Source organism: Melanerpes formicivorus, unplaced genomic scaffold (genome assembly GCF_026170545.1).
Source record: "Melanerpes formicivorus ecotype bairdi unplaced genomic scaffold, bMelFor1.0.p_v2 SCAF_10, whole genome shotgun sequence".
In the NCBI taxonomy this organism is placed as follows: domain Eukaryota; kingdom Metazoa; phylum Chordata; class Aves; order Piciformes; family Picidae; genus Melanerpes; species Melanerpes formicivorus.
In genome coordinates, this window is record NW_027142362.1 from 9,592,201 (window position 1) to 9,732,694 (window position 140,494).

Here is a 140,494-nt window from a genome sequence, read left to right on the forward strand (position 1 = left end):
TCCTCCTCACCTCCAGCCTGAATCTCTCCACCTCCAGCTTCATTCCATTCCCCCATGTATTTAGTACATGACATACTACATTGCTTACCCACTAGCTTTTCAGAGACCAGGCTCCTGATTGAAAAGTTATCACATACTCCAAACCTCTAAAAAGTCTGGGTGGGAACAGCAGATGGGGGCAGAGGGTGGTGCAGAGCTTGGGGGTACTGGAAATAGCCAGGATCTTTGGTGGGACCCCATCAGCTACTGCTTCACCAGCCCCTTTCCCAAGCACTGTGGGGTGGTTTTCCAGCTGGGGAGCAGATCTCATTTCTGATGACATGATGAAAGTGGGGATCCTTGGCAGGTTGCCCAAGCAGATTTGCAGGAGAGGCTGGGGGGAAATGGTCATTCTGCCCACCCTGATGGTATCACATCACCCCTCCCTGCTTCCCCCACAGCCAGGGAGGCTTGGGGGTGCTCATGCTGCAAGGGGGAAAAAAGCAAGTGGGCCAAGCGTCTCAGGTTTGCCTTTAAAATGCATGTTGGAGGCAACTGCCAAACACATCCACCAAACAACAGGCTCCAGCTATGGAAAACCCTTCTTCAATTGCCTGGGCTGGCTTCCCACAGCCCAGGCTGCTTGCCAGGATGCTCTGCTTAAAATGGAGTCTTGTTTCCATGCCCTCCATGCTGGGAGGAGAGCTCCCGAGTCTGGCCACCACCTTCCCATCTGCTGCGGCATCCGGACGCAGCCTCTGCTTCTGCCCGGCTGGAGGTGGGACCCTGCAGCCTCCAGCCTGGTCTCCAGCTTGGGCACGTGCCTGTCTGAGCAGGGGTGCTGCAGCCAGCAAGACCCAGGCCGATGTGGGGTTGGCAAATGAGCTCCTTGTACAGTCCCAGGGGCTCAGCTTGGGTCATGGAATCACAGAATCGTTGAACCGTAAGACTCGTGGAATCGGAGCAAGGAGCTGCTGCCATTTCCTCCAGGCACCTCTCACAGGACTGGGGTCCTGCCTAGTCCAGACCACAGCACCTGCTCCTGCAGGCAGATCCAGAGCCAAGCATCCCACTCTCTCCTAGAATAGCAGGACCAGCAACAAGGGCCTCTACCAACGTGCTGGGAGTGGTGGAGGTGGCAGTCCCATGGCACTGGAGTGCACAGGGCACCACCCAGCTCTGGGTGGCTTTTGAAGTCATTTGCTGCTGAAGGGATCATAGAATTTCAGACTGGTTTGGGTGGGAAAGGACCTTTAAAGGTCTTTGAGACCAACCCCTCTGGAGCCAACAGGGACATCTCCAACTAGAGCAGGTTGCTCAGAGCCCCAAAGAACCTTCCCTGGAAAGGTTCCAAGGATGGGACATCTTCCCCTGTCTCATGGCATCCTGGGCCAGGGTCTCACCACTCTCAGAGTCAAACATCTCTTCCTTCTCTCTGGTCTGAATCTCTCTCTTTTTTTAGTTCAAACCATCACCCTTTGCCCTGTCACAGCAGGCCCTGCTCAAAAATCTGTCCCCAGCTTTCTTCTCTCCCCCTTTAAGCCCTGAAAGGCCACCAGAAGGTCTCCCTGAAGCCCTCTCTTCTCCACCCTGAACAACCCCACCATTCTCAGCCTATCCTTACATGATCCTTGGCTCACGTTTGTGGCCTCCTCTTGCCCCCTTCCAGGAGGTCCGTGTGTCTCCTGTGCTGAGGACACCTCTTTGTCTCTCCAAAACACAACCAACCCCAAATCTAAACAGTTCCTGGCCCTCTTGCTTTGCTCCAGCCTCTGATGCAACAACTGTTTTCCCTCTGTCATCTTCTGGGGAGCGTTTCCGACCCGTCACGTGCTATCAAATTAGCAGCTATGGCAAGAGCTGGCTCTAAACAGGAGCTGTGTAAACAGCAAGCCACAAGAAGGGGCTGGATTTAACTGCCTGGTGTTGAGAAGCTCCCTCATGTTTGGTTTTTCTTGGGAAGAACTTTTCCCACCCATGGGAGGAGGGCTTTTTCATCCCAGCCAAGCTTACTAGAGGTTGCTGGCAGCCTCTCCAGGGAGGTGAGGAAGGCTGTCGCTCCTCCTCGCTGGAGAAAACAGCAGTTTCTCACTGGGGTGAGATGGTGATGGGTGCCAGGAGACTATCTGGGGACCCTCTGCTCCCAGATCCCAGTTCTGGCCCAATCTAACCAAGCTGGGCTTCTCCCCAAATTCCCCACTTCAACCACAGCTTCCCCCTTGCCCAGGGGTCATTGCTACCGGGGCCGGTGGTCGCCTGAGGATTAGGGACCGGCAACCTCTCTTTGAGGTGGGAACTCAGCCCCTTCACCTCCATCTCCCGTGCCTTAGAAGTGACTTCCCAGCAGGAGGAGCTGCTGTGTGCCTTTGATTCCCTTTGCACGCTGGAGCTCGTTGCGTTTTCTTTTGTTCACCACATTCAAGTCATACTTGAAATGAGTAGAAGGAGCTCCAAGTTCCCCTCCTAGTTCCCTGAGCAAAACGGGACCTTATCCAGGACTAATCTGAACCAGATGGCAGCAGTGGAGAGGAAGAGCAAGGAGAAGCAGCAGCAGAGATGTTTGCTCTTGTTTTAAATGGAAACATCTCGCTTTCAAGTGGAGATGTTTGGGTTTGCAGTGTGGTCCAAGCGCCAGGTTCCACCAAGCATTGTTGTTCCAGATGAACTTTCATCACAGCAGATGAAAGCCTGTCCCTGGGCTTCTCTATAAATTATCTGCTCTGAAATCCAAACACCAAGCTCTGTATGATTCCCAGCTGCAGGAACTCTGGGGGCAATCCAGCAGCATTTGCCATGCTGGATGTTGAATCTACCTTATATTTATGTCTGTGGGATGTTCTGCCAGCGTGCTCAGCTTTGCCCATCCTACACCAGCCCAGCAATGGGAGCATCTCTGAGAGCTGCAGCTCAGTTTTGATGGGGCAAGGAGCAGCTCAGTGGATCTTTCAGGACTAGAGAGGTGATTGTCCCCCTGTAATCAGCACTAGTGAGGCTCCACCTCGAACACCAGGTTCAGTTTTGGGCCCCTCACTCCAAGGAGGACATTGAGCAGGTCCAGAGAAGGGCAGCAAAGCTGGTGAAGGGTCTGGAGAACAAGGATGGTGAGGAGCAGCTGAGGGAACTGGGGTTGTCCAGCCTAGAGAAAAGGAGGCTGAGGGGAGACCTTCTACCTCCTGAAAGAGCTTGGAGCCAGGAGGGGCTGGTTTCTTTTCCAAAGGAACAAGCAATAGGACAACAGGAAACAGCCTCAGGTTGTGCCAGGGGATGTTCAGCTTGGACATGAGGAACAATTTCTTCCTCTTGAGGGTTGTCAAGGCCTGGCCCACTCTGCCCAGGGCAGTGGCTGAATCCCTGTGCCTGGAGGGGTTTAAAAGAGGCAGAGATGTGGTGCTGAGGGACATGGTTTAGCACCAGCCTTGGAAGTGGTTAGACTCAATGAGCTTAAAGGTCTTTTCAAACCAAAAAGATTCTGTGATCTATGATTCTATAAGAGAAGGAGATTCAGACTGGAGAGAAGGGAGAAATGTTTGACCCTGGGGGTGGTGAGAGCCTGGCCCAGGTTGCCCAGAGGGATGCCTCATCCCTGGAACCATTGCAGGTCAGGTTTTTGGGGCTCTGAGCACCCTGCTGTAGTTGCAGCTGTCCCTGCTGACTGCAGGAGGGTTGGACTGGATGACCTTTAAAGATCCCTTCCCACCCAAACCATTCCATGTTTCTATGCTGCATGTCTGCAGTGTGACATCCAGGTCTCCTGGACATGGACACTCCCAGCAGCCACCCAGGCAGGGAGGCTCCAGTGGTCCTCAGGACTTGCTTTAGCTGCTCACACCCCTGGAGATAGCATCTCAGCTCCTTCCTTCCTCCCAGCAGCAGCAAATTCAGCACAGGGATCACCAGAGGGGTGGGATGTCCTGTGGGGCAGGAAGGATGGAAGCACAGCTGTGGGCTCCAAGTGCTTCAAGGCAGGAAGGGAGAAGAGGATACAGGCAGCCCACCCCAGCCTTGTTTGGGGGGTCTTTTTTAATTGCCCAATTCAAGCTCCCCCATAGCTCCCTCTGCCTGGCTTTACTCTGCTGCAGCAATGACTGAGGCCCTGGCCCTGGAGACATTCAGGGTCAAACTTGACGGGGTCCTGAGCAGCCAGATCTAGCTGGAGATGTCCCTGTTGACTGCAAGGGGGTTGGACAAGATGACCTCTAAGGGTCCCTTCCAACCTGCGATCCTGTGACTGCGGAGTTTGGCTGACCCCAAGGGATGTGCAGTGCCACTTGAACCCCTCCTTCATGCTCCTTCAGGGTCCTCCATCCTGCCCCCTCACCACCCGGCGCGTTCTCACAGCTTTGCAAGCTTCCCATCCTCATCCTCGCAGATGCCAGGAGAGGGAGCTCCAACCACCTCCATGGCTGCTCCTCACCCCAGCCCTTGGCACCCACATCTCTCCACGCCCACCATGGCTGCCCAGCTCAGCACCCGCCAGCATCACCCAGGACACGTCGCCGGGGGGAAATCCCCAGTTCCCTCCAGCGAGGGCTTTGCTCCGCAGCTTTTCACAGCAGGGCGTGAGCTGAGCAGCCTGATCCAGAAGTATTCCCATTGTATTCCTGCTGACCCCATCCACATCCTCCTGGGCCTGAGACCTGTTCCCCAGGGCAGGAGGACTTAATAATCCTCCCAGCCAGCCAAGTTCTGATGCTGAGGAGGTCAGGATGGATCCTGCACCGCTGCCAGCAGGAGATTTTTAACCCTTTGCAGACACTGAGCATCTCCCTTTCTCAGGTGCTGCCAGTGCAGGTCTGCACAGCCCCAGCAGGACAGCTCCAGTTTGGGGCTTGAATGGAGTCCCACCAAATCTACAAAGCAAAACCCCTCTCATGAAGCCTCTGTGATCTATCACTGGCTCAGTTTTCCTCCAAAACAGAATAAAATCCTTTCCAGTCCTTCAAAAGCCAAATGGTCTGGGGTTGGAGCTGCTGTACTGCACAATTCCTGGCCGTGGGACAAAACTGAGGACCTTGTTCCCCCTCACAGGTTCTCAGCGGTGTCCCATGCCCACATTAATGCCATTTTGTGCTGGGACCTGGGCAGAGAGGCTGCAACAAGTGGCCTCAGCTTTGCTGGAGGGCAGCCATGGTGCAGGGGCTCAGGATAGGGAATTGCCCCATGCTGCAGCTTCCCCATCACTGCAAAATTCCATCTTCCCACTCCAGGAGGGGTTCTGAGATGCCCCAGCATCCTACCTGCATCCTGGCTCCTACCCGCTCACCAGTACCCTGCCTGTTCCTCGGCATCCCTCCTGCTCCCAAACATTCTTCCTGCTCCTCAGCATCCTTCCTGTGGCCCAGCATCCCACCCACTCCTCAACATCTGCCCTGTGCCCTGGCATCCCTCTTATTCCCCAAAATTCCCCTTGTACCTCAGCATCCCCCTTGCTCTGCAGCATTTCTCCTGCACCCTGGTATCCCTCTTGCTCCCTGGCGTCCCTCCTGCTTCTAGGTATCCTCTCTGCTCCCAAACATCCTTCCTGCTCCTTGACATGCTTCCTGCTCCCCAGCATCCCACCTATGCCTCAGCATCCCACCCATGCCCCAACATCCCTCCTCCTCCCCTCCTGCTCAGTGCTATCCCATTTCTTCCCAAGCATCCTTTCTGCTCCTCAACATCCTTCCTGTACCCCAGCACCCCCCCGCTCATCAGCATCCCTCCTGTACCCCAGCATCCTCCCCTGCTCATCAGTATCCCTCCTGTACCCCAGCATCCTCCCCTGCTCATCAGTATCCCTCCTGTACCCCAGCACCCCCCTGCTCATCAGTATCCCTCCTGTACCCCAGCACCCCCCCTGCTCATCAGTATCCCTCCTGTACCCCAGCATCCTCCCCTGCTCATCAGCATCCCTCCTGTACCCCAGCACCCCCCCTGTACCCCAGCACCCCCCCTGCTCATCAGTATCCCTCCTGTACCCCAGCATCCCCCCTGCTCCCTGCCAAGGGAGCCATCAGGACTACCTCAGCTCCCCCAGTATCCCTCCCTGCTCTGTGCACTGACCCGAAGCAGATCCCAGCCCTTTCTCCAGTGCTTCTGGGCTCCTCCCCAGAAGCACCAGTTGGGATTTGTGTGGTGCTGAGGCTCACCATGACGTGAGGAGACCGAGTGGCTGCAGCCTCCCTCCAGCAGCAGGATCAGACCCCCTGGGATCCACCCAGCAACGCCTTCCTTCCCAGCAGCCTTTCCCTTCTAACCCCACCTTCACCAGCTGTCCCAGTTCCCTGCTCCAAGGGAGTTGTTTCAATCAGCTAATTGGTGCTAATTAATCCCAGCAGCTTCAACGCAGGAGGCACAGCAGGCCCCAGACGCTGCTGCTTCCATGGCATGAGCGACGGGGGCTGGGCCATGACATCTCTTCTGAGGCTTTGCAGGAGCCTGGTTTCTTCTCCCTTGGGTTGTCTGGACCTCTATGTCCCCTTTCTTGGTCACCTCCTAAGCTCTGCTGAGTTTTAAGTATCATCCCTGTCCACACCAAGACATTCTGAGACACTGGGACAGGTTGCCCAGGGAGGTTGTGGATGCCCACTCCTTGGAGGTGTCCAAGGCTCGAGCAACCTGCTCTAGATGGAAGTTGTTGGGTTGGAACTGGATGATCTTTAAGGTCCCTTCCAACCATTCTATGATTCTATGATCAAGCCTCCCACTTCCATCACTGGGTCCTGGAAAAATGGGGGTGTTGAGAAGGGGTCATCACCAGGTGCTTTGGGAATGACAGGTGGCTCCTGCTGCCGCCTGAGGTCGTTAGCTCCTGGTTAATTGCGTGAATCTTGCCCACAGCTTCCATGCCAGCTCCCAGCTCCCAGTGGCTGAGCTTTCCAAACAGATTTTTCAGAAGAACATCAAGACAATTGTGGGTTTGTTTTTTTAACACCTCTTGGTACTGACTCCTTGTGAGATCCACTGGGATTTGAGGGGAAGGCTTGGCATTAGAGTAAAATTAATCTGCATCAGAGTCCTGGCTGGGTAATCTCCTTACAGAAAGGAAATCCTTTGTTTATTGGCAGCCCCATTTTTGGTTTTATATTATTATTATTTATTTTGGTTTTGCTTCGAGGGGAATTGGAAATGCTGCTGGCCTCCAGCAGTTTGAATTGAGCACCAACACAAGAAGTCAGTGCAACGTCTGATCTAAGGGCCGGGTGGTTCCCTGCCAGGGCTGTGCCCTGCCGCTTTGCTTCTCAGGAGACAGTGTGCTGAAATGCTGCTGCTTAGCATCACAGAACCGTGGAATCATTAAGGTTTGACCTCTAAGACCTCAAAGATCTCTAAGATCATCAAATCCAACCTTCTGCCCAACACCCCCATGACCGCAAGACCATGGGGTGCCGCACCGACACCTCCAGGGGTGGTGACTCCACCACCTCTGGTGTGGGCCACCCTTCACTTGCCTAGAAAGTGGAACTGGCAGCAGTGGGACAAAGCAGAGCTCCCTGGTGTTGTCACTTCTCATTGGCTGTAATAAAATCACAGCACCACAGACTGGCTTGGGTGGAAGAGATCTTTCAAGGTCACCTACTCCGACCCAGCTGCAGTCAGCAGGGACATCTGCAACTGGAGCAGGTTACTCACAGCCCCAGCCCACCTGATCTGCAATGGATCCAGGGATAGGACACCTCCCACCTCTCTGGGCCAGGGTCTCACCACCCTGTGGGTCAAACATTTCTCCCTTCTCTGCAGTCTGAATCTCCCTCTTTTAGTTCAAATCATCACCTCTTGTCCTGTCACAGCAGGCCCCTCTCAAAAGTCTGTCCCCAGCTTTCTTCTCTCCTCCTTTAAGTCGTGAAGGTCTCCCTGAAGCTTTCTTTTCTCCACCCTGAACACCCCCAACTCTCTCAGCCTGGCCTCACAGCAGAGGGCTTCCAGCCCCCCCAGCATTGCTGTGGCCTCCTCTGGCCCTGCTCCAACAGGTCCCTGTCTCTGCTGTGCTGAGGACTCCGGAGCTGGCCCCAGCACTGCAGGTGGGGTCACAGCAGAGTGGAGTAGAGGGGCAGAATCCCCTCCCTCCCCACGCTGCTCACAAACCAAACAAAACCAAAACCAAACCACCAACAAACAAAACCAACCCAACCAAACAAAATAATAACCCAACCCAAACCCCCAAAGGATAAAAGCCAATTCTCCTGCATGGGATGAGAAAGAAGCACCTGGATGGAGGGTTATGGATTTATGTAGGACCTCTCTATGACGCCCAGCCAGGATCAGGTGCAATTCCTGCTTTGGCAGGGATGCTGGGACTCGCTGTTCTTCGGAGGTTGCCTTCCAATCCTTAACCATTCTCCGATCCTGCAGCACATCGCAGCTTCCCGCTGCATAAAGTCACGGATACAAGATGTGACTTGGTTGCAATCAGCCCGCAGGAGCTGGCAAGGCAGCCTCTTGCCTGCTCAGCGCCCGGATCCCCCCTTTTTCTTCTCCATTCCTTCGCCCAGACACCACCTATCGCCCTCCCAGCATCCGCACGCTGGGGCTTACCGATCCCCGGTACGCCCCCGCCGGGAGAAGGGGGGCAGCAGGTGTTTGCCGGCTTTCTGCTGCCGGCAAAGAGAAGTTGGGCTGGCAAAGAGTTAAAAAAATGGTCTTTACACACACACACGCACAGAGAGAGAGACACACACACACCACACACCCCTCCACCCCCCCCCCTCGGGAGGCGGCAGCTCCGTCACCGCCGCCGGGCTGACATCACCGCGGCCGCCGAGCAGCGGGCGGGCAGCGGAGGGGCTGCGGGTCCCGGCTGCTGCTGCTGCTGCTGCTGCTGCGGCCGCTGCCTCCCGCTCTCCTCACTGACAACCATTTCCCACCCTCCACCTCCCCCCCTCCCTCCTTTCCCTCCCCTTCCCTTCCTTATTTTTGCCTTTTTTTTTTTTTCTCCCCTCCCTCTCCCCCCCCCCACCTTTTTTTTTTAATCATATTTTTTAGTTAGGGTTTTTTTTTTCTCCTTCTTTTATTTTTCTTTAACTCCCGCGCATCTTCCGCCGCCCGCGGAGCTTCCGCAGCCCTTCCGCCACTTCCCGCATGACTGTCACCAAGGTAAGGACCTGCCATGGGATTCTGTGATCCCCCCCTCCCCAACCTCTCTTTCCCCCCCACTCCCCTTTCCTTCCCCCCCCCCCTTCTTTCTCCCCCCCCCCCTCCATTTTCTCTTTCTCTATGTATTTAATTTTGGCATTTTTGCTGCTTTTCCTTCATTTTATTCAGATTTGAGGCTCGTTCTTGATCATCTTCCCCCCCCCCCATGCTCGCAGCTCTGCTGCATTTTTAACCCTTAAGAGCAGCCAGGAGAGGAGGGGGTGGGGGGGTCTGAGCATCCCCCCCCCATCCCCCCACCCCCCCGCTTTAAGCTGCTTTCCGAGGCCGCTCAGCAGCTGCTGCCCAGACCTCTACAGGTGGCTTGGCTTGGGGGGGGGGGGGGGGGGGGGTGTGAACTTCGGGAATGGGGCTGGGGGGGATTAAAGAGCACGCCAGGGAGTGTTGTGGGAGGGATGGTGCTTGGAAGTGGCTGAGCAAAGGGACCCTGAACTGTTGAGGGGTGTGGGAGGTGCTGGGGAGCAGCTTGAGCACCCCCCAGATCTGCTCCCCAGCCATCTGCCTGCTCTCCCACATTGCTCCCAATGCTGGGGGGGGAAAGGTTTGGCTTTCTGAGGGCTGATTGCCATTTGTCCCCATCCCCACCATCCCTTGCCCCTGGGGGAGGCAAGATCACCTCCTGACTCACCCCATCCCACAGCAGGCTGGGGTTGTCCTAGGATGGGTTGGTCCAGAGAAGGCCCAAGCCTTCCTTTTCTCTATCCCAAGGATGTGGTGGTACCAATGAGTCTAATGGTTTGTAGCCCCACCTTGGGAAGTGCTCCCCCCAGCCTGTTTGGGGCAAGGTCTGGCAGTAGCTGGAAGGGTCCTGGTGGGTTGTGATTGTCTGGAAATAGCATTCATGGGATCCCAGGATGGGCTGTGACCATTTGGGAATAAGTTTGATGGGATCCCTGAGTGGGCTGGGATCATTTGGGCATGGGATTGATGGGTTCCCTGAGTGGGCTGTGATCATTTGGGCATGAGTTTGATGGGATCCCTGAGTGGGCTGGGATCCATGGGGAATGGGACTGATGGGGTCCCTGAGTGGGCTGTGATCATTTGGGAATGAGTTTGATGGGATCCCTGAGTGGGCTGGGATCCATGGGGAATGGGACTGATGGGGTCCCTGAGTGGGCTGTGATCATTTGGGCATGAGTTTGATGGGATCCATGAGTGGGCTGTGATCATTTGGGCATGAGTTTGATGGGATCCATGAGTGGCTGGGATCCATGGGGAATGGGACTGATGGGATCCCTGAACGGGCTGTTATGGACTTGGAAGGGGGTCCTTGTGGGTGTTTGGTGCCACACCACTGATCCAGGCTGTGGCACAGCTCAGAGGGTTTTGGCATAGACTTGCTGGGGCATCAGGCACCAAATGAACTGGTTTGGTGCATGCAGAGTGGAAGGAACTGGGACTGAAGCTCTTGTGGTCCTTCTCGGAGCCCTGAGGTGCGACGTGGCCAGGCGGAGTTGTTTGCTGCCTTTCAGCCCCAGTGTCTCCGACCTCCCCACTGGGAGAAGACAGATTGTGGGCACACATGTTGGCATGAACGTGCTGGGCACATCCAAAGAGCCTGAAGCACCTCCAGGGCCAAGACTGGTGTGTGGCCAGGCTCCCCCGTGGAGACACTGGGGAGGAATCGCTCTCTCCTATCTTTGTCCTCAGTAAATAGCTTGCATTTCTCCTGCTTGGCTTTCACTGGGTGATCACCAGCATTTGCATTTGGTGTTGGGTATTTCCATGTACCCCTGCCAGCTCAACAACCCCCCCCCAGCATCCATGATCCAGGAAAAAAGAAAAGGGGGGGGGGGGAGGGAAGTGTTTCAAGCTTTTCTGGGCACTGAGAGAGGGATTGATGGATGGTTTGTTGAGTTGAAAGAGCTACAGGCTCACCAGGGTCATGGTTTGAAGCCAGGCTGATGGTTTGAAGCCAGGCTGATTAATTTGTGGTGCTCATTAGGAGGCTGGGGTTTGGTTGGGGTTGCTTTATTTTTTTTTTTTGAGTGCAAATAAATTTATTCAGAGCTGTGTTGAAGAAAGGCTGAGGAGTTGGAAGGAAAGAACCTTCAGCAGGATGAGGAAAGACTCTGCTGGTAATTTCTGGGTGAAAAGGAGGAGGATCCAGGCCTTGTGCTCAACTTTTTCCCAAAGCACTTCAAAAGTCTAACAAACCCTGCAGGTTTTCTTTCCTGCCATATGGATGCTAAAGAAAAGCCCAGAGTAGGCTCCTGACCTGCCCCAGGGTCTCTCCAGACAAGCTGGGCCATGAATCCTTACACTGAGGTGGTGAACACGTCCTTCACCCACTGATCCTTCCCCTGGGGGTGAGGGTGGCACCTATGGCCCAGATGATGTGATGGAGGTGGAAAGAGACTGGCATGAGCACCAGTGGGAGAGGAGAAGCCTTTTCCTAGGTGGTTTTGGCTTCCAGGAGAGTCAGTGTGAGCTGGCGACTTGGGGGAGGGTCTGGTCACCCATGGCTGGAGGCAGAAGAGGGGTTTGGGGTCCAGGAATTGTTCCCACAGAGTGTCAGGGAAAGGAAAGAGACCTAGGGGACTTCTGAGATGTTTGCATCCTGTCTAACTTCAACCAGTCCAGCCCACATCTCCCAGTGCTCTCAGGAGCAGGCGTTAAGAGCATTCCTTCAACAGCTCCTCCCATGCTGGGGCTGTGTCCCAGGCAGTGCTGGGAATGGGATCCATGGGGAGGATTTGATAAAGTTTGGGAAAATTTCCTTAGAGAAAAACTGACCTGAAGATGAGCTCTGGGTGCCCAGTGTCAGGCAGAGCTGTCCTAGACTGGACCTGAGGCACGGGGAGGCACAAAAAGCTTCTTTTGGGGGGTGCAGGATGGGTGGGGGAAGGCAAGGAGTGGGCAGAACTATCTGCTGTCAGGATGAGAAATGAGCTGATTTCATCTGTGTCCCAAGCCACCCACTTCCCTCCCACAAGAAGAAATGGAAGCAGCCTCCACAGAGCCCAGACCTTGGATTTTGGGCGAGTTTGCTGCTCAGGAGAGTTGGAGAAGATTATAAATAGGATGGAGAAGGAAGGATTGGAATGCAACAAGAGCCCACGCCTCATGGGGGGGAGCTGCCCAAATTCTGTGGCAAGGCATGGCATGGCCAGACCATCCATACCATGCCAGCTGGGCATGGCCAGGGCTTCTCCAGACTCTGCAGTAAAGAGCCAGCAAGGTGGTGGCCTGCAGCTCTGGAGCAGGTCCAGAGAAGGGCAACAAAGCTGGCGAAGAGTCTGGAGAACAGGGCTGGTGAGGAGCAGCTGAGAGAGCTGGGGGTGTTCAGCCTGGAGAGAAGGAGGCTGAGGGAAGACCTTCTGGCTCTCTACAGCTCTCTGAAAGGAGCTTGGAGTGAGGTGGGGGTTGGCCTTTTTTCCCAAGCAAGAATTGACAGGAGGGAGAAAATTGCCTCAAGTTGTGCCAGAGAAAGTTTAGGTTGGACATGAGGAACAATTTCTTCATGGAAAGGGTGGAGTCCCCATCCCTGGAGGGGGTTTAAAAGCTGTGCAGGTGTGGTGCTGAGGAGTGTCTTTAGTGGTGACCTGGCAGTGCTGGGGTAATGGTTGGACTCAATGACCTTGGAGGTCTTTTCTAACCAAACCATTTCCATGAATTTGGGGAATATAGCTTTAAAATAATTTGAGGTGGTTCTGAGGGGTGCAGTCTAAAGAGGATGCCACCTGGGAGCATCCTCCAGAACCCAGGAGACTTCACCTAAACTCAAGGAGAAACTTCTGTGGTGTGAGGGTGCTGGAGCCCTGGAGCAGGGTACCCAGAGAGGTTGTGGAGTCTCCTGCTCTAGAGAGCTTCCAAACCACCATGGCCATTGTGATGCTGGGCAAGCTGCTGTGGCTGCCCCTGCTTTAGCAGTGAGGTTGGCCTGGATGATCTCCAGAGGTCCCTTCCAGCCCCTACCATACTGATTCTGTGGGGAGGTCTCACAGTGCACATTACCCTGAATTATCCAATGATCTCCTCTGACTTTATTATCTACTAACTGACATCAAGCATCAAGCCTAAAGAACAATTCATCCTCCTAGTTCAGCAAGGAGATGAAGCCAAACCCAGAACCCAGGGAGGAAATTGCAACCATGGCCTGTCAGGATCAACTGCAGCAGATAAAGGATGCCCTACATAAATAGTAACTACCATGGAGGACCTTGATGAAGAGGTCACAGTCGAGTTGCAGTGTCCTCTGCCTCAGGGGCAAGAGCAGATTTAGACCATCTGGGGCAAGTGCTGATCCCATGGAAAAGCTGATACAGGTTTGATCAATAGGAAGCTTTACTGAAGGCACTGAGTCATGCTGGCAGGGAAAAGGGTTTTGCAGGAGTGAGGCTTTGGGCAACACAACTTGACTTTACTTCTGGAGAAATAACAGGGGAAGTCCCCTCTAGGTTGTTCCACTGGAAAGGGATTTGATGAAGCAATGTGTGCTCTGATGGCTGAAAAGCAGATTCCCTGAATCCCAGCGTGGTGGGGGTTGGAAGGGACCTCTGGAGATCAACCAGGCCAACCCCACTGCTAAAGCAGGGGCAGCCACAGCAGCTTGCCCAGCATCACAATGGCCAGGGGGGTTTGGAAGCTCTCCAGAGAAGGAGACTCCACAACCTCTCTGGGCAGCCTGCTTCAGGGCTCCAGCACCCTCACACCAAAGAACTTTCTCCTTCTGTTCATGTGGAACCTCCTGGTGTCCAGTTTGTGCTCATTGCCCCTTGTCCTGTCAGTGGACACCACTGAGAAGAGTCTGGCTCCATCCTCTTGCCCCCCACCCTTTAGCTCTTGCTGAGCATTGATCAGATCCCCTCTCAGGCTGCTCTTCTCCAGGCTCAACAGCCCCAGGGCTCTCAGCCTTTCCTCCTCACAGAGATGCTCCAGGCCCCTCAGCATCTTTGTAACACCACTGGACTCCCTCCAGTAGTCCCCTGTCTCTCTTGAACTGGAGAGCCCAGGACAGCTCTGAGTAATGCTAGTAAAACTCTTGCTAATGGCTTAGGAGTGAGGAGACCACCATTACTGGACAAGAGGTCAGTGGGATTTATCAGTGCTTGGTGGGGTTCTGATGGGGTTCAGATCAGCAGAGCTCCTCTGACTCTGAATCCCAATAGGCACTGGGCAGCAAGGCCAGGTCCCCATGCAGGATCCCTGGGCAGATGCTCCTCCAGCAGAAGAGGTGCCCAGAGGCAGTGGTGAAGGCAGATACAACCCACGGAGGGTGTGGGAGGAGTGAGGCTTCCTCTGCCTCTTGCTGCATTAATATCCATGTATTTTAAGTTGGGATGCAGCCATCTGGCAGCTGGGAAAGCCTCATTCTTTTGGGCTGCCCAGGCAGATACTGCTTACAAAGAAGTAATCAAGGTTTAGGTTGCACAGCAGGAGCAGTTTCTTTGCTGCAAGAGTGGTCAGGCGTTGGAACAGGCTGCCCAGGGAGGGGGTGAAGTCACTATCCCTGGAGGGGCTCAAGAAACCTGTGGGCACAGCACTCTGGGATGTGTTTTAGTGGCCATGGTGGTGTGGGTTGATGGCTGGACTTGAGCATCTTAGAGGCCTCTTCCAACTGAAATAATTCTCTGGGTGCAACGGATTCTGCCCATGGTAGGTGCAGGGGATAGAGGCTCTTCTAGAGAAGCTTCTGTGCAGCACATGCTGGGTGGAGGTCATGCAATGGTGCTTGGTGCCACAGCTGGAAGGGGAGAAAGAAGGTCACATTGCTCCAGGATGGAACAAGGGCAGTCAGTAGTGAATTGTTACTCAAGACCAGAACAAACCCCCTTGTCTCCAGCAGCACGGCTGCTCGCTCCTCTTCAGCTCTGGGTGGGATTTCTGGGGGGCTGGGAGCAGGCATAAGGGGTGGCTTTGAGTCTAAAAATGGAAGGTCCCTCATTTCAAGAAGTTTTGCTCTCATCAAAGGCAACTTGTCTGGCCTGGGGGCTTTTTAATGAGTTTTAATTGCGATTCAATGCAGCATTAATCTGGTGCTTGAACGCTGCCAGTCTGTGACCAGCGAGCTCGCTGGGTGCTGTAATTCATCCCCTGAAAATGCAACCCTGGGTCCTCCCCCCTCCCTCCCCCCCTCCCTTCTCCTTCTTTTCATGGAAATTTTATCAAATGATGAATAGTTCAATTCATTGCCTGGAGAGAGGAGAGCTTGGAGGAGCTCAGTCCTGGATTCCTATCTCCAGAGTCAGGCTGTAATGACCCAAATCTGGCAAGCCAGCAATACCTACGTGATGGAGCCAGCTGCTAGAGTGTTCCCCCACCCCCAAATCTATGAATCCCACCATTCCTGAGTTGGGAGGGGACTGGTGCCAAGCTGAGCTCCCAGAAATCCTGAGCTCCTTTGTTCAGTGCAAAGCTGTTGGCAAAGTCCCCTCGCTGCGACTCTCCAGATGGATTTGGTCTGCTGAGCCCCCAGCAAAAGCCCCAGGAGCAAAACTGGCCAGGGAGAAGCTGTGCCAGGGCAGGGCTGGAGCTGCTGAGATGTTTGAGGTGCACAAATAGGGCTGAACCCATCAGACCTCCCAGCCCAGATTGGGGTCCTGCTGTGGTATGTGGCTGGTAGGCACCAGAGACGCTGTGTGAAGGGCATCCTCCAGCAGGGCAGGGTGACAGCCACCCTGCTGCCCCAAAAGTCATGGGATGCTTTGGGTGGGAAGGGACCTTTACATTACATCTCATCTAGTCCAACCCCCCTGCAGCCAGCAGGGATAGCTGCAACTAGAGCAGGTTGCTCAGAGCCCCAAACAACCTGACATGCAATGGGTCCAGCCGTGGGGCAGCTCCTCTCTGGGCAACCTGGGCCAGGCTCTCACTACTCTCAGGGTCAAACATTTCTTCCTTCTCTCTAATCTGAGTCTCCCTCTTTCAGTTCAAGGTATCACCCCTTGTCCTGTCACATCAGGCCCTGCTCAAAAGTCTGTCCCCAGCTTCCTGACCGTCCACTTGGAGTCCTGAAAGGCCACCAGAAGGTCTCCCTGGAGCCTTCTCTTCCCCACTGAGACTTTCCAACTTGTTTTGCTATGCTAACATAGAAGTATGGCCAAGGAAGCTCCTGCTCAGCAGCAGCAGGATGGGAGCTCTGCAATGTGCTGCTCTCCCCATCCAGGTGCCAACCACAGTCCAGGGGATGCAGACCTGGATTGTCCCTCTCTCAGTGGTGGTTCCTTCCCCATACAAACTGCTGAGCAAACCCCTCAGACTAGCTCCATGGACATACCCTCACTCATCTCCTCTACAAGAAGGGTGGGGAATAGCTTTGCTTCAGCCCTGAATCTCCCTGGCTCAGCCAAGGGAGCTGCTGGGGCCAGCCTGGAGATGTGCACATGCGTGTGTTGGGGACAGGGAGGTGCCAGAGCCAGGCGCTGCCTTCATGGTGTTAATTAGGTTTGGGGACAGGAAGCACCTAAAAGGCTCTTACCTGAGGTTGGAGGGGTGCTGGGGCTGCCCAAGGTGTTAGTGGTGTTGGGATGAGAGACCCTCTGCAGATGGATGTCCCTTCAGATGGCCCAGCCCTGGCTGCCTTCTGCTCCAAGGATACAATAGCTGCTATAAATTCCCTGCAGAATAATGACCTCTCTGTCCAGGCACAGGACCATCTCTGTGTGCTGGCTTTCACAGGGCCTGGGGGGAAGCTAGAGTGACAGGGGGCCACATCCTGACACATCCATGCCAGCAGCCCCAGGAATGTGGCCATGGTGCTCGAAGGTCCCACGGCTGCAGGGGTTTCAGGACCCATGCTTGCAATGGGACCTCTTCAGGACCTCTTTAGCAGGTCCTTTGGGGCTCAGCATCCCCACTGGTGAATGAGCTTTGCCCAGCCCATGCTGTGAAATCCTTCTTGGGATCAGCAGCAGATCTTCCATGTGGGCCTGGGGGACCAGAGACAAGAGAGGGGAGCTGGAGCTAATCCTAATGTCATGAGGAATTAGCTGCCTGAGCCTGCACCAGCACCAGCTCCTGCCCCATCTTGTTCCACCATCTCAGCACTGTTCTCTTTGATATCTACATCAGTGACCTTGATGAGGGGATCAGGGCACCCTCAGTAAGTCTGTAGATGACACCAAGTTGTGTGCAAGTGTTGATCTGCTGCAGAGTAGTAAAGGTCTACAGAGGGGCCTGGCCAGGCTGGATCAGTGGGCCAAGGTCAATGGGATGGGGTTCAACAAGGCCAGGTGCTGAGTCCTACACTTGGGTCACAACAACCCCATGAATGCTCCAGGCTTGGGGCAGAGTGGCTGGAAACTGCTTAGTGGAAAAGGACCTGGGGGTGTTGGTTGGCAGCAGCTGAAGATGAGCCACTGTGTGCCCAGGTGGCCAAGAAGGCCACCAGCATCCTGGCTTGGTCAGCAGAACTGGGCACTGGTGAGGTCACACCTCAAACCCTGAGTTCAGTTTGGGGTCTCTCACTCCAAGAAGGATATTGAGTGGCTAGGGTAGCTCCAGAGAACGGAAATGAAGCTGTTGAAGGGTCTGGAGAACAGGGCTGGTGAGAAGCAGCTGAGGGACCTGGGGTTGTTCAGCCTGGGGAAAAGCTGAGGGGAGACCTTCTGGCTCTCTACAGCTCCCTGAAAGGAGATTGGAGCCAGGTGGAGGTTGGTCTCTTCTCCCAAGGAACAAGTGATTAGGACAAGAGGACACAACCTCAACTTGCACCAGAGGAGATTTGGGTTGGACATGAGGAACAATCTATTCCTCTGAAAGGTTGTCAAGGCCTGGCCCAGGCTGCCCATGGCAGTGGTGGAGTCCCCATCCCTAGAGGGGTTTTAAAGCTGTGTAGATGTGGTGCTGAGGGCCATGGTTTAGTGGTGACCTGGCAATGCTCTCTTGACAGTTGGACTCAGTGATCCTACAGGTCTCTTCCAACCAAAACACTTCCATGTGACTCTGTGTTGGCACAAAGCATGTCTGCAGTGCAAGTGGTCAAACAGAGGATCAGGCTTTGTGTTTGGTGGGGGCTTGGAGCAGGTGACAGCAGTGCTGCTGTAACCACAGGGTTTCCCTTTCTTCCAGGGTCAAGGAGCACCCACTGTTCCCTGAGCCCCGTGTCCATTCCTGGGTGTCAGGAGGCACCCAACGAGCCCACGGAGCAGAGCAGGGCAGGTGAGGACCCCCCACGCTGTACTCACACCCCAACAAACGCTGGGATGGCCCCAGAGTGGGACCAGAGCGGGATGGAAGCATCTCAGGGTCATGGTGCCATGCCTAGGGTGGGAATTTACCACCAGCAGTGTGATGGAAGCTGGGGAACCAGCAGCAGTCCTGGTCCAGGTAAAAGGCAGGGGCCAAGAGAGTTAATGGCTGAACTGTCCTCTCTTTTGTAGCCTTGCTGGGCAGGGAGGGGGAGTGGAACAGTCTAATTTAGTTTCCTAGGGGGAAACCCCCCTGCAGGGAGGGGCAATGCTTTCACAAGCCCTCCCCCTCCTGCTTCCAGGGTGGGTGTTAACCCATCACAAGCAGCCCCTCTTGACCACCTCAAATGGGTTTACATCAGCCAGGGAAGCTCCATTTGAAGAGAGCAGATCCATGGAGGACTTGGTCCTTGTGGATATCCTTTAGCAGGTGGCCAAAAAGCTGAGTGCACAGAAATATTGCTTGGGAGGATGTGGTCAGGGTCATGGTGTGCATCGAGCATCCCATGGGAGCTCATCCTGCAGGACACCAACTCCTGCTCCTTCCTGGGGAGGGGGTTCCAGCTCGGTTCACTATGAACCTCTAGCAAACTAGAGTCACTTTGGCTGCCTCCATAATTACACTGAGCACACACACACACACAAAAGCCCTGATTCTGGTGGCAAAATAGGGGAAAGGTGAGGGCTGAGGCTGTGGAGAGCACGTGGACATCACGGGGCAGGGGAGGGACATCGCAGCCATTCTTCCATGAGGTCCCCTGCGCTCTTCTTTGTGCTCCTGAATAACAAATCTCTGTTGGGCTTCTGGGGATGGCTGCCCTCCTCCCAGGAGCTGGAGCAGAAGGCAGGGCTTGTCCAGGCTCCAGCTGCCCCGTGGGCACCGCACAGGCTGGCAGCAGGGAAGATCTCTGCCTCCTGCATCCCCACCGGCCCGTGACCTCCATCCACCCTGCTTCTGGCACCTCCTCAGGCTGGCCAGGAAACAGCTTTCTAAAGCCTGAAATATTTAGGAGATAGTGTTTGTTTTTTCTTCTTCTTCTTCTTCTTTTTGTTTTCCTTTCCTTCTTTTCTTTTGGAATACTTCTTGTGGTATTTTTTTTGCCCCCTGACTGAGATAAACTTCCCAAAAATCTCTTGTGGTTTTGTCAGCGGTCCAGGATCAAATGGCTCTGTCTGGGCTGGAAATGAAGCCACCAGAGCCCAGGATGTTTCCCCATACCCTGAGGAGCACCCTGGAGGGGGGTCCTTTGGAAAACAGCAAGTGAGAGCGATGTGACTGAGCTGCTCACCCGCGTCCTACCTCCTTGCTTTGGAAAAGTCCCCTCTGCCAGGACAAACAAGTGTCTGTGCTTCATGGCCCACCCAAAGCTGGGGCTCAGGAAGGCTTTTTTTTGTTCCAGGCTATCACAAAAGGAGCACTATTGGTGCTCCCAGTAGTCCTTTTTGTCCTGATTTGCTTACCCTCCCCCACTCGTAGCACCTCCCCATGCAGTTTCTCACTCGTGGGGTCCACCTTGTCCCCACCCGTCCCCCAGACCCTTCATACTTGTCTGTGTGGTTTTTCACCTCTCCACAGGTGCAAAGCAGGTGGGGTTGGAATTACAGCACCCTCCTGCCTTGTTACAGGATTATTTCAGTTGGAAAAGCCCTCCAAGATCACCAAGTGCATCATCAACACCACCATGGCCACTGAACCGTGTCCCAGAGTGCCAGGGCCACACGTTTCCCCAACACCTCCAGGGCTGGTGACTCCACCACCACCCTGGGCAGTCTGTTCCAGTGCCTGACCACTCTGGCAGGAAAGAAAATGTTCCTCATGTCCAACCTAAACCTGCCTTGGTGCAACTTGAGGCCATTTTCTCTTCTCCTGTTGTTTGGTCCTTGGGAGAAGAGACCAAGCCCCACCTGGCTCCAACCTCCTTTCAGAGAGTTGTGAAGAGCCAGAAGGTCTCCCCTCAGCCTCTTTTTTTTTCCCCAGGGTGAACAACCCCAGTTCATAGTATCATAGTATCAGTCAGGGTTGTAAGGGGCCACAAGGGTCATCTAGTTCCAACCCCCCCTGCCATGGGCAGGGACACCCCACACTAGATCAGGCTGGCCAGAGCCTCATCCAGCCTGGCCTTAAACACCTCCAGGGACAGCGTCCCAACCACCTCCCTGGACAACCCATTCCAGGGCTCCACCACTCTCACAGTGAAGCACTTCCTCCTCACATCACATCCTCAGCTCCCTCAGCTGCTCCTCACAAGACTTATGCTCTGTACCCCTCACCAGCTTCATTGCCTTTCTCTGAACCTGCTCCAGCCCCACTTATTCTGCTTTAAATGGTGGGGAAAAACCCCACCAAACCCACAGAATCACTGAACTGTTCCAGCTGGGAAAGACCTCTAAGATCATCAAGTCCATGACCATTAAACCATGCCCCAGAGTGTCATGTCTGCATTATAACAACGCTTCTTGACTCGATCTTCTTGATGATGTGTGATGAGATGTGAGATAACGCTCATGGACAAGCTCCTGGCTCCTTAACTACTCATCTCCACAAGTGAAAAGAGACTTTCCCTGCCCCCCACCCCTAGCTTTCCAAGAGCCTCTCAAGTGAAGAGCAGACCATACAATAACGTTGCCCACAAGGAAACATTACTCCAAGAAGCTGGAGGAGGGTAAAATCCTCTGGTGGGTGACCCCAGGGCAGCTCCAGGGGCCACAAACACTTTGTCCTCCATCAGGATGTTGCTGTCGAGCTTCACAGGGTGGGAAGGAGTTGGGAAAGAGAGTGGGAGGAAAATTTGTGCTTGTTTACAGAACTCCTTGAGGGGCGTGAGATTTGTGTTTCTGCTCAGCATGTGGGGCCAGGAGAGCCTTTGTTTGCCTCCTCCAGAAAGTTTTCTGAGGGTGGAAAATAGTCCAAAGTGGGTGCTCAGCCAGTCCCCCAAAGCCTGGTGTCAGGGGATGCGCTTTTTGCTTCGGTTCCTGAGTGCTCTGTGACCTCTGTGAGCCCTTGCAAAGTGCCTGGGGTCGGTGGGAAGCAGCATCACGGTCAAGGGGGGGGGGGGGGGGGGGGGGGGAATGGGGACTCGTGGGGACAGCCCAGCCCCATGGCCAGGAGACATCTGGCCTTGCTTGGGGCTGGTTTTTCCCAGCAGCTTGGGAAGAGGAGAAGCTTTTCCCAGGCACTCAGTGGTCTCTAGAAAGAAGAAATCATTGACAAGCTGAACCCCAGGGAAATCCCAGTCACTTCCTTCCCGGCTGGAAAAAGCTCAGCTGGCAGATATGGCTTCAGAAACGTTCCTCACTCCTTTGTCCTTTGTTGAGGCCACGTTCATGGGATCAATCCTTCCTCCTTGCTTTTTACAAGTTGGATAAACATGGAGAGCTCGTGGCCTCTTCTCCTTCTCTGTGTGCTAAGGACAAGTGGCTTTCCCAAAGCAAACTCTGCCTGCCACAAAGCCCAGCTCCAGGGCTTCTCCCTGCTCTGGGGTGGCTGTTGGGGAGCTGAGGTGCACACACCACCCCAGCATGTGCAGGAGCAGAGATCTGCCCTGGCTCTTGCCCAGAAAGCTCTGTGGGAGATGCCTGCCTGATGACCCCTCCCTGGGAGCAACCTGGTCTAGTGGGAGGTGTCCCTGTCCCTGCGATTAGATGACCTTTAAGGCTCCTTCCAACCCAAACCATTCTATGATTCTTCCCAGCTCAGCCCCACTTTGGAGATGCCAAATCAGAGCAGTGCTGTGGCAGAGGGGAGGTGTCAGCCCCTTAGGGCTCTTCCCTGGGCTGTACAACTGCCTGGTGTCCCTGGTGCCATCCCTGCCAGAACAATTCCCACTAATAATATCATCACAGCATCGCACACCATAGTTGCACTTGATGATCTCAAAGGTCTTTTCCAGCTGAAAGGATTCTGTGAGTCTGAGTCTATGACCATAGCACCACTCCTGGGTACAGAATGATGCTTGTCCTGTCAGTGCTGACCACTGCAGAGCACCCAGCAGAGTCTTAGAGGGCTGGCCCAAGGCAAAGCCCATGCAGGAATGTCTGGCTTTGCACCACAACCTTGGAAACCTGCTTTTGGAGCTGCTGTCCCTGTCTCCTCCCTTCTCTAGCAGGGCTTTGGGATGGAACAGAGCAAGCCCAGAGTTGCTCAGGCTCCTGCTTGCCCACTAGAATTACTTCCTTGCAGTGGGACATCACCCCATGGATCTCCACAGCATCTCAGGTGCTGCTGCTTGGGTAAGGGCTGAGCTTGGGGCAGCCCAGATGGAGAACTTGAGTGCAGCCACTGCTCCAGCAGCATGGCAACTAAAGCCATCATCTCATCATCTTTGGTTGCTGGCATCAGCCATCTTTCATTGTAGCAAGGTGGGGACTGGTCTCTTCTCCCAAGGAACAAACAGCAGGACAAGAGGAAATGGCCTCAAGTTTCCCCAGGGGAGGTTTAGGTTGGACACGAGGAACAACTTCTTCCCCTTGAGGGTTGTTGAGACCTGTCCCAAGCTGCCCAGGGCAGTGGTGGAGACCCTATCCCTGGAGCAGTTGCAAAACCATGGAGATGTGGTGCTGAGGGGCATGGTTTGGTGGGGACCTGGCAGTGGTGGTTGGAATTAATGATCTGAAAGGTCTTCTTCAACCAGACCAGTTCCATGACATGGAGGAACATAGGTTCATTCTCTCTAGCAAACCCCCGGGGTGAGGACATGCTGAATTCAGCACCAAACCTCCAGTCTTTTATTTTTTAATGCAAACTTGGCACAACCTTTGCTCTTGGGGTGTTGCTGATCCCACACTCTGGATGTCTCATGTGCCCTCTGGCGCTCTGGCAGCCCTGGCGTGGAGCAATCAGTGAACCAGGCTGCTGAGAGAGCGCCGCCAGGAGGACACTGTACGAGATGGGACCTGAGCTGCAACCTACACCAGCCTCCAGCCACCTCCACTTCTGCCAGGCAGAGTTTCTTAGCTTGTCACCCAGCTGGGCTGGGCAGGATGGAGGGGCTGGGGAGGTGACAGCCTGCTTCTGCAGGGACGTGCTCGTTTGCTGCGCATCGATTCCGGTGTTTATTAGAGCCCAAAGGTGTTTCCTGTGGTGGGTGCAGAGCTGAAGTTGTTTGCTCAGCTTCTCTCTGCTGCTCCAGCTGTTTGTGCCATCAGCCATCAGCATAAATAAGGAGAAAACGAGGAGCTTGGCTGCTGACTGCGGGATTTGGGTCTCCAAGGTGTTGTCAAGAAGAGGATGGAGGTCTCTGCCCTGCTGTGGGGGGCTGTGGGGGTGGGGGTGGGCGAGATGAGGTCTCTCCTCAGTGGTACAAACATACACATGTCATGGGATGGATGCTCCAGCACTGTGTCTAGCAGGTGATGGTGAAAACAGAGCTGGCAGTTGGATAGGGTCAGGAGAACGCTCTCCCTGCATGGCTAATTCAGCTAGAGAGAAGCTGGGGCTGATGGTGCCTCACCCTGCCACAGACACCTGCTAAGGGAAGCTTGCAAGGGTGAAGACCAGCATGGCCACGGCTCTGCAAGCTGCTGAGCTCTGTCATAAAATCCTTTAGGTTGGAAAAGGCCATCAAGGTCATGGTGTACAACCATTAACCCTACTCTACCGAGTTCATCACTAAGCCATGTCCCCAAGCACCTCATCTACACAGCTTTGAAACACCTCCAGGGATGGTGACTCCACCACCACCTCCCCAGGCAGCCTGTTCCAAAGCCTGACAATCCTTCCAGTGGCAAAATGCTTTCCTAAGCTTTTCATGGGGATGAAGCCCATCTGAGGAAGGGTCTCCTTCCTCCTTGGGAAGAGATCCTTTCCTCTGTTCTTGAACACCTGGGCCATGGGTAATGATTTGGTTCTTTACTGAGGGGCCAAAGCATGCATGGGAAAACTGGATTTGAGACCCAAATGTTGGTGGCATTTGGTGTTGTGTCCCTGGCAGTGGCAGTGGAGCATCCCCAGGGGCATTTCTGCCTATGAGCTGCCATAGAGGGGCTTGTAGAGGTCTATATGAGACCCTGGAACAAGGGGCTGGGGGAAGCCCATCCCATGCCAGGAGCCACCAGGCTTTCACTGCAGCAGGAGATGGATGAGGTCCCAGGGCACTGCTGCTGTTATCTTGGAGTCATAACTACTGAGCCATCCAAACCATAATAGCTTCATGGGTGCTTGGTGGTGATTTTTAGCCTTCATTATCTGTACATCATATCTGTATCTCCTGTCCCATGGCTCTGTAATGGGATGGGCACTTCTGCCTGTCTCCTAAAGACCCACAGTCTGCTTCTTGGTGGTCAAGAGATAATCCTGAACCCACCTCATGCAAGCATTAAACCTCTTCTTCTTCCCCCCCCACTGGACTCTGTCTCCTTCTCAGCCTGACAGGACTTTGTTGTGGGGCTCCAGTTGTCATCACTGCATGTTGTCAGCCTGGTATGGCTCTGGTCAATGTCCCTGGGGCTGCTTCTCAGGGGCACAGGGGCTGAGAGCCCCTCAATATGCTGCATCCATCTGCTTGGGCTGGATTTCATGCAAACTGCCTCTTATCAGAAGCTGGGCAAGGGCTTCTTGCAGAGGAGAATAATATTAGAAGATGACTTCTAATATTGAAGCTTTCGACTCATAGAATCATTTTGGTGCAAAGAGATCTTTCAGGTACAGTTGAGGATGTCCCTGCTGACCGCAGGTGACTTGGACTGGATGGCCTTTAAAGGTCCCTTCCAACCCAATGCATTCTCTGATTCTCTGATTCTCTGATTCTATGATCGTGGAGTCCAAACATCAACCCAGCACTGCCAGGTCACCACTCGGCCATGGCCCTCAGCACCACATCTGCTCAGCTTTGAAACACCACCAGAGATGGGAACTCCACCACTGCCCTGGGCAGACTGAGCCAGACCTTGACAGCCCTCAATGGGGAGAAATTGTTCCTCCTAAACCTCCCCTGGGGCAACCTGAGGCCATTTCCTCTTCTCCTATTGTTTGTTCCTAGGGAGAAGAGACCAACCCCCACCTGGGCCTAGCCTCCTTTAAAGGAGTTGTGGAGAGGCAGAAGGTCTCCCCCACATCCTCTTTTTCTCCCGGCTGAACAACCCCAGTCCCCTCAGAGGTTCCTCTGGCTGTTTCCAAGCAGGATTTGGAGTGGTTGTCATGCCCATGCTGGTGCTTTGATGGCTCTGGCCAAGCAGCTGACTCACCAGCAGAGTTTACTTGGGCATATGAATAGATGTTGCTTTCCATCCCACTGCTGATCCCAGGGTTTCTGGACAGGTTGATGAGCACATTAATTGAGCATGAGTCAGGTAATGTGCCGTGTACAAAGTGCTTCCATTAGCTGAGGGTCCCAGGAGCAAAAGCCACGTTACAATGGCTTTGTTCTCTGGAAGGAAGTAGGCAGCAAAGCAGAATTATCCTAACCAGGGCTGGCAGTCACTGGGGGCTGGTGTGATGGTGGCTGGGGGTGTGTTAGGGAGGACTCAGGCTCATGCCTTGCCACCAGCAATGCTCCACCTCACAGAAAACCAACTCGAGAGCATCTCCTTGGGGGTTGGGTTTTCCCATGCGTCACCCGGCGCCGCAGCGAGGAGGAGCTGGAAGGGTTTGTGTGGTCTCCCTCAGCCTCCCAGGATGGTGAATTGAATGTTTTTGCTTTCCCTCTCTGCACAGAGCTCTTGTCGAGTCAATGAGAGACCTCCACAAGTCTAGCGTGCTGGGAAGCAAGCACGGCAGCCTGGTGAGTGTCCTGCGTAGGGCATTGGAGTGAGGCTGGGACACAGAGATGGGCAGCAGCTGAAGCCAAGCAAACCCAACTGCTTGGCTCTTCTCTGAAGATCCCTTGGCACACCCAAAAAATCCCACCCCAACAAAACAAACCCAAACCCTCTTCATTTCCACCAAGGGCTGAAGCATTTCTTAGCTCTGTCTATTTCTGAGTCAAGCTCAGGCTGCTTCGGGGCCCCAGCTTAGGAAGCACCAGTCCTGAATCTGGACTTTCAGGGGTGTTTGGTGGCTGAGCTGTGCCCACAGCATGTGAACACAGAACCATAGAACCACAGAGTCATAGAATCACAGAATTAGAGAGCCAGAGTGTCATAGAACCATAGGATTATAGAACCATGGAATCATAGAGTCATAGAACCACAGAATCACAGAATGGTGGGGGTTGGAAGGGACCTCTGGAGATCATTGACTCCATCCCCCCTGTCAAAGCAGGGTCACCCAGGGCCAGTCACACAGGAATGCAACCAGATGGGGCTTCAAAGCCTCTAGAGAAGGAGACTCCACAACCTCTCTGGGCAGCCTGCTGCAGGGCTCTGTCACTCTCACAGTAAAGAAGCTTTTCCTCATGCCGAGCTGGAACTTCCTGTGCTCCAGTTTGTATCCCTTGCTCCTAGTCCTACCACAAGACACCCCTGAAAAGAGTCTGGCCTTTTCTTTTTGACACCCACCCTTCAGATTTGTAAACATTAATAAGATTCCCCTCTCAGGCTGCTCTTCTCCAAACTAAACAGCCCCAGGTTTCTCAGCCTCTCCTCATCAGACAGTCCTTCATCATCCTCCTAGCCCACAATTGTTCACAGAACCATAGAATCATTAAGGTTGGGAAAGACCTTCGAGATCACAGAGTCAAACCATCAGCCCAGCCCCACCGTGGCCATTAAACCTTGTCCCCAAGTGCCATGGCCGCAGGTTTCTTGAGCACCTCCAGGGGTGCTGACTTCCACCACTGCCCTGGGCAGCGTGTCCCAGTGCCCGACCACTCCTGCAGGCACGGAATTGTTCTTAATCTCCAATCCCTGGTACAACTCGAAGCCATTATTATTGAAATGAAGAAGGGGCTGTGGCTCCAGGTTCAGTCTTAGCCAGGCTCGTTAACATGAAAGCCATGAATGGTCACAAAAGGCCATTTTCAAGGTTGAATTGAGAAGCACCAGAGCATTAGAGTGCCGGGGAGATTCAAATCAGCATTTGTTTGGCTCTAATCTAATGTGCATGGAACAATAAGAGGTTGATGACTAATTCTGGCAGTGCTGGGGATCTTATCAAAATAGAGCTGTTGGGATTCAAGCTTTTCTTTGCAGAGTGGATTCCAGCGGCAGAAACCCAACAGAACGGTGCTCTGCTAACGCATTCCACATCCAGAGGAGCCTGGGCAGGACACAGTGAGCTGCTCAGGGAGGTGATGGGGTCACCATCACTGGAGGTGTTTGAAAAGAGACTGGGTGAGGCACTTGGTGCCATGGTTTAGTTGATTAGATGGTGTTGGGTGACAGGTTGGACTCGATCATCTCGAAGGTCTTTTCCAACCTGGCTAATTCTGTGCTGTATATTCTGTACTTCTTGGGGTGACTTCATCCTGCTGCAGCCTGTGAGCAGCTCTGAGTGGAAAAAAAATCCCATCTCATCTTCTCACTTCCTCTTCCCTGGGCAGCATTGGCCCAGGCTGCCCAGGGCAGTGGTGGAGCCCCCATCTCTGGCGGGGTTTCAAAGCCTTGGAGATGTGGTGCTGAAGGCCGTGGTGGTCTGAGGTTGATGGCTGGACTCGATGATCTTAAAGGTTTTTTCAGCTGAAACAATTCTGTGATGCTGTGGTTTTGTGGTGACCTGACAGTGCTGGGTGAATGGTTGCACTCAAGGATTTCAAGGGTCTTCTCCAAACAAATGTGTCTCTGGTTCATCCACTGCTGCAGATCCCCTGCCTGTGCCTGTGCTAGGACCTGATCTCCTCCTCAGGTCCTCCACTGTGTCCTTTGGGAAGGGCTTTAATCCCCCCTTGGCCCTGAGGCTCCTTGGTCCCCCAGTGCTGACGTGGAGCCCCAGGTGTGGAGGAGTGTCAGGGTCAGACCAGGGCTTGCCTGCCTCATGGGGACTCTGGGGACAGTGCTTCTGTCCTGGAAGGCACATGGCAGTGTGCTCAGGAGCGTGGCATGGCAGCCAGCCTGGTAGTGGCTTTTTCCTCTTCAATTAAGCCAAATGAGCTATTTTGATGTCCTCTTCCCTGTTTTCTGCTATGAGGAGTGTCCCTGTGTGATGAGAGTAGATGAAGATGAAGCCTTCATCCTACAGATGAAGCCATCTCCTTGGTTAAGACCTGCCAAAAAGCAGCTCTTGTGTTTTGCCCGGTAACACTTAATGGTCAATCAATACCTGAAACGTCAAACTGGAGCACTGCTGATCTTTCTGATGGAAAATAACTCCTGCCCAGCAGCTCCCAGGGATGTTGGCTCCAGAGAGGACAGATGGAAAACACAAAGGGGGCAGAGAGGCAGTGAGGGGGTGGCTTCAAGTTGTCTTTGCTCTTCTTCCTTTGAAACTGTGCCTCGAAAGCCCCAAAGGTGGAGGAAAGCTCACCAGAACCTCTGCCTGAGCCAGGCAGGAGACAAGAAAAAAGGGAACAATAGGCTTTGGGAAAGTCACTGGAGTGTCCCAAACCTCTTCCTGAATACCTCAGTTTGTAGGCATCAGGGAGGTTTGGATTTCCTTTTCCCAACACACTTTTGTTCTGCAGGTCAGCTGTATGGTTGCTAGTCAGCCCTAACCTTGACACTTAACCGTGTGCACAACAGCACATGGGAGGGGGGCTTCAGGATGAAAATCTTCCCCACAAGAGTTGTCCAACCCTGGCCTAGGCTTGTGCCCCACCCCCAGGGCAGTGGTGGAATCCCCCATCCCTGGAGAGGTTTCAAAGCAACAGAGATGTGGTGCTGAGGGACCTGGCAGTGCTGGGGCAGTGGTTGGACTCGATGATCTTAAAGGCTTCTTCCAACCAAATGATTCCATGATTCATCCACTGGTGCAGATCCCCTGCCTCTGGCTGTTGTGGGACCTGGTCTCCTCCTCAAAGCCCTGATCAATCTCTACCATGTCCTTAGGCCGAGGGGTTTAATCCCACCTTGGTTCTGAGGCTCCTCAATCCCCCGGCGCTTATGATCCCCAGGTGCAGAGATGCTGCAAGCCAACCCAAAACGCTACTGCAGGGGCCACAAGCCCACAGCTGAGGGGGCACAATGTGAAAGAGAAGGGGCTGGCAAGGAGTGGGGAAGGGAGAAAGGGGGCATTGCCAACAGCCCCCTCCCCCCCCTTCCCAAATTGCCTGCTTGGTCCAGATGGAAGCCAGGATTGACTTCTCTGGAAGCTCTGGCGGTGGAGGCAGATGAAACGCCACTGGGCACGGGACAGAGAGATGTGATTTGAACTGCCTGTGGCAGCAGGAGGGGCTCTTTGTGCACTCTCCCCCCTCCCCTTCTCCTCTCCTCCACCCCCCACCAAGCTCTGTTGCCAAGGCTCCCAATGCTTGAAAAGATGCTTTCAAAAATCAACACATGGAGACAAGAGCTGTGGCCAGCCTGCTGCTGGTGGGCAAAGGCTGGAGCTGCCAGCAGAGTAGAAAAGCCTCCAAAAAGGGCTTTTTCCCCCCCTGCTTTGTGTGTGTGTGCATTTTAGGTTATTTTTCTTCTTTCATTTTTCCAGGCAAGTGGAAGTGTCATTCCTCAGGGGGAGATGTGGGCAGAGCTGGTCCCTGGGGGGGTTGTGTGCGTGCTGCTGACACATGCAGGTCAGATCACCCTACCCCACAGCATCCACTCTGCCTGGCTGATGGGTGGGTACCAACCCCCCCCCCCCCCCCCCCATCCTAGGGGTGTTTGGGGGGGCTGTGGGGGTGGAAATAAAAGGCAAAATAGAAAGGGTTTATTTAATGCAGTTGCTCCTGAAGCTGCTCCTAGGCCTAAAGAGGAACCAAGACCTGAGAAATCCATTTTAAAACTGATTTCCCAAAGCAGGAGCTTGCAGGGGCTGAAGATATCTACCCAGAGCTCCTCAGGAAGAGGGGCAAAGTGACCTGGAGATATCTACCCAGAGCTCCTCAGGAAGAGGGGCAAAGTGACCTGGAGATATCTACCCAGAGCTCCTCAGGAAGAGGGGCAAAGTGACCTGGAGATATCTACCCAGAGCTCCTCAGGAAGAGGGGCAAAGTGACCTGGAGATATCTACCCAGAACTCCTCAGGAAGAGGGGCAAGGTGACCTGGAGATATCTACCCAGAGCTCTTCAGGAAGAGGGGCAAAGTGACCTGGAGATATCTACCCAGAGCTCCTCAGGAAGAAGGGCAAAGTGACCTGGAGATATCTACCCAGAGCTCCTCAAGAAGAAGGGCAAAGTGACCTGGAGATATCTACCCAGAGCTCCTCAAGAAGAAGGGCAAAGTGACCTGGAGATATCTACCCAGAGCTCCTCAGGAAGAGGGGCAAGGTGACCTGGAGATATCTGACCTGGGGGTCACTTTGCCCCTCTTCCTGAGGAGCTCTGGGTAGATATCTCCACCTCCTGCCTTGTGATGCATAGAATCATGGTTGGAAAAGACCATCAAGATCATCAAGCCCAACCATTATCTAACCCTACCAAGCCTGGTGCATGATGAAATATTGCAGCTCCTGGGATAGATGTGGGGGAAAAGAGGGAATCCATCTCTCTGCAACCTCCACACATGGATCAGCCCACGCTGCTGGAGAGGAAAATCCTTCCACCCCTTCCCTGGTGTGGAGATGCAGCTGCTCCTCAGCATCAGCACCTTAGTCCACGCTTGGTTTGGGTGGAAACTCTTTAGCTGACCTCCACTGCACGCTCCTGCCCAGCTTCTCCCCACATCTGCTTTGGCTGTGGGGCAGGGTAAGATATTACTGCAGCTCCCCAGAGGTGCCAGGGGGAACGACAGGCTTCACCTGGAGCTGTCAACACCACACTCCTTGCCTATAATATCATCCCTGGGGGTCTCTCCCCACCTCTGGTCCTATGTGTTAGCCCCTGGTTTTGAGGAACACCACCAAAAGGGACACAATGAGACACCAAAACAACCCAGTGCTGCTCTGCATTTCTCCTTCAATGACATTTCCTCCTTTTTTTGCTGAATGAGGGCTGGTTCCCCCAGCCCTGGGTGCTGGCTGGTGGCAGATATCCAGTCACTGAGGTTTCAACCATGATGAAACCTCAATGAGCTGCTTTGTTCTTTTGTTTGGAGAGGAGGAACGGGATGGCTGCCCAGCCCTTCCCTGCCCAGGCTGAGCAGAGGAAGGAGAGGAAGGCAAAAAGGATGCTCTGAGCTGTATCCCTACTCCAGTCTCCCCAGCTCACCAGTTTTCTGCCTTAACTATTGCTACAAAGGGATCAGGCATTGGAGCAGGCTGCCCAGGGAGGTGGTGGAGTCAGCATCCCTGGAGGTGGTCAAGAGATGTGTGGCCATGGCACTTGGGGATGTGGTTTAATGGCTATGGTGGGCTTGGGTTGGTGGTTGGGCTTGAAGATCTTAGAGGTCATAGAATCATAGAATCAATAAGGTTGGAAAAGACCTCAAGGATCATCAAGTCCAACCTCTCACCCAACGCCTCATGACTGCTAAACCATGGCACCAAGTGCCACATCCAATCCCCTCTTGAACACCTCCAGGGATGGAGACTCCACCACCTCCCTGGGCAGCACATTCCAATGGCTAACAACTCTCTCTGGGAAGAACTTTCTCTTCAACTCCAGCCCAAACCTCCCCTGGCACAGCTTGAGCCTGTGTCCTCTTGTTCTGGTGCTGGTTGCCTGGGAGAAGAGACCAACCCCCTCCTGCCTACAACCTCCCTTCAGGTAGTTGTGGACAGCAGTAAGGTCTCCCCTGAGCCTCCTCTTCTTCAGGCCAAACAACCCCAGCTCCCTCAGGTCTTTTCCAACCTAAATCATTCTATGACTCTTATTTCCAGCCTCCAGCTTGGGATTTCTGCTCTGTGTTCTCACCTCAAGTGATTAAATAAGGAAATCATTGCAATGAGCCACAGAAGGGCCATGAATTTCTCTGCCCCTTCTTGTTAGATGAGGTTGGAGGTTGGTGCTGGAGATCCTGATTAGGGCTGTGATTTGTTTTATTGCTTCATTTCATTGAATCACAGAATGGGTTGGAAGGGACCTGGGGTTGGTCTCTTCTCCCAGACAACCAGCACCAGAACAAGAGGACACAGTCTCAAGGTGTGCCAGGGGAGGTTTAGGCTGGAGGAAGAAGTTCTTCCCAGAGAGAGTTGTTAGCCATTGGGATGTGCTGCTCAGGGAGGTGGTGGAGTCACCATCCCTGGAGGTGTTTAGGAAGAGACTGGCTGGGGTGCTTGGTGCCATGGTTTAGTTGATTAGATGGTGTTGGGTGATAGGTTGGACTGGATGATCTCAAAGGTCTCTTCCAACCTGGTTAATTCTCCTCTCCTCTCCTCTCCTCTCCTCTCCTCTCCTCTCCGAACCTCTCCGAACCTCTCCGAACCTCTCCGAACCTCTCCTCTCCGAACCTCTCCTCTCCTCTCCTCTCCGAACCTCTCCTCTCTGAACCTCTCCTCTCTGAACCTCTCCTCTCCTCTCTGAACCTCTTCCTATTTCTATTTCTATTTCTATTTCTATTTCTATTTCTATTTCTATTTCTATTTCTATTTCTATTTCTATTTCTATTTCTATTTCTATTTCTATTTCTATTTCTATTTCTATTTCTATTTCTATTTCTATTTCTATTTCTATTTCTATTTCTATTTCTATTTCTATTCTATCCAGTTCCAGCCCCCTTGCCGTGGGCAGGGACACCTCCCCCTAGCCCAGGTTGCTCAAGTCCTCATCCAACCTAGCCTTGAACACCTCCAGGGAGGGAGCATCCACAAATTCTTTGGGCTACCTGCTCCAGTGCCTCCCCACTCTCACTGTAAGGAATTTCTTCCTAATCTCCAGTCTAAATCTCCCCCTCTCAAGCTTCAAGCCACTCCCAGTGTTTCAAAGCACTTCATCTTCTTCTCCTTTCTCATGGAAGCTCCTCTCAAGCTACAAGAAGGGAAGAAGGAGTCCAAAACTAATGCAGAACTAGACTGAGCCTTGGAAATGGTGGCACATTCATTGGCTTCTGGGGATGGATGGAAATGCCTCCAATACATCAAGGAGATTTTCTTATCATTAATTCCTCTGAGCCCTTGAGAGTGAGGGGATGGGAAGAATAAAACTGTACATTAGGGTCAGCAGGATGTTGGGAATTACTCAGGAAAAGCAAGTTTCATACAACCCAACTCTGTGTTGCAGGACTGCAAAATACCCTGGGTAACAACTTGCAGGGGTGCTGGGTGTCTCCACAGGCAAACACCACTGCAAAGCCCCCCAGCCACCAGCCCCATCCCCCCAGAAGGAAGCACAGGGCAGAAAGGTTAGCATGGGACAATGGCTGGTGGCTTTTTGCAGCCTTTCCTCTCCTGCTTTGTCTCTCTTAAGTTGAAATCCTCTGGGGAAGGGCTCTTTTCCTCCCTGACTGGGAAATGTCAGTACCACCTGCAAAATCTCACTGCTGGAGGGGGATGCTGAAATGCAATCCCACCAGGGTCAGAAGCATCCCAGAATGCCTGCTCCTCTCCAGCCTCCTCCTTCCTCTCCAGCATCCCTGCTCCTCTCCAGCCTCCCCCCTCCTCTCCAGCATCCCTGCTCCTCTCCAGCCTCCCCCCTCCTCTCCAGCATCCCCACTCCTCTCCAACCTCCTCCTTCCTCTCCAGCATCCCTCCTCCTCTCCAGCCCCTCCTCAGCTTCAAAAGCTTGCCCTGGCTCAGGCAGGAAATCGGATGTTTGTCCAGAGTGTCCCCTCTGAGCCCGGAAACCCCGGGGAGCAACAGGCTCTGCAAAGCAGCACATGGAGGGAAGATCACAGAACCCCTGAATCCCAGTGGGGTAGGTTGGAAAGGACCTCTGGAGATTACTCTGTCCAACCCCCCCTGCTAAAGCAGGGGCACCCACAGCAGCTTGCCCAGGATCACAATGGCCAGGAGGAGTTGGAAGCTCTCCAGAGAAGGAGACTCCACAACCTCCCTGGGCAGCCTGCTCCAGGGCTCCAGCACCTTCACACCAAAGAAATTTCTCCTCCTGTTCAGGTGGAACCTCCTTGGTTCCAGTTTGTGCCTGATGCCCCTTGTCCTGTCACTGAGCACCACTGAGAAGAGTCTGTCCCCATCCTCTTGCCCCCCACCCTTCAGCTCTTGACGAGCACTGAGCAGATCCCCTCTCAGGCTGCTCTTCTCCAGGCTCAACAGCCCCAGGGCTCTCAGCCTTTCCTTCTCACAGGGATGCTCCAGGCCCCTCAGCATCTTCAGAGCCTCTTCAGTAGTTCCCTGTCTCTCTGGAACTGGGGAGCCCAGAACTCCAGATATGGCCTCCCTTGGGCAGAGCAGAGGAAGCTTCCCTGGACCTGCTGGCCACACTCTTCCTCATGCTTAACAAATGTAGGCAGCAAAAGTATTTCCTGTTTGAAACTGTGCTCTCTACAACTCCCTGAAAGGAGGTTGGCATGAGGTGGAGTTGGTCTCTTCTCCCTAGTATCAGGTGATAGAATGAGAGGAAATGGACTGAAATTGTACCAGGGGAGCTTTAGGTTGAACATGAGGAAAAATTTCATTCCTTAAAGTGTGATCAGGCATTGGAACAGGCTGCCCAGGGAGGTGGTGGAGTCACCATCCCTGGAGGTGTTCCAGAAACCTGTGGACATGGCATTGGTGTCATGGTTTAATGACCATGGTGGCCTTAGGTTGATGGTTGGACTCAATGACTTTGGAAGTCTCTTCCAACAAAATCAATTCTTCTCCTCTCCTCTCCTCTCCTCTCCTCTCCTCTCCTCTCCTCTCCTCTCCTCTCCTCTCCTCTCCTCTCCTCTCCTCTCCTCTCCTCTCCTCTCCTCTCCTCTCCTCTCCTCTCCTCTCCTCTCCTCTCCTCTCCTCTCCTCTCCTCTCCTCTCCTCTCCTCTCCTCTCCTCTCCTCTCCTCTCCTCTCCTCTCCTCTCCTCTCCTCTCCTCTCCTCTCCTCTCCTCTCCTCTCCTCTCCTCTCCTCTCCTCTCCTCTCCTCTCCTCTCCTCTCCTCTCCTCTCCTCTCCTCTCCTCTCCTCTCCTCTCCTCTCCTCTCCTCTCCTCTCCTCTCCTCTCCTCTCCTCTCCTCTCCTCTCCTCTCCTCTCCTCTCCTCTCCTCTCCTCTCCTCTCCTCTCCTCTCCTCTCCTCTCCTCTCCTCTCCTCTCCTCTCCTCTCCTCTCCTCTCCTCTCCTTATTACTTTTCACCCCCAAATCCCCCCCTATCAAACTGCCCCATCAGCTGCTTCTCCCCACTCCTCCCACACCCAGCCCAAAGGCTGGTGGACCCCCAGGAAGCCCCCCCCCCACCGTCCCCCAGCTCTCCCACGTGGCACAGGGAGTTATTTCTGGCAGGGGAAAGCCTCCTCCAGCTGCCAAACTCAGAAATCTGCAGGAAAAGGATTGTCTGGGATCCGCCTGCTGCACAATGCCTGCTCTGGGCAGCCCAGAGCCCCCTTGCCAGGGATTCTCACAGCACTTCTGGGCTGTCTGCATCCCCCCAGGGCCTCGGGGTGATGTCAAAAGGAAATACTGACTGAAGTGAAAGGAAAGAAACTCTGGATTCCTCCAGCTAAACAGGCACTTGTGATTATTGCTTCCTCCCAGCCTGGTGGGAACTGCCTGGAGACTTGCCCACTGCTTTGGGAAAGAATAAAACAGGGAGAGGAGGAAGGAACAAGAGAGAGAGAGAGAGAGGGAAGCGTTGAGGTCCTGGAGTCTGGGGACTGTGGAGGGTAGGGAGTGTCCACAGCACACACCTGAGGATCCATATGAAGGGTGAACCCACACCTCCTGGTTGCTTTGGTTGGTGCTTTGGTTGGTGCTTTGGTTGGAAGTGGCTCACTAAACTCCATTTCTGGATGCAGAGAATAGTGGGAGATCCATTCCTGCTCCCCCCCATGTGGCAGGAGGAGTTTCTGGAAGGGTGTCATAGGATCAGAGAATTGTTTTGCTTGGAAAAGACCTTTAAGACCATTGAGTCCGACTGTTCTCTAACTCTACCAAGGCTGCTGCTAAACCATGGCCCTCAGCACCACATCTCTGCAGCTTTGTAACCCTTCCAGGCACAGGGATTCAGCCACCTCCCTGGGGAGCCTGTTCCAGGGTTTGAGAACCCTTTCAGTCAAGAAATTTCTTCTACTGTCCAACCTAAACCTCCTCTGCTACCGCATGAGGGCATTTCCTCTTGTCCTGTCACTTCTTACCAGGGGCAAGAGGTTAACATCTACCTGGCTCCAACCCCTTTTCAGGGAGCTGGAGAGAGCAATGAGGTCTCCCCTCAGCCTCCTTTTCTCCAGACTAAACACCCCCAGGTCCCTCAGATACTCCTCACCAGCCCTGCTCTCCAGACCCCTTCAGCAGCTTTGTTACTCTTCTCTGGACCTGCTCCAGCCCCTCAATGTCCTTCTTGGAGTGAGGGGACCAAAACTGAACCCAGGACTCAAGGTATGCTGAGTCCAGGGGGACAATGCTGCCCTGGCCCTGCTGGCCACACTCTTTCTGCTCCAAGCCAGGATGCTGGTGGCCTTCTTGGCTACCTGGACATGCATTCACTGGTAATATCCAACCTAAACCTCCCTTGGGGCAACTTCAGGTCATTTCCTCTTGTCCTGTCAATTGATCCTTGGGAGAAAAGATCAATCCAGTATTCAGTATTCCTAAGGTTGGAAGAGACCTCAAAGATCATCAAGTCCAACCTGTCACCACATGACCATCAACCTCCACCTGGGTCCAACCTCCTTGCAGGGAACCCATGGGATTCCTCCTGCAGGGAGATACCCTGTGAGGCACCCAAAAGGTTTAGAGGGAGAAGGATTAAGCAATTTTGGGAGAATCTGGGGATTATTTCTCCAGTAGGTCTGAAGTTGAAGCACGGGGATGGCAGACAGGAGAGCCAAATCCTGGGGTAACAAAGCAAATGGAGAGCTTAAAAAAGGAACCAAACCTATTTCTGTACTTTATTAATGTAATTACAAAAAAAAAAAGGGGGGGGGAGGGGGGAAAGTACTTTGGGCTGAGAGCTCATCTGTTCAGAGAAAGGGAGCTGTAAGCTGGAGTGGAGCTGGTGAAAGCCACTCCTCAGGCTGTGGCTGGGGTGATTTTCCATGCCCTGCTCGGGTAGGTTTGGGAAAGATTCCCAGAGCTTTGTTGGACCTGAGGCTGCATTTTTCCAGAAACCATTCCAGCCAAAAAAATGTCTCTCTGCTCATGGTTTGGGTTAGATCCTCAAGGATCTGTGTTCCTTTTTCCTTGCAGCCCAGGAGTTGCTGACAGCATCATCTCCTCCAGTCCCGATGCTGCTGTGCATCCTCCCCGTGTAGGTGGGATGGGAAATGCCCCTGGGGGTTGGGATGTGCTGGGTGGAAATGGGATCTGCTCACATCATAGAATCCCAGAAGGTGGGAAAGAGCTTTTCAGGGTCATGTAGTCCAAGCTCTCAGCAGTCAGCAGGGTCTGCAACTAGAGCAGGTTGCTCAGAGTCCCAAACAACCTGACCTGCAATGGTTCCAGGGACGGGGCATCTAGCACCTCTCTGGGTAACCTGGGCCAGGCTCTAACAACCCTCAGTGTCCCTTCTCTGCAGTCTGAGTCTCTCTCTTTTAGTCTAAACCATCACCATCCAGAGGGTGGGGGTCAGTATATTCTCCCAAGGAACAGGTGATAGAGTGATGAGCTACAACTTCAGGCTGCCCCAGGGGAGGTTTAGGCTGGACATGAGGAACAATTTCTGCATGGAAAGGGTTGTTAAGGCCTGCCCAGAGCAGTGGTGGAGTCCCCATTCCTGGAGGGGGTTTCAAAGCCATGGAGTAGTGGTGCCGAGGAACAGGGTTTGACGGTGACCTGGCAGTGCTGGGTTAACAGTTGGATTTGGTGATTTTAGAGATCTCTTCCAACCAAAGTGATCCTGTGATTCTGTGATTCTGAGAGTCTAAAATAAGCTGAGACAGCTGAGCACACCACGCACCAGCTCTCCGATGCTCCAGCCCTGCCTAAGTGCTCTTGTTCCGCCCTGATGATTCTTTCACGTGGTCTAGACCAAGCCATTTCCAAGTCATCACATTAAAAGCCATAATTCATTTGTCATGTGCACACAAAGTGGCAGCACTGCTTCTTCCAGATGAGCACTTCATGCTCAAAAGGAGATCAGCTTAAATGATGCAACAGTGGACAACCTTTTAATGCCGTTGGTGAGTTGTGCCTCGCACCAAGGAGGCATCTCCCGTCTTCCCAAGGACATGGGACTGTTGCAGCAGGGCCAGAGGAGGCCACAAATCATAGAATCATAGCATCTATAAGGTTGGAAAAGACCTCAGAGATCATCAAGTCCAACCTGACACCCAACACCTCATGACTACTAAACCATGGCACCAAGTGCCACCTCCAATCCCCTCCTGAACACCTCCAGGGATGGGGACTCCACCACCTCCCTGGGCAGCACATCCCAATGGCCAATCTCTCTTTCTGTGAAGAGCTTCTTCCTAACATCCAGCCTAAACCTCCCCTGGCACAGCTTGAGACTGTGTCCTCTTGTTCTGGTGCTGGTTGCCTGGGAGAAAAGACCAACCCCCACCTGGCTACAACCTCCCTTCAGGTAGTTATAGAGAGCAATGAGGTCTCCCCTGAGCCTCCTCTTCTCCAGGCTAAACAACCCCAGCTCCCTCAGCCTCAGAGGCTGTGCTCAAGGCCTCTCCCCAGCCTCATTGCCCTCCTCTGGACACGTTCAAGAGGCTCAATGTCCTTCTTAAACTGAGGGGCCCAGAACTGGACACAGGACTCAAAGTGCTGTCTAACCAGTGCTGAGTCCAGAGGCACAATGACTTCCCTGCTCCTGCACTGCAGGAAGTGACAGGAGAAGAGGAAAGGGCTTCAAGCTGTGCCAGGGGAGGTTCAGGCTGGAAATTAGGAAAAATTTCTTCCCAGAAAGGGTCTCTCAGGCACTGGAACAGGCTGCCCAGTGAGGTGCTGCCCTGGAGGTGTTTGTAAGCTGTTTGGATGTGGTGCTGAGGGACATAGGATCATAGGATGTTAAGGGTTGGAAGGGACCTCTGAAGATCATAGAATCATAGATCATCTAGTCCAACCCGCCCCTGCCAGGACAGGACTATAGAATCCAGCACAGGTCACACAGGAACACATCCAGATAGGTCTTGAAAGTCTCCAGAGAAGGAGACTCCACAACCTCTCTGGGCAGCCTGCTCCACTGCTCCGTGACCCTCACAGTGCAGAAGCTCTCCTCATGTGCTGTGCTTTATATCCATTACCCCTTGTCCTATCACAGGGTGCAACTGAGCAGAGCCTGTCCCCTCCCTTCTGACCCTCAGCCCTCAGATACTGATAGACATTGATCAAATCCCCTCTCAGTCTTCTCTTCTCCAGAGATGGTTTAGTGGTAGGAGCTCAGCGGTAGGGATGGGACAGTGAGCCGCAGGCGTGCAGCTGGATTCAGCAATCCTTGGCCAGCAGGTCAAGGGAGGTGATCCTCCCCCTCTACTCAGCTCTGGTGAGACCCCACCTGGATGGAGTACTGCATCCAGTTCTAGAGCCCCTGGTACAAGAGGGATATGGACCTGCTGGAAGGTGTCCAGAGAAGGGCCACGAGGATGAGCAGAGGGCTGGAGCACCTCTCCTACGAGGACAGACTGAAGGAGTTGGGGCTGTTCAGTCTGGAGAAAAGAAAGCTCTGAGGTGACCTAATTGTGGCCTTCCAGGATCTGAAGGGGGCCACAAGAAGTCTGGGGAGGGACTGCTCAGGATCTCAGGTAGTGATAGGACTAGGGGGAATGGAATGAAGCTGGAGGTGGGCAGATTCAGGCTGGATGTGAGGAGGAAGTTCTTCACCATGAGAGGTGGTTGGGGCCCCGTCCCTGGAGGTGTTTAAGCCCAGGCTGGATGAGGCTCTGGGCAGCCTGATCTAGGGTGGGGTGTCCCTGCCCATGGCAGGGGGGTTGGGACTGGATGATCCTTGTGGTCCCTTCCAACCCTGAGTGATACTGCTATTACTATGATCTCCGAGCTCCCTTCCCCTCCCAGCAGCTTTCCCCCGCTGGGCTGGGTCCGGGGGCGCTCGGGAAGGCTCAGCCGGCTGTGTCTGCCCGCAGATGTCATGGCGCCCGCAGTACCGCAGCTCCAAGTTCCGGAACGTCTACGGGAAGGTGGCCAGCCGGGAGCACTGCTTCGACGGCATCCCCATCACCAAGAACGTCCACGACAACCACTTCTGCGCCGTCAACGCGCGCTTCCTGGCCATCGTCACCGAGAGCGCCGGCGGCGGCTCCTTCCTCGTCATCCCCATCCAGCAGGTGAGCGCTCGGCCCCCGCCCCAGCCGGCTCCGGCCCCGGGCTGCCCCCCGGCCGCGGGGGTGCGGGCTCCCTCCTTCCTGCCGGCGTGGGCTGGGTTGCAGCTCGTGGCACTTTGGGGCTACGGGGCTTGGATGTGCTGTGCTACAGCAACCTCATTGCTCTCCACGACTACCTGGAAGGAAGTTGTGGAGAGATTGGTGCTGGTCTCTTCTCATAGGTAGTTAGTGATAGAACAAGAGGCAGCTGTGTCCAGTTCTGGGCCACTCGGTTTAAGACGGACATTGAGAGACTTGAACGTGTCCAGAGGAGGGCAATGAGGCTGGGGAGAGGCCTTGAGCACAGCCCTGTGAGGAGAGGCTGAGGGAGCTGGGGTTGTTTAGCCTGGAGAAGAGGAGGCTCAGGGGTGACCTTACTGCTGTCTACAGCTACCTGAAGGGAGGCTGTAGCCAGGAGGGAGTTGGTCTCTTCTCCCAGGCAACCAGCACCAGAACAAGAGGACACCGTCTCAAGCTGTGCCAGGGGAGGTTTAGGCTGGAGGTGAGGAGAAAGTTCTTCCCAGAGAGAGTTGTTAGCCATTGGGGTGTGCTGCCCAGGGAGGTGGTGGAGTCACCATCCCTGGAGGTGTTCAAGAGGGGACTGAAGGTGGCACTTGGTGCCACGGTATAGTAGTCATGAGGTGTTGGGTGACAGGTTGGACTGGATGATCTTTGAGGTCTTTTCCAACCCTGTTGATTCTAGGATTCTATGATTCTATGTTCCATCACTTAAGGTGGGTTACAAAGAAGGTGGTGACTCCTTTTTGGCAAGGAGTCCCATGGAAAAGATGAGGGGTGATGGGTTCAAGCTACTCCTGGGGAGATTCCTATGGGACAAAAGAGTAAACTGTTCCAAAGGACAATCAGCCATTGGAATAACCTCCCCAGGGAAGGGTGCAGTTCCCAGCATTGGACAGTCTGAAGGTTCAGCTGGACGGGAGCCAGGCCAGCTTGTCTGGACAGGGCTTTTGCCAAGAAAGGTTGGACCAGATGATCCTTGTGGTCCCTTCCAACTTGGCATTCCATGATTCCATGTTTCTGTGACCTCTGCACCACCACTCCTGTTTGCATCACATATCCTTCCTCCCCAGCATTGGACACTCAAGGCTCAAGCTGGACAGGAGCCGGGCCAGCTTGTCTAGACAGGGCTTTTGCCAAGAAAGGTTGGACCAGCTGATCCTTGTGGTCCCTCCCATCCTGACATTCCATGATTCTATGACCTCTGCACTACCACCCCTCTTCGCAGCACAGATGCTTTCTCCCCACCACACTCTGCTTTCCCTTCCCCAGCTCAGATGTTCCCCAGCTCTTTGCATGAGTGCCCACGTGAATCCTCCCATCTCCTGCTCATGCAACTTTAAAAGCCCTCAAATCCAGCTGATGCTTCAGAAGCTGCCCCCTGGGACCAGGCTTGCTGAGCAGCCATGGCTGCTGGCTCAGCTCTCAGCGAACGCAGAGCTGTAGCTCATGGAGGCAAAACTGGGCAGCAATGACCTTGACCATGAAATAAATATCTCCTTTGCTTTGCTTTCCTCTTGAAACCTGAGAGCAGGACACCGTGGCGAGGTACCACAGCTGCTCTGAAGCTGCTGCTCTCCTTTAACTGCTCCAGTGTGTGGACCAGCAGCTCCAAGCTGGGACCAGCATCCCAGCCCAGGGCATCCTGCTCTCGCCCCACAGCTCTTGGGCAGCAGGGAAGAAATTGTTGCACTTGTCCAACCTAAACCTCCCCTGGTGCAACCTGAAGCCATTTCCTCTTGTCCTGTCACTTGCTGCCCCATGCTCCTCATTTTTAGGAGCATTTTTGACACTGGAGGAGCTGCACTTGGTTGCTTTGAGGATGAACTTACCCCATATAACTTGAAGACACACCATCTACCAATCACAGAATCATTTAAGATGGAAAAGACCTTTATGATCATTAAGTCCAACCATTAACCCAGCACCACCATGGAAACCATGTCCCTCAGTACCACATCTACACAGCTTTTATATAGCTCCAGCACATCAAGAGAGGGGATCCTGCCACTCTGCTCTGCTCTGGTAAGAGTGCACCTGGAGTGCTGCATCCAGCTCTGGAGCCCTCAATACAGGAAGGGCATGGACCTGATGGACTGAATCCAGAGGAGCCATGAAAATGATCAGGGGCTTGGAACACCTCTGCTATGGGGGCAGGCTGAGGGAGCTGGGGAAGAGAAGGCTCTGGGAAGACCTAATAGCAACCTTCCAGTACCTGAAAGGGGCTGACAAGAAGGCTGGAGAGAGGCTGTTTGCAGAGGCCTGCAGTGCCAGGATGAGAGGCAATGGTTTGGAGTTAGAGAAGAGCAGATGTAGACTGGATGTTAGGAACAAGTTCTTTACAATGAGGATGGTTGGGCACTGGAATGGGTTGCCCAGTTTGGTGGTTGAGGGCCCATCCCTGGAGATATTCAAGGTGAGGCTTGACAAGGCTCTGGGCAACCTGATCTAGTAGAAGATGTCCCTGCTGACTGCAGGGGGGTTGGACTAGATGACCTTTAGATGTCCCTCCCAACCTGGGTGAGTCTATGATCCTATGATGATTCAACCACCTCCTCGAGCAGCCTGTTCCAGGGGTTGACCAAGCTTTCAGAGACCACATGAGAAGCCACCACATGTGAAGACACACTACATGCACGGGGAGAAGTTGGTTGCCTCTCAGTCTTCTGGGCAGCAAAGTCACCGAGTCAAACCCACTGGGATTTCCAACCAAGAGGGGACACTAGGACATTTGGGAGGGAGGAGGGCTCCCCTCCAAGCTCTGGCATTCCTCATAGATGTTTTCCCCATCTTGTCTGGATCTGGGGAGCAGAATCAGCTACAGATGGAGGAAATTCTAATCAGGGCTTTAATTGCAGCTCACAGCTTGACTCTTATTAATATTCGTGAAACCAGGAGCTGTGTCTCAACACTTGGAAGGCTCCAGCCACACCTCTGCCTCTCTCCCAAGCTGGGTGGATGCCCATCCACACTCCACTTGCACCTCACTCTAAACCCTGAGCTTTTAACCCAATCTTGCCAGGAAATTATCCTTTTCTAGTATTTTTTCCCCCCAATCTGCCTGCTCCTAGCTGCAAGCAGAGGGAGCAGGATGCTGTTTCCAACCTGTTCCAAAGGGATCATCCTCAGGCAAGCTTCACCTAGGAAACCCCTGTTGGAGGGGACCTTGGCTCCCCATGTCAAGTGGCTGCACACCCCTTTGGACAACCTCTTAATTTCATTATGATGATTATTTCATTAATTCTTTTTTTTTTTTAATAGGGGTTGATTAGCTCATTAAGAACAAACTCATTTTCTCTTGGAGATCAGCAGCCCTCTAATTAATTGGCATCCATATTTAGCTGAACATAATTAAGGTAACCTAGATACTGCAGATCTGCTCAGCATTTGATTTGCTGCCAACCTTCATTTCATTTTTCTTTTCCCCCTTTTCTTCCCCTCCCCCCCCCCCTTTTTTTTCTTCTTCCTTCCCTCTGTTCCACTCAGAGACTTTCACCCCAGCCCCCTCTGCTTCATGCTCTGACTGGTGATGTGTTTGCATCCATCCAGCCATATGTTCCTCTGCCTGCGCAGCAGAAATGCTGCTTCCTCCTGTCTTCATCTCATGATGGAATCATCACCATCATCATCATTGTCATTGTCATCATCATCACCATTGTCATCATCATCATTGTCATAGAATGGTTTGGGTTGGAAGGGACCTTCAAGATCATCCAATTCCAACCCCCCCTGCCATGGGCAGGGACACCTTCCACCAGCCCAGGTTGCTCAAGGCCTCGTCCAGCCTGGCCTTGAACACCTCCAGGGAGGAGGCAGCCACAACCTCCCTGGGCAACTTGTTCCAGTGTCTCACTGCTCTCACTGGAATGAATTGATTCCTAATCTCCAGTCTAAATCTCCCCCCCTCAAGCTTCCATCCACACCCTCTCATCCTATCACTACAAGCCCTTGTAAAAGGTTCCTCCACAGATCTCCTGTAGCCCCCTTCAGGTACTGGAAGGCTGCTCTAAGGTCTCCCTGCAGCCTTCTTTTTCTCCAGGCTGAACAGCCCCAACTCTCTCAGCCTGTCCCCATGGGGGAAGTTGCTCCAGCCCTCTGATCATCTTTGTGGCCTCCTCTGGACCCACTCCAATGATTTGATGTCCTTCTAGTGCTGGGGTCGCCAAAACTGGGAGGGGATGTCAACCACTTCTTCAAGGCTCTGTAGGAGGGAAAGGTGGAGAATGGCTGCATGCTGCTCCTCCATCCTCCCCTGGTGATGGTGATGGAGATGGTGATGGTCCTTGCTGGGGTGCTGAAGGCCTCCCTTTAGGGAAGCCTTTGCAGGAGGAGGGTGGCTGGCATGGCTTGCACTGCAACCAGAGGGATTTTGTTTCTCCAGGGGATAAAGAGAGACTGTTTTCCACAGCTGGACAATGTTATCTGCCTGGAGGAAGCCCTGGGCAGGAAAGGAGAGTCTCTGTTTACATGTAGGAAGCTGAAGCCCAAAGTTCTTTCTCGTTGTGGCTGTGACTGGTTGTGTGTGAACTGCTCGAGCTGCTGTGGCCATGGTGTGGGGCTGAGATGGGGGAGGTCCTTCACCCCACTGGGGGCAAGTCTGCCTTGCTCTGGGTGATGGATGGGGTGCACCCTGCTGTGTAGAGCATCAGGGAGCTCTTGGGGATCTTGCAGGTGACTGGGGAGCTTGCAGGTGACTCTGTGTCCCCATGGGACACTGATAACCCTTTCTGCTGCCATGGGGGTCTGAACACACCTGCCTGGAGCAGAAGCAGCCCATGGAGGTGTCAGACCCCTTGCTAATCCCCATGGAGAACTGGGTCCAGCTCTGGACTCCTCAGCACAGGAGAGACATGGACCTGTTGGAGCAGGACCAGAGGAAGCCACAGCAATGCTGGGAGGACAAGCTGAGAGTTGGGATTGTTCAGCCTGGAGAAGAGAAGGCTCTGGGGAGACATTTGGGTGGCCTTTCAGTGCTTAAAGAGGCTGAGAAGAAAGATGAGGAGGACTTTTTCAGGGCCTCTTATGACAGGACAAGGAGTGATGGTTTGAACTAAAAGTGGGAGATTCAGGCTGGAAAGAAGGAAGAAACGTTTGACACTGGGGGTGCTGAGACCCTGTCCCAAGTTCCCCAGAGAGCTGGGAGCTGCCCCATGCCTGGAGCCATTGCAGCTCAGGTTGTTTGTAGCTCTGAGCAGCCTGCTCTAGTTTCAGGTGTCCCTGTGAACTGCAGAGGGGTTGGACTGGATGACCTTGAAAGGTCTCTTCCCACCCAAACCAATCTGTGACTCTGTGAGATCCCAAAGCCCCTTGGCAGCCCTGGGGAGAAGGGGACGGGGACAGGAGTTGGGCAAAGCCTGAGTCGTGCTGCAGGGAACCACGTGCAGGTGTTGCCTGTCCCTTTGTCACCCAGCACAAAGGGCTGTGACAGAGCAGCAGGCCCTGTGTGAGAAGGAGCACTGCCACCATCCCCTGTCTGTGGCAGCAACCCCTGTGGATGTCCCAGTGCCAGGATGGCAGCTGGCAGACGAGAGGAGTAGGCTGCCTGCCCCTGGCTTGAGGATGCTTTTTCTTGACCCAAGGCCCTGGTGGCATCTGCTGTACCTTTGTGCTCGTGGCATAACCCAAGAGACCTCCTGTGCTTGCCTCTTCTCTGTGGGGACACCTCCTGGTCGAGCCTGAGCAGAGAATGGGCAAAGCTCGTCGCAGGGATGATTTCCTTCTCAGAGCTGCTGTGCTTCAAAGCATGGAGAGGTTTTCTGCAGGGAAAAGGGGAAAAAAACAACACACATTCCCCCCTGCCTCTTTTTCTCTGTGCTCTGAACCAATTTTCACATCCTTGGAGCTGTTCTACCTTGAAACTCAGGCCACAGGAGACTCTTTGGGTCTGTGTGATCTTTCCTCTCTCTGATGTTAGTCTTCAGGAGATGTTTTCTTTAACCTAGAGCTGGCCAGAAAACACAAAGACCTGAAAAAAACCAACAGGCTGATGGTTCAGCATGACTGTTCCACGCTGAAGCAGGACCTCATCTCCCTACATTTATCAAGGGGATAACAGGAGAGAGGCTGTGGGAAGCCCAGAGCTGGGTTCTGGCTGGCTTGAAGTACCTGGAGTGAAAAGTGTCAGCACAGAATTTTAACCCTGGCCTGAGAGGTGGTGGTGGTGGTGGTGGGTCAGAGGAGGGCAAGAGGTTGCAAAAGGTGGGTCTTTGGGCCAACAGGAGCTGGGGAGGAGAAAATATCACCCTATTAATTCAGAAAATCCAAGTGCTGGGGGCAGAGTGCTCACACCAGCCCCATGAATGCTCTGGGCTGGGGGCAGAGTGCTCACACCAGCCCCATGAATGCTCTGGGCTGGGGGCAGAGTGGCTGGAAACTGACCAGCAGAGAAAGACCTGGGGGTGCTGGTCAGCAGCTGGCTGAAGATGAGCCAAGGTGTGCCCAGGTGGCCAAGAAAGCCACCAGCATTCTGGCTTGGATCTGAAATGTGTGGCCAGCAGGAGCAGGGCAGGGGTTGTCCCCCTGCACTGGGCACTGGTGAGGCCATACCTCAAATCTTGGGTCCAGTTTTGGGACTCTCACACCAAGAAAGACATTGAGGTGGAGGAGCAGGTCTAGAGAAGGGCAGTGAAGCTGATGTAGGGTCTGGAGAAAAGGTCTGGTGGGGAACATCTGAGGGAGCTGGGGGTATTCAGTCTGGAGAAAAGGTCTGGTGAGGAGCATCTGAGGGAGCTGGGGGTATTCAACCTGGAGAAAAGGTCTGGTGAGGAGCATCTGAGGGAGCTGGGGTTGTTCAACCTGGAGAAAAGGAAGCTGGGGAGAGACTTTCCGGCTCTCTGCAGCTCCCTGAAAGGAGTTTGGGGTGAGGTGGGGGTTGGTCTCTTCTCCCAAGGAACACGAGATATGGCAGGAGGAAATGGCCTGAATTTGCACCAGGGGAGGTTTAGGTTGGATATTAGGAATGAATTCTTTCACTGAAAAGGTTCTCAAAGCCTGGCACAGGCTGCCCAGGGAGGTGGCTGAATCCCAGTCCCTGGAGGTGTTTCAAAGCTTCAGGGATGTGGTGCTGAGGGCCGTGCTTTAGCCTCAGCCTTGGTAGAGTTAGGGAAGGGTTGGACTCGATGATCTTAAAGGACTTTTCCAAGCCAAACGATTCCACGGTTCCACAGCTGCTGCTTGCAGCAGAGCCCGGGGAAGCCGGCGCTGGGCTTTGCCCCCTCTGCCGGTTAAAAGAGAGAGAAAATGCGTCCCGGCTGCGGGAGAAGGGCTTTTTGTGACCGAGAAACAGGCATTTATTTTTAGTGTCCCTAATCCAATTTGCCAGGGACATTAGACGGGCTTTTGTCTTTTTAATTAACCAGCCTGAGCCTTGGCTACTGCTTCTATGGAGCAGAGGAGAGACTTCTCCCAGTAAAGCTCTGGGGGTTTGATCTGTGCAAATTGCTTGTGAAAGGATGCTGTGGGAGTAGCTCCGTGGGGTGTGGGACCACAGGGCTCCCTGGGTCCAGCGTAGCGGAAAGGCTGAGAGCCCTGGGGCTGTTGAGGCTGGGGAAGAGCAGCCTGAGAGGGGATCTGCTCAGTGCTCAGCAAGAGGTAGAGGGTGGGAGGCAAGAGGATGGAGCCAGACTGTTGTCAGTATTGCCCAGTGACAGGACAAGGGGCAACGAGCACAAACTGGAAGCCAGGAGGTTCCACATGAACAGGAGGAGAAAATTCTTTGTTGTGAGGGTGCTGGAGCCCTGGAGCAGGCTGCCCAGAAAAGTTGTGGAGTCTCCCCTGCAGAGCTTCCAAATCCCCCTGGGCATCGTGACCCTGGGCAAGCTGCTGTGGGTGCCCTGCTTTAGTAGTGGGCTTGGACTGGGTGATCTCCAGAGGTCCCTTCCAACCCAGTCCATGCTGGGCTTCTGGAATTTCTGTAGGGAATTGTTTGTGCAGCTGCACAGTTGGCTGATGTAACAAGGGCTGTCTCTTGCTGCAGCACCTCCACTACCTGGTGAGCCTTTGGTTCAAGCTCTCATCCCTCTCTCTTTCTGTAGCTCCTGGTGCAGATGTGATGCTCACCTGTGCCTGGAGCCCTCCTCCTCTTGCTTCCTCCTCCCTTAGGCTGGTTCCTGTGGAGATGCACAGGGTCCTTGAGCAGATGTTTAGCCCAGCATCTCACAGAACCATAGCAGGGCTTGGATTGGAAGGGACCTTAAAAGACCAGGTCAAGGGGTTTTCTGGGTCCCTGCCAGGGATTTGTCCAATTGCTCTCTTGCCTATTCTGGTTCTGCTTGACTTGGTTCCTAATGAAGGCCTGTTAACCTGCAGCGACCTTCCCTTGTACTGCCATCAACCGGAGATCTGCCCCAGGTCAGGGAGATGTGTGTCATTTCCTCCTTGCTGGCTCTTGAGCAGGAGAGCCTTTCTTTTGAAGACAGCAGCAAATGTGTTTACTCTTAATCTCAGCCACTGGAGACTTGTGTGTACTCAAGGATTTCCTGGGAAACCCTCTAAATCCTCTGTGGCTCCAGCAGTGCTTCCCCCATCCCTCTCTAAATGCTAATCAGGCATCAGGGAGCATCTGGGGGATGCTGCTGGGTGGGGACAGGTGGCCTGCCAGACTCCTAGGGCTGGTGGTGGCTCCTCCTTCCTCAGGAGGTGTTTCTCACCCAGGGGCAAGTCTGGGATTGATGCTGAGTGGGTGATGCTCTCATTTCTGTACGATTCTCTTGGTGTGATTGCCCCATCCCTGGAACCATTTGAAGCCTGGAACCATTCCAGTTCAGGTGGTTTTGGCCTCTGAGCAACCTGCTCTAGTCGAAGATCATAGAATTGTCTCAATTGGAAAAGACTTCTGAGTCTGACCATCAACCCACCACCACGGTGGGCAACTAGAGCAGGTTGCTCAGAGGCCAAAACCACCTGAACTGGAAAGGTGCCCATGGTGCCATGGCCACAGCTCTCTTGAACCCCTCCAGGGATGGTGACTCCACCACCTCCCTGGGCAGCCTGTTCCAGCAACTCACCACTCTTCCAGCAAAGAATTTTTTCCTAATGTCCAACCTCAACCTGACCTGGAAAACCTGTAAGTGTCCCTCCCCAGCCCAGCCAGTCTGTGCTCCCACACCTGGTTTAGGAGCAGTGCTGAACGAGGGTTTCCACCGCACTTATCAGAGCTGCCTAGGAAACGTGAGGATCTGGGAATGCTCTGGGATTGTGTGTCCAAGGTTTGTGAAATATTTATTGAAATGCTTCCCTGCTGCTTGGCTGTAAAGCAAATGTGGAGCCCTGCTGTCAGGAGCCTGAAGCTTGTGCTGCTGAGAGGCTCTGAGCGGAGAGGCTTCCCATCCCTTCAATCTGATGAGGGCCAAGAGGTTCACTGAGGTGAACTCTGATAGCCCAGCTCAGAGCAATGCTTTGATGACTTAGAGTGCTTAAAAGTGGTGCTTCTAAGAATAAAAAGGCTTTGCTCCTGCCAGGGAGGATGCTGCTGTTCTTTCTGGGGCAGCCCAGCCTCTTGCAGCTATGTGAATATCCCTCCTGGGCTCTGCAGGCTGCTGGTGTCTCTCTCCCTCTCTCTCTCCCCTTGCTGCTGCTCCAACCATTCCCAGGAGAAGACATCCAGCTCAGTCACCAAGCAACAAAATAACTGAATCAAACCAGCTTTAAACATTCATTGTCCTATTTTGTTTGGTTGTTTTGATTTTGTCCTGCACATAGGCGTTCAAAAAAGTCTTGGATGTGGCACTTGGAGCCGTGGTTTAGTTGTCAGGAGGTGGTAGGTGTGAGCTATTAGGTTGGACTTGATGATCTCTGAGGTCTTTTCCAACCTGGTTGATTCTGTGATAATACAAATGGCACTTTGGGACATGGTTTAATGGCTGTGGTGGTCCTAGGCTATGGGTTGGACTCAATGAGCTTTGAGGTCCTCTCCAAATGAACCAATTCTGTGATAATTAACTTCCTCCCAGTTGCTCCAGCAAAGCAGGGCTCCAGCTTTGAGGGGCTGAGGTTGCTGGAGGATTTGCTCCTTCCTGAGCACTGCTATGGAAAACCTTGGAGCTGTGGAGCTTGAAGAGCCACAGTGCAGCCTGCTCTTGCTGATGGGATGCTATCTGGGTCACCAAGCTGCCCTTAGCCAGAGGTCAGAGATCCAGTGATTAGGATTCACCACGGCTTAATGCATGGCTGCTGGCAAGGTGCCTCTAAAAGTGACTAAATGGGAAGCTATGGGGATGAATTCCTGGTTTTTCAGATCCAATGTCTTTTTTATTGCCTTTTTTGGGCTACTTCTTCTCTTTCAGGTGTCCTGGGCACAACCCACCACTGCTCTTGTACAAGGGCACCATGATAGCTCCTACTTAATTTTAACCCAAACTCTTCATTTCTTGTGTAGAAACTATCCTTAGTAACTATGAAGCCCCAGACCAGGCTGCCCAGGGCAGTGGTGGAGTCCCCATCCCTGGAGGGGTTTTCAAAGCCCTGGAGATGTGGTGCTGAGGGACATGGCTCAGTGGTGCCCAGGGCAGTGGTGGAGTCCCCATCCCTGGAGGGGCTTCAAAGCCCTGGAGATGTGGTGCTGAGGGACATGGCTTAGTGGTGCCCAGGGCAGTGGTGAAGTCCCCATCCCTGGAGGAGCTTCAAAGCCCTGGAGATGTGGTGCTGAGGGACATGGCTTAGTAGTGCCCAGGGCAGTGGTGGAGTCCCCATCCCTGGAGGAGCTTCAAAGCCCTGGAGATGTGGTGCTGAGGGACATGGCTTAGTGGTGCCCAGGGCAGTGGTGGAGTCCCCATCCCTGGAGGGGCTTCAAAGCCCTGCAGATGTGGTGCTGAGGGCCATGGCTTAGTGGAGACCCAGCAGTGCCAGGGTAATGGGTGGGTTCAACGATCTTAAAGCTCTTTTCCAACCAAAACAGTTCCATGATTTTAACCAAACTCAGTCTTGTCCTCTCAAAAGCCTAATGGATTTGGACAAAACCCATCAAATCTGCTTTGCAGAGGAAATCACTCAGCTGGTTGCTCAGAACTGAAGTGGTTGCATGTTAACTGCTGCCGCTAAGAGGTCCATCCGCTGGGGATTTAACAGCTGCTGGATGGATTTCTGCTCTAGACAGCATGGTAATGACATCATGCTAATGCAAATATGCAAATAGAGGGGAAGCTCAATAATCTGAGCTGCTTGAGGATGCAGTGTCTGCTGGCACACTTACTGTAATAACCAGCAAAGCTCTGCTTTGCATCCCATTACCTCACAGGAGGGTCACTGGCTAGTACTGAAAGCAGAACTAAAAAGAATCAATGTTTAGTTTGGACCTTAGGGAAAAAGTCATCCCCTTAAGGGTTGCCAAGGACTGGCACAAGCTGCCCAGGGCAGTGGTGGAGTCCCTATCCCTGGAGGGGTACCAGTGCTGTGTAGATGTGGTGCTGAGAGACATGGTTTGGTAGCGACCAGGGTAGTGGTGGAGTCCCCATCCCTGAAGGGGGTTTCAGAGCTGTGTAGATGGGGTGCTGAGGGACATGGTCTGGTAGTGACCAGGGTAGTGGTGGAGTCCCCATCCCTGGAGGGGGTTTCAGAGCTGTGTAGATGGGGTGCTGAGGGACATGGTCTGGTAGTGACCAGGGTAGTGGTGGAGTCCCCATCCCTGGAGGGGTACCAGTGCTGTGTAGATGTGGTGCTGAGGGCCATGGGTTGGTAGTGACCAGGGTAGGGGTGGAGTCCCCATCCCTGGAAGGGGTTTCAGAGCTGTGTAGATGTGGTGCTGAGGGACATGGTTTGGTAGTGGCCAGGGTAGTGGTGGAGTCCCCATCCCTGAAGGGGGTTTCAGAGCTGTGTAGATGGGGTGCTGAGGGACATGGTCTGGTAGTGACCAGGGTAGTGGTGGAGTCCCCATCCCTGGAGGGGTACCAGTGCTGTGTAGATGTGGTGCTGGGGGCCATGGTTTAGTGTTGACCTGGCAGTGCTGGGGTAAGGGTTGGGCTTGGTGCTCTTAAAGGTCTCTTCCAACGCAAACTGTTCTATGATTAGCAGCTGCATCTTGCTGGGAGCAAATTAATTCCTATACATCAATCCAGCAGTGATGTCATGGGGCGAGCCCCTGGGCCTGATCTGGCTGTCCAGAGGACTCCTGGCCGTTGCCTTGAGCTGTGGGTAGTGGAACCTCGGCGTGTTCCCCTCAGCACGTTCCTTTGTTCCTGTTAAATGGAGCCAGGAGCTCGATACGTTAGAAGGTCAGCGCTGGAAGGGCTATGAAATATTTAGTGGCTGTGTCAAGCTGACCTAGTTAGGTTGCACGCTCCAAAGCGTGCCACCAGCTCCAGGCTGCAGCGAGGAGACAGAGCAGGGGAGGGAAAGGTGGTGGGGTGGCTGCTCAGAGAGGCATCCTGCAAGGTGCAGGAGCTTCCTGGAGTGTCCTGGAACCCAAGGGAGGGAAGGGCAGTGGGGCGGCTGCTCACAGAGGCACCCCGCAAGGTACAGGAGCATCCTGCATCCCCTCTGAGATGGGAACCACAAAAGGAGGTTGTGCTGGGTGCTGTGCACTATCATAGAATCATTTGGGTTGCAAAAGACCTTCAAGATCATCAAGTCAAACTGTTAACCCAGCACTGCCAGGCCAACACTAAACCATGTTCCTCAGCACCACACCTACACAGCTTTGAAACCCCACCAGGGATGGGGACTCCACCGCTGCCCTGGATAGTCTGGGCCAGGGCTTGGTAGTTAGTAAGGGTTGTTTCTGGCCCCCCAAAAAAGAAGAGTTTGGATCAAAATTAGGTGAAGGCAGCCAGCACACAGGAGCTGCCATGATGCCCCTGTGTTAGAGCAGTGGTGGGTTATGCTCATGCCCAGGACACCTGAAAGAGGAGAAGGAGCCCAATAAAAGCAATAACAATGTCAAGGAAATCAGGAATCCATGCCCATGGCTTCTCATTTAGTCACTTTCAGAGGGACCTTGCCAACCATTAAACCTACTCTATCAAGTCCACCATGACCCTGGTCGTCACCAAACCACGTCCCTCAGCACCATGTCCACACAGCACTGGTACCCCTTCCAGCAGCCCAACATCTTTCCTAAACTGAGCGGCCCAGAACTGGACACAGAACTCAAGGTGTGGCCTAACCAGTGCTGAGTCCAGGGGCAGAATGACCTCCCTGCCCCTGCTGGCCACACTGCTCCTGATGCAGGCCAGGATGCCCTTGGCCTTCTTGGCCACCTGGGCACACTGCAGGCTCATGTTCAGCCTACTATCAACCAGTACCCCCAGGTACCTCTCTGCCTGGCTGCTCTCCAGCCACTCTGACCCCAGCCTCCCTGGGGGTGGACAGCCCCGAGGGGCTGTGTTTGTAGAAACCCTTTTCATACATGGATCCTGGGGGAAACTGATGGGGTGAGACCAATCCCTGCCTCATTCTGACACCTTCTCCAGCCAAAAAAAAAACTCCATTCCAAGGAGAACCTCTGGAGCTCACTCCCAGAACAAGGCTCCAGCAGCCCTTAAAGCGCTCAACTTCCTCACTCTGTTTTCTTTGGTTTCTCTCTTTTGTGCTGTCTGTTTGCTGTGTTCTACATTATAGACAGGCCGGATCGAACCAAACTACCCCAAAGTTTGTGGTCACCAGGGCAATGTGCTGGACATCAAGTGGAATCCCTTCATTGAGAACATCATCGCGTCCTGCTCTGAAGACACCTCGGTGAGTGGTGGTGCTTGGGCTCGGAACCCCCCCAGCAGGGGGATTAAGTTGGAGAATGGAATGGAATGGAATGGAATGGAATGGAATGGAATGGAATGGAATGGAATGGAATAGAATAGAATAGAATAGAATAGAATAGAATAGAATAGAATAGAATAGAATAGAATAGAATAGAATAGAATAGAATAGACCAGGTTGGAAGAGACCTTCAAGACCATTAAGTCCAACCTATCACCCAACACCATCTAATCAACTCAACCATGGCACCAAGCACCCCATCCAGTCTCTTCCTAAACACCTCCAGTGATGGTGACTCCACCACCTCCCCAGGAAACGTCCATTAGGACATTTAGGAAATACTAAGCTGGAAATCATAGTATCATAGAATCAGTCAGGGTTGGAAGGGACCACAAGGATCATCTAGTTCCAACCCCCCTGCCATGGGCAGGGACACCCCACACTAGATCAGGCTGGACAGAGCCTGAGCCAGCCTGGGCTTAAACACCTCCAGGGACAGGGCCTCAACCACCTCCCTGGACAACCCATTCCAGGGCTTCACCACTCTCATGGGGAAGAACCTCCTCCTCACATCTAGCCTGAATCTCCCCACCTCCAGCTTCATTCCATTCCCCCTAGTCCTATCACTACCTGAGATCCTGAGAAGTCCCTCCCCAGCCTTCCTGTAGCCCCCTTCAGATACTGGAAGGCCACAATTAGGTCACCTCGGAGCCTTCTCTTCTGCAGACTGAACAGCCCCAACTCTTTCAGTCTGTCCTCATAGGAGAGGTGCTCCAGCCCTCTGATCATCCTCAGGAAAAGTTTCTTCCCAGGAGGGGGTCTCAGGCACTGGAAGAGGCTGTCCAGGGTAGTGGTGGAGTCGCCATCCCTGGAGGAGTTTAACAGACGTTTGGATGTGCTGCTGAGGGATGTGTGTTAGTGGTGGCGGCTTAGCGGTAGTGGGGGGATTGTGAGCTCTAGGTGAGAGGTTGGACTTGATGATCTCAAAGGCTTCTTTCAACCCCAACAGTTCTGTGATTCTAGGAGTTGTGCAGCTCTGAGCACCCCCTTGCCTTTTAACTGCACCCCCAGAGATGCGGGGAAAGGGCTGTGGGTGGGCAATTGCTCAACCATCTCAGGAATGAAGATGGGATGAGAGAGCCCTGTACTCATCTCTGCTGAGGCCATACCTAGACTACTGGGTTCAGTTTTTGGGGCCCTCACTCCAAGAAGGACATTGAGGTGCTGGAGCAGATCTAGGGAAGGGCAATGAAGCTGCTGAAGGGTCTGGAGAACAGGTCTGGTGAGGAGCAGCTGAGGGACCTGGGGGGTGTTGAGCCTGGAGAAAAGGAGGCTGAGGGGAGACCTCATTGCTCTCTACAACTCCCTGAAAGGAGTTTAGAGGCAGGCAGGGGTTGGTCTCACAATGAACAAGTTATGGAATGAGGGAAAATGGCCTGAAGTTACACCAGGGCAGGTTTAGGTTGGACATTAGATGAAACTCCTTCACTGAAAAGATTCTCAAAGCCTGGAACCAGCTGCCCAGGCAGGTGGCTGAACCCCCACCCCTGGAGGTGTTTCAAAGCCACAACCATGCAGTGCTGAGGGCCCTGGTTTAGAGAGAGAGAGAGAGAGAGAGAGAATGGTTGGACTCCATGACCTTAAAGTCCTTTTCCAACCCAAGCCATTGCACGATGCTGTGCCTGACGCAGAGCACGGAGCAAGCTGTGCCAATCCCCAGCTGCTGCTCGGCGGTGCCCGGCCCCTCTGCTGTCCTCATCTCACTCCTGGTGCCTCCTGCTCCTCCTGCGGCCCCGCTGGGGGCCAGCTGGACATCTGTGCACAACCAGAGCTTCTCTGGGTTTGGGTTTTTTTTTGCCTCTCCAAGCCCAACAGCAGAGCTATTATTAATCCTTCTTGCTCTCAGGGGCTGCAACTGCTCTTGTGGCCTGATCCGTCGAGTGACAGGAACAGAAGTCGCTTTGGCAGGCTGGGGCACCCCGGATCAGGTTCATCTTCGTGGAGCTCTTGGTTGCAGCCTCCTCCTTTTGTGTTTGCTGGAGGCCTCTGTGCAAGGGACACTGAGGGGGACGTGAAGGGGACACTGGGAGTACACAAGAAAACGTTGGCAGGATGCTGAGGGGACATCAGGGGACATGAAGGAGATGCTGAGGGGACACCAATCTCCTCTGCACCCCCAAACCCATCCTAAACGGGACACAGAGAACAGGGGACACTGAGGGGATGATGGGGTGACAGTGGGAGGGAAACAGACAGTGGCACTCAGCTCCTCCCCGTGACACCCTAGAAGCCATTGCAGAGGGGACACAGGACAGGGGAAACTGGGATGACACTGGGAGGGGCTCCCACTTCCTTTGTGCAGCCTGCCACCCCAAACTTGAGCCCATGTCCTCTTGTCTTCTCTTTTCTCCATCCTGCAGAGGACAACCTGTGTAACCTTGCCCCTGGGGCATCACTGTGGGTTAATCATAGAATCATAGTATCAGTCAGGGTTGGAAGGGACCACAAGGATCATCCAGTTCCAGCCCCCCTGCCATGGGCAGGGACACCCCACACTAGATCAGCCTGGCCAGAGCCTCATCCAGCCTGGGCTTAAACACCTTCTCCAAGGACATGATGAGGATCTTGACAGCCATGGTTTGATGCTGCCTTGCTGGAGGAAGATCACTCACAGCCCACCCACCTCATCACCCTGCTTGGCACCCATCTTGTAACCCCTCCCCACCAGACTTGTGCCCACCCCTACCTCTCTGTTCCTGCATGGGTCACAGCAGATGTCCTCTCCTGACACTCTTCCATGGGATGCTGAGGCCATTCATTCAGTGTCAGTCATGGCAGGACAGTTAGCAGCAGGGCTGATCTTCTCCTGTTCCCCACCATGGTGTTGCCAGCTGCTGAAAAGCTGGGAAGGCTTTTTTGGGAAGGAGCTTTCAAGGTGCAGGAGCAACCAAGTGGGAAGATGAGAAGGGGAATTGCTCAACCTGCATAGGTGCTCCAGGCTCATCATTCTTCTCCATGCACTGTGATTTTTGGGTTAGCTCCAGCTCTGCCTCCCCTGGCACCAGGGCAATGTCAGGTCTCCAACCAGTTCCAACATGTCTATTCTGAGGTCATAGCAACCTTGGAAATGGGGAAACCTCCCTAAAATAGCCTATCACAGGCCTCACCCCACTGTTCTTTGAAGACACAAGGAATGATGGAGCTCCATGAGAAGCAGCTGCAGAGGTGATGCCACCCTGGAGAACCCCAGGGAGGATTTCTAGTGGAGTGTGGATGCAGAACACTTTTAGCAACTACTCTTTATGCTATGTGCACAGAGAAAGACAAGAGGCAGCTCCTGTTGGAGCCCACCCTGATGGTGCAGGGAGCCAGGACCTCACATGAAGGTTGCCCTGGGTATCCCCCCAGGGCTGGTCAGCTCATTCTTTCATCAGTGAGTACTTCTCTGGTATGGGGCTGTACTGGTGGACAGCAAGGCCACCATGAGCCAGCAATGTGCTGTCGTGGCCAGCTGATAGAGGGAGGTTCTCCTCCCCCCTTTACTCTGCCCCAGTGAGGCCACATCTGGAGTAATGGCTCCAGTTCTGGGCTCTCCAGTTTGAGAGAGACACAAAACTACTGGAGAGAGTCCAGACGAGGCTGGGAAGATGCTGAGGGGCCTGGAGTACCTCTGTGAAGAGGAAAGGCTGAGAGCCCTGGGGCTGTTGAGCCTGGAGAAGAGCAGCCCCAGAGGGGATCGGCTCAGTGCTCAGCAAGAGCTAAAGGGTAGGGGGCAAGAGGATGAGGCCAGGCTCTTGTCAGTGGTGCCCAGGGACAGGACAAGGGGCAATGGGCACAAACTGGAACCCAGTAGGTTCCATCTGAAGAGGAGGAGAAACTTCCTTGGTGTGAGGGTGCTGAAGCCCTGGAGCAGGCTGCCCAGAGAGCTTGTGGAGCCTTTTTCTCTGGAGAGCTTCCAAACCCCCCTGGGCAAGCTGCTGTGGGTGCCCTGCTTTAGCAGGGGGGGTTTGACTGGGTGATGTCCAGAGGTCCCTTCCCACCCCTACCAGGCTGGGATTCTGTGCAGAGCTGTCTCAGAGCCCTCCTGGATGCAGAGGTTTGGTAACAGCTGTTTCGTAACTCGCTGCTTTCATAACTTCAGCACCGGGTGCTCAGGGTTGTGTTGCTCTCTCCTCGTGGTGTGCCTTGGTTGAAAACTGCTGATGCTCTCCAAATCATCCCTCCCAGCCAAACCAGCCTCTCTTACCCATGTCCCTCACAGAACCCCATTTCCTCTGCAGGGCTCACGACCCAAAAATAACCTATCTTCCACCTCAAGATGTGCAGGTTGAGGCTGAAAGCTGCCCCCCTCCTTGTGCACTCTTCATTTGCAGCCAACTTTTCCAGGGTGTAGCTCAGCCCTTGGCTGGATGGGGCAAGCCTTGGATGAGAGGAATTGGCCTCAAGGTGCCCCAGGGGACAGTCAGGTTGGGTATTAGGAAAAATGTCTTTCCTGCCAGGCATTGGAACAGGCTGCCCAGGGAGGTGGTGGAGTCACCAGCCCTGGAGGGGTTCAGGAAACGTGTGGCCACAGCACTTTGGCACATGGTTTAGTCCTGTGTCCAGTTCTGGGCCCCTCAGTTTAAGAAGGACATTGAGACTCTTGAACATGTCCAGAGAAGGGCAATGAGGCTGGGGAGAGGCCTTGAGCACAGCCCTGTGAGGAGAGGCTGAGGGAGCTGGGGTTGCTTAGCCTGGAGAAGAGGAGGCTCAGGGGAGACCTTCTTGCTCTCTACAACTCCCTGAAGGGAGGTTGTAGCCAGGTCGAGTTGGTCTCTTCTCTCTTCTCTGGGTGTTGGGGTCCTCCCAGGGCTCCCAAAGCCATCTCAGTGCTTGTCCCATCCCACAGGTGCGGATCTGGGAGATCCCAGAGGGTGGCCTGAAGAGGAACATGACGGAGGCTGTCCTGGAGCTGTATGGCCACAGCCGGCGCGTTGGCCTCGTCGAGTGGCATCCCACCACCAACAACATCCTCTTCAGTGCTGGCTATGACTATAAGGTGAGACACTGCCCAGGGATGTTTTAGGCTTGAGGTGAGGAGAAAGTTCTTCACTGAGAGAGTCATTGGCCATTGGAATGTGCTGCCCAGGGAGGTGGTGGAGTCACCATCCCTGGAGGAGTTCAAGAGGGGATTGGAGGTGGCACTTGGTGCCATGGTTTAGTCATGAGGTCTGTGGTGACAGGTTGGACTCGATGATCCTCAAGGTCTCTTCCAACCTTAGTGATACTGTGATACTGTGATGTCCTCACAGATCTTTTCTTTGCTCATGGCATGGCTGGGAATTACCTAGGCATAGCCAGGGCAGGATCCTGGGAGGAAATGTCCCACCATGCCTGCAGCAGAAGGTACCTTTCCTCCTGGGAGGGTTTTGCCCCCATCCTAAAGACTATTTGAATTTTGCAAGAGCAGCAGCTGCAGGGAGGAGGACAAGATGGGTCTCCAGGTGATGAAGGGCCACTGGAATGGGCTGCCCAGGGAGGTGGTGGAGTCACCATCCCTGGAAGGGTTTAAAATCAGACTGGATGAGGCACTCGGTGCCATGGTTTAGTTGAGTAGATGGTGTTGGGTGATAGGTTGGACTTGATCATCTCAAAGGGCTTTTCCAACCTGGTTGATTCTGTGTGATTTTGGCTAAACTGGGAGATATTCAAATGCCCAAAGCAGATATGGAGGCTGCAGGAATGGTGGGAGGTCTCCAGGAGCAGAGACACCAGGGCAGCCTCACTTTCTTGCCACAGGTCCTCATCTGGAACCTGGACATTGGGGAGCCGGTGAAGATGATCGACTGCCACACAGATGTCATCCTCTGCATGTCCTTCAACACCGATGGCAGCCTCCTGGCCACCACCTGCAAGGACAAGAAGCTGCGGGTGGTGGAGCCACGCTCCGGGAGGGTCCTGCAGGTGTGATGCCCGTGCCAGGGGCTCTGCAGGAGATGGGAGGGTTGGAAACAACATCTGTGGGAGGAATCCTGCTGAAGGGTGTCAAAACTGGCGCTGTTCTTACTTGTGGTGTTCTGCATGTGTCAGGGTCCGCAGGTAGCTCACTCTGGTGGTGGTTGGGCTGGAGATGATGCTGAGGGCTTGGGCTCACCTCAGGCACAGGAGCTGGAGGCTTTCATTCTCTTATTGATGAAGGATTTGTGGAAAATGAGAGAAATTAGGGAAGAAAGAAGCAGAATGGTCCTGACACAGCCACAGTTTGGCAATGGTGGCTTCTCAGCAGAGGTGGCAGCTACTCTTCAGGGAGATGGACTCCTGAGTCATGGTGCCTCCATCCATACCAGCTGCCACCCCGCCAGTGCAGAGCCAGTCTTTCCCTGGGACCAGGCTTTGAGGAGGGGGGACATCAAGTGAGGGTCACTGCCAAGGAAAGAGCTTTCTCAGGGTGAGGGCTGGGTCTTGGTGAGGCTGGTGGTGAGCTCAGCCTTGTCCTGCAGGAGGCCAGCTGCAAGAACCATCGTGTCAACCGGGTGGTCTTCCTGGGCAGCACCAAGCGGCTGCTGACGACGGGGGTGTCGCGCTGGAACACACGGCAGATCGCTCTCTGGGACCAGGTGGGTGCTGGGACCTCCACTCCCTCCCCAGTGGGCCCCCCACTCCATAGCTTGCTTCATAAAGTGCTTTGTCCTCTGGCACAGGAAGACCTCTCCATGCCCCTGATAGAGGAGGAGATTGATGGGCTCTCGGGGCTCCTCTTCCCCTTCTACGATGCCGACACGCACATGTTGTACCTGGCTGGCAAGGTATGGGGTGGCCTTCACCTCCTGCAGCTCCAAGAAGGACATTGAGGGACTGGAGCAGGTCCAGAGAAGGGCAGTGAAGCTGGTGAAGGGCCTGGAGCACAAGATTTGTGAGCACTGGCTGAGGGACCTTCTCAGCCTGGAGAAGCGGAGGCTGAAGGGAGACCTTGTGGCTCTCTACATCTCCCTGAAAGGAGGCTGGAGCCAGGTGGGGCTTGGTCTCTTCTCCTAAGAAACAAGCAACAGGACAAAAGGAGATGGCCTCAAGTTTCCCCAGCGGAGATTTAGGTTGGACATGAGGAACAGCTTCTTCCCCAAAAGGGTTGTGAAGGCCTGGCTCAGGCTGACCAGGGCAGTGGTGGAGCCCTCATGCCTGTAGGGGTTTCAGAGCCATGGAGATATGGTGCTGAGGGCTATGGTTTGGTGGTGACCTGGCAGTGCTGGGGTAAGGGTTGGACTCCCTGACCTTAAAGGTCTTTTCCAGCCCAAACAATCCTATGACTTTATGGTCTCCATGGGAAGCAAAGGGGTCTCTCTCCAGCATGGAGGAGAAGACCCTGCCTGGGAGCAAGGCTCTGCTCAGCCCCAAGCAAAGCATTGTGCAGCCCTTTGGCAACCGAGCCCTGGTTCAGAGAGGTGCCCACCACTGCTGCAGGGGCAGGAAGCACCTCAGCAGGTGATGCATGGGGCTGCAGCATTTCCCAGGGCTGGGTGGGCTGCAGGTTATCATCTTGGTCTTTGTCCCACCTCCTGGTGGCCATCCCTCATGCCCACGTTCCCTCCCAGGGGGATGGCAACATTCGGTACTACGAGATCGGCTCGGAAAAGCCCTACCTGAGTTACCTGATGGAGTTCCGCTCCCCAGCCCCACAGAAAGGCCTGGGTAAGGATGGCTGGGCTGCTGCCCCTTCTCTTGCAATGTGCTAAAGGTGGGTGGTGGAAGGGGCTTCATTCAGTGCTGCAGGTCAGTGGGGTTTGGTGGGTGCTGTCTTGGCTCTAGGGCACCAATACTGGGCTTGAAGGATGATGTTCAGGTGGTTGTGTTGCCCTTCCTGTGGTGATTCAGACAGGCTGGGGCTGGAACCATGCCTGGTGACACCCTTCCTGCCGTCACACGTGCCCATGGCTTTACCAGGGGGCATCACTCAGTGACTCCTGGGTCTTGTCCTGAATAAAAGCTGCTCCTCCCTTTCCCAGTGTCCCTGCTGGTGCCACTGGTGTGGGCCAGGTCCTTCCCCAGGGTGACAACAGAGATTCATTCAGCAAGAGTCTGGGTCTCCTGATCACAAAGACCTCCTGGGGGCCTCCATGGTGGGGAGGTGGAAGGCTCCCAGGGTTTGCAGCACCCAGGAGTTATGGTCTATGCCTCTCTCCCCACAGGGGTGATGCCAAAGTACGGGCTGGATGTGTCGGCCTGCGAGGTCTTTCGTTTCTACAAGCTCATCACCCTCAAGGGGCTGATTGAACCCATCTCCATGATCGTGCCCAGGAGGGTGAGTCCCCTGGGATGTGGGCTGAGGGGTGGCCAGGGATATCCAAAGTGGGGCCAGTGGGATGGAGAGGTCCCTCCTTTGCAACACACTGCTGACCAGTCTGACCTCCCAGTCACTACACTTCCCAGGCATGGGATACCTGGGGAGTCACCTGAGGCTGTGTGGGGATGTACTGAGGAAATTATAGGGGGTGTGAAGAAGAGTGTGGGCAGCAGGTCAAAGAAGGTTCTCCTCCCCCTCTGCTGCCTCTGGTGAGGCCACAGCTGGAGAACTGGGTCCAGTTCTGGGCTACTCAGATCAGGATGGACAAGGAACTACTGGAGAGAGTCCTGTGGAGGCTATGAAGATGCTGAGGGGCCTGGAGGATCTCTGTGAGAAGGAAAGACTGAGAGAGCCCTGAGGCTGTTGAGCCTGGAGAAGAGCAGCCTCAGAGGGGATCTGCTCAATGCTCAGCAAGAGCTAAAGGGTGGGGGGCAAGAGGATGGAGCCAGACTCTTCTCAGTGGTTGTCAAACAACAAGACAAGGGGCAAAGGGCACAAAGTGGAACCCAGGATGTTTCCATCTGATGATGAGGAGAAACTTCCTTGGTGTGAGGGTGCTGGAGCCCTGGAGCAGGCTGCCCAGAATGGTTGTGGAATCTCCTTCCCTAGAGAGCTTCCAAACCCAGGTGGCCATTGTGATGCTGGGCAAGCTGCTGTGGGTGCCCTGCTTTAGCAGTGGGGTTGGACTGGGTGATCTCCAGAGGTCCCTTCCAACCCCACCATGCTGGGACGCTGGGATTGACCCTTCAGATGCTGCTCTGCAGAGCTCATCCCAAACACCAGTTCATGGTTTGCCCAGGAGCCATTGCTGTGCACACCAAGGAAGCCTCCCCCCGGTGTGGTTCCATCTCAGCAGGTTCACAGAGGCTGTTGCCTTTCTTTCCCCCTGTTTTTTAGTCAGAAACCTACCAAGAGGACATTTACCCAATGACCCCAGGTACAGAGCCAGCCCTGACCCCCGATGAATGGCTGAGTGGAGTGAACAGAGGTAAAGCCACTGGTGGCACCACCCTGGGTGGGCAGCACAGAGCCCCCCCAGCAATAGCTGGGCAGAGGGACAATACCACAGCTCCCCCCTGACCCCTTCATCTGCTCTGCCCTGCTCAGATCCCATCCTGATGTCACTGAAGGAGGGCTACAAGAAGACATCCAAAATGGTCTTTAAGGCACCAGTGAAGGAGAAGAAGAGTGTGGTGGTCAACGGCATCGACCTGCTGGAGAACGTGCCCCCCAGGACCGAGAACGAGGTGAGGGGCATGGACATGGGGACAGGAGGAGATGGTCACAGCTTGCTATAACCCCACCAGGTGAAGAGGGAGGGGGCAAGGAGCCCCCCCAGATCCTCATGTACAGCTTTTCTGGGTGCAGCTTGGAAAGCCACCTCCCTGCAGGTCTCTCCTACACCCAAACTGAGGTCACCTCATGAGGCATCCTGTTCCATGCTAGCCACAGAGCAGCCAACACGAGCCACATTAAACTCCTCAGTTATTTTCTAGGTTAAAATCTTTCCCAGGAACAACACAGGGAGGTGCTGGAGAAACAGCAGCACTTGGTCCCAGAAGGAATTTGGTTTGCTGGAGCTCAGTTTGCTGGTTGCATGTGTAGGGTAACCCCAAGCTGAAGGTGGGAGATTAGACCCATGGGAGCAGCTGAGTTACGGAATGGCCCCAGAACAGCTCCAGGGGTGGCAAGGGGGGGCAGGAATGGCCAGTTCTGGGCTTCCAGTCCAATGGAGGCTACAAAGATGCTGAGAGGCCTGGAGCAACTCTGTGAGGAGGAAAGGCTGAGAGCCCTGGAGCTGTTGAGCCTAGAGAGGAGCAGCCTGAGAGGGGATCTGCTCAGTGCTCAGCAAGAGCTAGAGGGTGGGGGGCAAGAGGATGGAGGCAGACTCTTCTCAATGGTGTCCACTGACAGGACAAGGAGCAGTGAGCACAAACTGGAAGCCAGGAGGTTCCACATGAACAGGAGGAGAAAGTTCTTTGGTGTGAGGGTGCTGGAGCCCTGGGGCAGGCTGCCCAGAGAGGTTGTGGAGTCTCCTTCTCTGGAGAGCTTCCAACCCCCCCAGGCCATTGTGATGCTGGGCAAGCTGCTGCGGGTGCCCCTGCTTTAGTAGGGGGGTTGGACTGGCTGATCTCCAGAGGTCCCTTCCAGGCCCCACTGTGCTGGGATGTGGGGGATTCTATGAAGCCCCCAGGGGTGAGCAGGCAGCATGCTGCCTCCACCTCCACGCCTCTCCCTCTGTCCCGCGCAGCTCCTCCGGATGTTCTTCCGGCAGCAGGACGAGATCCGGCGGCTGAAGGAGGAGCTGGCGCAGAAGGACATCCGGATCCGACAGCTGCAGCTGGAGCTCAAGAACCTCCGCAACAGCCCCAAGAATAACTAACTTCCAGGGACGTTTTCTAAACAAACTCTCTTTGTTTATACCTGCTCTTTAATTTTATGGTGTCCCCCCCCACCCCCCCCCACCCCTCACCCCCAGACCGCCCAGCGGAAGCCAAGTGACCTGCCAAGAGCCCACTCGCTAACTGGAACCTCAGCCTCCCCAGCCCTTGTCTCGCACTAAAACCTCCAGAACTGAAAAGCTACTGCATGAGAGGCAGCTGGGGGAGGCCCCACCTGCCCTGGTGATGCTCTTGGAGTAAGTGGATGAGCCCTGTTCCCCTGCGTTGGGGTCGGGCGGCGCGGGGGCAGCCCGGCTGGCGGCTGCCGCCCCGCTTCCTTGCTGTCCGTTTTTGTCTGTCTGTTTGTTTGTTTTCCTATGCAAAAATAAATGTGGCAGAACTGGAACTGAGATGGGTGGGAAGGGCCTCATCCCCACAAAAGACCATTCCCCGTGGTGGTGGTGGTGGTGGCCATGGCACGGTTAGGCTGTGGTAGGAGCTGCCGGCGAGTGGCCCCAGGCTGTGACCCGGGGAAGGGAGCTGCTCTGTGTGTGCGTCCCCGTGCCTGCACCCAAAGCCTTCCTGACAGAAATGAGGCTGCTTTCCCTAAACCAAGACGGATTTTCACCCTCCTCCTGGCCACTGGGATCCGTGCCAGTGCCACAGGGACAGGGGAAGGATGTCACCCAGCTCTCCCTGAGGGTCCTCAAGAGATAGAGAGAGGGGAAAGACAGCACCCAGCTCACCCCAAGGAATGGGGAAGAGAGAAGGATGTCACCCATCCTTCCTCACAGGTCCTCAAGAGAGAGAGAAGGGGGAAGGACGTCACCAGCCCACTCCAAGGGTCCCCAAGAGATAGGGAGACAGGAAAGGTGTCACCCAGCTTTCTTCAAGAGTCCCCAGGAGAATGGGAAGAATGCCCCTCAGCTCAGTCCAAGGGATGGGGAAAGATGTCACCGGCTCACCCTGAAGACCTCCAAGAGCTAGGGAGAGGGGAAGGATGTCACCAGATCTCCCTGAGGGTCCCTGAGAGAGACAGAGAGGGGAAGAATGTCACCCAGCTCACTCCAAGCAATGCAGAAGGGGGAAATACGTTACCCAACTCTCCCTGATGGTCCCCAAGGGATATGGGGAGGTGAAGGATGCCACTCAGCTCACCCCAAGGGGTGAAGGATGTCACCCAGCTCTCCTCAAGGGTTCCCTGAGATGTGGAGCAGCAAAGGATGTCACCAGCTCTCCCTTATGGTCCCTAAGAGAGAGAGAGAGAGGGAAAGGCGGACACCCAGCTCTCCCTTATGGCCCCCAAGAGATATAGAGAGGGAAAGGCTGACACCCAGCTCTCCCTTATGGCCCCCAAGAGATATAGAGAGGGAAAGGCTGACACCCAGCTCTCCCTTATGGCCCCCCAAGAGATATAGAGGGGGAAAGGCTGACACCCAGCTCTCCCTTATGGCCCCCCAAGAGATATAGAGAGGGAAAGGCTGACACCCAGCTCTCCCTTATGGCCCCCCAAGAGATATAGAGGGGGAAAGGCTGACACCCAGCTCTCCCTTATGGCCCCCCAAGAGATATAGAGAGGGAAAGGCTGACACCCAGCTCTCCCTTATGGTCCCCAAGAGATATAGAGGGGGAAAGGCTGACACCCAGCTCTCCCTTATGGTCCCCGAGAGAGAGAGAGGGAAAGGCTGACACCCAGCTCTCCCTTATGGCCCCCAAGAGATATAAAGGGGGAAAGGCTGACACCCAGCTCTCCCTTATGGTCCCCAAGACCTATTGAGTGGTGAAGGATGTCCCCAGCTAGCCCCAGGAGATGTCACCAGTGGGTGCTGGGTGCTGGTTGCTGGCTGGGTGCAGCATGTACATACAAGCAGCTGTTTTTGTGGCCCAGGCCAGTAGCACAGATGACAAGGACACCAAGGCCTGCTGGATGCCCTAGCCCTGGCCACATCTCTCTCTCTTTTGACTGACTCCAGCTCTTGGCCTGCCTGGCCCTGCCTCTGCAATGGTTTCTCCTCGCCGTTCCTTCACGTCGTGCCCTCTCCCTTCTCCCCCTTCCACCTGCTGTCATTGCCCATTATTTATGCTACCACAGAATAGTGAGGAAATAAAATGTTTTCAAGATACCAAAACCTCACCAGCTTCCCTTCTTTGCTCGGGGACCATGCATGAGGGTGGTGGGACCCAAAAATAACAACCTTTTTTGGTGTCCTCTGCTCGTTACGCTGCTCTCCCCCTGGGCTGGGAGGCTCCTGAGGGCCTGAGGCTGAGCTCAGGGCTGTGAGGTGGAGCTCAGGGGTGTTGTACCAGGAGCAGAAGTCCAGACTGTGCAGGGAAGGAGGTGCTGGCAAGCTGCCCCAGCTTGGGTTGGATGAACTGGGCACAGCTACAGCATGAGTGGTGCAGGAGGGAGATGTTTGCTGGAGACGTTGTGTTGGCTGGGGGAAGCAGCTAAAGGTGAATTTATGGCATCACAGAATGGTTTGGGTGGGAAGAGACCTTTACAGGTCATCTAGTCCAAGCCTGCAGATGAAATAGAATAGGAATAGAATAGGAATAGAATAGAATAGAATAGAATAGGAATAGAATAGAATAGGAATAGAATAGAATAGAATAGAATAGAATAGAATAGAATAGAATAGAATAGAATAGAATAGAATAGAATAGAATAGAATAGAATAGAATAGAATAGAATAGAATAGACCAGGTTGGAAGAGACCTTCAAGATCATTGTGTCCAACCTATCATCCAACACCACCTAATCAACTAAACCATGCAACCAAGCACCCTATCAAGTCTCAAGTCTCCTCCTAAACACCTCTGCAAGTAGATCTCCAGCTAGATTTGTTGTAGCAAGGTGGGGATCAGCCTCTTGTCCCAAGGAACAAGCAACAGGACAAGAGGCAACAGCCTCAAGTTGCCCCAGGGAAGGTTTAAGTTGGATATGAGGAAAAATTTCTCTCCCTTGAGGGTTGTCAAAGCCTGGCCCAAGCTGCCCAGGGTGGTGGAGGAGCCCCCAGCCCTGGAGGGGTTTCAAAGCCATGGAGATGTGGTGCTGATGGAGATGATTTAGTGGTGACCTGGCAGTGCTGGTTTCATGGCTGGACTTCATCAAAGATCTTTTCAGATCTTGTCTGGTTGCTCAGAGCCCCAAACAACCTGAGCTGGAATGGCTCCAGGGATGGAGCAACGTGGGCTAGGCCCTCAGGCTCCACCATTTCTCCCTTCTCTCCAGCCTGAAGCTCTCTCTTCTAGTTCAGACCAGCACCCCTTGTCCTGTCACAGCAGGCCCTGCTCAGAAGTCTGTCCCCGGCTTACAAACCTCCTGTGCTGAGGCTGGCCCCAGAGCTTCAGGGTAAGTGCAGCCATGCTGCAGCGAGATGTGGGCGAGCAGGAGGGCAGCAGAATGCTGAGATGGAAAGAGAGCTTTCAGCTTTCTGTCCTTCACCTTCTGCTGGAGCATTTGGTGGCAGGATGGGAGATTCCTGGGTTTCTTGTGCCTCACTGGGAAGGAGAAATAGCATTTGAAGCACACCTCAGCTGCTTTGTGCAGAGCTGCAGCAGCTCGGTCCTGACCAAGGTTATTTATGTCTTAGGATCTTCCTCAGCATGGGGGTGGTCGGATTCATTGTGCTGAACGATCTCCTGAAAGGGAAGAGCCAAGGTTTCTGCAGCCCCCCTTGAATTGCTGTGGAATGAGCCCAATTAAGGCCGTGGGTGGTGATGATTAATGAGGCCATTAGCATATCTGCCAGCGTCAGCACAAATCCAGGCACTTGCTGCTGCTCTTGCAGGTGAGGAGGACAGCTCGAGATGAAGGATGGGGACCCAGGGGGTGGCTCTGGCTGGGCTTTGGTGGCTGCTAAAATAGTTGAGGTTCACCAAAACCCTCCAGTTTCCAGGGCAAAGCCTTCACCAGGAGCTCACTGCTCCTCCTCTTGCACCTTTCCTTCTCTTGGTAACAGCTCGAGCTCTTCCTGACGTTTCCTCCTGTACCATCTGGCTGCTATTTAAAGCAGAAAGGGCCATTTTTGGGGGCACTTGATCCATCCCATTTTAGCACTGAGTTCCCTGCTCTGCTGCAGCCTTAGCCATGGAGCAGGGACTTCATGCAGCTGGGTGCCAGGACCTGCTCCTGCACCTCCTTTGAGGTCATCTGGGGACTATGAGACCTGCTCCTGCACCTCCTTTTATGCTGTAGGTTTGGGGTCACTTGGGGACTATGAGACCTGCTCCTGCACCTCCTTTAATGCTGTAGGTTTGGGGTCACCTGGGGACTATGAGACCTGCTCCTGCACCTCCTTTAATGCTGTAGGTTTGGGGTCACCTGGGGACTATGTGACCTGCTCCTGCACCTCCTTTTATGCTGTAGGGTTGGGGTCACCTGGGGGCTATGAAACCTGCTCCTGCACCTCCTTTTATGCTGTAGGGTTGGGGTCACCTAGGGGCTATGAAACCTGCTCCTGCACCTCCTTTAATGCTGTAGGGTTGGGGTCACCTAGGGGCTATGAGACCTGCTCCTGCACCTCCTTTTGTGCCGTAGGGTTGGGGTCATCTGGGGACTATGAGACCTGCTCCTGCACCTCCTTTTATGCTGTAGGGTTGGGGTCACCTGGGGACTATGAGACCTGCTCCTGCACCTCCTTTTATGCTGTAGGGTTGGGGTCATTTGAAGACCTGCTCCTGCACCACCCCACAACTCTGGTGCTGGGCCTGGGGTGGGGTTTTTCAGATGTTTCTGGGCAGTCTGCTTTAGTGGCCACAGTGGGCTTAGGTTAGTGGTTGGGCTCAATGATCTTAGAGGTCTTCTGCAGCCAAAACAATTTTGTGATGCTATGATTTTCCAGGGTCTAAAAAAAGACCAATGGCTCTCTCACCTCCCAGCTTTTTTCCCCCCCTCCCATCCTTCCTGCAGTGCCTTTAGAGCCTCCCAACTTCTTGCTCCTGCAGCAGTAGCAAAGCTGATCCTTTACTCTTCAGGATCCCTCCAGGAACTGTGGTGAGCCTCCACAATTCCCCAAAATTCCCATTCACCTGCAGCAGTTCCCCAGCTGTCCCCATCCAACCCCAGGCTGAAGTCTCACCCTTGCTGTACTGCTGCTAACTGCAAGAGCTTCCCTCTCTCCACCTACAGCTTCAGGGAGGACAGGTTTTGAAGGGGGTAGGGGGTGGGGAAAAGGATACAAGATCCCAGCCCCTTCCACCAGGGCTGTGGGGTGGTTTTCCTTCCCACTGTTGTGTTTTTTCCCTTCCCTTCCTTGCTAACACTGTCCCTCTGCTCTCATCCTTATCAACCTGACCTACTTTCAGCTTCCTGGAGGTTTTGCTTTGTCTGAGGCTTGGACTCTTTGCAGGCTTCCAGGCTGCAGGATTGTTGTTTCTTTGTCCATTTCCCAAGGTTTTTGTGGCAGGCTTTCTGCTGATTCAAAGCTCCCTGAGTTTAGAGGTGAAGACTGAAGACTCAGGGATTGAAATCTGAAATGAAGCACATGTGGTGGGGAAGCTGCTGTGGGGGGAGGGATGTCTGTGTGTGCTTCAGTTAAACGGGAGTTTTCCACCAGTCTGCTGGGGGGGATGCTGGCCCCAGCAGCTGGCTGGGGGGTGGTGCTGGCCCTTCCTTTCCCTGACATCCTTCAAATCAAGGCAGGGGCTTTGCCCAGTGGAGGGCTCAAAAGGATGATGAAGGGACTGGAGCACTGCCCTGCGAAAAATGGCTGAGAGACCTGGGGGTTCTTAGTCTGGAGAGGAGAAGAGTGAGAGGGGAGCAGATATATGTATGCAAATCCATGAGGGGCTGGGTGTCAGGAAGGGGCAGCCTCTGCTCACTCCTGCCCTGTGAGAGGACAAAGGGCAATGGATGTAAACTACAGCGCAGGAGGTTCCACCTCCACACCAGGAAGAACTTCTTCATGGTAAGGATCATGGAGCCCTGGAGCAGGCTGCTCAGAGATCATAGAATCATAGAATCTGTAAGGTTGGAAAAGAACTGAGAGATCATCCAGTCCAACCTGTCACCCAACACCTCATGACTACTAAACCATGGCACCAAGTGCCACATCCAATCCCCTCTTGAACACCTCCAGGGATGGTGACTCCGCCACCTCCCTGGGCAGCACATTCCAACGGCTAACAAAGCTCTCTGTGAAGAACTTCCTCCTCACCTCCAGCCTAAACTTCCCCAGGCACAGCTTGAGACTGTGTGAGGGGTTTGGAACACAAGCCCTATGAGGAGAGACTGAGGGAGCTGGGGTTGCTTAGCCTGGAGAAGAGGAGACTCAGGGGTGACCTTATCACTCTCTACAACTACCTGAAGGGAGGTTGTAGACAGGCAGATGATGGTCTCTTCTCCCAGGCACCCAGTACCAGAACAAGAGGACACAGTCTCAGGCTGCGCCAGGGGAGGTTCAGGTTGGATGTTAGGAAGAAGTTCTATACAGAGAGAGTGATTGCCCATTGGAATGGGCTGCCCGGGGAGGTGGTGGAGTCACCGTCATTGAAGGTGTTCAGGAGGAGACTTGATGGGGTGCTTGGTGCCATGGGTTAGCTGTTTGGGTGGGTTGGATTGGTTGATGGGTTGGACACGATGATCTTGAAGGTCTCTTCCAACCTGGTTTGGTTTATTCTAATAATAAAGTGTTTATTCTCTTGTTCTGGTGCTGGTTGCCTGGGAGAAGAGACCAACCCCTTCCTGGCTACAACCTCCCTTCAGGTAGCTATAGAGAGCAATGAGGTCTCCCCTGAGCCTCCTCTTCTCCAGGCTAAGCAACCCCAGCTCCCTCAGCCTCCCCTCACAGGGCTGTGCTCAAGGCCTCTCCCCAGCCTCATTGCCCTTCTCTGGACACCTTCAAGTGTCTCAATGTCCTTCTTAAACTGGGGGCCCAGAACTGGACACAGGACTCAAGGTGTGGCCTAACCAGTGCTGAGTACAGGGGCACAATGACTTCCCTGCTCCTGCTGGCCACACCATTCCTGATGCAGGCCAGGATGCCATTGGCCTTCTTGGCCAGCTGGGCACACTGCTGGCTCATGTTCAGCCAGCTGTCAGCCACACTTTGGTGCCAACCAGGATTTGTGCAGAGTTGGTGGCTTCTCTGGGCATCCTGGTGACCAACATGCATGTGCCCTGTCACACCAAAGGCCACACTCAGGTGCACCTGTTTAAACTCAGCCAGATGTGGCTGTTCCAGATGTTCCACAGCATCTGTAAGGGCTCAGCAAGGAAACAGCTGCCCAGCAGCTCCTGAACAGTGCTGGAGAATCTCAGTAAAACCAGCAAAGCTGTGATGGTTGGAGGGCCAGCTACTCGTGGTCTCTCATGGGAGGGGGTTTGGGGTGAAACACTCACCTGGTGCCACCTCTGCTGCCACCTCCCTTCTCCATGCACATTTGGCCAGTGCCACATGGGATGGGCAAAGTGAAACTCCAAGCAGAAAGGGTGACAGTCCCACCAAAAAGAGATAATAGTGATTCACCAGGTTCTAACTGGCTCTGGGCAGAAGGGAAGAAACAGCTGAGGGTGGGAAAGCCACCCAGGGAGGGTGTCTGGATAAAGCAAGAACCCAAAACACATCTGGAGAAGCCACAGTAAGAGCTAATGGGAGATGCTGGGACAGAAAAAAGCCCTCAGGTTTTCCAGCTAAACTGGGAGTGATAACTGGCAGCTCCACAACCACACAGCTACTGCCTCCAGGCCTTGTCCCACCCTGCTCTTACCAACCCCCTCCCCCCCAACAGCCTTAACCCCCTCACCACCACCCCCTTGCCCAGTGCAGTAAGCAAACCAGCAGCTGGATGGTGAAGTTCTCCCTTGGTGCTTCACGAAGCATCAATCAGGGCACTGCTGCTGCTGCCAGAGCTTCTCCTGGGAGCAGGGCCAGGGCTGCTGCCAGCAAAGCTGTGGGCTGTGATGGCTTCAGCAGCCAGCAGAGCAGCAGGGAGGAGGAGACATCTCCCAGCTCTGCTTGGGGAAGTGGGAGGAATCACAGACTGCACAGGGTTGGAAGGGACCCTCAAAGGCCATCTTGCCCACCCCCCCTGCAGTCAGCAGGGACATCTCCAACCACAGCAGCTTGCTCAGGGCCTCATCAAATTTGACTTGGAATGTTTCCAGGGCTGGGGTCTCAACTACATCTCTGGGCAACCTGTCCCACTGTTTCACCACCCTCATTGTGAAGAGCTTCCTGCTAATGTCCAACCTAAATCTCCCCTGCTTTGGTCACAGACCACTGTCTCTTGTCCTCCCACCACAGCCCCTTCTGAACAGTCCCTCCCCAGCCTTCCTGTAGGTCCCCTTCAGATACTGAAATGCAGCTCCCAGGTCTCCCCAGAGCCCTCTCTCCTCCAGGCTCAACAGTCTTAAATCTCCCACAGCCTGTCCTCACAGCAGAGGTGCTCCAACCTCTCCAGCAGGTCCATGTCCTTCTTGTGCTGGGGGTCCCAGAGCTGGCCACAGCACTGCAGGTGAGGTCTCACCAGAGCAGAGGGGCAGGATCACCTCTCTCATCATGTGGCCACACTGCTGCTGATGCAGCCCAGGCTGCCCCTGGCCTGCTGCAAGTGCCCACTGCTGGCTCATGTCCAGCCTCTCCTCCTTTTCTGCAGGATCATTTGCAAGAGGAGAGAGTGGTGAGCTGGGATGCTAAAAGAAAGCAGTGCCTGCTGCCCTGGGCTCCGTGCACCACAACAGCATCACGCTCCTTTCTCCCTGACCTACCTGCCACCAGCATTCAGCTTGGGCAGCATCTGCAGCCCCTTCCCTTTCTGCTCAGTGGTGCTCAGTGACAGGATCAGGAGAAACAGGCAGAGACAGGAACCCAGGTGGTTCCAGCTCAGCATGATCAGACATTTCCTTGGTGTGAGGGTGCTGCAGCCCTGGAGCAGGCTGCCCAGAGAGGTTGTGGAGTCTCCTTCTCTGGAGAGATTCCAACCCCACCTGGCCATTGTGATCCTGGGCAAGCTGCCGTAGGTGCCCTGCTAAAGCAGTGGAGTGGATGATCTCCAGAGGCCCCTTCCAACCCCCAGCATGCTATGATTCTATGTTTCCCAGGTCCATTTCTTTCTGCTGGAGCCATGTGTCATGGTCTGGAGGGGCTGGCAGCAGCTGCAGGGATGTCCCCTCACTGCAAACCCAGCACCAGGATGTCTTCCCTGGCTGCAGAAGCAGCTACTGCCAGCCCAAACCTCTGCCCACCCACTGCTGCTGGAGCTCTATCAGGGTCCTGACATCACTAACCAAAGCTGAAGTGACCTCCAGCAAGCTGAGAACTAGCTATTTCCACATCAGGGTGAGCTTCATGCAGCAGCTGGCCCCTTCCAGGCTCATTTTTCAGTGCTCTGCAGCATGTTTCTTGCCTGAATGTTGGAGACTGAAAAATCTTCAGCAGCCACCTCGCTGCTGGGGCTGAAGTCTTTAGTCATCACATCTCAGCACAGGGTGATTCATTCCTCCTGAAACACAAGACATCTCAAAAGACAACTGCAAGAGACTGTTGGTTGAGGCAGGGATGGTTCTGCAGGGAGCCAGGGCAGGGATTTCACACCCTGCATGCTGGGGCAGGGGAAGACCTCAGGCTGCCACTGGTTTGGAGGTCTAAAGATGGTCAGTTGCTGGCCACAAACCAGCAGATTAGCTTCTCCCTCTGTCCAGACCTCAGAGTCACAGAATGCATCAGGTTGGAAAGGACCCTCAGGGTCATCTTGTCCAAGCACCCTGCAGTCAGCAGGGACACCTCCAACCAGATCAGGCTGCTGAGAGCCCCACCAAGTTTGACCTTGAATCTCTCCAGGGATGGGGCCTCCACCACATCTGTGGGTAGCCTGTTTCAATGGCTGCACCACTCTCATGAAGAACTTCCTCCTAAACCTACCCTGCCCTAGTTTCAAACCACTGCTCATCTTAGAATCATGGAATCAATAAGGTTGGAAAAGACCTCAGAGATCAAGTCCAACCTGTCACCCAACACCTCATGACTACTAGCCCATGGCTTCAAGTGCCACCTCCAATGCCCTCTTGAACACCTCCAGGGATGGAGACTCCACCACCTCCCTGGGCAGCACATTCCAATGGCTAACAACTCTCGCTGGGAAGAACTTTCTCCTCACCTCCAGCCTAAACCTCCCCTGGCACAGCTTGAGACTGTGTCCTCTTGTTCTGGTGCTGGTTGCCTGGGAGAAGAGACCAACCCCCACCTGGCTACAACCTCCCTTCAGGTAGTTTTAGATGGCAAGAAGGTCTACCCTGAGCCTCCTCTTCTCCAGGCTAAACAACCCCAGCTCCCTCACTCAGAGTGATCTGGTAGGAGCCCTGCTGCAGAATCCTTGCCTTACCAGAGCCAGCAGTCCTCTCCTGCAATGTAATTGGATCATGTTGACAATTATTTGGGCTTGGAAAGCCTTCCTGACCTTCAGCAGAGTCCTGTGTCCTGCTTTAACCACCAATAGTTGAGGGACAGGAGAGCATTATAAAAATCAACCAAGGGGAAGGTGTCCTCCAGGGTGCCAGCACTGCAAACACCCAGGCCATTACGTGATTAAGCTATGGATTTGCAGTCCCCAGACCTTCAGCTTGGCACAAAATGGTTTTGACCAAGATCATCTTGTTCCCAGCTTGGGTAAGCTCCTTGACAGGCATTGCACAACCCTGAGCAAAGCAGGAGGGGGGGCGTTGGTTTGTGGGGAGAGAGAGAGCGCACAAGCAAGGCTGGAAAGCCCCAGGGGCGCTTTGTAGGTGCTTTGAGCTTTAGAACAGGTGAAGGACAGCAAAGGAAAACAAGCACCCCAGAAAGACCCTCAAGGGACTGCTCTGAAACAGGAATCATGAGGGCTCTGCTTTTCATAGCATCAGCACAGATTGGCTTGAATTGGAAGGGACCTTAACCATCACCCGGCTCCAACCCCCTGCTGCAGGCAGGGACACCTCCTCCCAGTCCAGGCTGCTCAAAGCTTAGTATCATAGTAGCAGTCAGGGTTGGAAGGGGCCACAAGGATCATCTAGTTCCAACCCCTCTGCCATGGGCAGGGACACCCCACACTAGATCTGGCTGGCCAGAGCCTCATCCAGCCTGGGCTTAAACACCTCCAGGGACGGCGCCCCAACCACCTCCCTGGACAACCCATTCCAGGGCTCATCTTAAACACTTCCAGGGATGAAGACATCTACTACTTTTCCATCAGGAATCTTTCCCCAGCTCCTGAAAGTTTCAGGTAAGGCCAAGTTTCATGCTTCATGGTCAAAATGAACACATAAGACATTAGTCTGGGCATCTGGAAACCACAGCAGGCTCCATCCCCAGGCAGCCCCAGCCTGCTGCACAAGCAGGGCTTTGCTCAGAAGGCAAACTGAGAGCAGGAGGAGCAAAGGGACACCAAAAAAATGTGGCTTTGGAACGAGCTGAACTCTCCCATTATTCATTTCTGAGAGGATCTCTACCTAGGTTTTCCTGCTGAACTGCTATAAAATAGCAGGGTTTGGGTTTCTTCCAAGGGTTGATAAGCATCACTGCGAGTCACAGAGTGTTTGCAGCCAGCACTTGTGTGCACAGAGCACTCAGGAAAACCAGCCTTTGGTACTTAAAGACTAGAGAAATTCTTCCCCACGAGGGTAGTGAGGCAGTGGAACAGGTTGTGAAGGCTCCAGGTCCGGAAGCGTTGAAAGCAAAGGCTGGATGAGGCCTTCAGCAAGCTGTGCCAGTGGAAGGTGTCCCTGGCTGTGGGAGGGCTGGGACTAGATGATCTTTAAGGTCCCTTCCAGTCCAAAACAGTCTGGGATTCTGTGGCTAGGAAATCTGCAGTTAGCCACACTGGGCAAGCCTCCTGTTTTCAGTGGCAGAAGTCACTTAGTTTCCCCTCTCCCAGCACAGACTAAACCTTGTTGGTCCTCAGATACCTGCTCACTCTTTCCATAGTCATAGAGTGGGTTGGGCTGGAAGGAACCGTCAAGATCATCCAGTTCCAACCCCCTGCCATGGCCAGGGACACCTTCCACCAGCCCAGGTTGCTCAAGGGCTCATCCAGCCTAGGCTTGGAGCATATCCAGGGAGGGGGCATCCACAACCCCCCAGGCAACCTGTTCCAGTGTCTCACCACTCTCACTGGAAAGAACTTTTTCCTTCTTTCCAGTCTCCATCTCCCTTCTCCCCTCTCCAAGCCATTGCCCCTTGTCCTGTTACTACAAGCCTTTGTAGAAAGTCCCTCCCTCTCACTTCCCAGGGGAATCCCAGACTGGCTTGGGTGGGAAAAGACCTTCAAAGGTCACCTAGCCCAATCTCCCTCCAGTCAGCAGGGACATCTGCAACTAGAGCAGGTTGCTCAGAGCCCCAAACAACCTGACCTGCAATGGTTCCAGGGATGAAGCATCTCCCACCTCACTGGCAACCTGGGCCAGGGTCTCACAACCCTTAGTATAGGAACAGTAGAGCTGAACAGTAACCAGGGAGAGCTGCAGAAGCTCCTCATGCAAGGAAGGCCAGGTCCAAGATTCCTTCCAACAGCTTGAGTGAACAGCTGTGTCTCTGAAAAACCAGTTTCCCAGTGTAAGGCCAAAGTGAAGCCTGAGACCAGGCTGGTTTAGAGGGACACAAGGGCTGCATTTGTAGCTGGAGAGCCTGGTATGGCCTCACCAGTGCCCAGTTCAGGGGGACAACCTCTGCCCTGGTCCTGCTGGCCACACATTTCAGATCCAAGCCAGGATACTAGTGGCATTCTTCACCACCTGGGCACACCTTGGCTCATCTTCAGCTAGCTGCTGACCAACACCCCCAGGGCTTTCTCTGCTGGTCCATTTCCAGCCACTCCGCTCCCTATGGAGCATCCATGGGGCTGTTGTGACCCAAGAGCAGGACCCAGCCCTTGGCCTTGTTAAACCTCATCCCATTGTCCTTGGCCCACTGATCCAACCTGGCCAGGTCCTTGTGTAAGTGCTTTGCTACTCTACAGCACATCAATGCTCCAACCCTCATTCTGAAAGAAAAAGGACAGATGATTATTGGCATTAAAGCAACAACCTCTCCCATAGAATAGAATAGGAACAGAATAAACCAGGTTGGAAAAGACCTTTGAGATCATTGAGTCCAACCTATCACCCAGCACCATCTAATCAACTCAACCATGGCACCAAGCACCCCACCCAGTCTCTTCCTAAGCACCTCCAGGGATGGTGACTCCACCACCTCCCTGGGCAGCACATTCCAATGGCTAACAACTCTCTCTGGGACGAACTTTCTCCTCACCTCCAGCCTAAACCTCCCCTGGCACAGCTTGAGACTGTGTCCTCTTATTCTGGTGCTGGTTGCCTGGGAGAAGAGACCAACCCCCTCCTGGCTACAACCTCCCTTCAGGTAGTTGTAAAGAGCAATAAGCTCTCCCTTGAGCCTCCTCTTCTCCAGGCTAAGCAACCCCAGCTCCCTCAGCCTCTCCTCACAGGGCTGTGCTCCAAACCCCTCCCCAGCTTTGCTGCCCTTCTCTGCCCTTGGTTTCACTCAACCATTCATAGAATGGCTTAGGTTGGAAGGGACCTTGAAGATCATCTAGGTCCAACCCCCTCCTGCCATGGGCAGGCAACATGCTTCACTATGGAGCAAAACATATCATCAAGCTCCTAAAAACCGTGAGGGGACTGAGGAGGGTAACTCAGTAAAAGCTTTTTAAGAGAGGGCTGTGGTTCCTTCCCAGTGGCCCAGTTTACTGCAAATAAGCCACAGGAAAAAAATAATTGTATAAAAAGATTTATTGAAATTCATCAATGACAAACAGACATCAAACTCAAGAGTCTGGCTCTTCTGGGAAAAACAAAACCAAACCAAAACCAGAAGCAAACCAAAAACCAGAACCCAAACCAAAACCAAACCCAAACCCAAACTAAAACCAAAACCAAACCCAAACTAAAATCAAAACCAAACCCAACCCAACCCAAACTAAAACCAAAATCAAACCTAAACCAAACCCCAGCCTAAAACCCAAACCCAGCCTAAAACCCAAACCCCAGACTAAAACCCAACCCCAAACACCAGCCTAAAACCCAAACCCAGCCTAAAACCCAAACCCAGCCTAAAACCCAAACCCCAGCCTAAAACCCAACCCCAAACACCAGCCTAAAACCCAAACCCAGCCTAAAACCCAAACCCAGCCTAAAACCCAACCCCCAAACCCAGCCTAAAACCCAACCCCCAAACCCAGCCTAAAACCAAACCCCAAACAACAACCAAAAAGGGGGGAAAAAAAAGGGGGAGAAACCAAACACACAAAAAAAGCAACCCTAAACCAACAACAACTAAAATCCCCAACCACCCCAAAACCACCACTCCCAACCCCCTCCCCCCAAAGAAGAAAAAAGAATCGACCCCAAATCCCAAGAAACTTGTTGCAAATGCCTTTATACAGATGAAACATGGACTAGGAAATACAAGTCACCCCTAAAGCTAGTTTAAAGAGGGATATGAAAGTAAAACTGTACATTCAACTAGGTATTTCTTTTTTCTCCTTCTTCTTCTGAGTCACTTCACTGACTTCCACTAGGTAAGAAAATACAATATTTACTTTATTTTGTATTAGTATCTCGTGCTTGAGTGTATGAAAAGGGGGGGGACAAAAAAAACCCAACCTCCTAACCCTACCATGCTTTGACCTGCCTCCTGGGGGGGGTGGTGGTTGTTGTTTTAAGGTTTGGGGGGAGGGGGGGGAAAAAAAAAACCAACCCAACAAACCAAGGGTTCAAAAGTATAGAGCACAAGTGGAAGTAGTTTCTCATCACTTCAAAATGGGACTAGGATGTTAATATATATATATATACACATATATATATATATAACAGACCAAAATAGTACACACCTTATTTAAAAGGGTTGAAACACTTTGGGTTTTATTACAATTGTCAAATTCAGTTCACTAGTAAACTCAGGAATTAGGAAACACTTGGGGTTTTGTGTCCTTTTTGTTGTTAGTTTTTGTGTTGTTTTGGGTTTTTTTCCTCTTTAATATATATTTATATAGAGATTGTTTTTAATGCCTGCCATTTTCAGTGTGTTGGCTGTGCCCTAGCCAAACCCTCCCCACTCCCCCCCCCAAAAAAACCCACCCAAACCACCAACCAAAACCAAAATGATCTCCACACCCCACCCACCACCCCTCAAAAAAAAAAATACCCCTCCCAAAATAAAGCAAACCAGGAAATGAAGACAAAAAGCAAAAACCACACAACACCCAAAGTGAGGAGAGAGGGGAGGGGGGTTGCAAAGTCACCCCACACCCAAAGTGAGGAGAGAGGGGTTGCAATTCACCCCACAGCCAAAGTGAAGAGAGAGGGGTTGCAAATTCACCCCACACCCAAAGTAAGGAGAGAGGGGCTGCAAATTCACCCCACACCCAAAGTGAAGAGAGAGGGGTTGCAAATTCACCCCACACCCAAAGTAAGGAGAGAGGGGCTGCAAATTCATCCAACACCCAAAGTGAAGAGAGAGGGGTTGTAAATTCACCCCACACCCAAAGTGAAGAGAGAGGGGCTGCAAATTCACCCCACACCCAAAGTGAGGAGAGAGGGGTTGCAAATTCACCCCACACCCAAAGTGAGGAGAGAGGGGTTGCAAATTCACCCCACACCCAAAGTGAAGAGAGAGGGGTTGCAAATTCACCCCACACCCTAAGTGAGGAGAGAGGGGTTGCAAATTCACCCCACACCCAAAGTGAGGAGAGAGGGGTTGCAAATTCACCCCACACCCAAAGTGAGGAGAGAGGGGTTGCAAATTCACCCAAGACCCAAAGGGAGGAGAGAGGGGGTGCAAATTCACCCCACAAAGCAGATGCAAAAGGAGCACCCCCCACAAACAGGAGGGGGGGAGAGGGGGGGAAGAAAATCACCACCAAACAAAAACCCCAAGCCCAACAAAAACAACTGGGTCACTATTTACAAAGAGGAAAGTGAAAACCAAGGTGGCTACAAGGAGCAAGGGGAAAGCTTTGGCTGAAAATGGCAGTCATTCACCGACAGGCAACAAAGAGACCACTGGATCCAAAATGCCATTCTCCCACCCTGTTGCTGTGGAGGGGTTGCTCTGCCTCAACAAAAAAGTGGTGTAGCACCCCTCAAAAAAACCAAACCAACCCCCAACCAACAAACAAATCAAAACACAACCAAAAATAAAAACCCCACCCCAAAACAAAACCCAAAATGTTCTGTGATGTGGGTAAGTGACTGGGAAAGATGAATCCCAAGGAGCAACTCTGCTGAGGTGTCTTGGAGTGGAGTTATTTGGGGGGGAAGGGAGGCAAAAATCCCCTGGGATCTCTCTGAAACTTTTTTGGGTGCTGTCTTTGCCTGTGTTTTGTTGGGGGGAAAAAAACAGATGTCCAGAGTCTCCACTCCGCTCCTAAGAAACAAATTCCCCACTCGGTTTATACTTAACTGTTGCAGTGAGAGGGACTAAAGGAAGGGACCCCAAAAGAAGAAAGGATTAAAACACAACACACACACACCCCCACACACAAAAAAAAAGCCAACCCCAAACCACCACCAAAAAAAACAACCCCAAACAACAACAAGAAAACCAACTGAAAAGGAAAAAGGAAAAGAAAAGGACAAGGAAAGGAAAAGAAATCAATTTAAAATGAATAGGAGGAGGAGTGGCAGTAAAAATAGGATTTTATTCCCTTGCCCACCCGGTCTGTTTCTCCCTCTTGGTTCCCACAGCAACAATTACAATCAAAACAAAAACCAAAAAACAAAACCAACCAAACAAACAAAAAAGAATAATAGGAAAAAATTAAAAACAAAACCAAAAGGAAAAAAAATAAAAGAAAATAAAAAGGTTGGGGGTGCAGGGAAAGGTTGCGGGGTGGGGGGTGGGGGTGGGGGGAAGTACAGGGTAGGAACAGTCAAATCACAATAGGAAAAAAAAAAGTATGCAAAATAGGTTATTGGGTTTAGTCGTCTTCATCCCCTTCGTCGTCAGGTTCTCGTTTTCTCTTCTCTCCCTGTTCATCTAGGGAAACAAAAAGCCAGCTGGGGTTAGCTGAGGGCTCCTCAGGCTTGCTGAGGTGAGAAGGGACCCCCAGAGATCACCTAGTTCCAACCCATCCTGCCACCCCCCCCCCCCCCACTATGGAAAGGGATACATCTCAGCTAGGCTCGGTTGCTCGAGGCCTCATCTAACCTGGCCTTCAACACCTTCACAAGCCTTCTGGGTAACCTGTTCCAAGTCTCTCCAGCCTCACCTTGAAGAGATTTATCCCAAGATCCAGCCTCAACCTACTCTCTCTCCCTCAGCTTCAAACCATTCCCCCTTGGCCTATTGCTGCACTATGAGAAGTCCCTCTGCAAGCCTTCCTGTACGCCTTTCATTGGAAGCTTCCCCCTGCAGTCTTCCCTTCTCCAGGCTGAACAACCCCAGCTCCCTCAGCCTGTCCTCATAGCAGAGGTGCTCCAGCCCTTGGATCACCTTTGTGGCCACTGCAACAGCTCTGTGTCTTTCTTATGCTATGGACACCAGAACTGGCTGCAGTATTTGAGGTGGGGTCTCACAAGAGCAGAGTCAAGGGGCAGAATCCCCTCTCTTGCCCAGCTGGCCACACTCCTCCAGCTGCAGCCCAGCACACCATTTGCCTTCTGGGCTGCATGAGGTCACTGCTGGCTCATGGGGAGTTTCTCAGCAATCAACATCCCCAAGACTCTTTCTTCAGAGCTACTCTCAACTCCCTCTGCACCCAGCCTGGATTTGGCCCAACCCAGATGCAGGACCTTGCACTTGTTGAGCCTCCTGCCGTTTGCACTGGCCCCCACTTCTCAAGCCCCTTCTGGATGGCATCCCTTCCCCTCCAGTGAGCCCACCACACCACACAGCTTGGTGTCACCAGCAGACCTGCTGAGGGGGCACTCATTATCACTGCACATGGCCCTGACAAAGATGCTAAGCAGCACTAGACCCACAGCAGACCCCCCCTGAGGAGCTCCACAAGGTACAACAAGCTTCTACATCGGCCACTGGGTTGGCACCAAAGGAGCAGGGACAGAAACATCTGCCTGCTCCAGAGAAAACAGCATTTCACTTGGAAAATAATAGATCATCATCATTCTCATCCAAAAGTGGATTGTTGTCATACCAGGCTCTTCTTCATCTTCATCATCATCTACCTCACCATCATTGTAGCCTTCTTCATCCTCCTGCATTAAAAAAACCACACACACACAAACACAAGAAAACAAACAACAAAAAGGAGGGATTGAAAAAAGAAACCAAAGTGAAGTTTCAGTGCAGGACATTTCACACTCTGAATTCAGCAGCATTTTACAACAGCAAGTCCTTGAAGCCTCTCAACCAACCACCAAACAGAAAGGCAGAAGCTTCCCACACACTTATGTAAGAAGCAGCTTTTTGGTGCAGAAGAACTGGACTCTGGCCCAAGTTTCATTGCAGGAAATCACAAGGGATGGGAGCAGAGGCTTCATTAAGAAAGTGGGGTTGGATTTCATGGTGATACAGGGCTGCCAGTTCTGTGCCAAGAGCCTGGGGTCAGTGAAACTTGACTGGGCAGCTCTAAGGGTGGAGGGAGACACCTCCAGAGCCTGAGGAGCAGCTGGTGGTTCTGAGAAAAGGCTGACCAGTCATTCAGGAGTGGCACTGAACTATCTGAGACTGAGCAGGTCCAAAGGAAGCCACAGCAATGACAGGAGGGCTGGAAGGTTTCTGCTGTGGGTCCAGGCTGGACTGGGGGTGTTCAAGCCAGACAGACCTTCCAGTGGCCTTTCAGGATTCCCAAGGGCCAATCAGAAAGCTGGGGACAGTTTTGAGCAGGGCTTGTTGTGGCAGGACAAGGGGTGATGGTTTGAACACAGAGGGAGATTCAGACCTGAGAGAAGGGAGAGATAATTGACACTGAGGGTGCTGAGACCCTGGCTCAGGCTGTCCAGAGAGGTGGGAGGTGCCTCATCCCTGGACCCATCCCAGGTCAGCCTGTTCAGTGCTCTGAGCAACCTGCTCTGGTTTCAGGTGTCCCTGCTGATTGCTGGGGAGTTTGACAAGAAGACCTTTAAAGGTCCCTTCCTTGACTGTTTGGCTGGAGGACAGATGACACAAGGCCAGTTTTAGCCCCATTCCCAGGGGGTGAGCTCCCAGAAAAGCCTCAGCAGACTACAACTGGCTCAGCACACTCGACACACACACCAAGAATTTGAGGGATCACAAGGAACATGCCCAGGGAGGAGCCTCTCTGAGAGCACAGGGTCAGTAGCTCTTGGCTGTACAGGGGCTGTAACTCCAGCCCTCCAAAGGCCCCACAAACCACGTTCCTGATGCTATCTGTGACATCAGCCCAATGAAGAGAATGATTTCATGTCAGTGGTCACTAGATGGCAGCTGGCTCATAGACAGCAAGGCCTCAAAGCCACCCCTCACTGAGATGCTTCTCCAGCCAAATCAAACATGAAGAACATGCTTCAAGTACTAAAAGCCTCCAATAATTGGTTCATTTCTCACCCAGTTCTTCCCAGTTAAAGCATGGTCACTCCCCACCCACTATTATCTTTACAATGAGGGTGGTGAGACACTGGAACAGGTTGCCCAGGGAGGTTGTGGATGTCCCCTCCTTGCAGGTGTTCAAGGCCAGGTTGGATGAGGCCTTGAGCAACCTGCTCCAGTCAAAGGTGTCCCTGCCCATGGCAGGGGACATGATTTTTAAGGTCCCTTCCAACCCAACCCATTCTGTGAATTTATGACTAATTGCACAAATCCTTACCTCCTCTTCTCCACTCACATCCTCCTCTTCTCCTTCCTCCTCTTCCTCCTCATCTTCTTCGTCGTCTACTACCTGAGCATCATCATCATACTCCTCTTCTATACAAAGAAGATTAAAACACTCAGACATTTCAAGTTTACTTCCTATTTTCCCCCCCTCAATATTATCACCTGAGATGTGACCTCCTACACGAGGAGCAACCAGAAACACAGCTGGAGGGCAGCTTTGTGGGTCCTGGGCCCCAGTGCCAGGCCTGGGTGGCAGCTGCACCCGCAGTCTGAGCTGCTCCAAGGCTGCAGGGGCTGTGACACTAAGTCACAGCAGCCTCAGGACTGCTTCAGCTTCAGCTGCTCCACTTCCCACTGCCAACAAGCATTTTTGAGCCCGTGGGATACTTGCAGCTCTTCATCTGCAAGTGTCCATCTGCTCCCAGCAGGAATAGAGCAGAACTTTCCAAGCCAGCCACACACTGGGAACCCTCCCTGAGGGCCACCCTTTGCCTTTCTTCTGCCAGAGCAATCCAAGAGGCTCACACACCATCCATCCCAGGGCTTTGCAATCTCTTGTCAAGAGGAAAAGAGATTAAATGCAAGTAGCCCATGCAACAAACCAGAGAGTGATTTTCCAAGCTACAGGAGTGGTGTTTTGGAGGTTTTTCATGTTATTTCAAATGCAGGCCCAGACTTGTGAGGAGACCCTGTCCCTGCTGAAGCTGGGTGCTGCTGGCTGAAAAACTTCACCAGGGGAAGACGAGGAGCCTGGAGCATCTCTGTGAGGAAGAAAGGCTGAGAGCCCTGGGGCTGTTGAGCCTGGAGAGGAGCAGCCTGTGAGAGAAGATCTGATCAATGCTCAGCAAGAGCTAAAGGGTGGAGCCAAAAGGATGGAGCCAGACTCTTCTCAGTGGTGCCCAGTGACAGGACAAGCAGCAAGGAGCACAAACTGGAACCCAGGAGGTTCCATCTGAAGATGGAGAGAAACTTCTGTGGTGTGAGGGTGCTGGAGCCCTGAAGCAGGCTGCTCAGAGGGGTTGTGGAGTCTCCTTCTCTGGAGATTTTCCAAACCCAACCTGGCCACTGTGATATTGGGCAAGCTGCTGTGGGTGCCCCTGCTTTAGCAGTGGGGCTGGACCAGATATCTCCAGAGGTCCCTTCCAACCCCCACCACGCTGGGATTCAGGGTTTCTGTGCATGCCCCACACTGCCCAGCCCTGCTGCAGCCCTTGCCCCTCTCAGCAGAGCTCCCATTCAGCACTCAAGGCAAAACTGCAAGTGCAGCTTTTCTGCTTTTGCTGTGCAGCTGGGTTTGAAGAGTCCAGCACATTCCCCACACTCAGCCGGATACTCACCCGACCGGTGCCCTGGGGCCTCCCCCTGCAGCCTGCTGGGGAGGCACAGCAGCACTCACACCGAGCGGCACCCACGCCGCACCGGCACCCACTCTGTGTTTTCCTACCATCAAGAAGTTTGCTGCTTCAGTCCGTGCCTTTCACACCACTTGCCCTGGGCACACCTCAAGACAGACACTGTCCTCTTCTCTGCTTGATCTCAACCACTTCATTTTGCCCTCATGGAGCAGCTATGAACTCACATTACTGCCTTGGCTCCTTGACTCAGCCTTTTGCTACACCAAGCCTAGTTCTCCACCTCAGCCTTCTCCATCAGGAACCTCTCCTCACACGGTTCCTGGAAACTGCAGCATGTTCACACCATCCTTTCTTACCCATTTCTGTCTCATGTCCTTATCTCCTGGGGTTTACTGGTTTCCCTGACACTCTTTCAGTGTCTTCCTTCTCCTCCAGATGCCTTTCTACCACCCTATCGCTAGAGATGATTGAGAAAGTGGCTTGTTCATGCCCTGCCTTTCTCCTCTCCTGCTTCTTTCCTCTCCTCTCCTCCCCTCTCCTCTCCTCTCCTCCTTTCCTTCCTCCCTCCCTTAGAACTATTTCTGCTTTCCATCAGACAGAAGGAGCCACTGAAGACACCCTTCTCCTGCCAACAAGTCAGAGCTGGAAGCAGAACATACCACGCAGCACATCAATCTTTCAACTCAGGGACACCAAGCAGCACAAATTCACATACCATCTTCATCTTCCTCATCATCACCCAAGCCCTCCACGTAGCCCTCTGCATCAGAGTCCGGCGCTTCTTTGTCGTCCCCATCTTTCACTGGAGGGAAGACTGAGAAAGAAGCTCTTTCAGGCCCTGCCCAGCTCCTTTCCCTTCCTGCCTTCAGAAGACCCCTAAGGTAACTTCTCCTTTGCTTCAGTCAGGAACGAGCTGCTGTGAACACCCCTCCTTCAGACACTGGAACAGGCTTCCCAAGCTGATGGTGGAGTCGTCATCCGTAGAGATGTTTTGACAATCACGAAGCGGGTGGCAGTTGGAAGGAGATCACACAGTCCAACACCCCTGCCAAAGCAGGGGCACCCTCAGCAGCTTGCCCAGGAACACAATGGCCAGGGGGATTTGGAAGCTCTCCAGAGGAGGAGACTCCACAACCTCTCTAGGCAGCCTGCTCCAGGGCTCCTCACACCAAAGAAATTGCTCCTCATCTTCAGGTGGAACCTCCTGGGTTCCAGGTCGTGCCTGTTGCTCCTTGTCCTGTCACTGGGCACCACTGAGAAGAGTCTGGCCCCAGCCTCTTGCCCCGAGAGAGGGCTCTTGCTGAGCATTGAGAAGATGCCCTCTCAACCTTCTCCAGAGGAAACAGCCTCAGGTCTCCCAGCTTTTCCTCCTCAGACAGATGCTCCAGGCCCTTGATCCTCCTCATAGCTTCCGTTGGACACTGCCCGGTATTTCCCTGTCTTTCTTGAACTGGGGAGCCCAGAAGTGGACTCAATACTCCAGATGTGGCCTCACCAGGGTAGAGGGGGATGAGAACCTCCCTTGACCTGCTAGCCACACTCTTCTTAACAAAGAAACATGAGGACATGGCACTTCAGGACATGGATTAGTGGCCACAGTGGTGCAGTGTCGACGGTCAGGCTCAACCGTCTTTTCCAAGCAAAACAATTCTATGATTCTCTCGCCAACAAGACAGAGCTGGAAGCAAAAACATACTAGGCAGAATACTGGGCCTTTTCACTTAGGTACACCAAGCAGCACGATTCACCTACCATCCTCATCATCCTCCTCGTCATCTAAGCCCTTCAAGTAGGCCTCTACATCGGAGTCTGGTGCCTCTTTGTCGTCCCGGTCGTAGCCATCGAGGTATGTGAGCTGCGGGAGGAGCTTGAAAACGTTTTCTCTGTAATCGTTCAAGTTGGTTACCTCGCAGTTGAAAAGGTCTAGGCTCTTCAGGTTTTCTAACTTCTTCTGCAAGGCAAGAAGAGTCACACCATCACAGAGTGCTACAGGACGGAAGGGACCTCTGCAGATCATAGAATCAATCAGGTTGGAAAAGATCTCAGAGAGCTCATGACCTCATGACTACTAAACCATGGCTCCACGTGCCACCTCCAATCCCCTCTTGAACACCGCCAGGGATGGTGACTCCACCACCTCCCTGGGCAACACATTCCAATGGCTAACAACTCTCTCTGGGAAGAACTTTCTCCTCACCCCCAGCCTAAACTTCCCCTGATGCAGTTTGAGACTGTGTCCTCATCCAGTCCGACCCCCCTCCTAAAGCAGGGGCACCCACAGCAGGGCACCCAGAATCACAATGTCCCAAGTGGGTTTGGAATCTCTCCAGAGAAGGAGGCTCCACCACCTCTCTGGGCAGCCTGCTCCAGAGATGGAACTTCTTCAGCTCAAGTTTGAGCCCATTACCCCTTGTCCTGTCACAGGGCACCACTGAATAAAGCCTGGTCCCATCGCATGATGATGGTGATGGTCGGATGGGGCTTTGAGCACCCTGGCCTAGTGGGTGGTGTCCTTAGTCATGGCAGGGAGGTTGGAACTAAATGATCTGTAAGGTCCCTTCCAACTCAAACCACTCTAAGACTCCAGGATAATTCTCTACAGGGCAAAGTTAATGTGCTCAAGAGCTTCCCATGACACAAGGGTCATTTTGGTCTTTGTCTGCTTTTGGTCTTTGTCACAGTCTCAAGCTGCACCAGGGGAGGTTTAGGCTGGATGTTAGGAAGAAGTTCTTCATAGAAAGAGAGACTGGCCATTGGAATGTGCTGCCCAGGGAGGTGGTGGAGTCACCATCCCTGGAGGTGTTTAGGAAGAGACTGGATGAGGCACTTGGTGCCATGGTTTAGTTGATTAGATGGTGATGGGTGATAGGTTGGACTCCATGATCTCAAAGGTCTTTTCCAACCATGTTTATTCTATTCTATTCTACCTACTGAAATTGGCCTGAAGAAGAAACCTGCAAGGTCTGGTCACTGCTGCTTTGGTGTGACAGAGGGGAAAGTGGCCACCCTTGAGTTCAGCATCTCACAAGGAGAAGGCTGAAGCTCAGAAAGAGACACCAGAGCAATAAATCAGACATGCTGTGAGGGGGCAAGCTCACAATAAATGCTGCTCCAGCCAGTTGTCCCAAAATATCTGGAACTAGAACAGTTTGCAAGGGCAGTGGTGGAACCCCCATCCTTGGAGGTATCTAAGAGTCATGTAGATGTGGTGCTTAGGGTTATGGTTTAGTGGAGGACTTGTCACTGTGAGGTTAATGATTGGACTCAATCTAGGCAGTTCTGGGATTCAAAAGGCATAAGGCAAGACACTGGAGCCAGTCAGGTGTATCTGAACTGCTGCCTTCAGTGGAAGAATCAGGGAATCCTTCAGGCTGGAAGAGGCCTTTCAGATCATCAAGTCCAACTCTTAATCAAACAATGCCAGGTCACCACCAAACCATGTCCCTCAGCACCACAACTCCACAGCTCTGAAACCCCTCCAGGGATGGGGACTCCACCACTGCCCAGGGCAGCCTGGGCCAGGCCTTGACAACCCTTTCCACACAGAAATTGTTCCTCAAGTCCAACCTCGACGTCCCCTGGGGAAACCTGATGCCATTTCCCCTTGTCCTATCACTTGGTCCTCGAGAGAAGAGATCAACCCCAACCTGGCTCCAAGCTTCTTTCAGGGAGTTGGAGACAGCCAAAAGGTCTCCCCTCAGCCTCCTTTTCTGCAGGCTGAACCCCCCCAGGTTCTTCAGCTGCTCCCCAGAAGCCTTGTGCTCTAGACCCTTTTTGTCACCCTTCGCTGTCTCAGCTCTAGTCCCTCACTGTCCTTGTAGTGAGGGCCCCAGAACTGAACCCAGCATTCAAGGTGGGACCTCCCCAGTGCCAAGAAGCCAAAGGAACAGACAATTCTTTGGCCACAATAACTTTGCTAAGAGAGATTTTGAACAGTTTAATGACTGCTCCTCAGCCTTTGAGGGGAAAAAAAATGAAAACCTAAATTGAACAAGAATTCAATTCCTGGTTTTAATTTAGTTTTTATGATTATTTTGGAGGGGGAGATGTTGTCTGCATTGCCCACAGCACTTCAAAGTACTACCAACAAAAGCAGAAGCAGTTGAGGATTTGTAGCAAGCCTTAGGAAATCTCTCCCTGCTGGAGTTGCATGTGTAGAGTGATGGTGACATCAGGAAAGCCATTAGGCTTGAAACTGGGACATGTTACAATCCCCTCTCTCATCTGCTTGCTCCAAGAGTTTAACTGATCTGCTCTCCCTTTCTGCTGGAGGAAAGGAGACTGGAGATGGACTCACCTGAGAACTGCTGCTTGAGACATCTTAAGAAGTATTTGGGGAATAAGCATCATGAGACTAAACTCTGCACTTCTGGAGAGCAAAGAGCACACAAGCTACAAGCTAGGACAAAGCACAGAATGGGCACTTGGAGGCTTTTTGGAACCAAGACCTGACAAACTTGCTGTCAGCACTTGAAATGGAAAGGAAAATGACTGTGAGCAGAAGAATTAGCTCACAGAATAGTTTGGGTTGGAAGGGACCTTAAAGATCATCTAGTCCCAACCCCCCTGCCCTGGGCAGGGACACCTCCCACTAGAAAAGGCTTCTAAAGGTCTCATCCAACCAGCTCTTTCAACACCTCCAGGGAAGAGGCATCCACAGCCTCCCTGGGCAACATACTCCAGTGTCTCACCACCCTCACTGGAAAAAATTTCCTTGTAGCATGCAGTCTAATTAAAGGAAAACAGGAGGAATAAGTTTCAGGCTCAGTGACCCCTACCCAGGTACAGTTTGGAAGTCCACAGTGCTGCAGCTACCACCAGCACACACTGCACCCTGGGCAGAAGCAGTGGCTGGAGAGTTTAGCCCAAATGCACTTCAGGACAAACACACCAAGCTCAAACAGAGCTTGTGGGAGACCAACCCAGAGCCCAGGGCAGTGTGGAAGGCCAGGATGCTCCCCGGAGCAGCAGCCACTAGAGGGAAGCAGCTGCCCAGGCTGCAGGCACAGCCCCGGGGGAGGGCTGGGGACAGCCCAGGGGCAAGCTGAGCCCAAGGCACACGCAGGAGATAAGCACCAGGGACACTCCAAGTGGCTTTGTCTTTCTGAAGCTATAATGCCTGTACCCCACGGTGAACGGGAGCTGGTAATGTGCCCTCACAGCCCCAAAGATCAACCATCACCTGGGCTGATCCCCAGCAGCATGGACAACAGGGGGAGGGAGAGGATTCTGCCCCTCTGCTCTGCTGAGACCCCACCTGCAGTGCTGGGGCCAGCTCTGGAGTCCTCAGCACAGCACAGGCAGGAACCTGTTGGAGAGGGGCCAGAGGAGGCCACATCAATGACGGGAGGGCTGGAAGCCCTCTTCTGTGAGACCAGGCTGAGAGACCTGGGGCTGAAAGAAGGCTCCAGGAAGACCTGGTGGCCTTTCAGTGCTTCAAGGGGCCAAGCAGTGCACTGGGGACAGACTTTTGAGCAGGGCCTGTTGTGACAGGACAAGGGGTGATGGTTTGAACTAAAAGAGGGAGATTCAGACTGGAGAGAAGGGAGAAATGTTTGACACTGAGGGTGGTGAGACCCTGGCCCAGGCTGCCCAGAGATGGGAACCGCCTCATCCCTGGACCCATTGCAGGTCAGGTTGTCTGGGGCTCTAGTTGCAGCTGCCCCTGTCGACTGCAGAGAGGGTTGGACTAGAAGAAGGTCCCCCCTCACCCAAATCACTCTGCAATTCTCCAGCACTGCTGACCCAATGGGGTTTGACCTCCCCAAGCCCCACACCAACTTACCAGAGGCTCTATTGTCCCAAGATCTTTTATTTTGTTGCCGCTTAGGTTTAGATGCGTGAGGTTCGGACACTTTTCTGCCAACACCTCCAGGCCTCCTGAGACTCTGTTGTCGCTCAGCTCGAGCTGGAAGGCACAGCAACACCTTCAGTTTGCAGAGCAACCACCCAGTGTAAATAAAAACCCCTAAGAGCTGGCTTCACCTTGTGAGGCACACAGCTGGTTTATACAGGGAGCAGAGTGCAGAGAGGCCCCCCCTCGCCCCTCTTCCCCTCTCCCTTTTCCCCCCTCCCTTTTCCCCCTCTCCCTTTTCCCCTCTCCACCTCCCTACAACCCCCTTACAGCAGAGGAGATTTGAGTTTACCTTCTTCAGTTTGTTTAACTTTGGTAAGTTTGCAACTGAGGTTAAGCCTACGTTGATTGTACTTAACAATTCCAGCTCTTCAAACTCATCTGTCAGGCCCTCGATTTTGCCTTCGTTCGACCTGCAGTTGTCAAGAACCAGTTCTTTAACCTGGAAAGGGAACCAAGCACAGTGTCTGTAAGGCCTCCAGCATGCAGGAGCAAAGTTTCACCCAACAAGCAAAGGATAGCACAGATCAGGCAGAAATTCCTGGAATGGTTTGAGTTAGAAGGGAGCTTAAAGCTCATCCAGTTCCAACCACCCCCTGCCGCGGGCAGAGACACCTCCCACTGGCCCAGGTTGCTCAAGGCCTCATCCAACCTGGCCCTGAACACCTCCAGGGAGGAAGTATCCATGACCTCCCTGGGCAACCTGTTCCAGTGTCCCACCACCCTCACTGTAAAGAGCTTCTTCCTAGTCTCCAGCCTATAACTCCCCTCCTCAAGTTTCAATCCATTCCTTCTCATCAAGGCATCCCAGCAAACCAGCAAGTGTGAGTGGTTAATTTTCAGTGCTTGATCCCTGCTCTTGCTGGGATGTCTAGAAGGGAGACCTCATTGCTCTCTACAACTTCATGGAAGAAGATTGGAGCCAGGTGGGGGCTGACTTCTTTTCCCTAGTATCAGGTGATAGAGCGAGAGGAAATGGCCTGAAATTGCACCAGGGGAGGCTCAGGTGGGAGATTAGGGTAAATTTCTTTCCTGAAAGAGTGGCCAGGCATTGGAACAGGCTGCCCAGTGAGGTGGTGGAGTCATCATCCCCAGAGGTGTTCCAGAGACCTGGGGCCATGGCACTTGGGGACAGGGTTTAATGGCCATGGTGGTGTCAGGTTGATGGTTGGACTCAATCTTAGAGATCTCTTCCAACCCAAACAATTCTGTGACGGGTTTCAGAAACACAGGCATCTGGCTTGGCTTCAATTTCCCACCTTTGTGTTATCCCAAAATCATTGTAAACAGTTCACAAACATTCATCCTGGCTTAACCAAGCTGGCTGCTAGAAGCAGCCTGGTCTTTGCCAAATGCAAGCAATAAACATCCTGAAAACCACGAATCCAATCCCTTCATTTTTAAACTCGGCCCCAACTCTGACACGCAGCACAGCTCCTGTGCCATTACCACAGATCATCAGCCACTCAAGCAGCTTCTCCCTGCCTGCAGGAATTAGAGCTTTCCAAGCATGGGCAGACTCTGCTCAAAGACTCCTGAAACCTCCAGCTGGGGCTGGTGGTCCTAAAGCAGGTCTTACTGCAGTTCTCCACCCTCACACCCCTCCTGATGCTGGGTACATCAAGGGGAGATCTTCAGTGGTGAGGGCTTTGGTGGGGAATGACAATGGATGAGGGCAGGTTTAAACTGGAGCTGAGGAAGAAATTCTTTCCAGTAAGGGCGGGGAGACACTGGAACAGGTTGCCCAAGGAGGCTGTGGATGTCCCCTCCCTGAAGATGTTCAAGGCCAGGCTGGATGAGGCCTTGAGGAACCCGCTCTAGTGGAAGGTGTCCCTGCCCATGGTCCCTTCTAACTCAAACCATTCTATGAACCCATGAGAGGATGCTGGGAGGGGACCTTTAGCAAGCAAAGCCTTATCTCCCTTGCCCTGCTGCAGCAGGGAGGCTTGAAGATAATGTCCCCACGAGCCTGGGCATCAGAGAACCTGCCTGCCACCCAAAGCTGGGCACCCCATGGGCGTTTACCCCGTGGGGGGGTTCGTTGTTTTTGAGCACCACTCTTTTGGCAGGTGCTAGCTTCAACAACAGCATCGACACAAGAAAGCTCCCAAACACACCTCACCCTGACTAAAAACTGCTGCTTTTCACCCCAAAACCAGGGCAGTCTTAAGAGATTCAAGTTCTTTAGATGAGTATTTCAGAAGATGAGTTTGGGAGGGGCTCTGGGAAAGCTCTGTCCCCACAGGCTGTGAGTCCAGAGGGGAGGGGGGCACTCATTTGGGGAACACACATGTGAGGGGGGGCTCCCACTCGTTTGGGGAACACACGTGGGGGGGGCACCCCACTCGTTTGGGGAACACACATGTGAGCCACGAGGTTCTCTTGCATCTATAAGACAGCCACAAAACATGGAACTCTGCAGCCCCCCCATCCTGCATCTGAGGTTTCCCTGTAGGTTTGGAAAGGACCAGAGGTGCTGCTGGAAGCTGAGGATGGCATCTAACCAGCTTTCAAGAGGCAGAGCTGATGCAACTCCCCAGTTCACACAGAGCACTGTTAATATGCAAAGATTTAATTTCCTGATTCATTACTTTTCTTAATCCTATGTAGGGCTGGGTGGGGATTTTTTTTTTGGTGTGATTGTTGTTGTTATTGTTTGGGGTTTTGTTTGTTTTTTTTTTACAGCTCCAAATAAAATATCCCAAGATTTCTAATTAAACCCCAGGCACTGCAGGCAAGAGGGAAGTCAGCCCAAAGCAACACAGGGAGGACAAGTGATGCATTGAGGGCAGGAGGATCAGGGTTAGACAGGAAGTAAGGATTATTTTTTTTCCCCCAAGGCTCTACAATTTTCCTAGAAGAATCAGGCTAGGGAATGGCCACACTGAAAGTTCTCCAGCAGAGATTTTAGGCTGGGTAGAAGCAACCCAAAGATCAAGTCAAAAGCTCTTGATCCTACATACATCTATTCCACTGGGGAAAATAAAACCTAACACTGAGTGCTTTTTGCTTTGAAATTGGGACAGCAATAAAAGCCATTTTAAAGGCCAACATGGTGGAACAGGATGATCTTTAAGGACTCTTCTAACCCAAACCATTCTGTGATGCCTGTCTTCTCACTCTACCAGCCTTTAAGCATCAGGAGCCTCCAGGGAGATCCTTCTGGGGATACACAAAGTTTTCTCAGTCATCTGCTTCACACAGGCTCCCGCCAAAACCAAAAAGACAACCAAAGGAAGATAAATAAAGGAGCTCCAGCCCACACCCACACTTCCAGCAGCTGCCTTCTTGCTATCTGTGTCCTCACTCAGCAGCACACAAGGCCCCTGCCCACCCTGTTATCTCCCTGCACCAGCGAGGTGGCTCGGCCCAGCACCCACCTACAGACCACACTTTGGTGCAGGGAGAAGAGGCTGTCTGCAGCAAGGGGCTGGTGTCTGTATGGGGAAGCTCCATGCTTGTGAAGAGCATGAAGGGCTAGCTTTGGAAGAGCCCATGTAGCATTTATAGGTTCAGGGAAGGGACCTTAAAGACCTTCTAGTTCCAACCTCCTGCCATGGGCAGGGACACCTCCCACCAGGCCAGGTTGCTCAAGGCCTCATCCAGCCTGGCCTTGAACACCTCCAGGGAGGGGACATCCATAGCCTCCCTGGGCAACCTGTTCCAGTGTCTCCCCACCCTCACTGGAAAGAATTTCTTCCCAATCTCCACTCTAAATCTCCCCTCTTCCCAGCTCAAAGCCATTGCTCCTCATCCCACCACGACAAGCCCCTACCTAAAGTCCCTCTCCAGCACTCCTGTAGCCCCCTTCAGATACTGGAAGGCTGCTCTAAGGGCTCCTGGGAGCCTTCTTTTCTCCAAGCTGAACAGCCCCAGCTCTCAGCCTGTCCCCATAGCAGAGGCGCTCCAGCCCTCTGATCATCTTTGTGGCCTCCTCCAGACCCACTCCAGCTATCTGAAGGTGAGGCAAGGCAGGAAGGAGTTGAGGGAAGAAGCAAGTTGAGGGAGGGAAAACACTCATGGATGCACCAGGCTGCAGGGCTTGGAGGCAGCTCTGGCTCTGAGCTGTGCAGCAGAGGAAAGGCAGAGAGTGAAGCAACACCTAAGCCTCACCAAGAGAAAGAAACAGCATCTGCCCTCACCCCAGGAGGTGGGACATCCATCATCCTCTTCAAGGGCAGGATGGAACCATAGAATTGTTTCAGTTGGAAGAGACTTCCAAGATCCTTGAGTCCAACCTTCAACCCAACACCACCATGGCCATTGAATGACGTCCCTAAGTGCCACGTCCACAGACTTCTGGAACACCTCCAGGGCTGGTGACTCCACCACCTCCCTGGGCAGCCTGTTCCTATGCCTGACCACTCTTGCAGCAAAGAAATTTTCCCCAATATCCCACCTGAGCCTCCCCCTGGCACGATTTCAGGCCATTTCTTCTCATCCTATCACCTGGAACTAGGGAGAAGAGACCAACCCCCACGTGGCTCCAGCCTCCTTTCAGGGAACTACAGAGAGCCAGAAGGTCTCCCCTCAGCCTCCTTTTCTCCAGACTGAACAACCCTAGCTCCCTCAAGTTGCTCCTCACCTGGCCTGTTCTCCAGACCCTTCACCAGCTTCGCTGCCCCTCTCTGGAGCTGCTCCAGGCCCTCAGAGGCCCAAAACTGAACCCAGGATTTGAGGTGTGAGAGGGGCACAGGGGAGGAGGCTAAGGGAGAACTGGACTAAGTTGCCTTAGGAGTAGAAAAGGGGGTTGAGGGAGCTGGAAACAGCAATGGATGCAGAAGAAAAACCCTTTAATATGGTGGCAGAAGATCCAACTGGCTTCCACTGTTAGTTTTGCTCCTTTTAGGGCAAGATTGCTGCTTCCTCTCTGGCAGAAAAATTGAGACAGAACTGAAATGCTCTCTTGCTGTGCCCAGTATCAAGGCACTGGGCAGAGGTACAGCCAAAACAGCTCCATGGAATCAAACCAGCCAGGTTTGGAAGTGGCCAAACTGAGGACTTCCTTTGGAAAACAGCAAAGCAATAAGCAGTTTTGGTGCTTGTATGATCAAAAGGTCCTGACTCCTCAGAACAAGATTCAAGTCAAAATGAAGATGATCTAAAATCTAAGCAGCAAAATGAGGATGAAGTTAAGAACTTAGGGGCTTCTCCCACCTCATACACTGCATCACACCCAAACCTCTTGTACACAGGACCAGCTCAATACCATCTGAAACAGCTCACCACCACCTAAACCAAGCTCAGTATCACCTGAAACAGCTCATCATCATCTAAAGCCACATCAATGCCACCAAAATTAACTTGCTACTATCTAAAATCAGCTCAGTACCACCTCAAGCCAGTTTGCCAATCACAGAATGGCTTAGGTTGGAGGAAATCTTAAAGATCATGTAGTTCCAACCCCCTGCCATGGTCATGGACACCTCCTACTAGACCAGCATGCTCAAGTCCCCATCCAACCTGACCTTCAACACCTCCAGGCTTGGAGCCTCCAGAACTACTCTGAGCAATCTGTTCCAGTGTCTCACCACCCTTAAAGGGAAGAATTTCTTGCTAATGTCTAATCTAAATCCAGCTTCTTCCAGAAGAAGACAAGACCTGCAGAAAAAGTCTATTGTTAACCTTACCCCTGTCTTGGCCTTGCTGCATAAGCAATCCAAGCACTGGTTGGAGTAGGAACTAATGAACCAGACAAACCCTGTGACCTGTACTTACCTTCCCCCCAAACTGCTACCCAGTGAGCAGCAGCAGCAAAGCAACCTGCTCCAGGTAGCCAGCCACCAGCAACACAGGACTCACCCCAACAGCTAAGAAGGCACCCACAAGTGAACACCTAGCAGAAGACCTGAGATGCAGGTGGCTAGGTTGGTTCCTGTAAGACATAACCACATCTTTGATGGGATTTGTGATAAAGCCCTATCAGGTGCTTGGGTTGGCATGCTGCACATCAGAGAGCTTCAACTGCCAAGCATTCCTGGCCCAGCCTGTGTCTTCTGCATTCCCAGGGTGGCCCAGGGCTCTGCTGTCTCTCTCCCCCTGTTGAGCAGGTGCCATCTGCTCGAGCAGGTGTTTCCTGGTTGTCCGTGTCCTTCTGCTTGAGTGCTGCTCTTGCGCTTTGCTGCTATCAGCCCTCACTCTGCAGCAGTCCCATGCTAGATTTTAAAGGAGGCAGAGATGTGGTGCTGAGGGACGTGGTTTAGCACCAGACTGGGTAGAGTCACAGAATGGTTGGACTCCATGACCTTAAAGAGCTTTTCCAACTGAAATGATTCTATGATTTGAGATTGGGCCATGAAGATGATCAAAGGGCAAAGCATCTCTCTGATGAGGACAGGCTGCTAGACCTGGGGGTTTTCAACCCAGACAAGAGAAGGCTCCAGGGAGACTTTAGAGCTGCGTTTCAACATCTAAAGCAGGACCCAAAGGAAGCCTGGGGAGGGACTGTTTAGAAGGGCCTATGGTGATAGGACAAGGGGCAATGGTTTGAAACTGGAGCAGGGAAGATGTAGGTTGAATGTAAGGAGGAAGTTCTTCACAATGAGAGTGTTGGAACACTGGAACAGGTTGCCCAGGGATGTGGTTGAGGCCCCATTCCTGGAACATTCAAGGTCAAACATGATGGGGCTTTGAGCAACCTGCTCCAGCTGCAGATATCCCTGCTGATGACAGGGTGGTTGGACAAGATGACCTCTGAAAGCCCCTTCCAACTCAATGAATTCTGTGATGCTGTGAGGTTGCTGCTTCTCCAATACTCTGCTCAGACCACATGCCTTGGACTTGTTCTTCTGAGGTCATCCCAGTTTCTATTTCTGGCAGCCCTGGCCACTTTCAGCACAAGACATCACATCTGTGCAGCTGCACTGCTAGCTGTGAACTACAGCATCTCTTCCAGTTCTTCACGGCTTTCATGACATCACATTCTACATTGCTGCCTGCTTGATAATGAGGGACCCTTATCTGCTTCCTAGGATGGTTACAGCATGAAGCTGTGTTCCCAGTGCATCTACAGCAGCCTTAATATAGCCACAGGGGCTCCTGTGAGATCCAACCTCTTCCCAGGGTAAGGACAAGCAGCCACGTCTCACTGGACTTGAGGGGAGCCACCACAAGTGACAAGGGACTCAATGGCTGTGCACAGGGCAGGGCAGACCTTCCCCTACCTCCCTTGACAATGCTCTGGAGTCATCAACACAATCAATGGAGTATAGTGACATGCAGACAACTACTGAGATACACCTTGCCCCCTTGACCTTTCATAAAACCATAGAACTGTTTTGGTTGGAATAGGCCTTTAGGATCATCAAGTCCAACCTTCAATCTAAGAATTAATGTGACATTTCCCTTGTAACAGGTGAAAAAGGCAAAGTTTCCACCTCCAAAAGCCTGCAGACCATGAGCTGAGCGATCCAGCACCTTGGAACTAAGCTCCCCAATGCCAGTCTGCAACTGAAGGCTTAAGAAGGTGACAGAAGGACAGAGTTGTGAAGATGAATTTGGAAGATAAAAGGCACATTTACAAGTACAAAGATCATTCTGCTGCCTTCAAAAGCAGCAGAGGCTGGAGCAGCTCATTTTCAGCACAACAGAGCAGATGCTTTTGAAGCTGCATATGGTACCCCCAGGACAGCAGTGTCCCACTATGTGGCACTTGAATCAACAAAAGCAGGTAGAGAGCAGGGTGTTAACTCTGTCCTGCACTGCTCCCAACCAAATCAGAGAATTACAGGATGGTTTGAGTTGAAAGGGACCTTAAAAATCATCTAGTTCCAACTCCCCTGCCATGGTCAGGGACACCTTCCACTAGAGCAGGTTGCTCAAGGTCTCATCCCACCTGGCTTTGAAGACTTTCAGGCTTGGAGCCTCTACAACCTCTCTAAGCAACCAGTTCCAGTGCCCCAGCACCCTCATGGGGAAGAATTTCGTACTAATGCCAAATCTCAATTGAGATCCTTCCAGCTTGAAGCCATCACCCCTAGCCCTGTCACTCCATGCCTTTGTAATGAGTCCCTCTCCAGCTGCCTTCCAATACCCAAAGGGACCCTACAGGAAGGCTGGAGAGAGACTTTTCATAAGGGTGTCTGGTGATAGGACAAGGGGGAATGGTTTGAAGCTGAGGGAGAGTAGGTTTAGACTGGATCTGAGGAAGAAGTTCTTCAGTACAAGGGTGGTGAGACTCTGGCACAGGTTGCCCAGGCAGGCTGTGGATGCTCCCTCCCTTGAGGGGCTCAGGGCCAGACTGCATGAAGCCTACAGCAACCTGGTCTACTTGAGAGGCATCCCTGCCCATAGCATGGGGGTTGGAGTAGATGATCTCTATGGCCCCGTCCAACCCAAGCCATTCTATGATTCTCCTGCAGCCCCCCTCAAATACTGGAAGGCTGCTCTAAGGTCTTCCTGGAACCTTCTCTTCTCTAGGCTAAACAGCCCAACTCTTGCAGCCAGTCCCCAAAGAGGAGGTGCTCCAGCCCTCCATCTTTGTTGTCTCCTCTGGACCCACCCTAACAGTTCCACATCCTTGTGCTGGGGGCTCCAGAACACTGATGTGAGCAACAAGGCTGGGGAGAGGTCTGGAGCACAAGCCCTGTGAGGAGAGGCTGAGGGAGCTGGGGTTGTTTAAGCCTGGAGAAGAGGAGGCTCAGGGGAGACCTTATTGCTCTCTACAACTCCCTGAAGGGAGGTTGTAGACAGGTGGGGGTTGGTCTCTTCTCCCAGGAAACCAGCACCAGAACAAGAGGACACAGTCTCAAGCTGTGCCAGGGGAAGTTTAGGCTGGAGGTGAGGAGAAAGTTCTTCACAGCAAGAGTTATTGGCCATTGGAATGTGCTGCCCAGGAAGGTAGTAGAGTCACAATCCCTGGAGGTATTCAAAAAAGGACTTGAAGCCATGGTTTAGTCATGAGGTGTTGGGTGATAGGTTGGAATTAATGATCTCTGAGGACTTTTCCAACCTTGTTGATTCTATGATTCTATGAGTCTCCTGACACATGAGAAACCTCACTTGGAGAAGGCCAGAGCTGTTGAGAGAAGGGAGAGTAGAGCAGGGGAAGCCTGATGTGGTAAGTAGTAGCAAAATCCAAACTACTTCTGAAAGCAGAGAGAGTTTTATCCTCTCTTAGACACACAAAATGTCAAGACACTTGGATTTCTTTCTTTAGGAGATTTTTGGTCTCCAAAGCCTGCAGAGTCCATGCAAAGCCTTGCATTACTCCACAGGCAAAAGTGACCACTGCAATCTTCTGCAACCAGACAGCCAAGAGTTGTGTCCTCCTAGTTCTTGTACCCTGTTCTAGACCTGCATTTGCACAGACCCAGGTGTCTGTGAGCACAAATCCTTCTCCTTAGGTTTCTATTCCACTTGATTTGTGCAGCAAAGCTTAAGAGAAGCCAACCTCCCATGGCTACAAGGTTCTGATTAGTTGGGAAGGCATGGGTTGAAAGGCTCAGGATGACACCCAAGTCTTGCAGAAGCCCACTGTTCATCCTTAACTCCATGATGGCAAGGATCTAAACCTCTCCATGCTCACATCACAAGCTTCCTCTGAAGCTTCTACTGGAGGAGAGAAATGTTGCATGAACTTCCATTTCAGATGCTATCTGGAATGTGACTGGGCCAAAAAACCCACCAAAAGACCACTTGAACAAACAGGCTCTTCAACACCTTGGGCTAACAAAGCTCCTCTGAAGGCTCAGAGCTATGATCCAGCCTCTGGTCTGATCACCCAAATGTAACCAAGCTGAAGAACTGAAAATATACAAGATGGCCCCAGGTGCCACCCACCACCTACATTCAAGACAGATCTTCAGCCACATGGAGCCCCCTAGGATGCAACCACACAGCAGAGCCAGGCTACAAAATGTTCAGCTCCTGATAGAAAAGAGCAAGAGGAGCACAGAACGATCTCCAACCCGAATCAGAGCAGCTTCTGGGCTGCTGTTCTGCAACTAAAGGATACCTTGAGAGCTGCTGAGCCTCTCCAGGCTTGCCTGTGCCCTCTCCTGCCTCTGGTAGGGCAGGCAGGAGAGGAAGGCAGGCAGGTGCCATGGCTGGGTGCCAGTGGGGACTCCACTTCAGCAGGGCAGTCCTTGGCTGGCCCTTCTGGGGAGCTCAGCATTGTCCCAGGGAGATACCCAGGGAAGAGGAGCTAGCAACAGAGACCATGAGATTCAGTAAGAAAGGGAAAAGTCCAGGAGTGCTGACATCTTCCAACATCAAGGTCCACAAAGAAAAAGCAAAGCAGAAGAGTCACCAATTGCAGGCAACACTGAAGCTTTTTTCTCTTTACAACCCAACAGGTGACTTTGGAAACCCAGAATTGTTTGGATTGGAAGAAGTAATTCAGATCAAGCCCAACCAAACACCACCAAATCCATCACTACACCATGTCCCTCAGCACCACACCTCCATGGCTTTGAAAACCCTCAGGGGATGGGGACTGCACCACTCCCCTGGGCAGCCTGGGCCAGGCCTTGACAGCTCTTTGGGGGAAGAAATTTTCTCTCATATCCAACACAAACCTCCCTGGTGCAACTTGAGGCTATTTTTTTCTTGTCCCACCACTTGCTCCCTGGGAGAAGTGACTGAGCTCCACCTGGCTCCATCCTCCTTTTAGAATTTTCAGAGAATGGTTTGGGTCGGAAGGGATCTTCAAGATCACCTAGTTTCAGCTCCCCTGCCAGGACAGGGGCACCTCCCACTAGACCAGGTTGCTCAAGGCCTCATCCAAACTGGTTTTCAACACCTCCAGGCTTGGAGCCTCCACAACTGCTCTGAGCAACCTGTTCCAGTGTCTCACCACCCTCACTGGAAAGAATTTCTTCCTAATCCCCAGTCTAAAGCTCCACTCTTCCAGCTTCAAATGTTTCAGAGGAGGGTTTAGAAGCCCAAAATTGAACTCCCAGCATCACAGTGATGCAGTCTCGGTGCTTCTCTTTTTTTTCCACTCCAAGCAGCGATACTCATGGATACAATGCTGTCTTTGACCATGAAATCATGGTTCTTCCACAGGTTTACTCTGTGTTTGTCAACTATATCCTAGCAAGCACTTTAGTATTTAATTTAGCTGATCCCACAATGAAGAAAATCGGATTTACTCCAGACAACCAAGGGTGCAACCAAGGAACTGCATGAAAACGTTTGCTTAGAGCCCAAGAATCGACCCAGTGACCACATGGACATCTCTGTGGACATCTGTCACAGCCCAGCCTTAAGCAGCTTGTTAAATCACTGTCCCCAAGTTCAAAGTGATGCAGTTAAAGAGGAGTTTAAAGCCACCTTGCACGGAACAACAGAATCACTGAATGGTAGGGGTTGGAAGGGACCTCCGAGTCCAACCTCCCTGCCAAGGTAGGGTCACCTATAGAAGGTCACACAGGAACACATCCAGGACGGTTTCTAGTATCTCCAGAGGCTCCACCACTCTCTATGCAGGCTGTTCTGCCAGCCTTAAATGAAAGAAGTTCCTCCTCATCTTTAGATGGAACTTACGTTCGAGCCTCGTTACCCTTTGGTCCTATCACTGGGCACCACTTTCAACTCGCCTCAAGCTGGGCTCTCCTCACAGTCACTGCCAGGAAGATGAGCACAGCAGGGTCCTCTCTTTCCTGGCTGCTCTGCCTGTATGGGGGAAACAGTGCATCACCCCCCACCCTGGCCAAAGGAGAAGGGGAGGGGAGACAGGAAACGTCTGTTGTTTTGTTCATTTGGTTGTTGCTCTGCGTTGGGGGTTGGGGTTTTTTTTCTGTCCCTTAAATCAAAGCTGCTCTGTGTTCACAGCTTAAGACTGCTTGCAGAGCTCAAGGGGGAAAACAGCAACAACAAATCCAACCCTGGCTCAGTATCAATAAATTCAACTTTTTTTTTCACCCTCTAATATTTTAGATAGCAGGGCCATAAACCCTGAAAGCCACACATATGGCTCCAACTCATTTTACACCCCTTCGCTCTCTTCAGTGAGGGACTGAGGGCGCAAGTGAAGCACAGAAGTAGCAAGGGTGAAGAGTCTTAGCAACTTGATGTCTTATATCCAATCATGAGGCATCTCCAGCATTAAAAAACAACTTCCAGAAAGACAATGGGAGGTTAATTCTTTCTCAAACCCCACCACACTCCCCACCCAAGAAACCCCATGAGTCACATCAATACACGTCCACACACTACAAGGGTCAGTGGAGCCATATGCACGAGCTCCACACTGATGAATAACTCAGGACCAAGCTCCAGTGACACCAAATGCTGGCTCATTCAGCAGCAGACAACTAGTTTGGGGGGGTTTTTCTTCCCAGTGTGAGCAGCAAAACTCAGTTTAAAAACTCCAGATATTTCTTGAGACACTGTTTCAACTACAAGATGAAATTGATTTTTGCATTAAATGCTTTTTAGTATTCACAAGAATGTTGTTTGCTTCTCTGGGTAGTCCCCAGGGCTCAGTTCTGGGTTCAGCCTTGTTCAATACTTTCATGAACAACCTCAGTGAAGGGACAGAGTGGATCCTCAGCCAGTTTGCTGATGATATAAAGCTGGGAGGAGTGGTGACACTTGCAGGCTGTGTGGCCATTCAGTGAGACATGGAGAGGCTGGAGAGTTGGGCAGTTCAACATCGGTAAGAATAGGGTCCTGCACACTGGCAGGAATAACACCCTGCCCCAGTACAGGTGAGAGACCTAGGGCTGTTGAGGGGATCTTCTGAGATCCCCCCGGAGTGGGGATTTCCTTCAACTCTCAGCAAGAGCTAAAGGGCCTGTAACGGACAAGAGAATGGGGCCAAACTACTGTCATTGGTACCAAACAACAGGACAAGGGGCAATGGGCACAAGGTGGAGCCCAGGAGGTTCCATCTGAAGATGAGGAGAAGCTTCTTTGGTGTGAGGATGCTGGAGCCCTGAAGCAAGCTGCTCAGAGAGGTTTTGGAGTCTCCTGTGGAGAGATTCCAAATCCACCTGTCATTATGATGCTGGGCAAGCTGCTGTGGGTGTCCCTGCTTTAGCAAGGGGGTTGGATGGGATGATCTCCAGAGATCTTTTCCAACACTCACCATGTTGGGATTCATTTCTACAGATGGTATCACCAACCAGGAGAGTGCTTTGCTCTGATCCTGGCTTGAGTGGGTAACTAATGGACCCCTTCATCTCCATGTGTCAGTCAGAATCCAAGTGCCTGATACCACATTCACAGCGCTTTTAATTCACTAAATAACCCAGAAGCAAGATTTCATCAACACCTTAGATTTGAAAACCTTTGGGTTGGATGCATGAAGCCTTTAGCTGCTTCTCTTCCTTTGCTGGGTTGCACATTAACTCCAAAGTGCCCTCAGCAACAAAGGGCTGATGTAGAGCCACACAGAGAAGACAAAAACGCTGCATTTAAATGAAGGCTAATTTCAAGAGCTGCATATTTAATCCAAAAAGCAGCCTCTGAAGATGTCAGCTGCTACAGAACACAAATCACACTTGCAGAAGATAAGCTTTTCTGAGCTTCCCCCCCCCTCTCTGTAATGGCTTTGAAGGGAGAAGCGTTGGCTAGGACCAAGGGGATGGACAAACGGAGCGCACCGAAAGCCAGCAGCACAACTTTTGCACCAAGGCAAAGCACTGAGGTTTATTTTCTTCTCTCTGGAATGATTTCAAAGGTCATGCTTAGACACGCAAGGGCTTCAGGACCGATTTTAGCAACCTAGTCAAAAAATACAGACTATGTATTTAGTAGCTGTTTTGTCTGCAGGAAGGCTGAGCAAGAGAGGAGGACAGGGCAAAAATTATATGCAGAACAAGTCCGGCAGTGTCACCGAAATAGCTGAGAAGTGTCCATCACTCCAAAGCACAACACAAACATCCCTGCTCTCTATTCCCACTTGAGACTTGGACCCTGCTGCAGACACAGAGGGTTTGGTTCATTGAGCTGAGCTGTTTGTCAGTCAAAACTGCTGAAAGCCATCACGCGCTCCGCGAACAGCAAACCGGCCTCGGCGGGTGGCAAAGAGAGGACCTCCCTTCCCAGTGTCACAGGGGACTTCTGCTCCCTCCCAAAGGCACCTGGAGATCTGGTGTGCAACCAGAACTACTCAGATTCACAGACTGCATCAGGCTGGAAAGGGCCCTCAAAGGTCATCTAGTCCAACCCCCCCGCAGTCAGCAGGGACATCTCAACTAGATCAAGCTGCCCAGGGCCACATCAAGTCTGATCTTGAATGTCTCCAGGGATGGGAGACTCCCAGAACCTTCCCTTCCTCCTAATTCATTCAACAAAATTATCCAAAGTGTAGCACCCACAAATTTCATAGGTCCAGTTCTTCATTTTCAACCTCCTCCAGCTTGTCACCTCCTGTACCTTTACAGGAGGATGTGGAAACTCATCCACAGAATGAAGGAAACGGGGAAAAATTGGCCGAGGTCAACCCGACAGGATGCAAATCTAAACAGCCCCTGAAACTTGTGCCACCAGTCAAACTACATTTCAAAGGCATCACTGAAGTAGGTAAGAGAGTCTTTTAAATACAGCAAAAAAAACCCCAAATTGACAAGCCCTAAATCTCTCCTAAAAGGTACCTTGAAACACTCCAGTTTGGGTGCAGACTTAGGGCACAATTCTATATTGATATATAACACACAAATCCTGCTGCAAGGATGGATTATAACAGCCAGGCTTAACCCTAAAAAGCTTCTTAGTACAAACCTCCTGGGTTTTCTCTCTCTTTTTGTTTGTTTTTCCTTCTCCCTTGTTTCAACTTTATTCATTTTACAGGCAGGCAAGCACTGTTGTTTCTTCAGATGTCTGTCTTGATGGGCTACCAACATTTTCACATCAAGTAAAGCCGAGATATTTCTCTTTGTGTGTTTTTATCAAGCCAGGGTTTGGACACACACCTGAATCGTACAGAAAATGCTGTAATTGGGACTGTACTTTATATGTTTGATAGTCAAAGGGGAATTTTCAGGAGTTGAGGGTTAAAAACAGAAAGGAATACTGAAGATGTTGCTACTTTCTAGCAGCATCACATTAAAATGGGGCAATTAGGCAACCCGTTTGGGATCCACACACTGGTGGGTTTCAATTCTACATCCATAGCTCCTTCCATATGCTTAAAACTCGATCCAGGGGAAGAGAGTTTGTCAAATGTTCCCAAAGTCAACTCAAACGAGTCTGTATTTCCATGAGGACAGCTCACACATCAAGCCATCCTCTAGCCTGAGGATTTTTGTGGGCTGCAGCCTCTCTGAGCAGAGGATCCATCCATCATCCAACAGGATGCAACTTCAGAGCTTTGCAGCTGGAAATGCCGAGCCTTGAAAAAGCAGCTGTTGCACAAACTCGCTGAGTTTTGGGTCCATCTATGCACATTCCTGCCCTGCTGTCAGCCACAGAAGTGGTTAAGTGATACAAGCCTGCAAAAATCCAGGATAATCTGCAAATGCCACACGGAGTTTGTACGTGCTGATCTCATGGCTCCCCAGACACGAACATATCCCACTTTGCTTCCAACCCTTCCTGCGTATTCTGAGCCCGTTCAGTCTGGGGAAAGCCAAAAAGGATGTAGCTGTACCCAATACACAAGACCAAAATACTTTAAGTGAAGGCCTTTGAAGTGATGTGTGTCACTTTAAACTCTTTACTGCTCTTGTAAGCATCACAACAAGGAACTAGCTTGGGGCCGGGAGAATCCTTTCATTTATGTTCTTTGAAAGGACACTTTGGGTAGATTTTTGCACTGCATTTCCCTTCAGAGTTAAAATCTACAGAAAAACAAAGATCAGACTGACAAGTTTTGAAGCACAACAGAGTAAGGAGAAGCACAAGAAACGACCTTAACAGTCAGTATTTTTTCACTGCCCTGATTTTGAGCTGGTAAAGCACTAAATCCTCAGACTAAACGAAGCAGTGTGGTGGCTGTAACCCAGAAACGAGGAGGTTTGTGCCCAATTTCACAAACCTCCCTCTGTATCACACAGCTAACAGCCTCAGTGCTTAACCTGTGCCACAGCCTTTTGCATTTTACTCATGAGTTTACGATGGGCATGAGCAAGAACAGCCGGAAACATGCACCAGTTACATCAGCCAGCAGTTACATCACGACCAGCTGATGGTTCTGTAGGAAACTCACCCAGAAGAATCATACCTAGCAGGTAGTTAAGCAGAAAACAAACAAGCAAACATCTGGATAAGGTAAGTGACAAAGGCTGCAGCAGAAAGTGACCACGAAATGCAATTGTGGGATGCAAAGATGAAAATCTGGGTAGAAAGCAGATGCACAAGCTCAACTCTGTGTCTGTGCAACACAGACAAAACCCCCCACAAATTTCAAGCACCAAGCCCCCAGACCAACACTGAATTAGCATGAAATGGGAGGAGAATTAAAACAATCAAACAAAAGGCTGAAGAGGGGAAAAAAAAAGGGAAGAAACAGCTCCTACACAACACACTTCAGGGCCTTTCTGTTATGTTTTATTAGTCAACACGCAACCTCACAGGGTTGTCTGATTTAACAGCTGGAAGCAAGCAGCTCAGATGCACAGCAGCACAGAATATTCTTACCCAAGAGCAGTGTTAGCCAGCTCAGTCTGCAAAGCGTTAATAGAGGCTCAGAAACCACCACACCACTACAGCATCCTGCTACCAAACTTTGATTTACTAAGAGTTTTGAACCTGGGAGCTCTGACGAGAGGCGATATGAAATAGATGTTACCACAACATCTCAGCATGTACTGGGCAAAAGCTCCAGAGCAAGTATATCCAGGGTTATCTGCACCAAGATTTATCTGTGTGAAGTCTGAACATTATGCTTGCCCCACAGAAGATGGGCTAATACTATCATATTAGAGGTTAACCAAAACAAATTAACAGAACCACCCTACTGCTGCCCAAAGACTTAAGAGTAAAACCCATCAACAAATGGCAACAGCTTTAGAATCACCTCTAAAGTCCAACTGTAGGTATTTTAGCTAAAGCACTAGCTGGATTCAGCCAAATTTTATTCTAATAGGTATTTTAGGGACTTCAAACCAGGGACTTAATCCTCCAGGATGCAAAAAACACACATCTGTAACCAACGGCTTTACAAAACAGAGCAGCCTTCCCAAACGGAATCTCCATCCTCCTTGGGATGAAACCCGAATAGATTTGGCTTTGTAACAGAGCTGATCGTCACCATCCCTACTCTGGGCGAGCTGATACGCATCACTCACTGACAAGAGTTAAAGGTCAGCAGGGGAAAAAAAGCACAAGTGACAGGTTGAACAAGCCTGATTTTACAACCAGCTGAACGCTGAGGAGCTGTGAACCCCCCAGCGGAGCACAGCTCGCTCAACTTTCCTTGGGGCAAAAGCCAGAACACAGCCAAAAAAAACCAAGACCCCCAAAACTGAACAAAATCCAAGCGTGGAGGAGGGGGGAAAGAAAAAAATAAAGTCCAGTTTATACCTAACACACCTTGAATCAAATCTTTAAACTGTAAATGTGCTTTAAACGGTGATGAAAAAGCCTCCAGCAGTAGGGGTGGTGGACAAATTGAACCAAATTAGGGGAGAAAGGAGGGAAACAAACACGTTAAAAAATAGAAATCATAAAAAAATATTGAAATGAGTCCTCAAAAGCAGACAGCGACCTTCCAGCAAGGCCCTACCCAGGGAGAAGGCGTAGTCCCAGCACCCTGCTGCCCACCCCGGGGGAAGCTGCAGGGGCACCCCCGGACCCCGTTCCCGCCCGGGCGGGCGTCACCGGGGCGGGGCGGGCAGGGCAGGTACGGGCCCGGTCCCCACGGCAGGGCGGGAAGCAGGGAGCCAGCCAGCCAGCCAGCCAGCCCGCCTGCCCCCCCTTCCCCTCCCTCCTCCCTGCAGCAGCACCCGCGGGATTAAATAATCATAATAATTAAAAGAGTAAGGGGTTGGTGGGGGTGGAGGACGGTGCCTTTTTACCCTCCTGGCTCATCCTGCTGCGGTCGTCACAAGCCTCCTCCCGCCCCGCGCTCGGTGGCGACGGCGACAAAATGGCAGCCCCGGCGGCTGGCAGTCATGTCGGAGAGGGCGCCCGGGCGCCCCTCCGCCGCCGCCACCGCCGCCCGGCCCCCGCCGCAGTGCCGGCGGGAAGGGCCCCCCTCCGCCAACGCCTCATGTCGCACTTCCACACACCGCCGCTACCCCCGCCCCGGACCGGTGGCGGCGGGGCGGGCGGGAGGACCGGGGAGAGGCGGCGGGGCTCCCCTCACAGCCCAGCGCTGAGGGTCCCTGGTGGGGCGGCCCGCGGCCGACTGATCCCTCCGCTTACAGCTGAGGAAGAAGAGAAGGAGGAGGAGAAGCGAAAAGGGAGGGGGGAGGAAGGGGAAGAAAAAAAAAACATGGCGCCGCGTCCTACTTGCGGTGTGGCGCTGCCAGCGCGGGGCCGGGAGCGGCCCTGGTGGAGCCAGGGCTGGGACGTGCAGCGCGACGGGGGTGCTCGGTGACCGGCCCCGCTCGCCTCATGCTGCCCCCCGCGCCTGAACAATGAGCCCCCCGCGGGCCGCGCAGGGCCGGGCAGCCGCCGTGCGCCGCGGCGGTGGCGGGAGCCCTCCTCCCCCCAACACCATCATCATCATCACCACCACCACCCTGCCGCCATCCTCCTCCTCCTCGTCCAGGAGTTTTTAAACTTTAAAGAGCAGGTTCCACGGACCTGCCCCCGCCTTTTGTCCCTCGGACACCGCGCTCAGGCCACCGAAAAGCCACGGGGCCGCGTCCCGCCGCTCTGCCTCCGCCCTCCCCCCGGAGAGGTACGTTCCCTCCACTTCTTCCCCTTCCCGTTCCGCGGTGGCGGGGCCGGGGCACACCTCGCCCTCCCCGGCCATTATGCAAGGGCTCAGTGGCGGCGGCGGCGGCAGCAGGGGCCCCAGCGGGGCAGGGAGGGGAAGGGTCTTCCCCGCCGCTTGCCCTCAGCCTCCCCCTTGCTCCCCGAGTTCGAGCCCCGCCGGAGCGGGCTCAGGAACCCGCCTGCCTTTAGGCAACCCCCCGGGCGCCACCGCCTCTTTTCGGGGTGTTTTCGGTTGGGATTTTTTTTTTTTTGTCGTCCCCCCTCCTTTTCCTTCTTTCTTTCTTTTTTTTTTTTTCTTTTCCCCCTGTCCTGACAAAGTTTTCTCTCTCTCTCTCTCGCTCTCGCTCGCTCGTTTATTCTGCGAGACGCGGAACAACAACCTGAAGTCCGGCCCCGGGGGAAGGAGAGGAACGGAGAGGGGGAACGGTGGTGGTGGTAGAAGGGGGGGAGAAAAACACGCACACGCACACATCCAATCTTTTTGTGCGTGTGTGGGGATGGAGGGGGTGGAGAGTGCGTTTATTTCTTGTAATTTCCACCCCCCCACCCCCCCCACCCCCAATTCACCACTCGCTCTACCGCCGGCGATACCCGACCTCCCCCCCACCCCCCTAAAAAAAAAAAAAAGCCAACAAAAAACCGCTAAGCATTGCTTTAAAAATTCTTTTATCTTCTCAGCATCTGGAGAGAGAGAGAAGAGAGAGAGAGAGAGAGAGAGAAAGGGCGCGTTCATGAGGACTACAAAGTTACAAATATGGCTCCCCAGTCTCTCTTGCCTGATCACTGCAAAGAAATGAAGACGCACTTTAAACTAAACCATCTCCAACTCCCTCGCAGTCCCTGTCTGCCTCTCCCTGCCCAGCACCCAGCACAAATATTTGCCAACTAAACACGCCGACAGAGGAGCAACCAACTTATTTGTATTTAATGCCCGGCGAGCCCCCCCCCCAACCACACACACACACACACACACACACACACTCCCCTCTCCGAGGCATCGCACACCGGCAGAGTCAGGAGCCAGCCTCCAGTTCCCCCCCAGTAACGCCTGCGCCCTTGGGGCTCCCCTCAAAGTGAGGTGCACAGCCCCACGCAACCCCACACACAGGTAGGCACCTCAAGGGCAGCACCGGCCCCACCGTCACCACCGCTTCCCCCCCACCACCGCCACCTTCTCCCAGCCCGGTGGGGCTGGGATGCATCCCACACACGCACACCGAAAAAAACAAAATAAATATGTAAATAAAATAACGATACGATGGATTTTTTATTATTATTGTTAATTATTAATATTTTTTTTTGGCATTGCTTACATCTGAGGGCGTCCTGTTCCGCAGCTCTAAGTGGATCCTTTTCTTCATGTCCATGTCCGTGGCTGGCGGGAGTCGCTCGCTGTCGCCGGCTCCGCTGGTCGCAGTGACACCACCGATGGAGACCCCCCCAAAGCCAGCGCGCTCGGTGAGGCACTTTGAGGGCTCAACCAGCTCCGCTCGGAATCCCGAGCCCCAGCACCGCGGCGAACACTAACCTGATAACTGCGGAGGCGGGCACTCCCGGGGGCTCCGGCCTGATTTACGTCCTTCTCCACCAACCGCAGCGCTGAAACGCCAGGCCGGAGCCAATGGGGCGGGCAAGGGGAGGTGGAAGCCAATGGGGGAGCGGCAAAGCCGGCCAGGGGGACAGCCCGGCTGGGAGCGGAGGATCATTCCGTGCTAGTGGCTGATGGGGAAGGAGCGGCGGCGGCGGGCTCGGCGGTGGGGATGGGGCTTCGCTCTGCCTTCTCCCGCCCAGCTCCGCTCCGCTTCCCACCTCCCGCCCCCTCCCTCCGCGCCTGCTGGATCCTAGGGGAGGGCGTCGAGGTGCGGGGCGGGTGGAGCGGCCCCTAAAAACCGGAGAGCCCGCCCGAGCAAGGGGCGAGCAGCCAGGAAGGGAGGGAAAGGTGCGGAGCGGGGCGGCGGCGGGCGGGGAAGGCGGGAGGCGGGCGGCCCGGCTGGCGGGGGCGGGGCGCGGATCGCCTCGGCGGCGGCCCTGAGGGGAAGGGGAAAGAAAAGGGAAGCGAAGCGAAGCCACCCTGTTGTTCCGGCACCCGCTCGCCCTCAGCGGGGTCCCCGCGGCGGGAGAGCGCGGGGGGCGGCGGTGCTGCTTGTGCCGGGCCGAGCTGTCGGCGTGGGGGCTTTCCCCTGCCCTGGGCGAAGGAGCTGCTGCGGACAGAGGGATTGAGGCGAGAGGCGTTGGTTGTGCTCAGAAATACCGCGGCGGGTGGTTTCCTCTGGAAACGCTGGAGAAGCTCTGGAGGTGCTTGTAGCCGATCTGAGCGTGTCACCCGAGCCTGCTCTTCAGACCCTGTTGCTGGATGAAGCAGTGGGCTAGGGCCTGGGGTGCAACAGGAGGTATCTCCTGTATCTTCTTCCAGGCTGACTTCTGAAACGAGGTGTCAGATGTGTCCTGGCAGGGCTTGCTGCCCGTGTCGGGTATTGGATCCATAAGCATTCAGGGAGCAGCAAAGCCTCAGGCTTGCTGGGCTCCACGGGCTTGTGACTGCTTTTGTTAACAAACGTGGGGGAGCATTTTAGCAGACGATAGATAGAGCGTGCTTTATTTGTTTGGTGACGTTCCTGCTTGTTCCTTTATGCACAGCTGCTGGAGTTTCAGTGGACTTGTTAAACTTTGCTTCACCCTAGGTGGCTGGAAAAGACAGAGCTGTAAAAACGTTGTTTGACACGTTTGCTGTCCAGCATCCACCAAAAGATGAGGACTGATGGAAGGCTGTCTGTCTTGTCACAGTGCTTTGCAGTGCAGGATGGAGACACTTCTTTGACCTACCTCATCTCGGGATGAGCTGTCAGGAATGAGATGACGACTAAGCACAAGTTCTGTTGAGAGTATGTGAGCAGGGAGGAAGGTCAAGCTGGACCCAGCTTAATGTGGAAAGTAATTTCTCTTATTCTGCAGTATTATTCGGGGCCTTGTTATGACCTGGGTGCAAGAGCTGTTGCACTTTGATTTTCGTCTGTGGCATGGACAGGTAATTTGTTGTTCTGTGGCACTGGTTAGAAGCTACTGCAGTAGTTCTGGAATCTAAACTTTACAGAGTGTTTAGGGCTTCAGGATCGGGGTGAATTTTATTTTGGCTCTGTGTTAAATTCTCCTTTACAGGTGTGAAGACAAAGGGTTGGCCCCTGGGCTGAGGCTTCCCAACAGCAGGTTTGGTCTGGAACTTATTTTTTAGTGGCAGAGGTCTTAGGAAACGAACTTTCATCACGGCAGCAAAGTATGGGTTAACCAAATGCCATATTAAAAGTGTTTGAAAACGCAGAGTTGCTTTTCCCCTTTGTTTTGTCAGAAGGAAGAATGACTTGTGTGTGTGATTTATGTAAAGCTGTGTAAAATCCCCCTCCCCCCCTTTTCAAACTATTTGGGGAAACTCGCTCGAAGCTGAAGCCCCAAACTGAATGTTTGGTTTCCCCTCTGCTCCCCTCCTGTGTGCGCTGCTTGTGTCGTGAGGCTTTGAGAAGTAAAAACGAGAGGAAACGTTCCAGGGGCGGAATGTTGATGGATTCCCATCTCAACAGTAAATAAACTGTAGAGAAAGCTTTGCAGGGTAAACAAACAGCAGCAGCAAAACCAAAACCAACCCAAACCCCTGGTGGCTGGAGCGACTGCTACGAAAGGATACAAGAAGGATACAAAAACATCTGCCAGCTTTAAAGCCGCGGGTTACGGTGCTTTGAAGGGTCTGGGTTTGCTCTGGTTAGGCTGGAAGCAGCGGCTGTGACGTTTTGGTGAAGTGATGCCGAGTCTTAGTTGAGGAGTTTGGGTGATGCATTTCTATGAATAAAGCTGTCAGCTGTCTGTGGTGGATGTCACTGGTTAGAAATACCTTGTACTGACACAGTGTGTGGAACCTCCCCGTGTCTGAGCCCTGCTGAGGGTGCTGGGGAACTCTTCTGTGGGGTCCCTGGTTGGTCTCCCCCGTGGAAGAGGAAAATATTACCTGTATGTTCTGGCTTTTAAAGCTCAAGTATGAAGAGTATTGTGAGTGAGCAGTGTACTCACTGCAGGTAGTGTTTGATTTTTGTACCTGGTTCATGTGTTTGTCCCTTTTCTTTTGTCATTGCTTGAAGTGCTCTGTGGTTAACTGTATGAAAGGGAAACTAAATACAGCTTTGCATGTTCTGATCATAGGTCAGAATCCTGGCCCAAGATCTGAAATGGTAAAAACCCTTTGCTGTAGAAACTCCTCAGATAAGGCTATGCCTTCCTTGTTATGGCTTTAAAAACTTTAACTATGATTTGGCCAGTTAGGGTATTGCATCCACAGTTCATGTTTTGTTATGGATAGTTTCTCTTTCCACATGACTACTGCAGCCTTACATTAACACCAGGGCTTCCAGGCATTAGGAAGAAATTCTTCCCTGTGATGGAGGGGTGAGGCAAAGGAACAGGCTGCCCAGAGAACTTGGGAAGACTTCAAGCCTGGAAGTGTTCAAAGCCAGGTTGGATGGGCCCTTGAGCAACTTGCTGAAGATCTCACTGGCTGGGGGGGGGGGGGGGGGGAGGGGGGTTGGAACTAGCTGAACTTTAAGGTTCCTCCCAGCCTTTCAAACCATTCTGTGGTTTTATGATTGTCCCATGCACCATGCATGAAGTTCTGGTGTGTTGCTGGGTAGCTGAGCATTGGCTGCAATGAGTTGCTGATTGTTTTTTGTGCCTTATAATAGGTCTTTGTAGATGTGCTGGTGTCTTGTTTGTCCCTGCTACGTCTAGACAATGCTTTCCTTCATATTTGCTGTAAAGGCTTCTTTGGTCATTTCTGAGCCATGTAAAGATGGAAGCCAGAAAGGGAAAACTGTTCTTAAATCACCCCTTAGCTTCCCCACCAGCATAGCTGCAACATGATAGAATCCCAGACTGGTTTGGGTGGGAAAGGACCTTTCAAGCTCATTTAGCCCATCCCCCTGCAGTCAGCATGGACATCTGCAACTAGAGCAGGCTGCTCAGAGCCTGGAATGGGTCCAGGGTTGGGTAGCTCCCACCACTCTGGGCAGCCCGAGTCAGGGCCTCACCACCCTCAGTGCCAAACACTTCTCTCTTCTCACCAGTCTGAATCTCCCTCTTTTACTTCAAAACATCACCCCTTGTCCTGTCACAACAGGCCCTACTGAGCTGGTCACTGAGGCAAATTTAGAACAGTATTGACTGCTGATACCCAGAAATTCTGAGGAAAAGGGGACAAAAATCAGCACTGGGAAACTACATAACTTTTCTATCATCACAGATTTATGCTTTGAGACCCTTACAATCAATAGGGGGATGCTACAGGCAGAATCAAACCAGAGATGAAGAGCTCCAAAGGCTGGATGAGTAAGCTCTGGAGCTTAGTGCTGTTTTAAGAGGCTTGGGTGTTGGTGCAGTGCCTTCTGTCTGCTGTTCACTTGTTTAAATCTCCCAGCAGCAGTTAGCAAGGTGTAAACCAAGTGGCTGAGTCTAAACCCAGAAGGGCTCTTGTCTGCTAGTGTTTGCTCTTTTTACATACTTTTATTTTTCTTTAGTGTAATCATCCCTTTGAGGGAGTTGGGTGAGTTAAAAACAAGGCTTTTCAGCACCTGCTTCTGGGACCAGTGTGTAATTGCTCTGGCTTCGGAATGATTCCCACTGGTTTGGGCATTAATTGCTTCTAAAGACTCCACTTTTCTGTCACAGTATTCTGTTTCCTAGCAGAGTTTCAAGTCACAGGTTGGTACTCAGCTGGGAAGCTCAGGGAAGCAGTGAAGAGAGGTTATTTAAAACAATGTATAGAATGAGAAGGAATGAGCAAATTTAGGAGATGATGAGGTGAATGCTTCTGGTGTGTCTCAAAACTGGCTGCTTTGGTGTTCTTTGTCCCCAGAGCTGAGTATAAGATGTGATTTCTCCTTTTTATTTGCACAGTATCAGGCACACCAGTGGAGCCTGGAAATTCATGAGTAGAACAAGGGAAGAGAATTCAATGAGTAGAACAAGGGAAGGAGTAGTTTCTCACTCTTTTGGTGGTGGTGGTGTACAGGAATAGACTGATCAATACAGAGAATTACAGACTGGTTTGAGCAGGAAAGGACCTTTAAAGACCATATAGTAACTGTGAGGGAAAATGCAGTCAGTGGAGGTATCAAAATGAAACTGAAGTTCAGCATGAGCCGGCAAGGCCAAGAAAGCCAGTGGTCTCCTGGGGTGCATGGAGTGTGGGCAGCAGGTCAAGGGAGGTGCTCCTCCCCCTCTGCCCTGACCCTAGTGACACCACATCTGGTGTGTTGTGTCCAGTTCTGGGCTCCCCAGTGCCTGAGAGACAGGGAACTGGGGAGAGTTTAGCATAGGCTATGAAGATGCTGAGGGGCCTGGAGCATCTCTGTAAGGAGGAAAGGCTGAGAGACCTTGGGGCTCTTCAGGCTGGAGAAGAGAAGCCCCAGAGGGGATCTGCTCAATGCTCAGCAAAAGCTAAACAACAGAGGTCAAGAGGATGGGGCCAGACTTTTGTCTGTGGTGCCTAGTAACAGGAGAAGGTGCAGTGGGCATGAACTGGAGCCAGGAGGTTGCATGTCAGCAGGAGGAGAAAATTCTTTGGTGTGAGGGTGCTGGAGTCTCACTTTTGGGAGTATTTTCCTCATTCTGTTTTCAGGGGAGGAGAAAGGAAACACAGATTTGGTACTTTACAGACTGATCAAGTTTTGATTTGGCAGAAGTGCTCCAGAAGGAGGAAGTGTGGTTCTTTCTTACCCTCAAAACATGAGGAAGCACTGGCTGTAGGATAACCATGTTGTATGAAGCTCATTGTGGTGGACAGGGGAGCTTTCCAGTCTGACAGTTTAAGCAGTGAGGATGAAAGTGAAGACAGTTTTTGGGCAGGGGACTCGAAGAGGAATGTGATTCATGGGACATCGTTGGCAGAGTAGTGACCAGTGCAGCTGCCGTGGTGATGTCTGCCAGTATGAAACAGATCTGCCATGTCCACTGCTGCTTGTGGTGTGAGTGAGAGACATCATGAAATCATTAAGGTTGGAAAAGACCTCCAAAATCATCAAGTCCAACATTCCACCCAACACCAGACTGGGAGCACCAAAAGGGTAACACCACCTTCTGCTTCCCAGCTGCAGAGCAGGCTGGATGGAAAGAGCCGAGTCTCATGCAGTGATAAGGGTTGGAAGGAACTTTCTGGAGATCATCTAGTCCAGCCTCCCTGCCACAGTGTCTGTTTCAAACCATACCAAAACTTCTCATGGTATCCTGAAGTGTTCCCAGGGAGGTGGTGTTCAAGAAACATGGACATGGCACTTTGGGACATGGTTTAGTAGCCATGGTGGTGTTGGACTCTGATCTTTGAGGCCTTTTCCAACCAAACCAATTCTGATTCCATGACTGGGGTCCCCTGGGTGGCTTACAGCTGCCCTCTCCTCCCCTCCCACATGCAGCTCAGCAGAGGCTGGCACAGAGGAGAAGAGCTTCACCAGCACTAAGACAGCCAACTCCATCCTGAAGACAGATGATGACATCTTCATGACATCCCACACTACTGAGGACCTCTTCACTATCATCCCCAGTTCAGGGCTGGTGTGTGGCAGGAGGCACGTGGCTGGGCACAGTGTCCTCCCTGCCACCACACTTTAAATGTTGCATGCTGGGGCCAAGAATTCACACCCGGGGAGAACCCAGCTGTGGCTTCCTCAAGCACCTGGGAGTTTAGCACCCAGGGTCTGCAGCCAGACTGCATCACCACCAACTTGCAGGCTCTTGGTCTAAAAGCAAACCCCAGGTCACTGCCACCACCAGCCCCAGGGAGCCTCACCCTGCTAGCTGTACCACGCATGGAGGTCCAGCAGCCTCCCTGTTCCCTACCAGCCCCCTGAGCTTTCATCTGCAGTATGGGATGAGGGCTGTGCCTGAGGCAGCCCTTCCCTGGCTCTGCCCAAGTACCTCTGCCGCAGCACCTACCAATATCTGCCACAGCACCCTCAGAGGTCCTGAGTTCCCACCAAGCTGTTGGCTGAACCCAGCCAACAGTCACCTGAACCACCACCTGGTGACTCCTGGAGGCCCTCCAGGGGTGCCCACCACCCACCTGTGCCCACTAGCTGTGGGGCTGCTGTGTGAGGTGGAGCAGGATGAGTGCCAGTGCCATGACAAAGCTGCACCACACCACTGTCCCCTGGTGTGCACAGGTTCCCCTGATCATCCCTCAGGCTGGGATGCACTGCCGAGGTGTGTGCCTGCCCATGAGGCTGCCCGGGTGTGTGCCACGGTGGCAGTGGGGGATGTGGTGCTGGCCTGACCACCTTGCCCAGCCCTGCAACACGGGTGGTTTGCACATCCCCAGCTGACTGCTAGCCCTTTTGGAAGCACAGTGGAAGGTGCTGGATGGGATTTGTCCCCTTTAGCCCTGGCTGCTGCTTCTTGGCTTGGCTCCAGCGTGTCGGTAACAGAGGCCACGGTGAGGGGCAGCGGGGCAGAGGCAGCTGCCAAGGCTATGGCAGAGCTAGGGCAGGACTGGGAGGACGAACCGGCGCGTTTAGGGCAGTTTCCATTTTATTTGTGTGAGCATGGGGCAGAGCCATGTGGCTGGGGCCAGGCCACGTTGGGCTCTGTGTGCTGCCAAGAGCCCTATCCCTCGTCCCCGCAGCTTCCTGCACCCTACTCCTGGGGACCTCCACCACTTCAGTCTGTCCTCAGATCCCTGCCCAGGATACCCCCAGCCCGCTGTGCACCCCTATCCCGGTCCATCCTACCGCTTACCCCCAGTATCGCTCCGCCAGGCCCAGTGCCTCCCATCACCGCCCCGTTCCACCCAGCCCCCCGCACCGCGCCCTCCGCCACCGCCTCGATTCCCCTTCCACGGTGGGTCGCTCCCGTCCCGCCGCTCCTGCTCCTGCTCCTGCGGGGCCGACTGCGAAACAACAGGACCCGCGAACAATCGGTGCCGCTCCGCGAATCTCCGGTGCGGTCCCGCCTTTCCCGGTGCTCTGCCCAATCCCTAAGCCCCGCTGCCTTGGCGCAGCTCCGCCCTTTCTGGCGTCTCCCCGAGTTCCCGGAGCGCCGCCCTTCGCTTCAGTGCTGCCCGTCCCGGTAGCTTCCCGGTGCCCCGGCTCCCCCCCGGCTCCCCCCCGGCTCCCCCCCGGCTCCCCCCCGGCTCCCCCCCGGCTCCCCCCCGGCTCCCCCCCGGCTCCCCCCCGGCTCCCCCCCGGCTCTCGGTTCTGAGGCGGAGGGTGATGCGGTCCGCCCCTCGGCAGGGGGCGCTGTGACGGGCGGCAGGCGCTGCTCTGCGCCGCGAAGTCGCCGGGAGGCGCTGTCAGGGTCGCCGCGGTCTGCTCCTGTGCACCGGGACCTGCCCCGGGCAGCCGGGCAGGGAGGGACCGGGCCGGCGCGGGGTGCGGGCGTGGAAAGCCAGGCAGTGGCGGTGCTTCCGTTAGCTGTGGTGCAGAGCGTGGCCACCGCGGAGGTGCGGGCGGGACTGGCGGGGTGGCCGGTCCGGTTGTCCGCCGGGCCGCGGCGGGGGGAGAGCTGCTCCGGTTGCCCGCCGGGCCAGCCAGGTTGCTGTGGCCGCTGTGCCGGTGAGTCCGGTTGGCTGCGCCGCTGCCGGGGCTCGGGCCGTGCGGACGCCTGGTCCCGGAGCGAGTCGTTCTCCTTCCACTGCCGCTGGTCCCCCGGCTAGCCAGGGCTGTACCAGCGCTGGCCACGGCCGCCGCCAGCGTAGCTGAAGATGCTGTGCCGCCAGCGGGGCCGGTGAGAGGCGGGCTCTGGAGCTCTGCTTCCCTGCTCCTTCCAGCAGCCGGAGCCGCTGCACCCTAAGGCCGAAGCTGCCCCGCAGCAGGGAGAGCCGAGCGGCACTTTAGGGCTCGCCCCGGGCGCTGGGTGAGTGGCGGTGTCCTGGCGTTGGCTCCCGGGGCTGGGTTCCTCGTGGCTCCGGGGGTCTGTGCTCGGTCTGAGTTCTGGTGTGCTCTCAGAGGACCCATCGCGCTGAGCTGTGTCGCAGAAGAGCTGTTTGGACGGGCAGTGGTGGGTTAGAGGAGGCTGGAGTGACACAGCAAAGTGGGTGTCCCCCGAGGTATGCTCAGAGCTCCCTGTCCTCTGCCCAAGGTAAAGCTTCTCCAGGGACAGCTGCTGGGGGGCATTTTAGGAGGGTCCCAGGGGGCACTGTGGTGAAATTCTGCTGCTTTATTTAGCGAAATAAAGCAAGTGGCAATAAGGAGCTGCTCTTCAAAGAAGAGATGTTGCTAGAGGCTTCCTTTGGACCTTACTGGGACCTTGCTGAGACCTGAGACCTCACTGGGGCCTTTCAGGACTTCAAGGGGGCAGTCAGACAGCTGGGGACAGACTTTTGAGCAGGGCCTATTGTGACAGGACAAGGAAGATTCAGACTGGAGAGATGGGAGAAATGTTTGACACTGAGGGTGCTGAGACCCTGGTTCAGGTTGCCCAGAGAGATGGGAAATGCTCCATCCCTGGAAACATTCTAGGTCAGGTTGTTTGGGGCTCTGAGCAGCCTGCTCTAGTTGCAGATGTCCCTGCTGACTGCAGGGAGGTTGGACTGGATGAACTTGAAAGGTCTATTCTAACCCAAACCAGTCTGGGATTCTGTGATTTTCCCTTTGTTAATCTCCCTCCATGCTGAGTGCCCTGCTGCTGTTCTAGGCCTTGGAAAGTGACAATGTGCTTTGCTTTTCTTCTCTTTCAAATATGACAACAGCACAGCCTAGGACTAAGTGGTGGATGTGAAATACTGAATAGACCAGAAGGATTTGTCATCTGCTGAGCATGAAAAGACTTCAGAAAGAAGCAGCCTGGCTTAATCCTTACATGATTTATTTCTTTTCTCCACACTGTTTGTGCATTTCCCATTTCTAGCTAAGCAAAAGTTTAGGTTTGGGTAAGTAGAGGAGTTTGTCTTTGGCAGAAATGCTGCCAGAATAACCAAAACAGTGATTCAGTCAAATGAGTTTCACAGACTCTTCACAGCTCACCCTCTTCTGTGCTGGAGGTGAGCTTTGTGCAAACAGGATGAGAAATGATTTGCTTACTTAACAGCAAAAGGGCTCCTTAGTGGGATAAGCAAACCCACCATGGTGAGATGGAGTTTGGGTAAAGATAGATTCATAGAGTGGGTTGGGTTGGAAGGGACCTTAAAAATCATGTCCCCTGCCCTGGGCAGGGACACCTTCCACTAGAGCAGGTTGCTCAAGGCCTCATCCAACCTGGCCTCCAACAGCTCCAGGGAGGGAGCATCCACAACCTCCCTGGGCAACCTGTTCCACTATCTCACCATCCTCACTGGAAAGAATTATCTCCAGTCTAAATCTACCCTCCTCCAATTCACAGCCAGGTCACCACTAAAATATGTCCATTGGCACCTCATCTTTGAAACCCCTCCAGCCATGGGGACTCCACCACTGCCCTAAGCAGCCTGTTCCAGGCCTTGACAGCCTTCAAGGGGAAGAAATTGTTCTTTGTGTTCAAGCTAAACTTCCCCTGGGGCAACTTGAGGCCATTTCCTCTCATCCTGTCGCTCCTTCCACCCTGACCTGGCTCCAGCCTCCTTTCTGGAGTTGCAGAGAGCCAGAAGGTCTCCCCTCAGCCTCCTTTTCTCCAGGCTGAACAACCCCTCAGGTCCCTCAGCTGCTCTTCACCAGCCCTGTTCTCCAGACACTTCATTACCCTTCTCTGGATCTGCTCCAGCACCTCAATGCCTTCTGGGAGTGAGAGCTCCCAGTGAGAATTCTATGATTTGTTAAGTCACAGGACAAGAAGAAATGGCTTCAAGTTGCACCAGGGGAGGTTTGAGTTGGACATTAGAGGAAACTTCTTGACTGAAAGGGTTCTCAAACACTGGAACATGCTTCCCAAGGAGGTGGTTGAATCCCCAACCCTGGAGGCATTTCAAAGACGCAGAGATGTGGTGCTGGGGGACGTGGCTTAGCAGCAGAGCTAGAGAATGGTTGGACTTGATGACCTTAGAGGTCTTTTCCAGATCTTAAAGGTCTTTTCCAACCAAAGGGCTTCTGTTTAATGATTCTATGACAAGCCCCAGCACTCACCTGAGGAGAGAGACTTGGGGGTGCTGGTGGACAAAAAGCTCAACAGGAGCTCTCAGTGTGCACTTGCAGCCCGCAAAGCCAATCAGATCCTGGGCTGCATCAGGTCGAGGGAGGTGATCCTCCCCCTCTACTCAGCTCTGGTGAGACCCCACCTGGAGTACTGTGTCCAGTTCTGGAGCCCCTATTACAAGAGGGATGTGGAGGTGCTGGAAGGTGTCCAGAGAAGGGCCATGAGGATGAGCAGAGGGCTGGAGCACCTCTCCTGTGAGGACAGACTGAAGGAGTTGGGGCTGTTCAGTCTGCAGAAGGCTCCCAGGTGACCTAATTGTGGCCTTCCAGTATCTGAAGGGGGCCTACAGGAAGGCTGGGGAAGGACTTCTCAGGATCTCAGGTAGTGATAGGACTAGGGGGAATAGAATGAAGCTGGAGGTGGGGAGATTCAGGCTGGATGTGAGGAGGAGGTTCTTCAGCATGAGAGTGGTGAAACCCTGGAATGGGTTGTCCAGAGGTGGTCGAGGCCCCATCCCTGGAGGTGTTTAAGCCCAGGCTGGATGAGGCTCTGGCCAGGCTGATCTAGTGTGGGGTGTCCCTGCCCATGGCAGGGGGGTTGGAACTAGATGATCCTTGTGGTCCCTTCCAACCCTGACTGATACTATCATACTATGATACTCAGGAGCAAAACCAGTGGGCAGAGTGATTGAGCAATCTCCGTGGAGCACTGAAGAGTTCTCCAAGTGTGACTTTGCAGCCTCCCATGCCCCAGAAGGGGTTACTGGTGTAGCTCAGGTGTTTGTAGCACCTCAGGAAGCGTTCATCAGCTCCTGGATTCCTCAGCAGGCAGAGGAACAAAGGCTCTCAGGAGCAGCCTGCCAAAGAATGCTGAGGAGCCAGTGGTTCTTCAGCTGCGTTCTCACTGTGGTGTCACTCAGTATCTTGCTGAGCAGGTTTCATGGGGTGGAGACTCTGGGAAAACTGGTGGGACTGGAAGTCACCAGCAGCTTACTAATATTAGAACTGAGCTGGGCTGCTGAATAAAAAAGTGATGATTTGTCTCATTTCCCTTCAGATGTTCTCACAGACACACGGGTCCCAGAGCTAATTCTCTGACTAGTTAATAATAGCTTTTAGCTGGTTTCAGAGGCAGACCTTGGAGCTTGGGGTGGGGGCTGGGGAATGATGGCAACCCCAGGCTGGGGAATCAGGTAAGTCAGAAACTTTGGCTTTTTGTTATGGTTTTTGTTCCATCTAACATCTTCACACATTATTCCCAAATTTCTCATTGCTTTGGGATTGATTATTTCTGTGGCTCTTAAAAAAACCAAACCTGCTGCTCCTGCTTGTAGTCTGTATCAGACTGGGGAGAAGTGGTTTGTGATGCCATTTAAAAAGGTTTTTGTTTTCTTGCTGCCTCAAGCCATCTTTTATCTTCTCACAATCACAGAAATCACAGAATGTTAGGGGTTGGAAGGGACCTGGAAAAATCATCCAGTCCAACTCACCTGACAGAGCAGGAGCACCTAGAGTAGGTCACACAGGAACACATCCAAGTGGGTTTTGAATGTCTTCAGGGAAAGAGACTCCACAACCTCTCTGGGCAGCCTGTTCCAGGGCTCTGTCACCCTCACAGTGAAAAGTTTTTCCTTGTGTTCATGTGGAACCTCCTCTGCTCCAGCTGGCACCCACTGCCCCTTGCCCTATCATTGACATCACTGAGCAGAGCCTGGCTCTGTGCACCTGACACTCACCCTTCACATCTTGATAACCATGAAGGAGGTCACCCCTCAGGCTCCTCTTCTCCAAGCTAAAGAGCCCCAGCTCCCTCAGTCTCTCCTCAGCAAGCAGATGTTCCACTGCCTTCATCTTTGTGGCTCTGTGTTCAAGCAGTTCCCTGAGGTCCTTGAACTGAGTGGCCCAGAACTGGACGCAATACTCCAGATATCATTTCACCAGGGCAGAGTAGAGGGGCAGGAGAACCTCTCTTGACCTAAACACATCCCTTCTAATACACCCCAGGATGCCATTTGCCTTCTTGGCCACAAAGGCACATTATTGGCTCATGGTCATCCTTCTTTCCACCAGGACCCCCAGGTCTCTCTCCTCTGTGCTGCTCTCCAACAGATCAGCCCCCAAGCTATACTGCTGCATGGGGTTGTTCTTACCCAGGTGAAGGACTACACTTGTCCTTGTTGGATGTCATTCAGCCTCAGAAATGATGTCTGTTTTGTTGGGGTGTTTTTTCTGCCAGGAGCCTGTGGCTAACCCAGTGAGGGAGGGCAGCTGTCAGCTCTGCAAAGCCTTGCCTGAAAAAGGCAAGGATTTGAAGGCTCAGCCAACCTTAACTTCTCCCCAGGTATTTGAGTTAATGAACATAAATAGCAACCAGCTAATTTTAAGCCACCTGTAGTAAAGCAATTTCCTTTGCAGAGCAAATTTTGCTCTGTGTGCCCCATGGGAGAGAAAAGCTCAGCATCCAGTGTGAGCTCTCAGCAGGCAGGAGCATTTCCTCCCTCTTAAACAAATCCTAACTAGTTACACTCCTGCTCTTGGCTTTTAGGGTATGTAAAGAAAATTCACCACCTGGAAAGGAAACAAACCCAAAAGAAAACCAACAAACACTTTTAGCCTTTCCCCCAAGTGACTCCATTGGGAATGTTTTCCTTTCCTTCTAGTTGTTTGTGCTGCTCAGAGACTGCTCAGGGACTTCAAGGTCCTCATTCCTGAAGGCACCATGTGTAAAACAGCTCCAGGAGTTCCTAGAGAGCATCCACATTCGAAACCCATCTCAGGCTTGGCCAAGAGATAAGATGTGGAACTACTAAGAAAGGCACTGATGCAGGAGAGCATCTTTGGGTATACTGTTTTTTCCCTCAGTTAGGCTGCCCAGGGAGGTGGTAGGGTCACCATTAAAATAAAAATGAGTAGCTGTGGTGCTCTGGGCCATGGAGGTGTTAGGTAGAAGGTTGGGCTTGATGATCTTGGAGGTCTTTTCCATCCTTAGTGATTCTGTGGTTGCAGACATCCGAGCCATGAATGACAACCTCAAGTGATTTGTCACCTGAGCATGAACATCATGAGATCACCTGTCTCCAGAGAGGACAAATGAGAGCTTTTCACCCAATTCTGTAAGGTGAGAGTGCCCAGAATTACTTTTCTCTGTTGTAGATCTTGGTTTGGGGCTCCACACCACCTGTCCTCTACGCAGCTTGGGGCTGTGTGGGGTTGGTCTCTTCTCCCGAGGAGCAAGCACCAGGACAAGAGGAAACAGCCTCAAGTTGCATCAGGGGAGGTTTAGGTTGGGCTTGAGGAGCATTTTCTTCCCCAAAAGTGTTGTCAAGCCCTGGAACAGGCTGCCCAGGTTGAACCATCATCCCCAGAGGGGGTTCAAAGCTATGGAGATGTGGTGCTGAGGCACATGGTTTAGGGGTGACCTGGCAGTGCTGGGTTCATGGTTGGACTGGATGATCTGAAAGGTGTTTCCCAAGCAGAATGATTCTGTGATGTGCAATCACCACTGCCTTGTCTCCAGCTGCAAGGCCACACTCAGCCAAGTTGGTATTGACAGGTAAATCACAAGGGCTTCTCTAATGGATCCAACACTGCTGAGCAGGAGGTGTTTGGCCCCCCTTGGGTTATTTTTGTCTGAGTAGTGCACAGGAGCTTGATACTGGTTTCATCATTTGCTTTGATCCCCTTCCCCCCTAGTCCCCCTGTGGAGTTTCTGAATTGCACAAAAGTCCCTGCTGGGGCTGACCTCACAAAGCCATTAATGCTGGAAGGCACCACTGGAGAGGAGGTAAGGAGGTGAGGAGCCAAGAGCACAAGTCTGCTGAGGAGCAGCTGGGGGACCTGGGGTTGTTCAGCCTGGAAAAGAGGAGGCTGAGGGGGAGACCTTCTGGCTCTCTGCAGCTGAAATCCTGGTGCCTGAACAGAAGGCCCTGAACCAAAGCTGACCTACAGATGAACCTCACAACCCCCCAGTATAATTAACATGCATGATGTTAATTGCACATGCAATAATCTAGTTACCTGTGGCTCTCTACAACTGAATGGCTGGGGCCTGAACAATGGGCCCTGAACCAAAGCTGACCTAGAGATGAACCTCACAGCCCCACAGTATAATTAACATGCATGCTATTAATTGCACATCTAATAAGCTAGTTAGGTCTGTTTTGTTAGGGCAGTGTGGGGATGTCACAGCCCTGCTGTGATGCTTACCTTGCACTAATAATGATCAAATGATCCTTTTTGATTTAGCTGCACATCACAAGGAAGCCTTCTTGTACTGCTTATTATGCAGGAATGCCAATTAAATGATCTTTTATCTATCCAGATGGTTGCCACAAGGAAGCTTTGCTGTGATGCTTGGTGGGCAACCATCCCCAGCCAGATGATCTTTCTCTATCTAGAAAAGCACATTGCAAAGGATCTCAGCAGACATTTGGCCTTGCCAATAGACCTGTGGCTAACACCAAAATAGGTAGAGTGCTTCTCTCTAACAGACAGAGCAACACTTTGCTCTGGTGAGACCTCACCTGGAGCACTGTGTCTAGCTCTGAAGCCCTCAGTACAAGAAGGACATGGACCTGATGGAGCAGGTCCATGATGATCAGGGAGCTGGAACATCTCTCTTCTGAGGACAGGCTGAGGGAGCTGGGGTTGTTCAGCCTGGAGAAGAGAAGGCTCCAGGGAGACCTAATCATGACCTTCCAGTACCTGAAGGGGGCCTACGAGGTGGCTGCAGAGGGACCACTTCCAGAGGCCTGCAGTGACAGGACAAGGGGCAATGGTTTCAAACTAGAGAAGAGCAGATTTAGATTGGATGCTAGGAACAAGTTCTTTACCATGAGGGTGGTGGAACACTGCAACAGGTTGCCCAGGGAGGTAGTTGAGGCTTCATCCCTGGAGGTGTTTGAGGTGAGGCTCAACAAGGCTCTGAGTAACCTGATCTAGTGGGGGATGTCCCTTCTCACTGGAGGAGCATTGGCCTAGATGACCTTTGGGGGTCCTTTCCAACCCAAAGCATTCTGTGCCTTCCTCTTTGAGACCTGGCCAGGCCTCAGGGGGGTTTCAGCAGGAGGGGGATGACATCAGGGATTTCCACACCTAAGGTTGTGGAACTTGTTCAACTGTATCAAAGCTGGACCCTCTTGCAGCGACATCGGAGACCTCCCCTACAAGTGGACACACTGCATAAGACCTTCCAGTTGCCAGGGCAGGTTCTCCACATCCCTGTTCCAGCCAGGGCTCCCCAGCAGCTGCAGATCTGGATGATGGTAAAGTATTGGGGCAATTGGTAATGGATCCTTCTTAAGCATTGTGGCTGAACTCTGTGCAGCAGTGGGTTGATGCATTCCCTTGCTTACCTTCTCTTTAGCTCAAACTCATAAGCTTTATCTTTTGGGCTAAATGCATTCCTGTATTTGTGTATGACCTTGAAGTAGGCAGTAAAAGAAGCCTGTTCCTTCTGTTGGTGTCTGTGTCCTTCTGTTGATCCCAGCTCCCTGAAAGGGGGTTGGAGCCAGGTGGGGGTTGGTTTCTTCTCCCGTGAAACAAGTGATAGGACAAGAGGAAATGGATTCAAGTTGCACCAGGGGAGGTTTTAAGTTGGATATGAGGAACAATTTCTTCCTCTCAAGGGTTATCAAGACCTCGCCCAGGGCAGTGGTGGAGTTCCCATCTGCAGTGGGATTTCAAAGCTGTGGAGATGTGGTGCTGAGGGACATGGCTTAGAGGTGACCTGGCAGTGCTGGGTTAATGGTTGGACTTGGTGATCTTGCATAGATTAGCCTGAGCTCTGAGCATGTCAATGATTTCTGGGCAAAGCAATGAGCATGTTTGATGTGTGTGTGAGAAGACCCTGTCTGCATGGGCTTTGTGGAATGATCCTCTCAGGGGCCTGGCCATCAATAAATGCCCTTTTTGCTCCCTAGGATCTTCAGACTGCTCTTGGAGAGTTTGAATCCAAGATTTTCAGTAACAATGTGAAAGATCTCTTCTGCCATTCTGTGATCAATTAGTCTGTTGAGGAATGGCTTGACTTGCAGGGACATGGTTCTGTGGAACAGCTGTTTGATCAGAGTGTATAGGGCCAGACCCCATCTTGCTGTTTCCTGCTCACAGCTTAGCTGGTGTGCTGATGCAGCAAGGCCAGCACAGCCCTGTGACTGTGCTTGCAGCTTCTCATAAGATAGCAGCATGTGAAATAGTTACTTACAAGATAGTAGCATGTGAAACAAAGTATATGTGTGAAACAAAGAGCTACTGAGGAAGGAGGTTGTGGAGTTGCACGTAGGCCTGACCGCAAGTAGGTTGGATAATGTGAGGTAACCCTGGACTAATAGCTAATAGAATAATGACATGTGTGCATGTTTAGCTGCTGAATATACTCTATAAGCTGTGTTTTTGAACAATAAAGTTGGAGCCTGATTACCAATCATATTGATTGTCTGCTCGATGCTTCCCACCGCGACAAATGGCGCCCTAGTCCAAGCCCCCTGCTGAAGCAGGGTCAAATGCAGCAGGTTTTCCAGGGCCATGTCCTGTTGGGTTTGCAGACTTTATGTCCTCTGTGAGCAACCTGCTCCAGTGTGTGACAGTTACCAGTATCTGGGGTCAGAGTGGCTGAGAGCAGCCAGGCAGAGAGGGACCTGGGGGTGCTGGTCGATGGTAGGCTGAACATGAGCCTGCAGTGTGCCCAGGCAGCCAAGAGGGCCAATGGCATCCTGGCCTGCATCAGGAACAGTGTGGCCAGCAGGAGCAGGGAGGTCATTCTGCCCCTGTACACTGCACTGGTTAGGCTGCACCTCGAGTCCTGTGTCCAGTTCTGGGCCCCTCGGTTTAGGAAAGATGTTGAGTTGCTGGAACGAGCCCAGAGAAGGGCAGCAAAGTTGGTGAGGGGTTTGGAGCACAGCCCTGTGAGGAGAGACTGAGGGAGCTGGGGCTGCTCAGCCTGGAGAAGAGGAGGCTCAGGGGTGACCTTATTGCTCTCTACAACTACCTTAAGGGAGGTTGTAGACAGGCAGATGATGGTCTCTTCTCCCAGGCAGCCAGCACCAGAACAAGAGGACACAGTCTCAGGCTGCACCAGGGGAGGTTCAGGTTGGATGTTAGGAAGAAGTTCTATACAGAGAGAGTGATTGCCCATTGGAATGGGCTGCCTGGGGAGGTGGTGGATTCACCATCACTGGAGGTGTTGAGGAGGAGACTTGGTGGGGTGCTTGGTGCCATGGGTGAGTTGTTTGGGTGGGTTGGATTGGTTGATGGGTTGGACACGATGATCTTGAAGGTCTCTTCCAACCTGGTTTGGTTTATCCTAAATAAAGGTTCATTCTAAAGGATCAGTATCTGGGATATATTGATAAGCAGTGAGAGGATGCCCTCTGCTCTTCTCTGAGACCATCAAGTCCAAGCACTATGATTAGATAGAGAGTGGAAAGCCTGGCAGAGGTGCAGCCACTGCTGGCTGACTGCCTGTGACCTCCTTCTGTGTCCCAGTAAACCCGTTTCCTAAGAGCTTGTAAACACCGCTTGTTTCTTAACCAATTCTTCTGTGTATCACCCCAGAACGCTTTGTTAACACCAAACAGCAAGCAGAGCCACCAGAAACGCTGGTTGCAAGCTTGGGGGCCTGAAGGGATTTTCTGGAACTTAATGCCATTTGTGTGCTCTTGTTATCTCAGCTTCTTAATTTAACTCGAAGATCTCGGAGGGCTTCACTTGAACAACCTCTTTGCAAGCACTTTGAAAATGTCAGGCATATGTTTGTCAGATTTGGAGCTGGTTGAAGCCCAATTATGCATGCCTTTCAGCAGAGGAGCTCAGTGATTTCCTCAACTCCATCAAGAAGTTGATACTGAGATAATTACACCGATGCTAGCAAGTTTTAGGAATGAGCTGTGTTTGTTGCCAAACAAATGGAGAGACTTGGGCTGGGATCAGAGCTGGGCGTAGGCAAAACTGTTCCTGGTGCTAATAACGCTGTGTGGCAGAGGTGGGGTGTGCTCTGTGGGGTCTGCTGGAGGGTAGAGCGGCTCTGCAGAGGGACCTCGACAGGCTGGACAGATGGGCAGAGTCCAAGGGCTTGAGATGTAACAAATCCAAGTGCAGGGCTCTACACATTGGCCACAGCAACCCCATGCAGTGCTACAGGCTGGGGTGAGAGAGGCTAGAGAGCAGCCAGGCAGAGAGGGACCTGGGGGTGCTGGTTGATGGTAGGCTGAACATGAGCCTGCAGTGTGCCCAGGCAGACAAGAGGGCCAATGGCATCCTGGCCTGCATCAGGAACAGTGTGGCCAGCAGGAGCAGGGAGGTCATTCTGCCCCTGTACACTGCACTGGTTAGGCTGCACCTCGAGTCCTGTGTCCAGTTCTGGGCCACTCAGTTTAGGAAAGATGTTGAGGTGCTGGAAGGTGTCCAGAGAAGGACAACAAAGCTGGGGAGGGGTTTGGAGCACAGCCCTGTGAGGAGAGGCTGAGGGAGCTGGGGTTGCTTAGCCTGGAGAAGAGGAGGCTCAGGGGAGAGCTTCTTGCTCTCTACAACTACCTGAAGGGAGGTTGTAGCCAGGTGGGGGTTGGTCTCTTCTCCCAGGCAACCAGCACCAGAACAAGAGGACACAGTCTCAGGCTGCGCCAGGGGAGGTTCAGGCTGGATGTTAGGAAGAAGTTCTACACAGAGAGAGTGATTGCCCATTGGAATGTGCTGCCCAGGGAGGTGGTGGAGTCGCTGTCACTGGAGGTGTTCAGGAGGAGACTTGATAGGGTGCTTGGTGCCATGGGTTAGTTGATTAGGTGGGTTTTGTTTGGTCTGAGTTGTTGGGTTTTTTTCATTGAGGGAATAGGGGGTTTTACAGAATCACAGTATCACCAAGGTTGGAAGAGACCTCAAAGATCATCAAGTCCAGCCTGTCACCACAGACCTCATGACTAAACCATGGCACCAAGTGTCACATCCAGTCCCCTCTTGAACACCGCCAGGGATGGTGACTCCACCACCTCCCTGGGCAGCACATTCCAATGGCTAACAACTCTCTCTGGGAAGAACTTTCTCCTCACCTCCAGCCTAAACTTCCCCTGGTGCAGCTTGAGACTGTGTCCTCTTGTTCTGGTGCTAGGGGCTTGAGAGAAGAGACCAACTCCCTCCTGGCTACAACCTCCCTTCAGGTAGTTGTAGAGAGCAAGAAGGTCTCTCCTGAGCCTCCTCTTTTCCAGGCTACACAACCCCAGCTCCCTCAGCCTCTCCTCACAGGGCTGTGCTCGAGGCCTCTCTTTAGATTTCTAGGAAGAAGTAGCTGCTTGGCAGCAACCCCTGAATCTCTCAGCATGGTGGAGGTCAACCCAGCACTGCCAGGTCACCATTAAACCATCTCAACATCTCCATGGCTTTGAAACCCTTTCACTGTCCTGTGAGACAGTGCAAGGGTGGGGTTGGGGAGGGCCATAGTCCTTGGCTGTCTCTTTTTCTGCTCTCTGATTCATTATCTTACCAAGGAATGTAAGCCTTGGCATTGGGCTCCAAGTTAATTAGGCAAAAGTTTTCACTGAAGCACTACAGCCTGCAAAATCTGCTTTGAAGCTGTGGGGGTTTAGATGCAAAGTTATCTTCCCATTATCTTGCTGAGGAATGTAGACAACTCCTGGGCCTAAAATAACTTTCAGAGACCACATCTGGTGTTCTGGGCTCCCCAGTTCAAGAAAGACAGGGAACTACTGGAGAGAGTCCAGTGGAGGCTACAAAGATGCTGAGGGGCCTGGAGCATCTCTGTGAGGAGGAAAGGCTGAGAGCCCTGGGGCTGTTGAGCCTGGAGAAGAGCAGCCTGAGAGGGGATCTGAAAAATGCTCAGCAAGAGCTAAAGGATGGGGGACAAGAGGATTGGGCCAGAATCTTGTTGGTGGTGCCCAGGTACAGGAAAGGAGCAAGGGGCACAAACTGGAACCCAGGAGGTTCCATCTGAAGAGGAGGAGAAAGTTCTTCGGTGTGAGGGTGCTGGAGCCCTGGAGCAGGCTGCCCAGAGAGGTTTGTGGAGGCTCTTTTCTCTGGAGAGCTTCCAAAGCCACCTGGCCATTGTGATGCTGGGCAAGCTGCTGTGGGTGCCCTGCTTTAGCAGGGGGGGTGGACTGGACGATGTTCAGAGGTCCCCTCCCACCCCACCACGCTGGGGCTCAGGGATCCTGTGGGAATGCCTCTCTGCTATGTTGGCCATCTTGCTGTCTAATTAAATATTTACTATCCTTCTGTATCTGGTGGCAGAACCAGGAACTAGGAAGTGCTGATGCACGCAGCTCTGAACCATCATATCCCCAAGCTCTCGACCTTGGTGAGGTGACCTGCTGCCTCCACACCCTCACTCTACTCTGCATGCTCTCACCCCGGCATTATCACCCTGAGCCTTTCATCCCCAAAGCTCTTCTGGCTTGCATGGATTTCATTGCCAAGAATCCCTTTGACAGGTGAAGATGTCTTTCTTTGAAGTCCCCTTTGCTCTGCAGTTTGCTGCAAATGCTTCTGTTTGTTCTCCAAGCCTCATCCCTCTGCCATGCTCTAAATATTCCTTCTTTAGGGAAGAGAACTCCTTTAATTACTCTTTTTCTTGGTGGGAATGGCTGTCAGCCCCTTGCTCTTTTGATACTATCAGACTTAAAAGGGAAAAATAATAATATATATATATATATATATATATAAAAAATCTCAAACCCCTCCTTTAAACAATTTTCTGACTCCCTCCAGAGGATTTCTTTCCAGGCCCAGAAATAGCTCTGCAGTGGGAGAAGCCAAGCATTCCGTCACCGCTCCTGCGCTGCCAGCTCTCAGCGCAGATCACATCTCTCCCAGTCCCCACAGCCTGCTTGCTGCTGTCACTCGCTGCTCAAGTCTCCCAGATTTCATTCCCACTCTTCTTTAAATATAAATGCTCCTGGTCCATTTCTCTGCTCAGTTGCTGGAGCGTGGCCAGAGAAGGGCAGAGAAGCTGGAGGGAGGAAATGGTTCCTCGTTGTGCCCCTGTAAGTGCCACTGGTGAGGCTGCACCTCCAGTCCTGGGGTTCACTTCTTGGCCCCTCACTCCAAGAAGGACATTGGGGAGTTGGAGTGGGCCTAGAAGAGGGCAAGGAAGCTGGTAAAGAGGTTGGAGAACAGGGCTGGTGAGGAGCAGCTGAAGGACATTGAGACTCTTGAACGTGTCCAGCAGGGAGGTCATTCTGCCCCTGTACTCAGCACTGGTTAGGCCACACCTTGAATCCTGTGTCCAGTTCTGGGCTCCTCAGCTTAGGAAAGATGTTGAGATGCTGGAAGGTGTCCAGAGAAGGGCAACAAAGCTGGGGAGGGGTTTGGAGCACAGCCCTGTGAGGAGTGGCTGAGGGAGCTGGGGTTGCTTAGCCTGGAGAAGAGGAGGCTCAGGGGAGACCTTCTTGCTCTCTACAACTCCCTGAAGGGAGGCTGTAGCCAGGTGGGCCTTGGTCTCTTCTCCCAGGCAACCAGCACCAGAACAAGAGGACACAGTCTCAAGCTGTGCCAAGGGAAGTTTAGACTGGAGACGAGGAGAAAGTTCTTCCCAGAGAGAGTTGTTAGCCATTGGAATGTGCTGCCCAGGGAGGTGGTGGAGTCACTGTCCCTGGGGATGTTCAAGAGGGGATTGGATGTGGCACTTGGTGCCATGGTTTAGTAGTCCTGAGGTGCTGGGTGACAGTTTGGACTTGATGATCTTTGAGGTCTTTTCCAACCTTGTTGATTCTATGATTCTATGATCTGGGGCTGTTTAGCCTGGAGAAAAGGAGCCTGAGGGGAGACCTTCTGCCTCCCTACAGCTCCCTGAAAGGAGGTTTGATCCAGGTAAGGGTTGGTCTCTTTACCTAAAGAACAAGTGATAGGACAAGAGGGAAATAGCCTCAAGCTGCCCCAAGGGAGATTTAGGTTGGACATGAGGAACAATTTCTTCCCTTTGAAGGTTGCCAAGGCCTGGCCCAGGGCAGTGCTGGAATCCCCATCCCTGAAGAAGTTTCAAAGTTGTTGCATCCTTGCAGCTAGACTGAGGAAGTGTGGTCTGGATAATGGAGCAGTGAGGTGGATTGAGAACTGGTTGAAGGAAAGAAGTCAGAAGCTTGTGGTCAGTGGGACAGAGCCTAGCTGGAGGCCTGTGTTAAGCAGAGTCCCTCGGGGGTCGGTACTGAGACCAGTACAGTTTAGTATCATCATCAATGACCTGGATGAAGGAACAGGGAACACTGTCTGCTGATGACACAAACTGGGAGGAGTGGCTGACACACCTGAAGGCTGTGCTGCCATTCAGAGAGATCTGGACAGGCTGGAGAGTTGGGCAGGGAGAAATTGAATGGAATCCAACAAGGACAAGTGTGGAGTCTTGCATCTGGGACAGAACAACCCCGTGGAGCAGTACAGGTTGGGGGTTATGTGTTGGAGAGCAGTGTAGGGGAAAGGGACCTGGGGGTCCTGGTGGATGGAAGGATAACCATGAGCCACCAATTTGCCCTTGTAGCCAAGAAGGCAAATGGCATCCTGGGGTGTATTAGAAGGGATGTGTTTAGTAAGTCAAGAGAGGTTCTCCTTCCCCTTTGCTCTGCCTTGTGAGACCACATCTAGATGATTGTGTCCAGTTCTGGGCCCCTCAGTTCAAGGACCTCAGGGAACTGCTTGAACACAGAGCCACAAAGATGAAGGCAGTGCAACATCTGCTTGCTGAGGAGAGACTGAGGGAGCTGGGGCTCTTTAGCTTGGAGAAGAGGAGCCTGAGGGGTGACCTCCTTCATGTTTATCAAGATGTGAAGGGTGAGTGTCAGGTGCACAGAGCCAGGCTCTGCTCAGTGATGTCAATGATGGGGCAAGGGGCAGTGGGTGCCAGCTGGAGCAGAGGAGGTTCCACATGAACACAAGGAAAAACTTCTTCACTGTGAGGGTGACAGAGCCCTGGAACAGGCTGCCCAGAGAGGTTGTGGAGTCTCTTTCCCTGAAGACATTCAAAACCTTCCTGGATGTGTTCCTGTGTGACCTACTCTAGGTGCTCCTGCTCTGGCTGCAGATCCAGTAATTTTTCAGGGCCATTCCCAGCCTTGCAACGAGATGTCCTGTCTGGGCATTTGTAGTTTGTTGGACTATCAGGTCTAGGTTCTGTGTTGCTTTGTCTTCAGTGGCTGAGCTTTGTTCCTTGATTCTTCACTTGGACATTGAGACTCTTGAATGTGTCTAGAGAAGGGCAACGAGGCTGGGGAGAGGTCTGGAGCACAGCCCTGTGAGGAGAGGCTGAGGGAGCTGGGGTTGCTTAGCCTGGAGAAGAGGAGGCTCAGGGCAGACCTTATTGCTCTCTACAACTACCTGAAGGGAGGTTGTAGCCAGGCAGAGGTTGGTCTCTTCTCCCAGGCAACCAGCACCAGAACAAGAGGACACAGTCTCAAACTGTGCCAGGGGAAGTTTAGGCGGGAGGTGAGGTGAAAGTTCTTCAGTGAGAGAGTCATTGGTCATTGGAATGTGCTGCCCAGGGAGTTGGTGGAGTCACCATCCCTGGAGGTGTTCAAGAGGGGACTGGAGGTGGCACTTGGTGCCATGGTTTAGCAGTCATGAGATCTGTGGTGACAGCTTGGACTTGGTGATCTTGGCCTCTTCCAACCTTGGTGATTCTGTGATGTTCCAGCTGATCTTGCAAACTCAACTCAGAGCCTTCTGTTTCTTTTCCTAGCAGATGAAAAAGCCCCTGGTTTATTTGGAGAAGGGATCTTTGGAGCTAGGCTGCTTGGTGTCTGCTGAGGAGCCGTTACGATGACCTTGCCTCCATCTGTCATAGCATGGGCAAGTCTGGGGGGGAAACTGTTTCATTTCCTTCAGTTCATAAGCATTAAGGATCTGCCACACATTGTGTGCATCATTCAAGCAGCACAAAGTGCTTGGGCAATGCTGAGATGACTTGGTGTGTCAGGAAACATCAGGCAAGGAGACTGTCAGGGTAGGAGAAATGTGGCTCCAGTGATTGCTGAAGGTATCCCAGGTAGGAGGCTTTAAAAGAAACCTTGAGCTGCAGAGTTCCTTCTGCTGGCTCCTTCCATTTGTGTTTCCTTGTGTCCCCTGTAGCATTTAAATGAATAAATCAGCACAAGCAGAGTGAGAAAATAGAAGCAGGCTTTGAATTTTTTACAGGGAAAGGGACTTTTTACAAAGGCTTGTAGTGAGAGGATGAGAGGCAATGGATTGAAGGTGGAAGAGAGGAGATTTAGAGTGGAGGTTAAGAATAAATTCTTTCCAGTAAGGGTGGTGAGACACTGGAACAGGTTGCTCAGGGAGGTTGTGGATGCTCCCTCCCTGGAGATGTTCAAGGCCAGGCTGGATAAGACCTTGAGCAAGCTGGGCTAGTGGAAGGTGTCCCTGCCTGTGGCATGGGGTTGGAACTAGGTGATCTTTAAGCTCTCTTCCAGCCCCTACCAATCTATGACTGAATCTATAAATCCCAGCACCAAGCTGCCCTGGCTAAGGGCTCTGTGTGTGTGTGACTGTAGGTGTGTTCCCCTTTTTTCACCCTCAAACCTTGCCATTTTGTGGCTTTCCCATGGGCTGAAACTTAGAGATGGACCTGGGAGTATTGGTTAATAGTTGACCTAACATGAGTCAGGAGTGTGCCCAGATGGCCAAGAAGGCCAATGGCATCCTGGCTTGGATTAGGAACACAGTAGCCAGCAGGGGCACGAGGTGATCATCCCCCTGTGCTCAGCTCTGCTGAGGCCACACCTCAAGCATTGTGTTTAGTTCTGGGCCCCTCACTACAGGAAGGACATCGAGGGTCTGGAGTGTGTCCAGTGAAGGGCAACAAGGCTCATGAAGGACCTGGAGCACATGGCCTATGAGGAGTATCTGAAGGAGCTGGGGATGTTCAGTCTGGAGCCTCAGGGGAGACCTCATTGCTCTCTACAACTAACTAAAGGGAGGTTGGAGTGAGGAGGGGACAGCCTCTCCTCCTTGGTGGCAAGTGACAGGACCAGAGGAAATGGTTCCAAGCTGTGTCACCATCCCTGGGGGTGTTGAAGTGCCAGGAGATGGTTTAGTGTTGAGCCTTCAGTGCTGGGTTGAAGGCTGGACTGGATGATCTTGCAGGTCTCTTCCAAGCAGATCCATTCTGTAATTCTGTGTTTCACAGGGCTGTTCACTGCCCAGGAGCTGGCAGGGTTTGTGCTGTGCTTTATTCGTGGTGCTGAGCCTGTGAAAGCTGATGGAGAGTGTCAGACTGATCCGTGAAGGGGCTGCCGACCGGCTCAGCTACAGCACAAACTCCCCCCTCCCCTCTAAAATAAATACCCAAAGCTATCATTATCCTGCTGCAGCTGGTGGCATTAATGCTTGGACTTGATGACTTTAAGGTCTTTTCCAACCTAAGTGATTCTGTGATTCCATCATTTGAGCATTTTGAGTGTTTCCTGACCTTTCTCAAGGGCTGTGAGTGCCTGGATGCCGCGTGCAGCTCCTGTGTGCGCAGAGAACCACGGCGACGTCCTGGCGGTTCTGGGTGAAGGGTTGTTACTCCAGCACATCATGAGGGGCCTCAGGGAACATCACCTTCACCTATTTAGGGAAGCAGAAGCTGCAAGAGCTCCTCTGCAGCGTTTTGAGCAGCAGCCTGGTGTGAATGCTTGAGCTTTTCTGCCACCAAGCGAGGCAGAGCATGAAGTGATGAGCCACCAGCTCATCTCCTCTCAGGCATGCTGCATAAACCACCTTTTTCCCTCAGATTCCTCCCCCCCCAAATATCCTTGCTCCAAAGTCAGATAAATCTGACCTTTCCCCCTCTTCTGTGTCCCCTTTTTAAGGGAATATATGCTTTAAATATGTAGCCATTATTGAACATTTGACAGGAAGAAAAAAAAAGCTAAGCTTCTCCTCCTGCCTTTAACCAATCTAAAGGCAATTAAGCTTTTTAACTGCCCAAATCCTATCTGAAGAAACCATTAAAGCACTATCAAACCTCTCCTAGGAGGACAGACTGAGGGAGCTGGGGTTGTTCAGGAAGGCTCCAGGGAGACCTAATAGTGGTCTTCAGTACCTGAAGGAGCCTATGTGAAGGCTGTAGAGGGACTGTCTGCAAAGGCCTGCAGTGATAGGGTATGGGCCAATGAATAGAACAGGGAATGGAATGGAATGGAATGGAATGGAATGGAATGGAATGGAATGGAATGGAATGGAATGGAATAGAATAGAATAGAATAGAATAGAATAGAATAGAATAGAATAGAATAGAATAGAATAGAATAGAATAGAAAGAATAGAATAGAATACAATAGAATTAACCAGGTTGGAAAAGACCTTTGAGATCATCAAGTCCAACCTATCATCCAACACCATCCAATACACTAAACCATGGCACCAAGCACCCCATCCAGTCTCTTCCTAAACACCTCCAGTGATGGTGACTCCACCACCTCCCTGGGCAGCACATTCCAATGGGCAATCTCTCTCTCTGTGTAGATCTTCTTCCTAACATCCAGCCTAAACCTCCCCTGGCACAGCCTGAGACTGTGTCCTCTTGTTCTGGTGCTAGCTGCCTGGGAGAAGACTCCAACCTCTGCTTGTCTACAACCTCCCTTCAGGTAGTTGTAGAGAGCAATAAGGTCTCCCCTGAGCCTCCTCTTCTCCAGGCTAAGCAACCCCAGCTCCCTCAGTCTCTCCTCATAGGGAAATGGTTTGATATTAGAGAGGAGGAGATTTATGTTGGATGTTAGAAACAACTTCTGCACCATGAGGGTGGTGAAACACTGGAACAGGTTGCCCAGGGAGGTGGTTGAGGCCTCATCCCTGGACATACTCAAAGGGAGGCTCGACAGGAGCAACCGGATCTCATAGTATCATAGTGTCACAGTATCATTCAGGGTTGGAAGGGACCACAAGGATCATCTAGTTCCAACCCCCCTGCCATGGGCAGGGACACCCCACACTAGATCAGCCTGGCCAGAGCCTCATCCAGCCTGGGCTTAAACACCTCCAGGGACAGGGCCCCAACCACCTCCCTGGACAACCCATTCCAGGGCTTCACCACTCTCATGGTGAAGAACCTCCTCCTCACATCCAGCCTGAATCTCCCCACCTCCAGCTTCATTCCATTCCCCCTAGTCCTATCACTACCTGAGATCCTGAGAAGTCCTTCCCCAGCCTTCTTGTAGCCTCCTTCAGATACTGGAAGACCACAATTAGGTCACCTCAGAGCCTTCTCTTCTCCAGACTGAACAGCCCCAACTCCTTCAGTCTGTCCTCACAGGAGAGGTGCTCCAGCCCTCTGATCATCCTTGTGGCCCTTCTCTGGACACGTTCCAGCACCTCCAGATCCCTCTTGTAATAGGGGCTCCAGAACTGGACACAGTACTCCAGGTGGGGTCTCACCAGAGCTGAGTAGAGGGGGAGGATCACCTCCCTTGACCTGCTAGCCACACTTCTCCTGATGCAGCCCAGGATCTGATTGGCTTTGCGGGCTGCAAGTGCACACTGACAGCTAGTGGAGGAGATCCCTGCTGACATCAGAGGATGACCTTTGGAGGTCCCTTCCAAGCCAAACCATTCTATGTTTCTGTGATTCTCTGACTCTGTGATCCTGTGATTCATGCCAGTGGGCAATGCAAAGCTAAACCTGCTAAAGGGCATCTATGACCTGAAATCCTTAGCTCGGCTGCAGGCGCTGTTTCCAGCATGGTGGAAGACGCAGAGCTGTTGCTAACTGAGGCATAAGGAACATTTGGCAGGAGCAGAAGGCACTTGCATACACCACCAAAGTTTCTAATATTTTGGTTCTGTTGGCAGTTTACTTAATTCTAGCATTGAGAAATGTTTTCTGTTGATGCAGAGGAGGGAAAATATGGGGTTGATTTCTTTATACATCTAAAGAAACCAATCTGTGAGAGCTGTGAGTTCCCTTTGC

General features: G+C 52.8%; 2 protein-coding genes across 2 annotated transcripts; one reads left to right on the forward strand and one right to left on the reverse strand.

Annotated features, from left to right (window-relative positions):
• The first annotated feature begins 8,725 nt into the window (after positions 1-8,725).
• Positions 8,726-65,244, forward strand: CORO2B (coronin 2B). Its single transcript, XM_068143558.1, has 14 exons — positions 8,726-9,051; positions 18,121-18,210; positions 25,891-25,957; positions 40,200-40,400; positions 54,006-54,122; positions 59,029-59,178; positions 59,919-60,083; positions 60,620-60,736; positions 60,821-60,925; positions 61,709-61,805; positions 62,303-62,415; positions 63,355-63,445; positions 63,565-63,704; positions 64,709-65,244. Exons 3-14 carry the CDS (start codon positions 25,907-25,909, stop codon positions 64,838-64,840), a joined length of 1,479 nt encoding a protein of 492 aa, XP_067999659.1. The 5' UTR covers positions 8,726-9,051; positions 18,121-18,210; positions 25,891-25,906; the 3' UTR covers positions 64,841-65,244.
• Positions 65,245-81,447: 16,203 nt separating this feature from the next.
• On the reverse strand, positions 81,448-112,094 carry ANP32A (acidic nuclear phosphoprotein 32 family member A). The gene is made up of 7 exons (XM_068143559.1): positions 111,859-112,094; positions 92,064-92,213; positions 91,703-91,825; positions 87,670-87,868; positions 84,555-84,652; positions 82,923-82,983; positions 81,448-81,805 (listed from the first exon to the last, which is right to left on the reverse strand). Exons 1-7 carry the CDS (start codon positions 111,910-111,912, stop codon positions 81,747-81,749), a joined length of 744 nt encoding a protein of 247 aa, XP_067999660.1. The 5' UTR covers positions 111,913-112,094; the 3' UTR covers positions 81,448-81,746.
• Between the last annotated feature and the right edge of the window lie 28,400 nt (positions 112,095-140,494).

Bases quoted from the DNA above. Each gene is read 5' to 3' on its own strand.
- CORO2B (XM_068143558.1), top strand. From the start codon at position 25,907: ATGAGAGACCTCCACAAGTCTAGCGTGCTGGGAAGCAAGCACGGCAGC. The intron at 62,416-63,354 runs GTGAGTCCCCTG...CCTGTTTTTTAG, and splicing joins CCATGATCGTGCCCAGGAGG to TCAGAAACCTACCAAGAGGA. The intron at 63,446-63,564 runs GTAAAGCCACTG...TGCCCTGCTCAG, and splicing joins GCTGAGTGGAGTGAACAGAG to ATCCCATCCTGATGTCACTG.
- ANP32A (XM_068143559.1), bottom strand. From the start codon at position 111,912: ATGGACATGAAGAAAAGGATCCACTTAGAGCTGCGGAACAGGACGCCC. The intron at 82,984-84,554 runs GTAAGGATTTGT...TTTTTAATGCAG, and splicing joins ATGTGAGTGGAGAAGAGGAG to GAGGATGAAGAAGGCTACAA. The intron at 81,806-82,922 runs GTATGACAACAA...TTGTTTCCCTAG, and splicing joins TGAAGATGAAGAAGAGCCTG to ATGAACAGGGAGAGAAGAGA.